Raw genomic sequence first — 132959 nt, forward strand, 5'->3', positions numbered from 1 at the left:
GCTTTTTCACCCTTCTTAGAGAAAAAGGAAAAACCTAAAAATACACAAAAGTGCGAATCTTTATTTGTCCACTAATAGAGTAAAAAATAGCAAAAAAGAATTGCGTAGCAAAGCTAAATCCTAATGATGTCTAAAAAAGATTTATAATACTTTTTCTTTACGTAGTTCTTGGAAGTAAAACAAAATCCGCAAAAACAAAGATGATGAAAAAAGATTTAAGATTTGTTTTTTCACATGTAATTTGAGACAATTATATTATTTTGTTGAAGCAAAAGAAATGTAAAAACAAAATAATAATTCAACAAATTTGTTTGAATAAAATAAACTACGTAGTTATGTGTTAAGTTGCCTTGGTAATAAGGAGTCGCACTGACTGTTTGCCATATTTAGTATAATACTTCATACAATTGCAAACCACCACAAATTTAGTAAAGAAGTGGTATAAAAAAAGGGTTTTAGGATAAGAAAGGGTTTTGGTTTCTAGTATGAAAACTAGGATTTAGTATAAAAACTGGTGTTTAGTATAAACTGGTTTTTAGTATGAAAAGTGATTTTTAGTATGATAACTAGTTTTAACTAACTAACTAACTAACTAACTACTACTAACTACTAACTAACTAACTAACTAACTAACTAACTAACTAACTAACTAACTAACTACTAACTAACTAACTAACTACTAACTACTAACTAACTAACTAACTAACTAACTAACTAACTAACTAACTAACTACTACTACTAACTAACTAACTAACTAACTAACTAACTAACTAACTAACTAACTAACTAACTAACTACTAACTAACTAAACTAACTAACTAACTAACTAACTCTAACTAACTAACTAACTAACTAACTAACTAACTCTAAACTACTACTAACTAACTAACTAACTAACTACTAACTAACTACTACTAACTAACACTAACTAACTAACTAACTACTAACTAACTAACTAACTAACTAACTACTAACTAACTAACTAACTAACTACTAACTAACTAACTACTAACTAACTACTACTAACTACTAACTAACTAACTAACTAACTAACTAACTAACTAACTAACTAACTAACTAACTAACTAACTACTAACTAACTAACTACTAACTACTAACTAACTAACTAACTAACTAACTAACTACTACTACTAACTAACTAACTAACTAACTACTAACTAACTAACTAACTAACTACTAACTAACTACTACTAACTAACTAACTACTAACTAACTAACTAACTAACTAACTAACTAACTAACTACTAACTAACTAACTAACTAACTAACTAACTAATACTAACTAACTACTACTAAACTAACTAACTAACTAACTAACTAACTAACTAACTAACTAACTAACTAAATAACTAACTATATCAACTGTAGTATATATATTGGTTTTTAAAAAAAATACTGGTTTTAGTATGAAATCTAGTTTTTAGTATAATACCTACTTTTTAGTATACACAAATTTGTTTTATTGTAAAACCTTGATTCACATAAAATACTGGCATTTATTATAAAACTGGTTTTATTATAAAAAACTGTTTTTTGGTTGGCTATAACTCTATGCGAAAGCTTTGTATAACAGTTTCCTTTTTTTATTGTTTTAAAGAAAATTTTCCCTATATACTTATTTACACATATTTATTTGAGGGTTTTAGGAGAAATTACACGTCATAGATAGACATAAATCATTAAGTAGAATGCTTAAAGTATTCTAGTTATTTAATTAGTTACTCCCACGCATTACAGGCAAACTGTATTTGGAATTCCTTAATAAAAATATAATTAAACATCAATAAATTTATTATATTACAAAATAATATTACTTAATAGGATTATTTGATCTGTTTCAGCATTTCCAACTTCAATTGCTACATCCATTTAATAAAAAAGAAACTTATTTTAGGTATAAAAATATATAAAGATATTAAAATAAAATCTTTTTGTTCTTTTCAAAAAGGACACACTTCAAACTACATACTTTGTAGAAATTCCACCACTCAATTCATGTTGTGTAACTAGGGTTTTATTTAACAAATCAAATCAAAAGAGGAAAAAACCCTAGAGAAAAAAAGACTAAAGACTTGGAAACAAATAAGAATAAAGTAAGGAAGAAAGTATAGGCGGGCATGGTCGATTTTATGATTCACTACATCGGTTGTAGTTATTAAGTTAGTTTGAAAGGATGATGTGTGTTACCTCAAAATCGACAAAAAACTACACTTAGACCTCCACCGGGCAACATCTGGTCCAACAGATTAGAACTCTAACAATTAACCCACCGTTATAGAAGTATATTTAAAATTTGGGATTATATGTTTACTTGGGGGTCAATTGATTATTTTGTGTTACGAACATCAACAAAACCCACAATAGTGGTGTAGGGTATAACAAAACAACAAGATTTAAATACAAATCTTATAAATACGCATAAATATTTGCACTTTGGAAAAATACTACAATTCAAATGTAAGTAAGATTCCTTTAACCATCTCATTTATTTCTCAAGGTAAAACAGTATCAATTGCTTGCACTGCTGAAATTTATTTTTTTCTACCAACTCCCAGAGCTTCATATTCCTAGATTATGTTATGGTTTGTTCAGCTTTTTTTTTGCAAGAGTTTGTGTTCGTGTGTATGTGTGTTTTAACTTACCTGTAGATATCTTCGTCTTCTTTTGGCCACATTTCCTTGTACCACATTACAGTCACCATGTTTGAATATCACACGTTTTCGTACACGCCGAGAACTAAAACGTGTCTGACGATACCTGTAAAGGATGAAGTAGAAAGATAAAATCTATAGTGAGTAGTGTTTATTTTTTATATTTTGTTTTAAGAAATCAATGACATTGAATATTAAATTAGGAAAATATTTAGATTTTAATGTTTAGTTAGTGGTGTTTGACCAAAGGTTAACCTTAATTTTGTTCGAAGAGGGACATGCTTAGATCAAGGCCAAAAGTTCAATGATATGAAATATTCTGCATAATTAAGATATTAATATCGACACCCTTAACAAACCTTATACTGCTCAGCAGTAAGGGTGTGGAGAGAGTGATATCATATCTGTGATGTGACTACGCGACCATGAAGCGAGGAATGCATTGAAATGGTAATATTTTTTCCTACCATTACCAGTGAGAACCTTAAGAAATTGTCTTGTCTCAATGATAGCCTGGTATAGTTTCAAGGTGGGCGCCAAGATAGGACTAGTATTTTGCACGAGCAACTTTAAGGTCCATATAAACTTTTAGGAATAAACTAGCAATAGATCCATCTGGAAAACTCTTAAAGCTAGGATCCTAAAAATTTTGTATGAACAACTTTCTAAACATGTAAAAATATAGGTAATAAATTGGTCAACAAGCAATAAGGGCCGTGGCACCTCCCATATGAATTAAATGCAAAAATTCGTTTATCTGGAAAACCGTTACAGCTGGAATCCTCAAATTTTGCACGTGCAATATTCACATGCATATGAACATTTGGAAAAAATAGTATACGTTGCACCTTCCATACGAATCTAATATTAAAGAGAATATAAAATTGGAAAGGGTTTTTTACTATATAGTTTTAAGGGTATAGTTAATCTATAGTTTAACATAAAATTTAAATTTTTTGTTAACTTTTCCCACAAATAAACATTTTCAATTGCCCATCTGTTCTATATGTAAAGTGTTAGTGTAGGTGGCAGCGAACGTCCTGTCTGCGTGTGTGTTTACCGTCTGTATTCCTATTTGTAAATACACTTAGCAACAGAAAAATTTTACCTTACGGGCAATGATAGGCACGAAAAGAACTCCAGGAACAATAGGACTTATTGGAAAGCTAAGAAACCACTGATTGCAGTTAGACTTTATCTGTCATTTGTTTATTTTTAAGAATTACTGGATTATTTTCGATCCCTGTTGGATATATTTACCGACCTATGATTGGCACATTAAATACAATATAGAAATGAGTCAAATGGAAGTACCTTTTCTTATTTAAATTGTGTGAGATTATTATTGGTATTTACCCCCATATCACTTTGAATTTCTAATTTCCTTTTCCTTTAACTGCTTAAAAATGTTATATGAGCCCCATTCATTTATTTCACAATTTATGTTCTGCTATCAGTGTTGCCAATTTGACGTTTTTCTCATCAAAACTCAAGTTTTCGATATGTCAATAGCGAGAAAAAATTAATTTTAGTGGTTAGCGAGAAATATAGTCTAGTCTATAGTCTAGTCTATAGTCTAGTCTATAGTCTAGTCTATAGTCTAGTCTATAGTCTAGTCTATAGTCTAGTCTATAGTCTAGTCTATAGTCTAGTCTATAGTCTAGTCTATAGTCTAGTCTATAGTCTAGTCTATAGTCTAGTCTATAGTCTAGTCTATAGTCTAGTCTATAGTCTAGTCTATAGTCTAGTCTATAGTCTAGTCTATAGTCTAGTCTATAGTCTAGTCTATAGTCTAGTCTATAGTCTAGTCTATAGTCTAGTCTATAGTCTAGTCTATAGTCTAGTCTATAGTCTAGTCTATAGTCTAGTCTATAGTCTAGTCTATAGTCTAGTCTATAGTCTAGTCTATAGTCTAGTCTATAGTCTAGTCTATAGTCTAGTCTATAGTCTAGTCTATAGTCTAGTCTATAGTCTAGTCTATAGTCTAGTCTATAGTCTAGTCTATAGTCTAGTCTATTCTAGTCTATAGTCTAGTCTATAGTCTAGTCTATAGTCTAGTCTATAGTCTAGTCTATAGTCTAGTCTATAGTCTAGTCTATAGTCTAGTCTATAGTCTAGTCTATAGTCTAGTCTATAGTCTAGTCTATAGTCTAGTCTATAGTCTAGTCTATAGTCTAGTCTATAGTCTAGTCTATAGTCTAGTCTATAGTCTAGTCTATAGTCTAGTCTATAGTCTAGTCTATAGTCTAGTCTATAGTCTAGTCTATAGTCTAGTCTATAGTCTAGTCTATAGTCTAGTCTATAGTCTAGTCTATAGTCTAGTCTATAGTCTAGTCTATAGTCTAGTCTATAGTCTAGTCTATAGTCTAGTCTATAGTCTAGTCTATAGTCTAGTCTATAGTCTAGTCTAGTCTAGTCTATAGTCTAGTCTATAGTCTAGTCTATAGTCTAGTCTATAGTCTAGTCTATAGTCTAGTCTATAGTCTAGTCTATAGTCTAGTCTATAGTCTAGTCTATAGTCTAGTCTATAGTCTAGTCTATAGTCTAGTCTATAGTCTAGTCTATAGTCTAGTCTATAGTCTAGTCTATAGTCTAGTCTATAGTCTAGTCTATAGTCTAGTCTATAGTCTAGTCTATAGTCTAGTCTATAGTCTAGTCTATAGTCTAGTCTATAGTCTAGTCTATAGTCTAGTCTATAGTCTAGTCTATAGTCTAGTCTATAGTCTAGTTTATAGTCTAGTCTATAGTCTAGTCTATAGTCTAGTCTATAGTCTAGTCTATAGTCTAGTCTATAGTCTAGTCTATAGTCTAGTCTATAGTCTAATCTATAGTTTAGTCTAGTCTATAGTCTGTCTATAGTCTAGTCTATAGTCTAGGTTAAATTCTACCCTATAGTCTGTTCTATGGTTCTATATAGTTTTCCAGCGCCATTTGCAAAAACATAAATCTAGCGGTTTTTGTGACATAGTTTAATGGGAAATGGTGGAAAAATATTGGCAACACTGTCTGTTATCCTTTTCTTTGCTTCAGTTTTTTGCTAATTGACAGCAATTTTAATTGCTTCATTGGCTGTAAAAACCCACAAATAAATAGGGTATAAGAATATTGAGGAAAAATATCTGGCAAAAGAGGTTTGTGCATCAACACATACATAAATATTTTAATTGTAGTGATAAATTATAATTGCTAATAACAAATTATTACGCTAACATAGCGGTATGTTGAAAATATTGACTGTCTGTCTGTCAGTCAAAGAAAATGAGACAAAATATGTAGGAATTTTAGTTTCACCTAGAAACTAAATGTAAAAGGATTTGCATGCTGTTGCTAAGCAAAGTTTAGAATTATTTCCTAGAAACTGGAAATTTTTTTTAAAGAAAACCAATTCATTTCTTTGATTTAAATTTATTATATTAAATCAATTTATTAAATTTTCATCAAAACTATTTTGATATTTTTTAAATATTTACTTTAGTGACAATCGAAAATCTAATAAAAATTTTATAAACAAATAAGTGGCAATAGAAACTTTATTGTAATTTTTTTTACTCTTGACTACTTGGCTAGCAGTCTACAAATTTTAAAAGAATATTTAATATAAAATATTTACAAAAAATATTAAACAATAATAAACACTTGCAATTGTTAGTGTCTAAAGAAAGTTGGAAAAAAGTCTATATTTTAACAAATAATAATAAAAATTTGCCATAAATAAAATTTAAATATTGTAACAAGATAAAATTAAATTTTCTAAGATAAATTTAGTCATGTAAATTATGTAAAAATTAGTAATTTTAAAATTGCATGAATAACTATTAAAAGAACAAAACAATTAATCAAAATATATTTTCATAAAATCTTTTAACTCGAAGATTTTTTTCTTAATATTTTTTAATGTTTCCTGTTATTAAATATTTACAATATTCTGCTGTTTTAAACATATATACTACTTAACTTTTTTTTAAAACACAATTTAATATTAAAATTTATAATTAACAACGCAATTTGTAATACGTTTTAACAAAAATAAATATGCATTATTAACAGAAAATAAATTTGCTGAAAAAAATATATGAAATATGAAAGAAATTTGATCAATTGCAAAAAGTTTAATGAAATGTAAAGTTTAAAAAAAAAACATTATTTCAGCTGAATTTATTGTTTATTTTGGCATTTTATGTATGTACCCAGCAAAAACATGCAATGACCACTACATACCGTCTGCATTAGTTGGAACGAGTTTAATAATCACTTACAAATAATATATTATGTAACTACTTACTTTTCAGCTTTGATATACTGTTTGGAACATTGTTTTTAATACTAACGAAATGACTACTACATACCGTCTGCATTAGTTGGAACGAGTTTAGTAATCACTTACAAATAATATATTATGTAAGTACTTACTTTTTAGCTTTGATATACTGTTTTGGAACATTGATTTTAATACTAACGAAAAAATATTATTTTTGTGATAACCAAGTCAAGGATTTTCATGCACTAAAAAATGAAAAATATGCGGTTATAATATGCACTATAAAATGGGAAAATATGCACTAAAAATTTGGAAAATATGCACAAAAAAATATTTTCTTGTGAAATTTAGTATTTAAATAAATTTTTATAGATATTTAGAACTTAAGTTTTTGACAACAAATATATAGCTTCCTGATGACAGAGGTACCGCTTAATGTACTCTAATACCAAATTAACAGAATCACGATCACGTGTTAAGTGACCCAACTCAAAAAATGAATTTGAATGAAATTTGCACCAGTACTATGGATAGTAGGCCAGACACATAAGTCAAGAACTTTATCGGTCAAGTATTGCCGGAATTAGAGAGGATAAAAGTTTTACATTTTGGTCCATTGGTTCTGGAAAAATTGTCCAAAGGAGTTTAGATATATATATTTCTTTACTGTTTACAATTTTCTTTTTTAAATTTAATTATTTTTATACCTACCATCAAAAAAGATGGGGAGTATATTCATTTTATCATTCAATATTCAATATATTCCGAGACCTCGTAAGATTCTAAGACGATCTAGCTATGTCCGTTCGTCAGTCTGTTGTTGACACGAAATTTTCCCAAAATATTTTTTTATTGATCAGAAATGTTTGATATTGAAAATGGGCAAAATCGGTCAACGATTTCACATAGCCTCCATACAAATGTACCCTCCGGAATATTGTCTAAAAAGCTTCAAACATTCACAAATTCGTTGTTTATGAAGCAAATGCCACAAAATTTCACATAAGTCAATTTTTTAAATTCCGAAATATAATTCTGAATTATGGCAAACATAGGACCATAATTGGCCCTACCCCCCATATAAGGCCCCCTTTAGAAAATGACTATAATGCTGATTACTGACCTAAAAATAGGAATATAGCTCTGAAATTCAACACACATAAGTTTCTTGCGAGCCAATATCCCTCCACTAAATTTAATGTGGATCGGCCCTTAACTGACCCTACCCCGCATATAATGTCCCCTTCAGAAAATTACTTTAACGCTCATTATTGGTGTAAAAATAAGAGTACAGCGAAGAAATTTGATATAAGTATTTTAGAAGCCAAAACCTTTCCACCAAATTGTATGTGAATCGGTCCATAATTGACCCTACCCTATATAAGGTCCCCTCCATAAAATAACTTAAACGCTCATTACTGGCTTTAAAATACGAGTATAGCCGTGAAATTTAACACAAGTAAGTTTTATACGAGCCAGAATCTCTCATACAAATTTTATAGTCTTTAGTCTAGTCTATAGTCTAGTCTATAGTCTAGCCTAGTCTAGTCTATAGTCTAGTCTATAGTCTAGTCTATAGTCTAGTCTATAGTCTAGTCTATAGTCTAGTCTATAGTCTAGTCTATAGTCTAGTCTATAGTCTAGTCTATAGTCTAGTCTATAGTCTAGTCTATAGTCTAGTCTATAGTCTAGTCTATAGTCTAGTCTATAGTCTAGTCTATAGTCTAGTCTATAGTCTAGTCTATAGTCTAGTCTATAGTCTAGTCTATAGTCTAGTCTATAGTCTAGTCTATAGTCTAGTCTATAGTCTAGTCTATAGTCTAGTCTATAGTCTAGTCTATAGTCTAGTCTATAGTCTAGTCTATAGTCTAGTCTATAGTCTATCTATAGTCTAGTCTATAGTCTAGTCTATAGTCTAGTCTATAGTCTAGTCTATAGTCTAGTCTATAGTCTAGTCTATAGTCTAGTCTATAGTCTAGTCTATCTAGTCTATAGTCTAGTCTATAGTCTAGTTTATAGTCTAGTCTATAGTCTAGTTTATAGTCTAGTCTATAGTCTATAGTCTAGTTATAGTCTAGTCTATAGTCTAGTCTATAGTCTAGTCTATAGTCTAGTCTATAGTCTAGTCTATAGTCTAGTCTATAGTCTAGTCTATAGTCTAGTCTATAGTCTAGTCTATAGTCTAGTCTATAGTCTAGTCTATAGTCTAGTCTATAGTCTAGTCTATAGTCTAGTCTATAGTCTAGTCTATAGTCTAGTCTATAGTCTAGTCTATAGTCTAGTCTATAGTCTAGTCTATAGTCTAGTCTATAGTCTAGTCTATAGTCTAGTCTATAGTCTAGTCTATAGTCTAGTCTATAGTCTAGTCTATAGTCTAGTCTATAGTCTAGTCTATAGTCTAGTCTATAGTCTAGTCTATAGTCTAGTCTATAGTCTAGTCTATAGTCTAGTCTATAGTCTAGTCTATAGTCTAGTCTATAGTCTAGTCTATAGTCTAGTCTATAGTCTAGTCTATAGTCTAGTCTATAGTCTAGTCTATAGTCTAGTCTATAGTCTAGTCTATAGTCTAGTCTATAGTCTAGTCTATAGTCTAGTCTATAGTCTAGTCTATAGTCTAGTCTATAGTCTAGTCTATAGTCTAGTCTATAGTCTAGTCTATAGTCTAGTCTATAGTCTAGTCTATAGTCTAGTCTATAGTCTAGTCTATAGTCTAGTCTATAGTCTAGTCTATAGTCTAGTCTATAGTCTAGTCTATAGTCTAGTCTATAGTCTAGTCTATAGTCTAGTCTATAGTCTAGTCTATAGTCTAGTCTATAGTCTAGTCTATAGTCTAGTCTATAGTCTAGTCTATAGTCTAGTCTATAGTCTAGTCTATAGTCTAGTCTATAGTCTAGTCTATAGTCTAGTCTATAGTCTAGTCCAACGGTTCCCAAATGGGGGTCCGCGGACCCCTAGTGGTCCGTAGTAAAATCCTAGGGGGTCCGCGAAGACGAACGAAAAAAAACCATGAATAAACAATATTCTGCTTTTATATGTATGTACAAATATCTCCAATTTTTGTGCAATAATCCCAAATTTTTTGGTGACTTTTTGAATTTTATTTTTTCGGTTGTTTATCGGGAAGAAGCTAGGCCCTACAAATTTATTGTATAACTTTTATAAAGTAAAGTACTGCGTGATTTGTAATTTTTATTTCCTGTATATGTACTGAAATAATGGTTTTTATTTCAGACAAATAATACTCTGCCTTACAATTAAATTAGGGATACAGGTATTCCGGAGTATGAAGTTCAATTCAAAGACAAGCTTATTACAGATTTAAGTTTATCAAATTGTAAGCAAAAGTGTTCTCGTTTGAAAGGACTAAAATTATATATTTTTTCCAAAACAGAGGTGACTCTTTATGCATCTCTTTATAAATATTCCAATCCGACGTGATACACAGATTTTAACTTGATTTTGTCGACCAAAATTAAATTAACATCAGAAAATCCATAGCGTTTCGCGTAAATATGTAGCCAAAAACCATGAAGTAAAATAATTCGTTGGTATTTTAAAATTCAAATTTAAGTTCCAAATTCACAGTACTTTAACAAAGAGTTCAAATCATATATTATGCGGATAACGCATTCCGCAACAACATAGAAGAAGTCCAACTTTCTTATATTATTTTCCCGAAAACTTAGCTCACTTACTCAGTTCACCCTTTGCAATCGCAACAAATTTTTGAAACGTGACTCCTTAAGCACATGTGACAATATTTGATAAAGAAACCTTTTCGCTACATTGAAGAAAAATTAACATGAAAGATCTCACGATCATAAAATTAAACATCATGTTAACATATCAACAAAGAAGTCATTCTATCTTCAAAACATGCAATTGAAAACCTATCTGAAATATTATATATTCTCAATGTACGGGAATATTTTATAGATATGACATCTCTACATTTATTAGACCTAGGGATTAATGAACTAGGTCAATTTTCGGATGGACAATTATTTAGAACAATAAGATATCAAAATATGTATGGGGGTCCGCGAAATTAAATAAGTTCTTCAAGGGGTCCGCGAAGTAAAAATCTGTGGGAACCGCTGGTCTAGTCTATAGTCTAGTCTATAGTCTAGTCTATAGTCTAGTCTATAGTCTAGTCTATAGTCTAGTCTATAGTCTAGTCTATAGTCTAGTCTATAGTCTAGTCTATAGTCTAGTCTATAGTCTAGTCTATAGTCTAGTCTATAGTCTAGTCTATAGTCTAGTCTATAGTCTAGTCTATAGTCTAGTCTATAGTCTAGTCTATAGTCTAGTCTATAGTCTAGTCTATAGTCTAGTCTATAGTCTAGTCTATAGTCTAGTCTATAGTCTAGTCTATAGTCTAGTCTATAGTCTAGTCTATAGTCTAGTCTATAGTCTAGTCTATAGTCTAGTCTATAGTCTAGTCTATAGTCTAGTCTATAGTCTAGTCTATAGTCTAGTCTATAGTCTAGTCTATAGTCTAGTCTATAGTCTAGTCTATAGTCTAGTCTATAGTCTAGTCTATAGTCTAGTCTATAGTCTAGTCTAGTCTAGTTATAGTCTAGTCTATAGTCTAGTCTATAGTCTAGTCTATAGTCTAGTCTATAGTCTAGTCTATAGTCTAGTCTATAGTCTAGTCTAGTCTAGTCTATAGTCTAGTCTATAGTCTAGTCTATAGTCTAGTCTATAGTCTAGTCTATAGTCTAGTCTATAGTCTAGTCTATAGTCTTGTCTATAGTCTTGTCTACAGTCAAGTCTTTAGTCTAGTCTAGTCTATAGTCTTGTCTACAGTCAAGTCTTTAGTCGAGTCTAGTCTATAGTCTATTATGCTATGAACAGATACGAAAGTTTAAGTTTAGGCCCTATAACTTTTACAGTTATATTTGGAACATAATGTCATATCGGATTTGCTAAACATGATTATAGAAATTGCCACTATAGAAACCGAATCAGTTGTAAAATAAGTTAATATAGACTTCTCATTGTTGAATTTGTTTAAATATTTTCACTTCTTCAGGATAGTTCATATCGGAGAATAGTTTGAGAAGTAGCTTACATATATATTGCACTCACTCTTTTAACGTCTCGAACTCTTGGTATTAACATGTGATTCAGAAAAGACTATTGTCTGTAAGAAATCAAAGATCATGTGACCAAAATATAACCGAATCGATCTGCCTTGGTTTGTAAGAAGACAAAGTTCATGTGACCAAAATATGACCGAATCAGTCTGTCTTGGTCTACAAACATTTCGATGATTTCAGAATACAGAATTTTCCTCCTTCCAACATATCTCATAATCGAGACAACCAAATCGAAGAAAAAATATATTACTAGTATAACTCCCATATAAAGACTTACACCGGAAACGGGATTATTTCGATATAAAAAGTATGTGATTATAAACTTTTCGGTAAAATCGTAATACATTAATATATGTATGTATAATAAATGTTCACAATTTATATGGGGACTTCCCTCTCAAATTTTCTTTGTTTATTTGGAAATAACAAATTGGAATCTATTTAGAAATTAGACCAAATTAAGTTGATAAAAAATATTAAGGTTTACTAGCTGCAGATCAGATTGTTAGTACCATTGACCTTTTTGTATGTACCCCCAAGTTTTCCACTTTATTCTAGTTTTTTGTCCACGATTTTCTGTTATTGTTTAAATGTATGCCAAAATAATTGCCTTCCCTTATGAGTTGGGGAGTCTATTTAAATATATGATCTAATGTTTAGAGAATCGTGCCTCAGGTTAAAGTGTCTACTGTCTAGAAGCATGCCTACCTTGCCTTTTTGCCAAAATTTAATTGTGATTTTCACTGATCTTACATGTCTAGTTGTTTATTTTCGAACCAGTAGGTATCTGTTCAATTATAGGGTTTGTTGTTGATATAACCCGCTTGTTTTTTAATATCTTATGTACGATCGCTAACCAGTTTAGAGTTAAACAGTAAATTTGAAGTAAATTTCGTTGTGAAATTACGGCACTAACAACATTCTTTGAAATTATTTTCTATATCTAAAGTCAAGTTTAAAAAAGTTTCCCTAATCTGAACACTGCCGTAATTCCCTACATCAAACCAACCACAAAATCCAATTTGTCACCACTAAAATATTTCATTGGAAATTTTATAAACTTTTGAATTTAAATAATATGAAATAATTGAAAAAATAAATAAAATAAAATACTTTACCACATCAATGTTTGTGTTATAAAAAACGTAAAAACAATTAAAAATACAATGGCCACTAAAATATACATTTTAAACTTAGAAAAATCTACAAAAACAATTTACGAAACAATAATAAAAAAATACAAGGAAGGTACTCGTTGTAATTAAAAAAAAAAACACTTTTATATAAAAATTGCCGTTTTTCACCAAAAAAAAAATATCACAATAATTTTCTTCAAAATATAGATTTCTTTTAATATTTTTTCTTTTTCCTTAAATTTGCTTATTTTTTACGTATTTTAAAACACTTTAACATTTTGTTTTTTTCCATAGATCGTGAAATGTTCGATTTTTTTCGAAAAATTCTTTTGGATTGTTGTTCTTTTTTTCAGTTTTACTTAAAACACATCCCTTTCTTGTTTCTTTAGTTAAGTGTCATAATGAACTGTCAAAAGAACTAAAATCTCAGCTTAGGTTTAGTATTTCAGTTTCTTTTTCAGCTTTGTTTTAAAATACAGAGTGAGAGTGAGTGTGGAATTTATCATTTGTGGCTTCTTTTTTTGGTATGAGTGGATTTTAGTACATGCGGATTTTTGAAATACTACTCAATGTTTATAAAAAAAAAAATGTTGGATTATTGTTTCGTATGTAAATGGTAGAAATAAACAGAAGTTTTGCATATTGCAGAAAAGTGAATGAACGAATTCTTTAAAGAACTGCAATTACGATAAATAGGAAGAGATCTGCTATAAACTTATGTAAGCAGACCCTAGACCAGACCATAGACTTGACCATAGACCAGACCATAGACCAGACCATAGACCTGACCATAGACCAGACCATGCCATAGACCAAACTATAGTTTTGATCATAGACCATAGCGTTAACCAGACCATTGATCATAGCATTAACCAGACCAGACAATAGACCAAAACATATACCAGACCATAGTCTAGACCATAGACTAAGCCATATGCCAGACCATAGTTCAGACTATAGACCAGACCACAACTAGACCATGCACCAGACTATTGACCATAGCATTAACCAGAAACATAAAACAATAGACCAGACCATAGACTAGACCATAGACCAGATCATAGACCAGATCATAGACCAGATCATAGACCAGATCATAGACCAGAACATAGACCAGACAATAGACAAGACCATAGACTAGACCATAGGCCAGATCATAGAGCATACCATAAACCATACCATAGATCAGATCATAGACCAGACTATTGACCAGACAATAGACCAGATTATAGACCAGACCATGGACCAGACCAGACCATAGGCCAGATCATAGAGCAAACCATAAACCATACCATAGACCAGACCATGGACAAGACCATATACCAGATCATAGAGCCGACCATAAACCATACCATAGATCAAACCATAGATCAGACCATAGACCAGAACATGGACCAGACCATAGATCAGAACATAGACCCGACCATAGACCAGATCATAGAGCAGACCATAGACCAAACCATAGACCAAACCATAGACCAGACCATAGACCCGACCATAGACCAGACCATAGACCAGACCATAGACCAGACCATAGACCAGACCATAGACCAGACCATAGACCAGACCATAGACCAGACCATAGACCAGACCATAGACCAGACCATAGACCAGACCATAGACCAGACCATAGACCAGACCATATACAAGACCAGACCATAGACCAAACCATAGACCAAACTATAGACCAGACCATAGACCAGACCATAGAAAAGACCATAAACCATACCATAGATCAAACCATAGATCAGACCATAGACAAGACCATAGACCAGAACATAGACCAGACCATAGACCAGACCATAGACCAGACCATAGACCAGAACATAGACCAGAACATAGACCAGACCAAAGATAGATCAGACCATAGACCAGAAGACCATAGACCAAAGACCAAAGAAAGATCAGACATAGACTAGACCACACACTAGACCATTGACCAGACCATAGATTAGATCATAGACCAGGCCATAGGCCAGATCTAAAACGAGACCATAGATCAAACCAGAGACCAGATCATAGACCATCGAAGAGAATATTTCTTAGTGTTTATTTCTCTTAAAACATTTTCATATCAGTTTTAAATCAATTCTTTTAATTCTCTGCTAAATTTTGCTCTCATTCTCCGCTTTTCTTATCAAGCTTACATGTTATTTGTTCTTTTTCATTGTTGTCATTCTAGCTTTTGGTTTTCAAACAATAGTGTTGCCATTTTTATGAATATTTTTAATAAAATTATAAAATAAAAATTCCTATGAAACCATTAATATTATACTCTTTACTCAATATTAAATTTCTGAACACATGTTTACTCAAAATCTGGATTATATATCATTTCATAGCTCTCATTCCAAATTTGTTTATATACTATACATACATTTCTATTTGTTTATTTTCAATATGATTCCTTTTTGTAGTGATTTTCTAGTTTGTATTATTTTTCTTTATTTGTTTCTAGTTTATTGTTTATTATGTTTTGTTGACATTCTATGGAAAAGATATAGTAGTATTATGTATGAAAAAAAAACCAACTGATAAGAATTTAAAGGCGTAAAGTATATAGTGAATAGTACTTTTTTATTCCATTTGGAATACTACTATTTATGCTATCAATGTGATGATCATCATATTGTTTTTGTTTTTAGCATATTTAAAATTTTAAATTATCTATGCCACACTTTAACTTTTAAAAATAGGAAAAAATTTGCTTGATCTGAAAATAAAAAAATATGTACAAACACACACATGGAAAACTGATGTCCAGCTGCATTAGTCTTTCATAAGTTTTTTGAAATCTAGAAAAATTATTTGTTTTCTAATGAACCGCTGGCCTTGATCTCTAAAATAACCGATTTGACGATCAGATATTATTAAACATTTTATACAGTCAATCAAATGCCAGAATTTGAAATCAATGAAATTCTGTAGTAAACAAATAAGAAAGTATATTCGGCTATAACAGTTCATGTGGTACCCTACTGTTGGTATGAAGGTGACTACATATTAGAAAACGGATCAGTTATGTAACGTATGTAGGTTAGGTTACGTGGGTTGCTCGCTAGTAAGCAAGTTCACTCGAAGACCTTGTGGACCATTGTGATACCCTTAGAATTGCCATTCTCTAATATTGAGAGAATGGTTTTCCTCCCTAATTTCATTGAGTACTTGATTCGTTCGGTTTCTGTGAAAACCAGCCGGTGCTGGTTTCCTAGATGTGTATACGAATTTAAGTTTTTAATACGTATGGGAGATGCCACACCCACTATTGCTGGTCCGACCATGTTTTCTTTCAAATTGTTGAAATGCATTTCAATGTTGCCGGTGGAAATTTTGAGGATTCTAGCTCTTATGGTTTTCCAGATATACGCATTTTTGTATTTAGTTCATATGGGAGGTGCCACGCCCTTCTATTGCTAATCCGTCAATTGATTGCCCAAAGGTTAAAATGGGTGTCAAAGCTGTTCGTGCTAAATTTTAGGATTCTTGCACCAATAATTCCCCAGGTATTTATACTAATAATATTGAGAGAATGGTTTCCCTCCCTAATTTCATTGACTACTTGATTCGTTCGGTCTCCGTGAAAACCAGCCGGTGCTTCTAATAAAACCAATTATGTTTACTAGTGACGCATCTCCAGTTCAGTCCAGAGTAGTCTGTGCTCTGGTAAGGCTTGGCAGTCACATAGAAGGTGTTGTACCGATTCCACTTCTTCTTCATCCAAGCAGCTTTGACAGCAACTATAACGTGGGTAGCCATACCTTCCGATATATGTATGTCCAATCATACAGTGCCCAGTTAGAAGCCTAATCGAGTTCTTGCTAAGAGACAAGAGAGTCCTAGTCCTATCTGTTGTCAGAGTTGGCCAGAGCAGTCTCGATATTCTACAAGTGGTGATATTTAACCACCTGAGTTCCATCTCACTCAAAGCCCATTCATCTATCAATTTTGATAGTCAGGGGAGTGTAAATATCCTTTTGCGTAAGGGTTAAGTCTAGGGACGACCCTGTAATGTTATATAGATTAGAATAGAAAGTAAAATATTTCAGTCCCATTGTGCTTACTGTAATTAGTGAATATGTTATTCTCATTAAAAATGATAAAATTTTTATTGATAATTATCAGTACAAATTTTCTTTACTTCCTTTTATTGAATGGGGACAACAACTTTAACAATATTTATTCATTCTTTTCTATTTTCTTTAAAACAAAAATGCAAATTTTAATATACTTAAAATCATATCGATCTTATCAAATGTCATGCATAAATTTAATTTTTACTACAAATAAAATATAAAGTTCTAAACTACTATACAACCCTCGAACAATATAGAAGACAAACAACAAATTTTTAGATACGCACTTTATCAGTCAGCAAACAAACCGAAAAAATACCAAAAAAAAAAAAAAAATACATAAGTAAATGACCTTCCTGGTAATGGAAAAACAGACGATTTTTTCTAGACATTATCTTTAAACAACAAAACAGAAAACAAAACTTAAATATTGTAATTTTTTATAAAAAAAAAATAAAATATAAATTCTGTGATAATTTGTTGAAGATAAAATTTCATATTTTAAATTTTAATATCAATGAACTAACTATATACAAGACTAGACAAATGGAGACACCTGGCACTTATGTGGGGTCTGAAAATAAAAATTCTACATTTATAAATAAAATATTTTAAGACTAGAGGCCAAATGTATAAAATTTTTGTATAAAAAACATAGTTTATTAATTTTTTTAATTATTGCATTTTACAAAAAATTTATATAATTTTCCGAAAGAAAAAAATCTTGAAAAGTTTTATCATCATCAACTGACGTCAAAAGTAAAGCGTTTAAAAATAAAATTTATATATTATTAAATTTTTTATATCTTTACACCTAATTTGTTTTATATTTTTCTTCATTTTTGTTGTTTATAAAATAATTTTTTAAATTATCTTTATGAAATTGTAAAAAATGAAAAAAGTCGAATCCGAAAATTTAGTCGATCATGGTCGATTATGCGATATCATAGAACTGTTATAAGAAGGTATAACAATTATACAGCAAACGCTCAAAAAAATATAAATAAAAACCATATTACGATTTTTCATATTGTGCAAAATTTTGAGGATTCTACCTCTAATGATTTTAAAGATATAAACGTTTTTTTCATAAATGTAGATGTTAAATTTGTTCGTGAATAAATTAAGGATTCTAGTTCTAATAAGTAGTTTCTTAGATATGTTTACGAATTTTTGTTTTTAATACGTATGGGAGATGCCACGCCCACTATTGCTGGTCCGACCATGTTTTCTTTCAAATTGTTGAAATGCATTTCAATGTTGCCGGTGGAAATTTTGAGGATTCTAGCTCTTGGTTTTCCAGATATACGCATTTTTGTATTTAGTTCATATAGGACATGCCACACCCTTCTATTGCTAATCTGTTAATTTATTACCTCAATGTTTACATGGATGTCAAAGCTGTTCGGGCTAAATTTTATTCTAGCACCAATAGTTCCCCAAGTATACTATTTATGATTAAATTCCTATGGGTTGTGCCACGCCCACAATTGCATGTCCGCATATGTTTTCTTTAAAGTGTTCATATGCACTTAAATGTTGCCCTTGTAAAATATGAGCATGCTAGTTCTAATGGTTTCCCAGATATATGAATTTTTGTATTTAGTTCATATGGGAGGTGTCACGCCTTCTATTGCAATTTATTGCCCAAATCTTTACATGGTTATCTATAGGTACAAAGAGCAAAGTCTGGTCTTCTTTCCACTTCTTTCTTAAAAGTTTTCAAAAAGTATTGAAACATGTGGGCTAGCGTTGTCATTATGAAATATGACGCTTTAATGTCGACCGTTCTCAGTCAATGCTTGCCTTAAATGAATCAGTTGCATTAGGCACAGATTCCCTATGATAGTCTGGCTAGATTTCAACAGCTCATATTATATAGGACCCCTTTATTAGTATAAAATACAGAGCATTAACTTAGTACCACAGACATTTGGCTTTGGTGTCGATTTGGCTGGTCTTGCGCTTCGGATTATCAAAATTTTTCCTCCCGTAAAAACTAATTTACTTTTATAGCGTTGAAGCTGAATTTTGGAAATTTCAATCAAGGTCTTGGATTCAGTTCGTTTGGTACCCAACTTAACTATTATTAGATGAATCCTGCTACTCGCAAACGGAAGGTCATGGCTTAATCCACATAGAAATACCCTCTTAATAGGGGACCATTATTGGTAGGCCATTAAAATGGTATAGCGTGTAAAAATCACACACTTTAAAAATACCAAGCAAAAACTAGGTAATGACTTTCAATTGTTACCATTTACCCTATAACGTACTTTCCAGTGACTACTACATATCGTCCTGATAACATGGAAGTTATCTAATAACGACTTATTAATAATGTGTTATATAAATACAATCTAATTTAGTTATTAGTGAAGCTATTAAAACTCAAATACGTTTATTCAAACGTTGCATTACATTGACTTATTCTTCTTATTACTTGTAAGCGGTTGTGCTTAGTTCTCGCCTACAATGACATCATCATATTGCTATTGTGTAAGTACATTTTTATAATTTTGTCGCTTACTTGATAAAGCAAGTTTTTGCTGGTTATGTACATACATATATCGTGTTAATTTTTATTTAATTAATGTTTAATTAAGTCTTAATAATTGATCATTAGATAGATAATTTGTTGTGTTTTTTTAAATAATAAATAAAGTACCTAGACATGCAATGTTTTTTCTAATTGTTAACTATAATTAGTACTATTATAAATAATATAAATGAATATATTGTTTTAATGTTTATTTAAAGCTTAGCTTTTTTACTGATAAATGTCGTATTGTTTAATTGCTTTGTGAAAATTTTAGATTTTATACGCTAAACCAAAACAATATAAGGGTTTTCATAAACTGAAATTTAAACTTTGGACTTTCAAGATCTCAACGTCTGATTTTTAAGAGATATATAGGCTATAGTTTAAGCTACAGGCTAGACTATAAACCAGTCTAGATTATGGACTAGACTTTACAAAAATTTTGAATTAAAACTTCATATTCTGAAGCATTTTAAATGCTAAAAATATAATCCCCAACATTTTGATGATGAGTATTAAAAATGCAATTTAAATTTATTTGCAACGTAAATCCAAAAATTAAAAAAAAAAAATTCTTAGAAAAAGTCAAAATTAATACAAAATCTTCATGCATTAAAAATGATTTACAAAATATTTTTCTTTAAAAAGTTTAAATATACTAAATCTTGATTTTTTGTTGTTTATTTATTTAAATTAGGGGTTACACATGCATTTATAAGAAATACATACATACATATGTAAACATATTTTATTAATTAGTTAAAATACCAAATTTATTTATAAAAATTATTCCTAAAAATACGTGCGTAAAAATTTATAAAAAATGCATTTACATTACTGAAAATTTAGCCTTAACAATGTATAAAAAAAATTTTGGATATTTAAGGTTTTTAAACAAATATATTTCACGTCATTATCTTTAGGATCGACTTCCATAAGTTTTCTTATGATACAATCACATAAATAAAGAGCAAGTAGAGTTGCTTATCCCTCCCTATATATAAACAGAGCATTTTGTGTGGAGATTTCTTATTTTAAAGAAAGAGCTAGTCTATAGTCTAGTCTGTAGGTTAGTCTATAGTTTAGTCTATAGTCTAGTCTATGGTCTAGTCTATAGTCTACTTTATAGTCTAGTCTATAGTTAGGTTGGGATAGATTACTCTATAGTGTAGTCTATAGTATAGGCTATAGTATACTCTATAAACTACTTTATAGCCTAATCAATAGTCTAGTATAGTCTAGTCTATAGTCTAGTCTATAGTCTAGTCTAGTCTATAGTCTAGTCTATAGTCTAGTCTATAGTCTAGTCTATAGTCTAGTCTAGTCTATAGTCTAGTCTATAGTCTAGTCTAGTCTATAGTCTAGTCTATAGTCTAGTCTAGTCATAGTCTAGTCTATAGTCTAGTCTATAGTCTAGTCTAGTCTATAGTCTAGTCTATAGTCTAGTCTATAGTCTAGTCTATAGTCTAGTCTATAGTCTAGTCTATAGTCTAGTCTATAGTCTAGTCTATAGTCTAGTCTATAGTCTAGTCTATAGTCTAGTCTATAGTCTAGTCTATAGTCTAGTCTATAGTCTAGTCTATAGTCTAGTCTATAGTCTAGTCTATAGTCTAGTCTATAGTCTAGTCTATAGTCTAGTCTATAGTCTAGTCTATAGTCTAGTCTATAGTCTAGTCTATAAGTCATAGTCTAGAGTCTAGTCTATAGTCTAGTCTATAGTCTAGTCTATAGTCTAGTCTATAGTCTAGTCTATAGTCTAGTCTATAGTCTAGTCTATAGTCTCTATAGTCTAGTCTATAGTCTAGTCTATAGTCTAGTCTATAGTCTAGTCTATAGTCTAGTCTATAGTCTAGTCTATAGTCTAGTCTATAGTCTAGTCTATAGTCTAGTCTATAGTCTAGTCTATAGTCTAGTCTATAGTCTAGTCTATAGTCTAGTCTATAGTCTAGTAGTCTATAGTCTAGTCTATAGTCTAGTCTATAGTCTAGTCTATAGTCTAGTCTATAGTCTAGTCTATAGTCTAGTCTATAGTCTAGTCTATAGTCTAGTCTATAGTCTAGTCTATAGTCTAGTCTATAGTCTAGTCTATAGTCTAGTCTATAGTCTAGTCTATAGTCTAGTCTATAGTCTAGTCTATAGTCTAGTCTATAGTCTAGTCTATAGTCTAGTCTATAATCTAGTCTATAGTCTAGTCTATAGTCTAGTCTATAGTCTAGTCTTAGTCTAGTCTATAGTCTAGTCTATAGTCTTAGTCTATAGTCTAGTCTATAGTCTAGTCTATAGTCTATAGTCTAGTCTATAGTCTAGTCTATAGTCTAGTCTATAGTCTAGTCTATAGTCTAGTCTATAGTCTAGTCTATAGTCTAGTCTATAGTCTAGTCTTAGTCTAGTCTATAGTCTAGTCTATAGTCTAGTCTATAGTCTAGTCTATAGTCTAGTCTATAGTCTAGTCTATAGTCTAGTCTATAGTCTAGTCTATAGTCTAGTCTATAGTCTAGTCTATAGTCTAGTCTATAGTCTAGTCTATAGTCTAGTCTATAGTCTAGTCTATAGTCTAGTCTATAGTCTAGTCTATAGTCTAGTCTATAGTCTAGTCTATAGTCTAGTCTATAGTCTAGTCTATAGTCTAGTCTATAGTCTAGTCTATAGTCTCAGTCTATAGTCTAGTCTATAGTCTAGTCTATAGTCTAGTCTATAGTCTAGTCTATAGTCTAGTCTATAGTCTAGTCTATAGTCTAGTCTATAGTCTAGTCTATAGTCTAGTCTAGTCTATAGTCTAGTCTATAGTCTAGTCTATAGTCTAGTCTATAGTCTAGTCTATAGTCTAGTCTATAGTCTAGTCTAGTCTATGGTCTAGTCTATAATCTAGTCAATAATGTAGTCTATAGTCTAGCGGAGGATTAGTTTAGTACTTCGAAATCTAAAAAAGTACTATTTTTGTTATAAGTTAGTACTATTTCAAAAGTTTATATTTTCCATGTCAGTTTCATGCTCTTTAATGTTTATCATTTTTCATGCTTATAAAATTTCAACTATTCTTCCTCATTTGCAATAACGAGAACATACCTCAAGTACTCCTACACACAATTTTCGTTGTGATCTATAAAAAAAACCTAACTTCCTATTACGTTAGAGAAGCAAAGTGAACATAGTCTTACTACTGATCATTTCATAATTTAATTTAATTGGTTTATAAGAAGAAAAAAACAAGTCAAAAAATTAAACTAAATCTCATGAGTTTGAAAAAAAAAAATATTTCAATGACACTTTTTTAAACCAACAAAAAAATCAAAACTGAAACACAAATTTCAACTCATTATTTGAGTGTGTAGATGTTTAAAAAAAACGAATTAGAGATTTTCTTAATTAATTAATTAGGTTCATAAAATTAAAACAAATTAAATTAAATTTGTACAGTTTTTTATTACTTTTGATACCTTAGCAGTTCCTCACGCCAACTTTGCTCATTCGAATGAGTGGCACGAAACATGATCATGGAGAGGCGGCTCAGACTACGTTTAAGTTCGGGCATTTTTAAGAAAAATTTAATTTTGATTTTTTCTTTTCACAAAAAATTTCTAAATATTTAAACAAGGTCAGGTGATTGAAAAAAAAACACCTTTATTAATTAATTAATTTGTGTACACAGTTGTTAAAAACTTATATAATGTTCTAGTTAAATTTTTAAAATTTTTTAAAATTCTTTGTTTTAATAAAAATCTCATTTTGTTTTCTTGTTATCTTAATATATCACTGGTTATTTCAAAATAAAAATTGCTTAATTTTTAATTTTATCGTACAGGTTTTTTCAAAAGATCTTTTTCTTATCGTTTTTACACACAATGTTTCCCTTTGTAATGTTTAATGTCAACTATCAATTTGAGAAATAGTTCTAATCTAAAACATCTTTAAAACAACAGAAATTTTAAATCACAAAAAAACTAAAAAGAAATTAAATGTGCGCATTTTATCTGCTCAATTTTTCATTTTTGTACGAGAAAATTTATTTGCACACTTTTGGTACATTTTTTTTAGAATTTGCGAATTTGTATTGTTTTTGGTTGTTTCTTTCGTCTAACTATTTATTGTCATTATATTATCTCATGTTTGTCACTATTTCGTCAATGATTCACGTAAAATAAAATGAGAAAAATGTTTTTGATCTTAAGTCATTATTAAAAATGGCATAACGATCTTGAGACTGAACAAGAAAAGTTCACATATTTTTTTTTTCTGATGTAAAACATGATAATAGAAAATTACACTGTGCTACAAAGAGCAGCAAATGTTAGAGAGATGAAGAACCACTTTATGTTTAAGAAAATAATTTAAATAGTTTTTTATAATTAAAGCGCATACTAATTTTTAGGATAGATTTCCCTTATAGTAAGGTAGTGTATAACAGAATTTTTTTATATTAAAATTTTGTGTATAACAGTTTTTCATTAAAAATTTGTGTATAACAATTTTTTTCCTTAAACATTTTGTCCAAAACATAATTTTCTGTAGAAAATTTTGTAAACAACAGTATTTTCTATAGAATATTTTGTATAAACCAGTAATTTCTAAAAAAAATTGTCTGTATAACAGTATTTTGTAAAGAAAATTTAGTGTATAACAGTATTTTCTATGAAAATTTCGTAAATAAAAGTATTTTCTATAGAAAATTTCGTGCAAAACAGTATTGTCTATAGAAAAATGTTTGTATAACAGTTTTTTACAGAAAATTGTGTGTATAACAGTATTTTCTATTGAAATTTTTCTGTATAACAATATTTTGTACAGAAAATTTCGTGTATAATAGTATTTTTTATAGAAAATTTAGTGTATAACAGTATTTCCTATAAAAATTTTGTAAATAAAAGAATTGAAAAGTTTTTGTATAAAAGTTTTTTTGCAAAGAAAATTTTGTGTAATAGAATTTTCTATAGAAAACTGTGTGTATAACAATATTTTCTATAGAAAATTGTGTGTATAACAGTATTTTCTATAAAAAAAATTATGGTATAACAGTATTTTCTATAAAAAAAAATTCGTATAACAGTATTTTCTATAGAAAGTTTTGTGTATAACAGTATTTTTTTATAGAAAATTTTGTATAAATTGTGTATGACAGTATTTTCTATGGAATATTTTGTGTATAACAGTATTTTCTATTAAAAAATATGTGTATAACAATATCTTCTATAGAAAATTATATGTATAACAGTATTTTTTATAGAAAATTTTGTGTATAACAGTATTTTCTATTGAAAATTTTGTGTATAATAGTATTTTGTAAAGAAAATTTTGTATATAACAGTATTTTTTATAGAAAATTTAGTGTATAACATATTTTCTATAAAAATTTTGTAAATAAAAGTATTTTCCATTTAAAATTTTATATATAACAGTGTTTTCTATAGAAAATTTGCGGTATGACAGTATTTTCTATGGAAAATTTTTTGCATAACAGTATTTTCTATAGAAAATTGTGTGTATAACAGTATTTCCTATAGAAAATTTACGCTATAACAGTATTTTCTGGGGAAAATTTTTCGTATAAAAGTATTTTCTATAGAAAATTTTGTATTTTCTATAGAAAATTTCGTGCAAAACAGTATTGTCTATAGAAAAATGTTTGTATAACAGGTTTTTATAGAAAATTTTGTCTATAACAGTATTTTCTATTGAAATTTTTCTTCATAACAATATTTTGTACAGAAAATTTCGTGTATAACAGTATTTTTTATAGAATATTTAGTTTATAATTGTATTTTCTATAAAATTTTTGTAAATAAAAGAATTGAAAATTTTTTGTATAACAGTTTTTTTGCAAAGAAAATAGAATTTTCTATAGAAAATTGTGTGTATAACAGTATTTTCTATAGAAAATTGTGTGTATAATAGTATTTTCTATGGAAAATTTTTCGTATAACAGAATTTCTATAGAAAATTTTATGTATAACAGTATTTTTTTAGAAAATTTTGTATAAATTGTGTATGACAGTATTTTCTATGGAAAATTTTGTGTATAACAGTATTTGTGTATAACATAATTTTGTGTATAACAGTATTTTCTATAGAAAATTTTGTGAATAACAGTATTTTTTATAGAAAAAATAAGGTGTATAACAGTGAATAACAGTATTTTCTATTAAAAGTTTTGTGTATAACAGTTTTCTGCATAGAAAATTTTGTATGTAACTGTATTTTCGATTGAAAATTTTGTGTATAACAATATTTTCTACACAAAATTATATGTATGACAATATTCTTTATAGAAAATTTTGTGGAAAAAAGTTTTTCCTTTGAAAAATTTCCATATAACAGTTTTTCAATTAAAAAGTTTTCGTATAACATTTAAACAGTATTTTCTCAATATCGAAAGATATTGGCGCGTTCCATACAAATCTTATTAAATTTTCTTCTCATTTATGAAATGCCAATAGAAAAAGAAAATCCTTCATAGTTTTAAAATATTTTAACAAATAAATGGCAATACTTGTATGTATTTCTCAGAACAACACTGAACAATTGACGTAAAAGAACAAATTTTAAGCAATTTGTTAGCGTGGGTCATGAAAAAAACGCCATGGTCTATGTCTGTATGTAAATATCGTAGACACCTTTGTTAACTTTAAAATAAATTAGTCATGTATGCTAAAATTATAACATAAAAAAAAAATAAAAATAAAAAAAGCTACAAATTTGTACCAGTTAATTGTTTACAGACGTAAACAATTACGTTTAAATATTTACCCCAAAAAAATACCCACACAAAGGAAAGTAAATTTCTTTACATGTATTTGTTTTTGTGCACCCCCGGTTAAATAAATACATGATTCAATGGTTTTTTAACAAAAAAAAATAAAATACAACAATTTTTTTTTTCAAAAGAAAAAAATTTGATTTTTTTTCGCTTCAAAGAATTGCCATTTAGTCAAAATAAATTTACACTGTTCGTAATCTTATCTTAATCTAATGTTCAGTACTCCATTACTTTACTCATACATATGTATGTAAATGACGTCAAAAGTTAAGAATTCATACTGAAATAAAAACTATAACAAATTTGAAATATGAGTAAAAAATATTAATTTAATCATATATAGTTGGAAAACAGTTGTTGGAAATTACACTCTCCTGCAGTGTCATAACAACAAAAACAATAAATATCAAATGACAAATCAATTGATTATAAAAGAAAATTAATAAATTAATTAATAAAAGTAACACAAGATACCGCCAACTGACACATACAAACACTTACACACACAAATTCTCTGGGGGCATTTTCTAACTCTCCCACATTCTCGCACCTTATCATGAGAGCACAGTGGTTACAAACATATTTTACAGCTGTATTACTGTATTTTCTATTTTCTTCAAAATATTGTGTACAACAGTTTTTTCTATAGAACATTTTGTATATAACAGTTCTTTTCATAGAAATCTTTGTGTATAACAGTTTTAACTATGGAACATTTGAGTTTTATGAGTTTTTCCTGTAGAACATTTTGTGTATAACAGACGATATTTATTTTCTATATAAAATTTTGTGTATAACAATAGTTTCTATAGAAAATATTGTGTATAACAGTATTAATTTTTTAACTGTATTTTCTAAATAAACTTTTGAGTATAACATTATATAAAAAATTATAGAAAATTATGTGTTGTACACATTATATTAAATTTTTTCTATAGAAAATTCTATACAAAATTTTCTGTATAACAGTTTTTTCTATAGAAAATGTTATGCATAAATATAATTTCGTGTATAACAATATTTTCTATACAAAGTGTTGCGTGCAAAAGTATTTTCTGCAAAAACTTTGTGTACAGCAGTATATTCTATTGATATTTATTAAATTGTGTGTATAACAGCATTTCTCTATAGAAAATATTGAGTATAACAGAATTTTCTATAGAAAATTGTGTGTATAACAGTTTTACCTATAAAAATGCTTGGCTAAATCAGTACTTTCTATAGAAAATTGTGAAATTTTTTGCATAACAATATTTTCTATACAAGATTTTGTGTATAACATTTTCTATAGAAAATTTTGGATATTCTCTATAGAAAAAGTATTGTATAACAGTAGCTTCTGTAGAAAATTTAGTGTATAACAGTTTTTTTTTCCAAAGAAAATTTTAAGTTCAATCTTATCAAGAAAATTGTGTGTATAACAGTATATTCTGTGTATAACAGCATTTTTATATAGAAAATCTTATGTATAACAGTTTTAACTATAACAATGATTCATCAGTATTTTCTATAGACAATTTTGTGTATAACAGATTTTTCATTTCTATAGAAAATATTGAGTATAACAGAATTTTATATAGAAAATTTTGTGTATAACAGTTTTACACATAAAAATGCTTGGTTATATCAGTACTTTTTATAGAAAACTGTGTGTATAACAGATTTTCAATAGAAGATTTTATGTATAACAATATTCTCTATACAAGATTTTGTGTATAACATTTTCTATAGAAAATTTAGCATATTCTCTATTGAAAAATTAGTGTATAACTCTAGTTTCTGTAGAGAATTTAGTGTATAACAGTTTTTTTCTATAGAAAATTTTGAGTTCAACAGCATTTTTCTATAGAAAATATTAAGTATAACAGAATCTTTTATAGAAAATTTTGTGTATAACAGTTTTACCCATAAAAATTAGTTGTCTGTGTCAGTAGTTTCTATAGAAAATTTTATGTATAACAGATTTTCTAAAGAAATTTTCATGATTTTGTGTATAACATTTTCTATAGAAAATTATGCACACAATATTATTCTCTATTGAAAAAGTAGTGTATAACAGTAGTTTCTGTAGAGAAGTTTGTGTATAACAGTTTTTCTATTAAAAATTTTGAGTACAACAAAAAGTTAAACAGAAAATTGTGTGTATAACAGTATATTCTATTGAAAATTGTTTGTATAACAGTTTTTTTTCCATAGAAAATTGTGTATAACAGTTCTTTCTATAGAAAAATTTGTGTATAACAGTTTTTTTCTATAGACAATTTCGCGTATTAAAAAAATGTCCTATAAAAAATTGTTGTATAACAGATTTTTCTTTAAAAAATGTTGTGTACAACAGTTTTTTTAACAGATTTCTCTACAGAAAATTTTGTTATAATAGTGTTTACTTTAAAAAATTGTCCAATATTTACATCATTCCGGCCTCATGCGCACTTTATCTTATGCGCTCACAGTAAGCAGTAACAAAGAAATTTTACCAACAGCAACAGAAACAAATTTGTAATAAAACTGCGCTCCTCCCCCTCCCTCCAACGATATAGAAACAACAGCTGTAATAAAACAGCCACAAGGTAATTTCTGGTCGGTCGGTAACATAAAACCGTGAACTTGACTTTTTTTCTCATTTTATAGAAAAAAAAAAAAAAGAAATTTCCGCTAAAAAAAATTAAATTTTTTTCTGTTGTGTAAAGTTTGTGAAAAAAAGTGAATTATTTTATTTCTTTTGTTGAAAACAAATTAAACAGAAAATTATTTATCTGCAACGTTAATGTGTATATTGTTTTTGTTATTATAAAATTTGAAAAGTGCAAAAGATCTTGAGAAACAAAAAATATTACACAAAATTCAATTGTTTTGAAGTTCAATGACCCCTATGTGTGGGCTCGTATTGTGGGAATATACCCTATAATAGATTTAGGTAGAAACAATGCAATTTGTTTGTTAAATATAAGAGAATTATTTAGCAAAAAGAGTCAACCCAACATTATCAAACAGTTTTTGGTTTTGTTAGATATTATTCAGAATTATATATGTATGTATCATGAGTCACTTAACTAATACTGAAAATAAGCTTAAAAAATTATTAATTAATGATTGATTATAAGATGATAAAAAACATAACTATTAAAAAATTCTGCCCTCAAAATGTTAATTAGTTTTTTTTTTTGGAAAACAATTACTCGCCGACTTGATATGGTTCAGTTCTATAATATAGGAACGAGGTAAAGGGAAGAATTACAATTTTTTTCTTCAAACCAAAGTCTTTTATTGAAAACAAAAAACCAATAAACGTCCTTGACATAAGTAAAACTTCTGCCAAATTATAATCTAAAATAAAACACATCCTTTAAAGCCTTTTTAAGAAAGTTTATTTTCATTTTAAAATTCAATTTCCTAAAACTAAACATTTTAAAATTATGCTAAATAATTTCCTTTTTACATCCTTTAGTCTCAATCAAAATGAAATTATTACAAATAAATTGATTGTTACCAAGCCTTTGTTATTAAAATAGAAGAAAAAAATTTACATACATATTTATTTTAAAAGCTTGCCATATCTTTTTGTGTAAAATTTTCAATGTTTTTATACAATTTCCTAGAAATTTTCAAATAATTCTATTAACATACAAGCTACTCACATGTACATATGTTTATTTTCATTACCAAAAAGAAAACAATAACAAAAACTAATAGAAACAACTTTAGTATCAAAAAAAAACTACAAGATTTTTGCAAAAGAAAATAATTGTCATTTTGCCAATTGTTTTGCTTTGTTTTAGATTTTTTTTTTAAATTTGTTATATTCTTAAAATGCAGTGGTTTTTTGACTTTTTGCTCTAATTATATTTAAAATTTCAATGTTAAACGAAGTCAACAGTGTGGGGCAAATGTTGTACAGAAAACACCAAAAAATTTTACAGAAAAACTATTATACACAAAAGTTTCCATACAAATACTATTATACACACAATTTTCTCTCAAAATACATTAATACACAAAATTTTCTTTACAAAATACTGTTATACAGAAAATGCTTAATAAACAATACTGTTATACAAACAATTTTATTTTATACAAAAATTACTGTTTATACACAAAAATTTTAATAGAAAACAGCGTTATTTCAAAAAAATTTATCGAAAACACTGTTATACACAAAATTTTCTAAAGAAAATACTGTTATACATGAAATTTTCTATGTCTAGTCTATAGTCTAGTCTATAGTCTAGTCTATAGTCTAGTCTATAGTCTAGTCTATAGTCTAGTCTATAGTCTAGTCTATAGTCTAGTCTATAGTCTAGTCTATAGTCTAGTCTATAGTCTAGTCTATAGTCTAGTCTATAGTCTAGTCTATAGTCTAGTCTATAGTCTAGTCTATAGTCTAGTCTATAGTCTAGTCTATAGTCTAGTCTATAGTCTAGTCTATAGTCTAGTCTATAGTCTAGTCTATAGTCTAGTCTATAGTCTAGTCTATAGTCTAGTCTATAGTCTAGTCTATAGTCTAGTCTATAGTCTAGTCTATAGTCTAGTCTATAGTCTAGTCTATAGTCTAGTCTATAGTCTAGTCTATAGTCTAGTCTATAGTCTAGTCTATAGTCTAGTCTATAGTCTAGTCTATAGTCTAGTCTATAGTCTAGTCTATAGTCTAGTCTATAGTCTAGTCTATAGTCTAGTCTATAGTCTAGTCTATAGTCTAGTCTATAGTCTAGTCTATAGTCTAGTCTATAGTCTAGTCTATAGTCTAGTCTATAGTCTAGTCTATAGTCTAGTCTATAGTCTAGTCTATAGTCTAGTCTATAGTCTAGTCTATAGTCTAGTATATAGTCTAGTCTATAGTCTAGTCTATAGTCTAGTCTATAGTCTAGTCTATAGTCTAGTCTATAGTCTAGTCTATAGTCTAGTTCTATAGTCTAGTCTATAGTCTAGTCTATAGTCTAGTCTATAGTCTAGTCTATAGTCTAGTCTATCGTCTCGTCTATAGTCTAGTCTATAGTCTAGTCTATAGTCTAGTCTATAGTTAGTCTCTAGTCTAGTCTATAGTCTAGTCTATAGTCTAGTCTATAGTCTAGTCTATAGTCTAGTCTATAGTCTAGTCTATAGTCTTAGTCTATAGTCTAGTCTATAGTCTAGTCTATAGTCTAGTCTATAGTCTCTAGTCTATATAGTCTAGTCTATAGTCTAGTCTATAGTCTAGTCTATAGTCTAGTCTATAGTCTAGTCTATAGTCTAGTCTATAGTCTAGTCTATAGTCTAGTCTATAGTCTAGTCTATAGTCTCGTTATAGTCTAGTCTATAGTCTAGTCTATAGTCTAGGTCTATAGTCTAGTCTATAGTCTAGTCTATCGTCTAGTCTATAGTCTAGTCTATAGTCTTAGTCTATAGTCTAGTCTATAGTCTAGTCTATAGTCTAGTCTATAGTCTAGTCTATAGTCTAGTCTATAGTCTAGTCTATAGGCTAGTCTATAGTCTAGTCTATAGTCTAGTCTATAGTCTAGTCTATAGTCTAGTCTATAGTCTAGTCTATAGTCTAGTCTATAGTCTAATCTATAGTCTAGTCTATAGTCTAGTCTATAGTCTAGTCTATAGTCTAGTCTATAGTCTAGTCTATAGTCTAGTCTATAGTCTAGTCTATAGTCTAGTCTATAGTCTAGTCTATAGTCTAGTCTATAGTCTAGTCTATAGTCTAGTCTATAGTCTAGTCTATAGTCTAGTCTATAGTCTAGTCTATAGTCTAGTCTATAGTCTAGTCTATAGTCTAGTCTATAGTCTAGTCTATAGTCTAGTCTATAGTCTAGTCTATAGTCTAGTCTATAGTCTAGTCTATAGTCTAGTCTATAGTCTAGTCTATAGTCTAGTCTATAGTCTAGTCTATAGTATAGTCTAGTCTAGTCTATAGTCTAGTCTATAGTCTAGTCTAGTCTATAGTCTAGTCTATAGTCTAGTCTATAGTCTAGTCTATAGTCTAGTCTATAGTCTAGTCTATAGTCTAGTCTATAGTCTAGTCTATAGTCTAGTCTCTAGTCTAGTCTATAGTCTAGTCTCTAGTCTAGTCTCTAGTCCAGTCTCTAGTCTAGTCTCTAGTCTATAGTCTAGTCTATAGTCTAGTCTATAGTCTAGTCTATAGTCTAGTCTATAGTCTAGTCTATAGTCCTAGTCTATAGTCTAGTCTATAGTCTAGTCTATAGTCTAGTCTATAGTCTAGTCTATAGTCTAGTCTATAGTCTAGTCTATAGTCTAGTCTATAGTCTAGTCTATAGTCTAGTCTATAGTCTAGTCTATAGTCTAGTCTATAGTCTAGTCTATAGTCTAGTCTATAGTCTAGTCTATTCCTATAGACATTAAAGTTAATCTAAATTTTGACTCCCACTGTACTTCCTTCCGTATACATTTCATACACAAATATACACCTATAGTATGCAAATCCATTTAGAAATCTTTTTTTTTTCAAATTTTCTATATAAAACATGTGTACAAAATTTAAATTTATGCGCATAATTTGAATACAACAAAAAAATAGAAATATAAACAAATTTTCTATTTAATAATAAAACAATGTAGTAACAACAAATAAATGAATAAAAATAAACCAAAAATAAAACTGCCGGTATTTAAAATTACAAACATGTAAAAAAGTTTTTCTCAGTTGTTTTTTATTTATTTTGACATTTTTGATGTCATATTTTGTTCCACTTCAATTCCCAACGAGCAAACAAGTAGAATAGAAACATCGAAAATATAATGACCAAGTTGTTGGCAAAAATAGTAATATGAAAACAAAGCAAAATTTCATAAATTTAAAAATGTAACCGAAAAATATGGCCACTGTGAGGACAAGTGAGGACATAAACATAAATCAGCACTTTTGAAACAATAAACTATTGTTGGAATTTACACAAATTGTATTGTTACTGGAAATAGTAAAAAAGCAAACAAATTATAGTATAATTGTATGATAATTTACTAGATTAGATTTAAACGTAAAATATGTGACAAGGTGGAATAGTTTTTGTTTAAATTGTACTATAGACCTATTAAGATGGATTTTATTGAATGATATGGCGTCTCGGCTTTATAACTTATCTGACCAAGTCTATTCATTTTGGAAATTATTCCCTTTCAATTTTAGATTCCAAATTTAATACAAATAAGAATTTGTTTTTAATTTAATAACTAATACCTTTGAAACTCTGTTCAAAAAAAATTTATGTACAATTTTTTAAACATTTGTACAATTATTAGCAATTAAATTATGGAAAAATTTCACTATTAACTAAGATAAATGTTCATATAAATGTTTTTTTGTTTTCTAATTAAATTTTTTAATATAATTGCAAACAATTGTGCAAATATTGCAAAAAAATATTTAATTAAATAAAAAAGTCAAAATCAAATATATTATTAAATAATAAGAAAAACAAAAATATTTATTGGCACTTAAGAAAATAAAATGTGTCTCACATTTGTCTATCAATAAGTGGGAATATACTGCGCATTGTTTAACAATTGATCACTGATCGTGTAGTGTAAATCAATGACAGAAAAGCAGAAAAACCCCAAAACAAAAAGAAATTATAAATAAACAACAATGACAGATCTCCCCAAAATGAAAACAAATAGGAACAAATTAGAGAGACAAACAAAGGACCAATAAATTATAAGAAATACAAAGATGAATAAGAAAATGTTAAGTAGTAGATCAACGATCTACATATAAAGAATTAGATGTGCACTACACAATGGAATGGACGAAAGTCTAGATCAGGCATTGTCGTCTATAGTCCATATATAGACATATATATACATATATAGGCAATAGACTAGACTATAAACTGGACTATAGACTAGACTATAAACTAGACTATGGACTAGATTATACACTAGACTATAGACTAGACTATAGACTAGACTGTAGACTAGACTAGACTAGACTAGAGACTAGACTAGAGACTAGACTAGAGACTAGACTAGAGACTAGACTATAGACTAGACTAGAGACTAGACTATAGACTAGACTATAGACTAGACTATAGACTAGACTATAGACTAGACTATAGACTAGACTATAGACTAGACTATAGACTAGACTATAGACTAGACTACAGACTAGACTATAGACTAGACTATAGACTAGACTATAGACTAGACTATAGACTAGACTATAGACTAGACTATAGACTAGACTATAGACTAGACAATAGACTAGACTATAGACTAGACTATAGACTAGACTATAGACTAGACTATAGACTAGACTATAGACTAGACTATAGACTAGACTATAGACTAGACTATAGACTAGACTATAGACTAGACTATAGACTAGACTATAGACTAGACTATAGACTAGACTATAGACTAGACTATAGACTAGACTATAGACTAGACTATAGACTAGACTATAGACTAGACTATAGACTAGACTATAGACTATAGACTAGACTATAGACTAGACTATAGACTAGACTATAGACTAGACTATAGACTAGACTATAGACTAGACTATAGACTAGACTATAGACTAGACTATAGACTAGACTATAGACTAGACTATAGACTAGATTATAGACTAGACTATAGACTAGACTATAGACTAGACTATAGACTAGACTATAGACTAGACTATAGACTAGACTATAGACTAGACTATAGACTAGACTATAGACTAGACTATAGACTAGACTATAGACTAGAATATAGACTAGACTATAGACTAGACTATAGACTAGACTATAGACTAGACTATAGACTAGACTATAGACTAGACTATATACTAGACTATATACTAGACTATAGACTAGACTATACACTAGACTATAGACTAGACTATAGACTAGACTATAGACTAGACTATAGACTAGACTATAGATTAGACTATAGAAGAGACTAGACTAAAGAGTAGACTATAGACTAGATTATATATAGATTATAGCTTATAGATTTATAGCTTAAAGCAATGAATTTTAAAAATTACGTTAATTATACTTATCGTTTATATTGAAAAGATATATTCAAAATTTATATCATTAGGTACGTACCTGCAACAGAAAAGAAAAAAACAAATTAATTATAAATTAAAATTAACTTATTAATTAAAATATTAATTATTAAAATTTTGAAAGCTGGACTTATGCTAAAGTTAGTAACTTAAACTAAAAAACAACTGACTTTGAAATAAGTTCCATCGGTTGCAGCTAAGATATTTACGACTTAAACTAGATTAAGTTTTTTTAGAGACGAGAAACGATTTTAGTTGGTTCCTTAATTTTAATTTATAAAATAGAGACGGTAGCACATACTAAGAATTGTTTCTGAATGCTGACCTATTGGTATTTTCATTATGTATTGTCATATTTCACTTATATATTAGATCTATTATATCATCAAAAATCTATATGAAATTAAACATTGGGCTGATGTACTGGCACAAGTATAGAGCAATTCTCATGAAATTTTCTTAAGGTTTAATAAGATTTGTTTTAGTCAAAATTGCGGACGGACATGTCTAGATCATCTTAGAATCTAATAAGAATCAAATAACAATATTCAAAATCTACATATCGCACACCCAGTACAAAAGTGACTTAACTCAAATTTTTTTTTTCAGAAAAGGGAACAAATTCTAAAACATAAGTTTATGGCTTAAACTTAGGGCATAAAGAATACAAAAACGCAAACAAATATAATATTGAGTTGAGTAACTTTTGTTCTGGGTGTGCGATATAATCTTCTGTAGATATACGGATTATTTCTTAATACTTTTATTCCTAAAGAAGTCACAAATTACTAAATTTTGCTCATTTTTCACTGAAACTAAATATACCATTTTGAATTGTAGTTCATAAATGACATAAATTTAAAAATCATCGCATCAAAAGCAAAATATAGACTTTAATTCAAAATCTCCCCTCAAAAGTTTAATACACTTACTCATACATGGCATCCACCAGATCACGTTCCCAAGTCATTAAGCGTTTCATATTTGTGGAGAAAAATTTACGAACAATTGTTGTAGCTATTAATTAACTTATAGGATGAGTATAAAAATTTTACCAAAAATAATTAGGATTTCTGGTAAAAAACACGATTTTTTAAAACAAACTTGTTGTAAAACAAAACTAAAGTGTTTCCGTTTAAAATTTTAGATTTTTAATTTATTTAAGAAATTATAAGTTTTCTTAAAAAATTTTTAAGATTTTACACAATTTTTTTTAATGCAGTTTTATACACTCACGATAAATACAGAGAGCAGCAGAGAGCAAATTAAAACAATTATTAAGTAGATTTTTTAGATATAATTTTTTTTTTAATTTTTTTGTAATAATTCGAGTTGTGATTATTAACTTTCAATACTTTTTTCCCAATTAAATAATACTGTAATGGCAATTAATACGTGGAGGTGTAGTAGATCAGCAGAGAGATTAAGAAAGAGAACTTTTGTATACAAATGTTCTCGGTTGTTTCAATCACAAATACGTTCTTTTTATGGTGGGAAAAGCAAAGATAGAATGAATTTTACAAAATTCACTATACAACATAATTTTGCTTTTGTTTTTTTTTATTATTTGTATTTTTTTATGCAATTTAAAGAATTTTATTAATTTCTAGTGTTTTCTTATTTTATCTGAATTTCTCTTTTAAAACCTTTAGCTTCACTTCAATTACTTTTTTAAAATTTTCAAGAAAATTGCATGAAAAAGGCTCAAATGCGACTATCACGCGTGTTACTAGTTCGATAGAGTGGTGTCTGGTTAACCACCTTTAAGACGCTTTAAACAAAACTGAAAAATTCATCCAACAGGTACGTATCTTTTATTGTTCAACTATATCAAGAAAATCAACTGCTGGCGGCAGCAAGCAGCAGCAACAGCGACAACAAAATCACACACAATCACCAAAGGAAATCAAAATCAAATTTACAAAAAAAAAACGGCTAAGAAAGAAGAGGAATACTACGACGACACTAATAATAAATGAAAAGTAAAAAAAAAAAAACAGTATTAAGCTGTTGTGTTAAACAATTTAACAAATGTCTGCATGAAATCGTTGCACAGTGGGACTGATGAAAAAATACATGATCATAATTAGAATAAGTGATCAAAGCAATGAAAACGATATAAATTATTGTCAGTATTTGCTCGAATTCGCTTAGACCCCAAGTGCATGCTGAACACCCCAAGTAAAGTGCATGGGGACTAGTTGGAATCGTGGACCCATATTGCTAACTTTCATCACCAAACAAACCTTTTTATGGAGCTTAATTATAACAAATTTTAGTCCTCTAGCTTATTCCATATCAATAACCAAAATTTGCGGAAGTATACAGACCTTTAAATCCCCTTTCAAGGGCCCTAACCAGCTTTCAGCAGTCGGATGGACATGAAAATCTAATAAATATCCAAAATAAATACACTTTCGTGGGTCTACGGTCAATATTTCCTTAAAATATAAAGGGATATGGCTAAGTGGTCTTAAAGTCTAAAAAAGACCAAACATATTTAATGGTTCACCGACCTACATATATATTTTGATACGTTATAAAGGGAATAACAAAATCATTTTTTTGATGTTTTAATAGAAAACCAAGATTTTTTCGGTAAAATCACTTGTTTGCACCAATAATTTTGGATCATTTAAGAATAATGCTAAAGATCTGAATAACAAAAACTTGAAAACTGAGTCCGTTAAGCTAATCATTCTAAAATATAGTAAATAATTCACACATACCAAATCAAGATCCTAGCAATCGTTTTAATACATATTTCCAATTTGACCCACCGTAAAGTCCAAACGCTGAGCAGGGCAGTGATTTTGATATTACACCTTACTCCCGAAAAACCCCCTTAGAACAAGCCAAAAAAAAGCACAGCAAATGGTGTTAAACAGAAAATATCAACTAAAAAGCAAAAATAAACACAATCAAATTGACAAAGAAAACTCAAAATGAAAAAAAAACATTGCAAAAACAAATTTAAAAGAAATTGTCAAAAAGCAAAAATTAGCAACAATAACAACTAATATCAACAAAAGCAGAGAAAAAAGCCACACGTTAGATCATAAAAATGTTTGTTAACAACACTGAGCCAATATTATAAATATTCATTTATGATTCGAATAACCAACAACAACAACAAGTAAATAACCAAACAAATAAAATACAACAATAGTCTACGCTTCAACTAACCATATGCTATAAAAATGTTGTTGCTGCTGCTGATAGAGTATTGCTGTTGATATAGTTGTTGTTGGTTTTGTATAATTTACTCACTATTTTCTGTTTGTTTTTCTGCAAGTAGCAACCCAACATGTGTTCTTTGTCTTTTTGTTTAAAATTTCTTGTCAAACTGTCTTACTCTCTCTATATCTGACATATCAGGAGAGCAAACTACAAACAACAATATTAAGGATATTCATAGAAAAGGGTTAAAGAGAACCTAGAGGTGATGCAAGGCATTTTAAGAAATCATTAAGATTAGTTAGTTAGTTTAGTTAGTTAGTTAGTTAGTTTAGTTAGTTTAGTTAGTTAGTTTAGTTAGTTAGTTAGTTAGTTAGTTAGTTAGTTAGTTTAGTTAGGTAGTTAGTTAGTTTAGTTAGTTCGTTCGTTCGTTCGTTCGTTTCAGTTCGTTGTTCGTTCTTTCGTTAGTTCTTCTTTCTTTTCGTTCGTTTGTTCTTCGTTCTTCGTTCTTCGTTCGTTCGTTCTTCTTCGTTCGTTCGTTCGTTCGTTCGTCGTTTCCGTTCGTTCGTTCTTCGTTCGTTCGTTCGTTCTTCGTTCGTTCGTTCGTTCGTTCGTTCGTTCGTTCGTTCGTTGTTCGTTCGTTCGTTCGTTTCGTTTCGTTCGTTCGTTCTTTCGTTTAGTCGTTCGTTTCCGTTATTTCGTTCGTTCGTTCAGTTCGTTCGTTCTGTTAGTTCGTTCGTTCTTTCGTATCGTTGGTTCTGTTTCTTTCTAGTTTTCGTTCGTTCGTTAGTTAGTTCGTTAGTTCGTTTCCGTTACTTTCGTATCGTTCGTTCGTTCGTTCTTTCATTCGTCGTTCGTTCGTTCGTTTTTCGTTTCGTTCTTTTTTCGTTATTTCTTAGTTCCTTTCGTTCGTGTCGTTTCGTTTCGTTCGTTCGTTCGTTCGTTGTTCGTTCGTTCGTTCGTTCGTTCTTCGTTCGTTCGTTCGTTCGTTCGTTCGTTCGTTCGTTCGTTCGTTCGTTCGTTCGTTTCGTTCGTTCGTTCGTTCGTTCGTTCGTTCGTTTCGTTTCGTTCGTTCGTTCGTCGTTCGTTCGTTCGTTCGTTCGTTTCGTTCGTTCGTTCGTTCGTTCGTTCGTTCGTTCGTTCGTTCGTTCGTTCGTTCGTTCGTTCGTTCGTTCGTTCGTTCGTTCGTTCGTTTCTTCGTTCGTTCGTTCGTTCGTTCGTTTCGTTCGTTCGTTAGTTTCGTTCGTTCGTTTCGTTCGTTCGTTCGTTCGTTCGTTCGTTCGTTCGTTCGTTCGTTCGTTCGTTCGTTCGTTCGTTCGTTCGTTCGTTCGTTCGTTCGTTCGTTTCGTTCGTTCGTTCGTTCGTTCGTTCCGTTCGTTCGTTCGTTCGTTCGTTCGTTCGTTCGTTCGTTTCGTTCGTTCGTTCGTTTCGTTCGTTCGTTCGTTCGTTCGTTCGTTCGTTCGTTCGTTGTCGTTCTTTCGTTCGTTCGTTCGTTCGTTCGTTCGTTCGTTCGTTCGTTCGTTCGTTCGTTCGTTTCGTTCGTTCGTTCGTTCGTTCGTTCGTTCGTTCGTTCGTTCGTTCGTTCGTTCGTTCGTTCGTTCGTTCGTTCGTTCGTTCGTTCGTTCGTTCGTTCGTTCGTTCGTTCGTTCGTTCGTTCGTTCTTCGTTCGTTCGTTCGTTCGTTCGTTCGTTCGTTCGTTCGTTCGTTCGTTCGTTCGTTCGTTCGTTCGTTCGTTTCGTTCGTTCGTTTTCGTTCTTTCTTCGTTCGTTCGTTCGTTCGTCGTTCGTTCGTTCGTTCGTTCGTTCGTCGTCGTTCGTTCGTTCGTTCGTTCGTTCGTTCGTTCGTTCTTCGTTCGTTCGTTCGTTCGTTCGTTCGTTCGTTCGTTTCGTTCTTTCGTTTCGTTCGTTCGTTCGTTTCGTTCGTTCGTTCGTTCGTTCGTTCGTTCGTTCGTTCGTTTCGTTCGTTCGGTCGTTTCGTTCGTTTGTTCGTTCGTTTCGTTTTTTCGTTCGTTCTTTTCGTGTTCGTTCGTTTTCGTTTCTTTCTTCGTTCGTTCGTTCTTTGTTGCCCCCCGTTGTTCGTTGTTCAGTTCCCCTCCCCTAGTTTGAAACAAGGATACATGTTACATAAAATCAGAAGATATTACACCCTAGGCCTCCCTCTTACCAGTGCATCTGGTGTGGGATCTCTTAAGGACTTCCAGTCTAACAGATCACTCACCCTCAGGAGGCACACAATTTACAACTCGTCAAATATCAAAGATTTGTCAACACGCCTTAAATTCCATTCAAAATGAAATCTGTGAATAGCCTTAATATCTTTCCTTAAAATACATTTGCATAAAATGTACCATACACAAACTCATACAAACAATCAACTTAATGTATGTAAACTTAAATGAGTATTTAAAACAGGCAGCAGGCAGGCATTCAAATAATGAATACAACTTTTAATTAATATAAAATGACAGGTTAAACCAAAGATAGAAACACTAAGATACGAATAACATGGCGGCAAACAAGCAGTTTAAGAATACACACTGTATCTAGTAGTTAAATGTTCATACATATTTCTTTTTTTCAAAGAAACTATGTAACCTCTAAAGATTTGTTGTTGTTCTTGATTTAAGAAAATAGGTTTTTAAGTTAAAAGTTTAAGCAACAGGAGAAGACATACAAAATGACATGTTTTATAAACATCGTTACAAAAAAGAGAACTTTAAATTGTAATTTATGCAGATCAAAGGGTTAAATTCCGAGTAAATACTCTATTTATAAAACTTTTAAATGAGTTTTTTTTTAAATAAGGAATATAAATTAGTTGTTTCAGGAAATTTTGTAGAAAAGAAGAAATTAACAAAGTTTTGTAATGTCATTAAAGATTTGTTTTTAAGGCTAAAATGGAATTAGTTCTGATTTAAATTAGTTTGTTTTAAATAATGTTACATTAAAATGTCATTTGTTGAACTATAAAATATTGTTCCTATTATCAGGTAATTTGTCTGTTAACTTAACAAAAATCCACTTGTGTATCAATTCTTTTAAATTTGCGTGTTAGTAATTTTTATAATTTCTGTTATATTTGCTTAATTTTAAAGTTTATGAGCAGTTACTTTTAAATTATTCAATAATTAGTTGGCATCACGTAAAGGAGAAGTATTCCTAGCAAAATAGTGGGTTAATCTAACTAACTAACTAACTAACTAACTAACTAACTAACTAACTAACTAACTAACTAACTAACTAACTAACTAACTAACTAACTAACTAACTAACTAACTAACTAACTAACTAACTACTAACTAACTAACTAACTAACTAACTAACTAACTAACTAACTAACTAACTAACTAACTAACTAACTACTAACTAACTAACTAACTAACTAACTAACTAACTAACTAACTAACTACTAACTAACTAACTAACTAACTAACTAACTAACTAACTAACTAACTAACTAACTAACTAACTAACTAACTAACTAACTAACTAACTAACTAACTAACTAACTAACTAACTAACTAACTAACTAACTACTAACTAACTAACTAACTAACTAACTAACTAACTACTAACTAACTAACTAACTAACTAACTAACTAACTAACTAACTAACTAACTAACTAACTAACTAACTAACTAACTAACTAACTAACTAACTAACTAACTAACTAACTAACTAACTAACTAACTAACTAACTAACTAACTACTAACTAACTAACTAACTAACTAACTAACTAACTAACTAACTAACTAACTAACTAACTAACTAACTAACTAACTAACTAACTAACTAACTAACTAACTAACTAACTAACTACTAACTAACTAACTAACTAACTAACTAACTAACTAACTAACTAACTAACTAACTAACTAACTAACTAACTAACTAACTAACTAACTAACTAACTAACTAACTAACTAACTAACTAACTAACTAACTAACTAACTAACTAACTAACTAACTAACTAACTAACTAACTAACTAACTAACTAACTAACTAACTAACTAACTAACTAACTAACTAACTAACTACTAACTAACTAACTAACTAACTAACTAACTAACTAACTAACTAACTAACTAACTAACTAACTAACTAACTAACTAACTAACTAACTAACTAACTAACTAACTAACTACTAACTAACTAACTAACTAACTAACTAACTAACTAACTAACTAACTAACTAACTAACTACTAACTAACTAACTAACTAACTAACTAACTAACTAACTAACTAACTAACTAACTAACTAACTAACTAACTAACTAACTACTAACTAACTAACTAACTAACTAACTAACTAACTAACTAACTAACTAACTAACTAACTAACTAACTAACTAACTAACTAACTAACTACTAACTAACTAACTAACTAACTAACTAACTAACTAACTAACTACTAACTAACTAACTAACTAACTAACTAACTAACTAACTAACTAACTAACTAACTAACTAACTAACTACTAACTAACTAACTAACTACTAACTAACTACTAACTAACTAACTAACTAACTAACTAACTAACTAACTAACTAACTAACTACTAACTAACTAACTAACTAACTAACTAACTACTAACTAACTAACTAACTAACTAACTAACTAACTAACTAACTAACTAACTAACTAACTAACTAACTAACTAACTAACTAACTAACTAACTAACTAACTAACTAACTAACTAACTAACTAACTAACTAACTAACTAACTAACTAACTAACTAACTAACTAACCTAACTAACTAACTAACTAACTAACTAACTAACTAACGACTACTAACTAACTAACTAACTAACTAACTAACTAACTAACTACTACTAACTAACTAACTAACTAACTACTAACTAACTAACTACTAACTAACTAACTAACTAACTAACCATTAGTCATAACTTCATCGACATTATGACACCCCAAAAGTGTCACAATGTCCATGAACCGTTGTTGGAAATACGCCAGATTTATAAACCCGTATAAATGAAGGCCGTCTATATGCGACACTTCTTAACGGAATCCAAACTTCAACATATACCAAAGTTAGGAGCTCTTCTATAAGGGAGCAAAAAGTGTCACAATGTGCACTTAATTTCTTGCGGTCTGCCAAATTTGGCAAAATGTTTCGGAACCCTTTTACTTATTAACTAATTAATACAATTTCTTAATCTTTTCAACAGAAGTAATTGATAAAAATTTTCAAACCTAAAAGAAAAAATTGTAATAAAATTTTTAACCGCCACTCAATTAAAAGAGATAAAGTACTATGAATTATGAATCAATGTCTTAAATTTCAAAATGACTAGACACATTACAGTTTAACCCCTGCTATTGATGTTCCCATAAATCACCAATAGACAGACAAACAACAGCAGTTGTCTTTTCAAACCAAATTAACATGATTTTTAATTAAATTATTATCACTCATACGTCAGAGTGTCCGTTTCAACGCAAATTATTATTATTGATAAAGATATTAGCTACTTTTTTCGTTTTAAAATGTTAATATTTTTGCATTTTTGGAGTGTTTTATTATTTTTAAGATTTATTTATAGAAGTTGTCATTTTCTGATTTTTTTTTTTTAAGAAATTCTTTTTGTTTATAAATTTTAATCATTTTAATGTGGTTTGATGTGTTATTGCTTGACATTTAAGTTGTTAATAAATCATTTATCATATCAATTGCGTTTATAAAGTAAAATTTATTTTAGCTTGAAAATGTAATGAGTAATTTTAATTTTTTTTTTTTTGCGAAGTTAAACAAAAATCTAGTAACTAAAATATGTTTCTATACACAAAAAAAGTAACTATTTTATCAATAAATAAAAAAACCATATGTGAACTTTTTATAGTTTAACATAAACCTTTAAAAAAAAAAGCTTGCAATTAATTGCAACAAACATATGAAAACACTTTTAAAAAAATTACGACCTTCAGTACTATAAACTACAAAGACCAGATACTTATTCACACTCAATTTCATTAACACTTTTTCCATTAATCATTCAAAATCATTCTAAATTTCCAATTGAACATCACAGTTTTCATATTGAGGCAAAACCAACTAAATAAAAAACTGATTAATTATATCTCGCTGAGAAACAAAAAGGTTAAACTATTTGATTTGCTTATGAAATTATTGATCAACGCATTGAAAACTTATGAAAATATACAAATTAATTTCAAAAGAAAAATCTTAAGAAATCTTCTCTGATTTTGATTAATTGTCTATGGAAAATTGCATATAATTTATCAACTGAAAAATGATGAAGAATAAAATTGAAAATTTGCCCCTAGAAACAAAAATTGATTTGAGTTATTGGTCTCTTAGAAAATCGTAAAGTAAAGCAGTTTAAATCTTTGAAAATTTCAAAATAAATTTTAGAAAAATACAGTGGAGGATGAAAAAGTTATAAAATGAAAACGAAATTTCTCAAACTTTTCATAATTTTTAAAACTTTTGCACTGCCTAAAAACTGATCTACTGCATTGGGAAATTTTTTATTTAGGGAGACAATAAGGCAAACAATTCAACTGACACTTTGTTCCCTTTTCAATATATCAATATATTTAGCCCCTACTGTTTTCTTTTTCAATATTTTTTCAATAAAAATGCATTTTATATTATTATTTTATACTAAAAATAAATATACCATTTAATTTGGCTAAAGGCCAAATATTACAGGCATTAAGTTCAAGATTATTAAATAAATATTGAACGAAAAGAAAACATATAATAAAATTAAAAATATATAAACATTATCGACTCAATAAAATACATAATGCGCCAAATTTGAAAATGATTTTTTTTTTTTTTTTTTTAAACTTTTCACTGAGCATGTGTTTAAGATGAAACGTGCACAATATATAAAAGTTTTTTATATTACAAAAAACACTCAATGATATAAATATATAAATATAATACATAAGCATGTTCTTATTAAAATCATAAGCGAAATTATTAGGGTGATGCTCCAACATTATGAAAAATTGATTTAACTGTAGCATCAAAGCAATGACTAAGCTAAATGCAAAATGGAATTGTCATCAGACATATTTTGATTTCTAAAAAAACAACAACCTCTGACACTAGTATTTTTCTCGTATTGCTCTACTTCTGTTCCAGCACAGTTCTAGTTCAGTTGTAGTTCAGTTCTAGTTCTGTTCTAGTTCTGTTCTAGTTCTGTTCTAGTTCTGTTCTAGTTCTGTTCTAGTTCTGTTCTAGTTCTGTTCTAGTTCTGTTCTAGTTCTGTTCTAGTTCTGTTCTAGTTCTGTTCTAGTTCTGTTCTAGTTCTGTTCTAGTTCTGTTCTAGTTCTGTTCTAGTTCTGTTCTAGTTCTGTTCTAGTTCTGTTCTAGTTCTGTTCTAGTTCTGTTCTAGTTCTGTTCTAGTTCTGTTCTAGTTCTGTTCTAGTTCTGTTCTAGTTCTGTTCTAGTTCTGTTCTAGTTCTGTTCTAGTTCTGTTCTAGTTCTGTTCTAGTTCTGTTCTAGTTCTGTTCTAGTTCTGTTCTAGTTCTGTTCTAGTTCTGTTCTAGTTTCTGTTCTAGTTCTGTTCTAGTTCTGTTCTAGTTCTGTTCTAGTTCTGTTCTAGTTCTGTTCTAGTTCTGTTCTAGTTCTGTTCTAGTTCTGTTCTAGTTCTGTTCTAGTTCTGTTCTAGTTCTAGTTCTAGTTCTGTTCTAGTTCTGTTCTAGTTCTGTTCTAGTTCTGTTCTAGTTCTGTTCTAGTTCTGTTCTAGTTCTGTTCTAGTTCTGTTCTAGTTCTGTTTAGTTCTGTTCTAGTTCTGTTCTAGTTCTGTTCTAATTCTGTTCTAGTTCTATTTTAGTTCTGTTCTAGTTCTGTTCTAGTTCTGTTCTAGTTCTAGTTCTGCTCTATTTCTGTTCTAGTTCTGTTTTAGTTCTGTTTTAGTTATGTTCTAGTTCTGTTCTAGTTCTGTTCCAGTTCTGTTCTAGTTCTGTTCCAGTTCTGTTCTAGTTCTGTTCTAGTTCTGTTCTAGTTCTGTTCTAGTTCTGTTCTAGTTCTGTTCTAGTTCTGTTCTAGTTCTGTTCTAGTTCTGTTCTAGTTCTGTTCTAGTTCTGTTCTAGTTCTGTTCTAGTTCTGTTCTAGTTTTGTTCTAGTTCAGTTCAAGTTCAGTTCTAGTTCAGTTCTAGTTCAGTTCTAGTTCTGTTCTAGTTCTGTTCTAGTTCTGTTCCAGTTCTGTTCTAGTTCTGTTCTAGTTTTGTTCTAGTTCTGTTCTAGTTCTGTTCTAGTTCTGCTCTAGTTCTGTTCTAGTTCTGTTGTAGTTCTGTTCTAGTTCTGTTCTAGTTCTGTTCTAGTTCAGTTCTAGTTCAGTTCTAGTTCTGTTCTAGTTCTGTTTTAGTTCTCTTCTAGTTTAGTACTTGTTCTGTACAAGTTCTGCCCTGGTTCTGCCTAGTTCTGTTCTAGTTATAATTGTTCTGAAATAAACAAGAACGTCCGACTCCAGTGCCACCCTATTCTTTAACGTTCAAAGGTTTCGTTTCTACAATAAATGTTGAAAAATATTACATTATTAAACTAATTACTTTATATAAGTATTTATGCATGTTTAAGAAAAAATAACTCCGCAGTATTAACCAAAGCAATTAAGAATTATTTATGAAACCATAGAAAAATAAAAAATTAAAATAATTCAAATCAGTTTATACTCGTGTTTATAAAATCACATGACTTTATATTTGTAAAAACGTATTTAAGTACAAGAAATCTATTTTAAGATAACAATTAAAACTAATTAACATAAATCAAATTAAGAACTTTACAGCTGTATAAACGGATAAACGAAAAATGAAACAATTAAGAAGACGCAAATATTATATTCGTATTACCAAAATCTGCACTTTGACCTTAATTATTTTCTTTTTCTTTTAAGTATGTGTTAGTAATCCGTGCTATAAGTCACAGACTCTTTATAGTTCATTAGTTCTTTTCAAGTGTTCAAGGTTTTGTTTTTTGGTGGCAATTCTCAGTATTTTTTTATTTATTTTTACCAAATCTTATTTGTGCAACTTAATATTAAAAGAAGTTTTAAGAAAAGGAATTTTGCTTAGCAATTTGGGATTTATTGAACCTTTAATAATGCTGATAAGTTTGAAAGAAAAATTATATGTGTGATTAGCTTATATTTTGGAATTTCATAGACAAGAGTTTTGACAGTTGAAAACAGTGATATTATGAGCTCAACAGCAGACTAACCAACACGAGTTTGAATCCTTTCCGAACTTTAAAAGAAATAGTACCTTTTGGATTTCGGTACTTTTACGTTCTAGTGAGTAAACTTTTTGGTACTTTTTCATTCAAATGGTACTTTTTGCATTTAATAAAATATTCAACCCAAAAGCATGATTTTGCTCAGATGCACTCAAATCTATACAAATTTTTAACATTTCAAGATTTGAACTTGACAAATTTATAAAAAGAAAGAATACACACGCATATAAATAGAACGAAAAACTTTTCATACTAAAAAGGAAATCTTAATTAATGTGAGTTTCTTTTGTATTTTTCTTTCAACACCCTCATCATTCGATATCAGTAGCAACTACTATATAAATACAACAATGATAATTTGGATTTAAATAAAATGCAATTTATATTCTTTAAAAAAATAAACTAAAAAAATTAAATATTTTAAATCGTTTTCTTTGTTGTTTTGGTTATTATCTTTTTAGTATTTCTTTTTGTTGTTAATAAAATTTAATTTATTTATTTAACAACAATGAAATATGAGTCGTTGGTATGTGAAATTTATTTAATAAATTCATCACAATTGATGTATAATATTACTTGATTTATGTTAGTGCTGCTGTTGGTGTTTTTGTTGTTATAAATAAAATTATATAAATTAGAGATGGAACGGTGTGTGAGAAATGTTCGTTCATGGCTTTATCTCAGGATAAATCTAATCATAATTAGTTCTGTTCTTGTTCAGGTTGTAGTTCTATTCTAGCTCTGTTCTAGTTCTGTTCTAGTTCTGTTCTAGTTCTGTTCTAGTTCTGTTCTAGTTCTGTTCTAGTTCTGTTCTAGTTCTGTTATTCTGTCTAGTTCTGTTCTAGTTCTGTTCTAGTTCTAGTTCTGTTCTAGTTCTGTTTCTAGTTCTGTTCTAGTTCTGTTCTAGTTCTGTTCTAAGTTAGTTCTGTTCTAGTTCTTTTCTTAGTTCTGTTCTGTTCTAGTTCTGTTCTAGTTCTGTTCTAGTTCTGTTCTAGTTCTGTTCTAGTTCTGTTCTAGTTCTGTTCTAGTTCTGTTCTAGTTCTGTTCTAGTTCTGTTCTAGTTCTGTTCTAGTTCTGTTCTAGTTCTGTTCTAGTTCTGTTCTAGTTCTGTTCTAGTTCTGTTCTAGTTCTGTTCTAGTTCTGTTCTAGTTCTGTTCTAGTTCTGTTCTAGTTCTGTTCTAGTTCTGTTCTAGTTCTGTTCTAGTTCTGTTCTAGTTCTGTTCTAGTTCTGTTCTAGTTCTGTTCTAGTTCTGTTCTAGTTCTGTTCTAGTTCTGTTCTAGTTCTGTTCTAGTTCTGTTCTAGTTCTGTTCTAGTTCTGTTCTAGTTCTGTTCTAGTTCTGTTCTAGTTCTGTTCTAGTTCTGTTCTAGTTCTGTTCTATTCTGTTCTAGTTCTGTTCTAGTTCTGTTCTAGTTCTGTTCTAGTTCTGTTCTAGTTCTGTTCTAGTTCTGTTCTAGTTCTGTTCTAGTTCTGTTCTAGTTCTGTTCTAGTTCTGTTCTAGTTCTGTTCTAGTTCTGTTCTAGTTCTGTTCTAGTTCTGTTCTAGTTCTGTTCTAGTTCTGTTCTAGTTCTGTTCTGTTCTAGTTCTGTTCTGGTTCTGTTCTAGTTCTGTTCTAGTTCTATTCTAGTTCTATTCTAGTTCCGTTCTAATTCTGGTTCTAAATTATGTCAACATCATTAGGAATTTTTATATAATTTATCTAAATTGTTTGAAAAAGCATCACACCTAAATCACGTGTGGTCTAAAAATCATACATCACTCGCACATCTCCAACGCAAACACTCATACAATATCTTTTCCTGAAAGTATTTATAAAGATATCTTTAGCACAACCAAAATTACCATTATTTATTTAATTAAATTGAATTTTCTATGTGTGTGTGTGCGAGTTGTTTTTTAATTTTAATCAATCATTTAATCATTATTGTTTTATTGGCAGGCATGTGTGCTTTTTTCGAACATTAATGTTACATGCTGCAATTTCCAAAAAAATAAAACGAAAGAAACGAAACCCATAAAGAAATTCATTCTATTTTAATTGATCGGCATGAGGTCTTGTATGGATTTGTATAATCAATAGAGGTGTTAATTAGTTGTCGGAATTATGAATGATCTACATGTTTGAATAATCGATGAACAAAATGAGAAGGTATGCTAAATGTCAAGTGTTAATGGTAAGTATTTGTTATGATAAATGTATTGCCTTAGTTATGTCACGGAATAAATATTACTTTAATTTAATTAGTTAAATCAATGTTAAGTTAAAACTGCACCTTTTGGTATTATTTAGTATTCAATATACGTTTGTTGTGGTAATGACCGACTCAATTTAACATATAAAGAACTTCCAGCTTCAATTGTGTTTCCAAATAATTATAAATGGAATTGGAAAGAATGAAACTCTCTCTTCCTGCGTTTGTATGTTTATCTGCCCGGACGCCTGTATGAAAACTTGTCTTGAAACCTTGTCATTAAAATGACTGTAGACTAAGCTATTCAACAGATTATATACTAGATTATATACTAGACTATAGACTAGACTATAGACTAGACTATAGACAAGATTATAGACTAGACTATAGACTAGACTATAAACTAGAGTATAGACTAGACTACAGACTAGACTATAGACTAGAGTATAGACTAGACTACAGACTAGACTATAGACTAGACTATAGACTAGACTATAAACTAGACTATAGACTAGACTATAGACCAGACTATAGACTAGACTATAGACTAGACTATAGACTAGACTATAGACTAGACTAGACTATAGACTAGACTATAGACTAGACTATAGACTAGACTATAGACTAGACTATAGACTAGACTAGACTAGACTAGACTAGACTAGACTAGACTAGACTAGACTAGACTAGACTAGACTAGACTAGACTAGACTAGACTAGACTATAGACTAGACTATAGACTAGACTATAGACTAGACTATAGACTAGACTATAGACTAGACTATAGTCTAGACTATAGACTAGACTATAGACTAGACTATAGACTAGACTATAGACTAGACTATAGACTAGACTAGACTAGACTAGACTAGACTAGACTAGACTAGACTATAGACTATAGACTATAGACTATAGACTAGACTATAGACTAGACTAGACTAGACTAGACTAGACTAGACTAGACTAGACTAGACTAGACTAGACTAGACTAGACTAGACTAGACTAGACTAGACTAGACTAGACTATAGACTATAGACTATAGACTATAGACTAGACTATAGACTAGACTATAGACTAGACTATAAACTAGACTATAAACTAGACTATAAACTAGACTATAGATTAGACAATAGGCTAAAGTATAAATTAGATTATAGTCTAGATCAGCATTTAAAGTCAAGTCTTTAGTCTAGACCAGCATTTAAAGTCATGTCTATAGTCTAGTGTAGTCTATAGTCTAGTATGTAGTTTAGTCTACAGCGTAGTCTACAGTCTAGTCTATAATCTAGTCTATAGTCAATTCTATAATATAATCTCTAGTCTAGTGTATAGTTTAGAATTTAAGGTAAAAATTCGACAAAATATTTGTTAAAAAGTTTGCAAAAGAAGTTAGTTTTTTAAGCAGATTACAAATAGATTGTAGTAGATTACAAATGCCTACAACAGAATTCGGATACCGCACGAAAAATGTTGAAATAACTACCCTAATATTTCATTAGTATTCAGCACCTGTTGGCTATCATTTGTTTTCAGATGTATTAAATCATTTGTGTATTTTTTATTTATTGTAAAGAAAACAATTTAGTCTGTAATTTAAAGCTTCTTTGTTTTTGTGCTTAAAAATAATTTGGGTTTTTTCCATCTACTGTAAGTTTTGCAAAAAATACCGATTACAGTACGGCTTACTGGTAACTAGTTAGGTAGCTAATGCAATCTTCGACTGAATAAATTTGATGCTACTTTTTATGGGTGGATAAACTTTTTACACATTTAGCATTAATGAATTTACGCTATCTTTCCCTCTTACAAGGTAAACACTTTTCACTCAGAAATAATATCATTTAAAAACTACAAAAATGATTCATTACAAAACCAATAAGTGCAACACAAATTATTCTACCAAACACACTTCAAAAACAAAAATAAACAACACAGATATTTTTATAAGAAAACGAATATTTTTTTTCTATCTCACGAAAAATTCCCCTTAGCAATTATATTTTTGTAAACGTAAGAGCCACACACCCAATTTAAATAAATAATGGCTAATAAAAATTTAGAGAAAAAAAATCGAATTAAGGCCCCCTCAGTCAATACAAATCACTCAGAAAGTGATTTTTTTAAACTAATAATTGGAAATTAACAAAAATAAAAATGCATAATTTATAATGCAATTGACGTAGAAATTCACATTTTAGCAATCTTAACTGATTAAACTAGGTCACATCAAAAAAAATATCAATAAATATAAAGAAAATAAACTTACCTTGTTATCGGTCCCGGTGATTCACTAACCGCTTTTATCGATCTTCTTAAATGTCTATGGAATGTACCAAGTATTGATTCTTTACGTTGTATACTGACATTTTTCTCTTCGCCATTTCTGGTGAATTTTGTTAAACATTCAGTGGCGCCATCTTTGCCCGTCTCCATGCTCACCAAATCTCCCGTACTAACTTTTCTCGCCGTCACCGCTGTCGTCGTTGTGTTTGTGGTATTTGTAGTGTCGATTAGGCCACCGGTTAGGGGACTTGTTTCCTTAGAGTTTTGTAAATTTTGTACATCACTTAAGAGACTATTATCGGTTTTATTGGACATTTTAACAATCACAGCACCTTTTCCTGTACTATCTTTATCGTCGAGCAGCTTCGTCCAAGCATGCTCTCCCATATTTTCCGATTTATCTACAATCATATTTTTGTTTTTGTCGTTTTTATTATTTTGCTGACGTTTTTCTGTTATTTATAATTAAAATAATTTTTAATTACTTTTTTTCACTTTATTTTTATTTTTAGGGGAGAGTTTTAGCTCTGTTAAAAATATCACGTGTCTGATATTAAATTAATATTAAAAATTTCCAGTTTTATTGATTTTAAAACAATCATCGAGTTTTATTTAGATCTGTAAGTGTAAATGAAAAAGATTATTTTTTTTAATTATTTTAAAACATCTTAACTAAATCACTGTTAAAATTATACTAAGTTTTTTTTGGGTAAAATTTTTTTATTTACTTTTTTAACTGCTAACCGACGAGGTTAGTTCTTGAGATAATCGGGACATTATCTATTTTATTGTTTTAACATATGATATCTTATTTTTCATAGAAAAGTATAAAATATATAAATAATCACATACAATTAGATGATTGATTTCAAAAACACTTGAAATAAAGTTTTAAGTATTAGGGTTGATCACTTATTTATAGTGTTCATACTATAACAGTTTCAGATATAGAAGTTTTTATTTTTAATTCATATAGTAGTTGTCAAGCCCACTATTGCTAGTCCGTCCCTATTTTTCCAAAATATTCATATTGAAACTAAAGTTACTTGTACAAATCTAGAGGAATCTAGCATTTATAGTTTTCGAGTTATTCATATATTACTATTTTCTTCATATGGTAGATATCCCGCCCACTAATGCTGGTCCGCCCATTTTCTTTCAATTTATTTATATTTAAATTGTACAGAATTATGGACTATAGTTCTCCAGATATCCAGATATATGGGAGTTACCACGCCCATTATCGTATTCACCTCATATGGTAGATATCCCGCCCACTAATGCTGGTTCGCCCATTTCCTTTCAAATTATTCATCTTTAAATTTAAATTGTACAAAATTTGGGGACAACATCTATTATAGTTCTACAGATATAAAAATTTTATCATTTACTTTATATGGCAGTTGACACGCCCACTATTGTTATTGCGGCCATTTTTGTTCTAAATCTTTAAATTTATGCTAAAGTTAATCGTACAAAATTTTAACACTCTAGCTGTAGCTGTTGTGGTTTTCCATATATAGGCATTTTGGTATCAATAGTAGGCGTGGAATGAGCTACGCCCATTACTGCTAGTTCGCCCATTTTTTACTATAATCTTTGTGGAAACGTCAAAGTTAACTGTACAAATTTGAAGACTGTAGATGTTGTAGTTTCGCAGATATATGATTATTAATACTTGTTAAGAATGTGGGCGTGGCACCTCGCCTATAGTCCTTCCAGACATACGGGGAAATACTATGACATATAGATATTCTAATCTAATTTCATGAACAGGGTTACGATAACCATATTACACAAGCTCATTGCAGTGTAGCAAACCAAGGTCTCTGGTGGGAATAGAACCAACCTTCCCTAGACTAATAGACAAATATCTACCTAATAGCAAAAACTCAAAAATCTGACACAAAAGCTTCCAAATTCATTAGGAGCAATTCAAGCACATATTTCAAAACGTTGCATATTTCAAAGCAGGATTCATCCAAAAACGGGGAAATTGAGTAACATCGCTTAAAATAAGATTTTACGAGACCAAAATGCTGCTTTAACGCAAAGTAAAACATTTTTCTTACCGAATCATTGCTTACGATAAACTATGGATTGATTACGATAACCCCAAGCATGAGAGATCGTCTGTGAAGCCAGGCCAACCAGCGTAATCTACACTAAAACTAAATTTTCAAAGCGCTAAGTTAATGCTCTGTATTTGATGGATCCAAAAGGTCGTAACTATTATGGAATCTGTGTCAAATGTTTCTGATTCATTTGAAGCCAGCACTGTCCGAAAAACATCAAATCTTACATAATGCAATTCTTGTTTAAATCTATTAAGAAAGAATTGGTCCGATTAGTATTGCTTACGATTGATTCAGAACTCTATCCCTGTGATACATTTCACTTCAGAACATGGTATCCGAATATCCCACATATAGCAATTCTTGTTTAAATCTATTAAGAAAGAAGTGGTCCGATTACATACGATCGATGCAGAACGCTCTTCCTGTGATACGTTTCACTTCAGAATATGTTATGTTGTTGAACCAAAAAGGTCCTATCTATTATATGCTGCTAAAATCAGGCCAAGGAATCTGTACCGAATGAAAGTGATTCCTATGAAGCCGAAAAATTATCTGAGTATGCGAGCGACAACGCTCGGCCACATGCTCTCATACCAATCCAACCTTATTGGTAATATTTATGAAAAATTTCACGACCGTTACCTTTTCCGTTCAAACCCTATTGTGATTTAAACAGACAGATAGGCAGACGGGAATTACTACAACATTTTGGAATCTAATAAGGACTTAATTAGAATATATATGTATATATATATATATATATATATATATATATATATATATATATATATATATATATATATATATATATATATATATATACAGTTAATCTCAAAAATAAGTATACAGAAATACTGACAACTGGTTTTATTTAAAAATATATATTTCAAAAAACAAAAAAGTAACACATTTATTTATTAAAAACAATTATGATAATTATTATTCACTACTTTTTTCCGGATTATTTTGGTTATTTGAGTTCTCATTTAAGGTGGAGTTAAATAGGTGCAAAATTTACGTCACAAAAGTAAGTATACAGTATGTATTTGTCTTAATGATATTAACAAAATTTACGAAAATTTGACCTGTTTGAATGTAATTACTTTATAATAAAATATTTTGTACACTATAACTTGGAAAAAAATCACTTTTTGTTCCGAAAAAATTGAAATTTTTGGCAATTGATCTGAATATTATTTATAGGAGCATTTTTTCCTATTTAAGAACATCTGACTATTTAAACCCCCGGATTTTTGGATCGGGTATTCAATAATATCCCTCGTTTGTTCATTATGATGCATTGGAAAACGATATTTTAATTTTTGAAGTAATTATTTCTTTACAGTAATTGCAATACATTGCGGAACATTGCCGTTTTTAACATAGTGTAGCGTTCATATTCGATATTTAATGACGATTTCCTAAAATTTATATCTTAAAATGCGAAACTAATAATATTTGTACTAGTATCCATTAATTAAAACAAGTTTTTTGGTTCCAATCATCCATTACACACTCCTAAATACTACCAATAATCGTCAAATGGTGACCATGTCAATAACTTACACTACCTATCGGTTCTGAAATTGGTTGTTGTCCAAAATAGTAAGATTTTTATATTAAATCAGGCTCAATTAGTGGTATGAATACAAATTGAATAATTTTGAACACGAATACATCTTAATTTGTTGCTAGAACAAATAAAATTTCCGATCCATAAAACATGGATCGGAATCACATTAATTTCAAAATAACAACTCTTTTCAAAAGTTAAAAATTCTATTTCCAATGCATCATTTGGAGGGTTCAATAACCACCAGATCCAAAATCCGGGATCTAAAGTGGAAAAAAATCGTAAAAATGAGAAAAACTGTTCTACTAATAAATTCTGGAGCCAATCGGCTCAAATTTCATGATTTCGGAACTAAAAGTAGATTTTTTTCAAGGTATTGTTTAAAAAATATTTTATTATAATGTAATTATATTAATACAATTAAAATTTTCATAAATTTTGTTAATATCATTAAACCAAATATATACTGAAATGATATGTATACTTACTTTTGTGACGTAAATTTTGCACCTTCTTAACTTCACCTTAAATGAGAACTCAAATAACCAAAATAATCCGGAAAAAAGTAGTGAATAATAATTATCATAATTGTTTTTAATAAATAAATGTGTTACTTTTTTGTTTTTTGAAAAAATAATATATATTTTTAAATAAAACCAATTGTCAGTATTTCTGTATACTTATTTTTGAGATTAACTGTATATGTTAAAAGCTCGCATGGCTTTCTTCGAAATCCTCAGAGTTCCATTTGCCGATGGAAAAGGAGTTTTTAACCAATATTTCCAAATTTATCTAAACTAAACCTCCCTAATATTTGTTATTTTCTAACTACAACGGCATGTTTCAAAAACTCACTTAAATAATAAACACTTTTATTTTAAAATCAAACAATTTGAAATTCAAGATCAATCAATTTAAGCGACTCTCCACTCAATGTCTACTGATACTAATAAAAACAAATACTTTTTACATATAAAGTAGACGTCTTATCAAATTTATAAATATTTTTTTTTTTTTTTTTTTGTATAAAACTAATGAAACATTCATTTCCAGTCGAAATAAATAAGTATTTTTTTTTGTTTTTAAAAATCACAAAACTTATTCCAAAGATTATTTTTTCTAGAAGTTAGACCCAAACATATTGTATCGTTTGTCTGAGTTTTGTTTTTCGAATTTTATGCGTAATTTAAACGTCACAATTTAAATGTGCTGGACAATGTGGTTGTTGTAGCTGATTTTGTTTTATACCCCACTCATTGTCTTTATATGCACAATGGGTTTGTTTTATTTAAACAAAACAAAAAGGAAGAGACATTTAAGTTTATATATATAAAACGGATGGATGGATGGAAAATGAAGTAAATAAACAAAGAATATGTAAAGGAGCTGATATTAAAGAGCTAAGTAAATAAAAATTATAAATACGAATAAATACGTAGGTGGTATGATAATTATTGGGATTTATAGAGAATAATTTCAAGAAATTATTTTTAATAACATCAACCCCAATAGCTGTGTGGGGGACAGGAAATATAAAACCTTGTCAAGACTAAGAATAGAACAAATATATAAATATCGCAAAAGTACCAAAAATGCAAAACTGATGACTTTTTCCATACTTTAGTTTGAATATCTAAATTTGTATACCCACCATCAAAAAAGATGAGGGGTATATTGTTTTTGTCATTCCGTTTGTAACACATTGAAATATTCGTCCAAGACCCATAAAAGTATATATATATTCTCGGTCCTTGTTGGATTCTAAGACGATCTAAACATGTCCGTCCGTCTGTCTGTTGAAAATACGATGGAGTCCAAATGGAAATAGCTAGCGAGCTGAAATTTTACATAGATACTTTTAGCTAATGCAGTTTGTTTGGTATTGAAAATGGGGAAGATCGGTTTCTGATGGCCCCCTTCAGAAAATTACTTTATCGCTCATTACTGGCTAAAAGAATCATATATAGCGGTGAAATTCGGCACAAACATGTTTTATGGGAACTTAAATCATTTCGCAAAATTTTATAAGTATAGACCCATAATTTACGCTACCCCCCATATAAAGTCCCCTTCTGAAAAAGACTTTAACGCTAATAACTGCCTAAAAGAAACCTCTATAGCTGTGAAATTCGACAGAAACAAACTTTTTGTAGGAACTGAAATCTCTTTATAAAATATTATAAGGATCGGTCCATAATTGACCCTACCCTCCATATAAGGTCTCCTTCAGAAAATTACTTTATTGCTCATATCTCACCTTAAGAAGCATATATAGCAATAAAATTCGACATAAAAAAGTTTTATAGGAACTAAAATCATTTTCTTATCGTTCTAAATTTTAAAAGGATTGGACCATAATTGACTGGCATTAAAATACGAGTAGATATATGAAATTCAAGATAAACAAGTTTTATGGGAACAGAAATCTTCCAACCGAATTACTTTAACTCTCATTAGTTGCTTAAAATTACGACTTAGGCAATGAAATTCGATTAAAAACAACTTCTTTACGAAACATAATTTATGTACAAAAATTTATGAAGAACGGTCTATAATTAACCCTTATTCACTCCAGAAAATTACTTTAACTCTCATCTATGGCTCAAAAGTTCTTCGAAATTACGGTAGTTTTATAGCAACTGAAATTTTTCAACTGAATTTAATGAGGATCGATCGATAACTGATCCAATCCCCCATTATCGGTATCCTTCAGAAAATTACTTTAAACCTCATGACTGAATTAAAGATACGTGTACAGCGATGAAATTCAATACAAATAATTATTGTTATTATTCTATAGTCTAGTCTATTGTCAATTTTATAGTCAATTTTATAGTCAATTTTATAGTCTAGTCTATAGTCTAGTCTATAGTCTAGTCTATAGTCTAGTCTATAGTCTAGTCTATAGTCTAGTCTATAGTCTAGTCTATAGTCTAGTCTATAGTCTAGTCTATAGTCTAGTCTATAGTCTAGTCTATAGTCTAGTCTATAGTCTAGTCTATAGTCTAGTCTATAGTCTAGTCTATAGTCTAGTCTATAGTCTAATCTATAGTCTAGTCTATAGTCTAGTCTATAGTCTAGTCTATAGTCTAGTCTATAGTCTAGTCTATAGTCTAGTCTATAGTCTAGTCTATAGTCTAGTCTATAGTCTAGTCTATAGTCTAGTCTATAGTCTAGTCTATAGTCTAGTCTATAGTCTAGTCTATAGTCTAGTCTATAGTCTAGTCTATAGTCTAGTCTATAGTCTAGTCTATAGTCTAGTCTATAGTCTAGTCTATAGTCTAGTCTATAGTCTAGTCTATAGTCTAGTCTATAGTCTAGTCTATAGTCTAGTCTATAGTCTAGTCTAGTCTAGTCTATAGTCTAGTCTATAGTCTAGTCTATAGTCTAGTCTATAGTCTAGTCTATAGTCTAGTCTATAGTCTAGTCTATAGTCTAGTCTATAGTCTAGTCTATAGTCTAGTCTATAGTCTAGTCTATAGTCTAGTCTATAGTCTAGTCTATAGTCTAGTCTATAGTCTAGTCTATAGTCTAGTCTATAGTCTAGTCTATAGTCTAGTCTATAGTCTAGTCTATAGTCTAGTCTATAGTCTAGTCTATAGTCTAGTCTATAGTCTAGTCTATAGTCTAGTCTATAGTCTAGTCTATAGTCTAGTCTATAGTCTAGTCTATAGTCTAGTCTATAGTCTAGTCTATAGTCTAGTCTATAGTCTAGTCTATAGTCTAGTCTATAGTCTAGTCTATAGTCTAGTCTATAGTCTAGTCTATAGTCTAGTCTATAGTCTAGTCTATAGTCTAGTCTATAGTCTAGTCTATAGTCTAGTCTATAGTCTAGTCTATAGTCTAGTCTATAGTCTAGTCTATAGTCTAGTCTATAGTCTAGTCTATAGTCTAGTCTATAGTCTAGTCTATAGTCTAGTCTATAGTCTAGTCTATAGTCTAGTCTATAGTCTAGTCTATAGTCTAGTCTATAGTCTAGTCTATAGTCTAGTCTATAGTCTAGTCTATAGTCTAGTCTATAGTCTAGTCTATAGTCTAGTCTATAGTCTAGTCTATAGTCTAGTCTATAGTCTAGTCTATAGTCTAGTCTATAGTCTAGTCTATAGTCTAGTCTATAGTCTAGTCTATAGTCTAGTCTATAGTCTAGTCTATAGTCTAGTCTATAGTCTAGTCTATAGTCTAGTCTATAGTCTAGTATATAGTCTAGTCTATAGTCTAGTCTATAGTCTAGTCTATAGTCTAGTCTATAGTCTAGTATATAGTCTAGTCTATAGTCTAGTCTATAGTCTAGTCTATAGTCTAGTCTATAGTCTAGTCTATAGTCTAGTCTATAGTCTAGTCTATAGTCTAGTCTATAGTCTAGTCTATAGTCTAGTCTATAGTCTAGTCTATAGTAGTCTATAGTCTAGTCTATAGTCTAGTCTATAGTCTAGTCTATAGTCTAGTCTATAGTCTAGTCTATAGTCTAGTCTATAGTCTAGTCTATAGTCTAGTCTATAGTCTAGTCTATAGTCTAGTCTATAGTCTAGTCTATAGTCTAGTCTATAGTCTAGTCTATAGTCTAGTCTATAGTCTAGTCTATAGTCTAGTCTATAGTCTAGTCTATAGTCTAGTCTATAGTCTAGTCTATAGTCTAGTCTATAGTCTAGTCTATAGTCTAGTCTATAGTCTAGTCTATAGTCTAGTCTATAGTCTAGTCTATAGTCTAGTCTATAGTCTAGTCTATAGTCTAGTCTATAGTCTAGTCTATAGTCTAGTCTATAGTTAGTCTATAGTCTAGTCTATAGTCTAGTCTATAGTCTAGTCTATAGTCTAGTCTATAGTCTAGTCTATAGTCTAGTCTATAGACTCCTTCAGAAACGTCAACACTTATAATTAGATTGATATTTGATATAAAAAGTTGTATATTACTAAAATCTTCTTACTTCTTTTTAAAAAGATCGATGCATAACTGACTTTAGCTGCCATTTAAAGTCGCCTTCAGAAAATGTGTTTAAGGCTCATAACTAGCTGGAAAACACCAGTATTGCAACCAAATTCGACCTAAACAAGTTTTTAAGGAACTTAAGTATCTTTAGCAAATTCCGGAACAATCAGTATAATTTACAGCATCAAAATATTCTAGTGAAATTAAAAATTTAAGGAGAAAAAATGTTCGGAAAGACTTTGCTAAACTGAGAAACTTATTCCAAGCTGATTAATAAAATTCCTGATAAAAATAAATTGTCCCTTAACTACAACAAGGAAAGGTTTTGAACCTCATAAGACCTTCTCATATAAATTGGAGCAGCCTTTAGTATATTTTTCTTATTATTGTTTTATTTAACTTAATTATACTAGTTTTTTAAGAAATTAACTTCCTCGACTTACTTTTCTCTGTTTAAATATAATCCAAAAAAGAAATTCCTTATATGTAGGGTAGTATGTCTGTCTGGTAGTTTGATGAATATCCAAATTTGTAATTGTATTTAGTTTTTATATAGGAAAACAATTTTATTTAAATTATGGAAAACTTGTTAACAACACTAGGATTATTATTTTATTTATTTAATTACATTTTTTTAGAATAATTTTTTTCCAGATTTTTTTCTCTATTATTTTGCCATGTTTTATGAATATTAAATTAAATAATAAACTTAATGGCAAATAACAAAGCAAACAATATTCTTATCTTTATTTAGACAATAATTAATATTTTCACTTTTTTTACACATATGTATAGAAAATAAAATGAGTAGTAGAAAACAACATTTAAAAAACACTTTGTTTTATTTATTTTATGAATTTTTTATTAATATTTATAATAATATTTTCAACAGATAAAAAACTCAACTCTGTCTAGAGAGTAATAATCTGTGATGGAAGTGATGAAAAATCTTAAGGGAAAAATTATTCTTTTTTTAATTTAAATTTTTTATACAAATTTTTATTTTATATTTTTTTTATATTTCTTTTGTAATTTTTGTACTTCACTTAATTTTGAAATATTTTTTAATTGTTGTAATTATTTAAAAAAAACGCCAACATTCGTTTTTGAAAATTCATTCGTTGCTTAAGAAAAAAATGGTTGTTCTACTTTAATTTGCTTTGTCGTTAATAGTTGTTGTTTTTTTTTTAGTTAATCCATAATAATTTGTTGTGTTTTTTTAAGCCAAATCTAACATTAAAATAAGGTATTTAGTATTAAGCCACTTTATTTATAAAATTTTTTTTGCCGTTTTTTACATTAAAACACGCGCGTTTCCATAAAAATTATCGCGTTTAAATTGAAAATAAACGTTTTTTTACATTATATCGTTTGATTTATTTCAAAAAAAAATAACAGCCGCTTTGGTTGCCTTCCTGTTCGAGTGTAAGGCTGTGACTGACTGTAACATTTTAATTCACTGTATCGAGTATTTTTTCACTGCATTGTGTTGGGGTTGTTCTCCGGCTGTTTGACTGGCTGGTTGGTTGGTTAGTTGGTTGCTGCTGCTGGTGTTGTTGGCTGCTGTTTTTAGTTGCCCGTCTATATTGGTACAGAGTCTCGGTTGTCTGCCGTAGAAGTATTTTGTATATACATGTATTATCTTTTGCAGCCCATACTGAGTACCTCAGTATACTGATTTTGTTTACTAAAAACAATATTTGTTGTTTTGCCTTGTATACAAGCAGCAGCAACAATAAAAATGTTGTTAAATGTATCTACCACCACTAATACCGCTCATCATTTTCGATTCTAGAAAAATACGAGGGCAGTTAATGAAGTCATTCAATATTAATGCTTAAATATAAAACAACTTTTCTAAATATTAAATACTTTAAAACATTTGTACAATCGGGTTTGTTTTTTATATACCCGAGGACTCCCATTTTTAGCATCTTTAGAGACTGCAACGGTGGATTTACGTAGCCTATATTCGAAACTTGAATTTGCACGCGAGTGTAAAGGAATGATTCAAACCTATTCAAAACCTATGAAAAGTAAAACATGTTCATTCATATACCCACCATTTAACCGTATGTCGTAAAAGGTTTTGGCTCTTAAGAAAATTCCATCTCCATACTAGTACTTGTAAGTCATTAATGAGCGTTAAAGTAATTATCTGAAGATGACCTTAAATGGGGGGGTAGGGTCAATTATGAACTGATCCTCACAAAATTTAGTAGAGAGGATTTTGCTCGTAAGAGACTTTCTTATGTCAAATTTCATTGCTATACTCGTATTTTTAAGCCAGTAATGTTTTTCGAAGGGGACCTTATATGGACCGATCCACAAAAAATTTGATAGAGAGTTTTTGGCTCGCATGGATCTTATGTGTGTCATCGCTATACTCGTATTTTCAAGACAGTAATTAGCGTTTAAGTAATTTTCTAAAGGGGACCTTATATGGGGGGTAGGGTCAATTATGGACCAATCCACAGAAAATTTGGTAGAGAGATTTTGGCTCGTAAGACACTTACTTATGTCAAATTTCATTGTTATACTTGTATTTTTTAGCTAGTAATGAGCGTTATAGTCATTTTCTGAAGGGGACCTTATATGGGGGTAGGGTCAATTATGGGCCAATCCTCATAAAATTTTGTAGGGAGATTTTGGCTCATATGAAACTTATTTATGTTGAATATCATCGCTATACTTTTACTTTTAAAATAGATTTGCCCGTTAAAGCAGTTTTTCGGGGGTCCACTTGTATGGGAGCTACTGAAAACGTGGACCGTCTAGCTCATTCCTTTCAGACTCTATCCTACTTTCAACAGACAGGCAGACAGACGGACATGGCTAGATCGTCTTAGAATTTAATAAGAAACCAAAATATATATACTTTTGTGGGTCTATGACCAATATTTCGATGTGTTACAAACGGAATAACTCAATCAATATACTCCACATCTTTTTAGATGGTGGGTATAAAAACAATGAACAAGGTCCATTCCTAACTACTAAACTAAATCATGTACTCCAATAATATTTTCAGAAAAGAAGTTTTGGCATTATCTCTATGGCTCATGTAGTCCAATAACACAGGCCGACAAAACTTTTAAATAAATCAAAACCCTGGGATCAAATTCTACTATACTAAAGGATTGTATCGCTTCAAATTTCCTCCTTCACAACTGGGATTTGATTCGTGTTCTGAAATTTGAAAAACCTGTTATTTTTTGGGACGATATAACAACTCTAAGACAACTTAAAAAAAATTGTAAAATGTTGTATGCCACTGGAATAACCTTATATTGTGATTTATGGAAGTAATTATTGTCCAATGTTCAGAGACTTAGTTTCATGTCCGTTTCCAATCTGTATTCCTGAGAAAAGTAATATCTAGAATAAAATTTCCCAACTCCCAAGATATTTGGATCTAGTTTCGACAAAACCCTGGCAGAGAAAGTATTACCGCATTTAACTGTCCTCTGTTCGTAAACTTGTGAGTCGAATCAGAAAATGTAGCATTATGCAAATCTCAAACTCTCTAAGGTCACTCTATAAGTTCTACCCACCGCCATATAGGTTTAACTTTTAGCCTTCTTCCACAAATCAAGTTTTTTTTTTTGCCAAATATACTAAAAACTACTTTTCCGTTTACCCTCGTTTATAATCATCCATCTATTCTATGCGCAGCTGCGGTTAACGTCAAACTCTCTCATACATATACAAAACATACCAACCAGCAGCAACAAAATCTTGTTGTCAATCCTCTGTTGCTAAACTGTCACTCATTATAGTATTTGTTGCTCTATATGTCGTAAAAAAAATATGCGTTTAATATTCATACTAGAATGTCTTTGTTTTTTTTTTTATTTATTAGATTTTTTTCTAAATATTATAAGCAAAATAAAACAAAAACAAATGTTGTTTACAAACAATTTATGTTGTTGTAAAATTGTTGACCTGTAATGGAAATCCCCATATATTAATTATTCAAAACACTATTCACAACTAACACACATATCATAGTTTAGATTGGGTGGTGGAACTAGTATATAAAATTGCATTCAAGGTTCTTGGATTTGTACGGAGATAAGATTTTAAATAGGGTTTGTTAGGCTTTTAAATATAAACGATCATCAGTGTATGAAATTGAACTATGAAGACAAGGGATGAACGGAATGATGAAACTGTGACTAATCTATATTAAAGATTTAAAAGAGTAATGACACTGGATTGAAATTCTAATGTTTTCGGACTAAAGAGGATAATTACGCTAGCTTTTTTTATAAAACAATTAATAGTGTTATATTCGACTATGCCACTATCAAAACCTTGTAATATGTCAACTTCGGAACCGAGTCTGTTATGGGAGCAAGGGTCAGTAAATTTTCGATTTCTTCAAAATTCGAGAAAACGTTTACTTTCTAATAACAAATCGTTTAAGGCAAATTAAATTTTAATTTCATCATTTTGGACCTGGCTAGACTATAGACTAGACTATAGACTAGACTAGACTATAGACTAGACTAGACTATAGATTAGACTATAGACTAGACTATAGACTAGGCTATAGATTAGACTATAGACTAGACTATAGACTAGACTATAGACTAGACTATAGACTAGACTATAGACTAGACTTTAGACTAGACTATAGACTAGACTATAGACTATTCTAGTCTTTAGTATAGTCTAGTCTATAGTCTAGTCTATAGTCTAGTCTATAGTCTAGTCTATAGTCTAGTCTATAGTCTAGTCTATAGTCTAGTCTATAGTCTGGTCTATAGTCTAGTCCATAGACTAAACTAAAGACTACACTAAAGATTAGACTAAAGACTAGACTAGACTAGACTAGACTGTGTGGACTAGACTAGAGAATAGACTATAAACTAGATTCTAAACTACATACTAGATGATGTGCTAATACTGTTCTCCCTAAATGAAATGCATTTCATCCTATATATATACGTACTTTTCACCCTCACCCAATAATATAAAACTTGTCACAGAGTCAGCCATCATTAGCAGTAGCAACATTACTGTATGAAACTAGCAAATATTAGCACTTTTAACAATGTACGACCACCGGCAGCAACACCTCTACTTTTAAACAAATTCTATCCAGCATTTAGTTGTCTAACACAATGTTGCCTTTAAGAAAAAAAAAACTTCTAAACTGTTGCTTTAACTAACAATGTATTGTACTTACTTAAAAATACATATAAAAAATTTGGCTTAGATAGAGTTTATTATAGATTTAAACAAGAATATTTAAGTTTTTTACTAATTTCAAATGTATTTAGTAAGTCATTAGAGTACGCAAAAATAGTAGTCTAACTTTTGGAGTAGTTCAAGCAGAATATTTACACAACAACAAAATAATTAAATTATATTTCATATTGTTGTATAAAAAAGTACTTATGAATGTATTATGTCCATACATACATATTTATAAGTACGACTATATCTATGAATATGAATATTTGTAGTTGCTGCTGCTTATTAAAATGTTCATGTTGTTCATGGCGTTGTTGTTTTTGTTTTTATTATTAAGTTGTGACAACCTAAACAAGTGTAAGTAGATATGTATGAATAGAATCATGTACTTAAACTAACAACATATGTAGAGATACCAATATGTTTGAATAGTAGACTGGCTAACAAAAAACTTATAATCTGAAGTTTTATTCAAAAGCTAATATTTGCATAATATTAGTTCTAGATCTGATCTAGAGTCCTTCTGAAAAAAGTAAAGAGTTTCTTTAAAGAAGTTCATATTTTAAATTTCCTGAAATTTTATTCTAAAATTTTTCATCAGAAGTTACTTTATCTATATGGTAAGTGAGCCCCCTTAATATGTTCTAAGTATACTCAGCAGCAGTTGGAATGTGCGTAAGTACGCTGATGTTTACGTATTTGATAGTAAAATTTAACCACAGCCACTAAAAGTTAATAAGCGATAAATTTGCTTAATCTAAAAGATACTTATAATTCATTACTGGATGTATGAATGATATTAGAATAAAACTAACTTAGTTAGTTTCTTATTTAATATTTTATTATACTTAGCATGCACTGTGGGGCAAAACAAAATAATATAAAATTTTTAGAAAATATTTAAATCGGGGTATTTAGCAGCTGGTTGGGATTTCTTTAAAACATATTGAAGTCAACTTTATATTTCTAACATTTTAAAAAATTTTGCTCCACTGTTCATATGTATGTATTTAATTTTATAGTTTTTTTCTCTGTTGCAGTAGTTCTATAAGATACACTTAAGCGAATCGTACGAGTACAATCAAAAGTAGTTAGAACTAGAGATACGAGTAAACAAACACACAAACAAACAGTCATGAAATTCAATGACATTTAGAGGAATTTTTTTTCAAATAATTTATTTTGTTTATAATGTAACTATTTATTTAGTTGTTTTATAGCCAATTTTATATAATTTAATTTTGTATTTAATTTTCTTAAAAACACAATCCAAGGGAAACTAAACAAATTTAAAAATATTTTTTTATTCATCATGAAAGGAAAGAACTCATGAAAACATTCTATAAAAAAGAAAATTTTTCGAAATTTTCAATAAAATTTTTATGGAAAAAAAATTTTGTGTAAAAGTAAATTTATCGAAAATTTTATTGAAACACAATTTCTAGAAAATTTTATTGAAACACAATTTCTAGAAAATTTTCAATAAAAAAAGAAAAGAAAATTTGTAGAAAATTTTCCGTTTAAAGAAAATTTTCTTTAAAAAGAAAATTTGTCGAAAATTTTCTATAAAAAGAAAATTATGGAAAATTTTCTATAAAAAAAAAATTATGGAAAATTTTCTATAAAAAGAAGAAAATCATCGAAAAATTTCTATAAAAAGAAAAATTTTAGAATTTTTTCTATATAAAGAAATATTATCGAAAATTTTCAATAAAAAGAAAAAATACCGAAAATTGTCTATAAGAAGAATAAAGAAATTTTTCTATAAAAAGAAAATAATCGAAAATTTTCTATAAAAAGAAAAATTATGGAAAATTTTCTATAAAAAGAAAAATTATGGAAAATATTCTGTAAAAAGAAAAATTATGGAAAATTTTCTATAAAAAGAAAAATTATCGAAAAATTATGGAAAATTTTCTATAAAAAGAAAAATTATGGAAAATATTCTATAAAAAAAATTATGGAAAATTTTCTATAAAAAGAAAAAATTATCGAAAAATTTCTATAAAAAGAAAAATTTCAGTATTTTTTCTATATAAAGAAATATTATCGAAAATTTTCAATAAAAAGAAAAAATATCGAAAATTTTCTATAAGAAGAAAAAAGAAATTTTTCTATATAAAGAAAAATTACCGAAATTTTTCTATAAAAAGAAAAATTATGGAAAATTTTCTATAAAAAGAAAAATTATCAAAAATATTCTATAAAAAGAAAAATTATGGAAAATATTCTGTAAAAAGAAAAATTATGGAAAATTTTCTATAAAAAGAAATATTATCGAAAAATTATGGAAAATTTTCTATAAAAAGAAAAATTATGGAAAATATTCCATAAAAAAAAATTATCGAAAATTTTCTATAAAAAGAAAAAAATACCGAAATTTTTCTATAAAAAAAATAATCAAACTGTCCTAAAGAAAAGAAAAGTTATCAAAAATATTCTATACAAAAAATTCATTGAAAATTTTCTATAAAAAAGTAATTTTTCCGAAAATTTTCTAAAGAAAAGAAATTTTATCGAAAATTTTCTAAAGGAAAGAAATTTTATCGAAAATTTTCTATAGAAAAGAAATTTTATTGAAAATTTTCTAAAGAAATGAAAATTTATTGAAAATTTTCTATAGAAAAGAAAATTTATTGAAAATTTTCTAAAGAAAAGAAAATTTATTGAAAATTTTCTATAGAAAAGAAAATTTATTCAAAATTTTCTATAAAAAATAAATTTTATTCAATATTTTCTATAGAAAAGGAAATTTATTGAAAATTTTCTATAGAAAAGGAAATTTATTGAAAATTTTCTATAGAAAAGAAAATTTTTTGAAAATTTTCTATAGAAAATAAAATTTATTGAAAATTTTCTATAGAAAAGAAAATTTATTGAAAATTTTCTATATAGAAAAGAAAATTTATTGCAAATTTTCTATATAGAAAAGAAAATTTTCTACAAAAAGAAAATTTATCGATAATTTTCTATAGAAAAGAAAATTTATTGCAAATTTTCTATAAAAAAATTTGTCGAAAATTTTTTACAGAAAAGAAAATTTATTAAAAATTTTCTATAGAAAAGAAAATGTGTTCAAAATTTTCTATAGAAAAGAAAATGTATTCAAAATTTTCTGTAGAAAAGAAAATGTATTCAAAATTTTCTATAGAAAAGAAAATTTATTCAAATTTTTCTTTAGAAAAGAAAACATATTGAAAATTTTTTATATAAAAAAATTTCTTTAAAGAAAATTTTAAAAAATTTTCTTAAAAAGAAAATTTTCTATAAAGGAAACTGCGTTAAACGAAATTGTCTACTACATAGAAAAATCCTCCGATAGCAAACTCTATACACTGGTGGTATGCATTGATATCAAAGGCGCCTTCAATAAAGTGTACACTGATACTCTTGTATAATCCTTAGACCAGCTTTATGTTGACGAGGTGCTCCGTAACTGGACCGACTACATGCTAAGGTACGATATAACTATGAGGAATAGGGTATTTCACGGTACACCACGCTTACGGAGAAAGGACTTAGACCTTCTAACACTGAAGATCTTAGTCCTGAACCCAATTTCCTTGGCAATAAAATACCGGTGACACACAGAGTTAACTACTTACGTGATCCTTGACCTGAATTTAAAATGGAGGCACCACATAGGGGATAGGATCAACAAGGCACATCGGTACTAGGCGATATGTAGAAGAACTATAGTCCTAGTCCTATTATGACACATTAGCTTTATAAATGTGTAATTAGTGAAATTCTAGCTTATGCTTCAATAATCTGGTGGACAAAAAGTATAATATCAAACTACTATTGAACTCTCTCAGCGTACATGCTGCTTGGCTATACGTAGTACCCTGAGTACTATGTCAACCAAGGCTCTTGAAACGTTTGCTAGATATTCCACCCAATGAAACACATTTAAGATATGAGACGGCAATTACAGCTTAACGTCTCATAACTTTAGGCTAACTGGCCAAAATCGGTTCTGGACACATTAGAAGGCTATACACAATTATAGGACGTGTAAGATCTTGGTGAAGCGGAACATTAGAGCAAATATCGGTAGGAATCGGTTGATAAACGGATGGCTCTAAATTGGGAAACAAAGTGGACCGGGGGTTCTATATTGAAGACCCAGAAACTCAAACATACCACCGTTTACCTACAACACAGCATCCAGGCAGAAGTCCGAATAATAACGGAATGTGTAAATTGGATTCGAATAAATATGGCGCCCTTGGGGCTTAACATATTTACCGACAGTCAGTCAGGCAATTAAGGCAATATCAAGTGATAAAGTTAAATCTAAAACTGTATTGCTTTGTAAGAAAGCTTTAACTGAATACTCTCCCAGAGGTAAGGTTTACATCATATGGCTACATCGGGACTAGTCGGCGACGAAAGGGAAGGGAGCTCGAGCTAGTTAACCTATTATTAAAAATATGGGTGAGATAAAGCCTTTTGGAATAATGAAACGGTGAGTAGAAATCTCCTCCAAATGAGCTAGTCTGAAGTTAGTATGATGGATACGTATTCTGAGTGGATACACAGGATTACGGGCACAACTATGCAAAATTGGACGTGCGGATTCAGACGAATGTAGAGATTTTTTTTAATTTCTTGTTTCCAACTGGGTATTTGTTAATAAATTAGATTATTACAAACCAATTTCTAATATTTTTTTCGCTTGAATGCTCTTTTATAACAAACAAATAAAATTTCTTGTCATATTTTGTTGAATATTTTTTTATATATATAATATCACGTTCCTACACTTTTTGAATACCCAATAATTTCTGTTAATGACCAATAAAAATACTTCTATTCTTTTCAAAAAATAAATGAATTCTTTGTTAGAATTAAATTTATTTATTTAAAAAAAAATAAAACAAATATACAACAAAATTTTTACTCAGTCAACTCTTTTTGTATAACTCAACAACAATATTTATCTTAATTTTCATATAAATTTTTATTTTCTAAAATCGTGACTAAAATTTCTTTAAAAGAAAACCATAAAAATGTTTGTAAACAATTTGAAAATATTCAAAACAAGGCAAAAACAACAAAATAATATTAAAAAAATCATAATATGTTTATAATGAAACTTTACGTCACAGCTTAAATCAAAATTTACAAGGAATACTAATAATAATAATAATGGGCCCCCATAGCGGAGAACAATTGGCCATTTAACGTTTTACGGTCATTTGTGGGAGTTGACGCTATGAGCTGATGGCATGAAATAAGTATTTAATGAGAATTTGAAATTTTAAACAAATAACAAATTTATTTTTTTTTTTAATTTATAATTATTCGCCTTTATTATACAATAGCCTTAATTTATGATTTATTTAATTTTTAAATTCTGTTTGTGATTTTAATGATTGTTTTGCTGTTAATTGAACAAGTTTTTAATTGTTATAATTTATTTATAATTCTAATTTATCTGCCTAATTATATGTGCGCGCCACAAATATTTAATCCTCCATATAAATTATTTAATTATAATTTTATTACTTTTTTCAAAGTTTTTACACCCAAAATAACAACAATATTTTGACATTTACTGTTAAATGATGGGTCTTCTTTAATAGGGGTATTATCATCAGATGTTTGTGAATTTCAGCATCAATTGTGAAAATATATTTAAAAAATTTATAGGCCGTTATTTTTAGTTTGGAAATAAATCAGTCTACACGTGATTAAAACATTAAACATTTGTTGTTCTTCTTTATGTGATTTAGTATGCTTTTTATGTTGAATATTTAATTTTGAAAACTATTTAAAAACATAATTTATAATATTAAGGAATATTTTAAAAAAAAATTCTTTAATTCAAAGCAATTTGTACATTTTAAAAGTGGAGAATCCCTTACTATATTAGTAAAACGATGTTCTTAGGCAAGTTTTAAAAATCCATGAATTTATTGCCATTGTGTTTCACTGTTACAAAATGGCGTCTTTAATATAATTTATTTACAAGTAAGTTAATTCATTTAGACACCCTACTAGTGTATAGCCTAGTCTATACTCAGGCCTATATTGTAGTCTATCTATATAGACTATAGACTAGTCTATAGTCTAGTCTATAGTCTGGTCTATAGTCTAGTCTATAGTCTAGTCTATAGTCAAGTCTATAGTCTAGTCTATAGTCTAGTCTATAGTCTAGTCTATAGTCTAGTCTATAGTCCAGTCTATAGTCTAGTCTATAGTCTAGTCTATAGTCTAGTCTATAGTCTAGTCTATAGTCTAGTCTATAGTCTAGTCTATAGTCTAGTCTATAGTCTAGTCTATAGTCTAGTCTATAGTCTAGTCTATAGTCTAGTCTATAGTCTAGTCTATATACTATTTAAAAACATAATTTATAATATTAAGGAATATTTTAAAAAAAAATTCTTTAATTCAAAGCAATTTGTACATTTTAAAAGTGGAGAATCCCTTACTATATTAGTAAAACGATGTTCTTAGGCAAGTTTTAAAAATCCATGAATTTATTGCCATTGTGTTTCACTGTTACAAAATGGCGTCTTTAATATAATTTATTTACAAGTAGGTTAATTCATTTAGACACCCTACTAGTGTATAGCCTAGTCTATACTCAGGCCTATATTGTAGTCTATCTATATAGACTATAGACTAGTCTATAGTCTAGTCTATAGTCTGGTCTATAGTCTAGTCTATAGTCTAGTCTATAGTCAAGTCTATAGTCTCTATAGTCTAGTCTATAGTCTAGTCTATAGTCTAGTCTATAGTCTAGTCTATAGTCTAGTCTATAGTCTAGTCTATAGTCTAGTCTATAGTCTAGTCTATAGTCTAGTCTATAGTCTAGTCTATAGTCTAGTCTATAGTCTAGTCTATAGTCTAGTCTATAGTCTAGTCTATAGTCTAGTCTATAGTCTAGTCTATAGTCTAGTCTATAGTCTAGTCTATAGTCTAGTCTATAGTCTAGTCTATAGTCTAGTCTATAGTCTAGTCTATAGTCTAGTCTATAGTCTAGTCTATAGTCTAGTCTATAGTCTAGTCTATAGTCTAGTCTATAGTCTAGTCTATAGTCTAGTCTATAGTCTAGTCTATAGTCTAGTCTATAGTCTAGTCTATAGTCTAGTCTATAGTCTAGTCTATAGTCTAGTCTATAGTCTAGTCTATAGTCTAGTCTATAGTCTAGTCTATAGTCTAGTCTATAGTCTAGTCTATAGTCTAGTCTATAGTCTAGTCTATAGTCTAGTCTATAGTCTAGTCTATAGTCTAGTCTATAGTCTAGTCTATAGTCTAGTCTATAGTCTAGTCTATAGTCTAGTCTATAGTCTAGTCTATAGTCTAGTCTATAGTCTAGTCTATAGTCTAGTCTATAGTCTAGTCTAGTCTAGTCTAGTCTAGTCTAGTCTAGTCTAGTCTAGTCTATAGTCTAGTCTATAGTCTAGTCTATAGTCTAGTCTATAGTCTAGTCTATAGTCTAGTCTATAGTCTAGTCTATAGTCTAGTCTATAGTCTAGTCTATAGTCTAGTCTATAGTCTAGTCTATAGTCTAGTCTATAGTCTAGTCTTGTTTTATTAGTTTATTAACATAATATTGAATACCCCTAATGTTTATCTCTTAATTTTTTGCTATTTAGTTGTATAAACAGATTAAATGGTTTTAAGCAAATCACGGTCAGTTTTTTGTTTTGTTTTTAAAACTTGTTATAAAATATCATGTGACATTATTTAAATTATGTTTATTTAATTCATATTTCTTTTTTTATGATTATTAAATTATAATGCAATAAAATTTAAATTTATAATCTCATATATTTTATGTAAATTCAGAATAACAACCAATTCATTTATTAAGTTATTTATCTAATATGTCTGGCCGTATTTGCTATTCATTTCTTTTGTGAGAAATGTTTTGAATTTGTGAAGATAAAAAACATAATTTTTTTGGTTTGAATATAAATTGAATTAAATATTCTAGATACGATTTGAAATTTTGTAGAGTAATTTAAATATAATAAAATCGAAGAAAAAGATGCCTTTAATGAATTATTAATACAATAATTAAATATTCCAAATAATTTTTGGTGTTTAAGATTTAGGGAATAATTGAAAAACAACATCAGATTTAAGATAAAAATGCATTTAATATATTATTTATTCCATGATTTAATTTTCCAAATAGTTGTTGGTGTTTTGTTATAAATATTCAAATATTGAATTAATTAATTAACATTTTACTAGGCTTGTTTTGAAGAAAAGAAAATAATTTAATTCATAGATTTCTTATTCAGATTCACTAATGTTCGTGTTATATTAAATGTCTTAAAGATTACATGTTTTTATATAATGCATTATTCAAATTTGAAAAAACCTACATAATTAAGGGGGAAGGGGGGAGGGAGGCAGGTAAAGGGGAACGCATGAATCGAGGAAAATCAAGAACGGGAGGAGGTAGGGGGGGGGGGTAGGAAGGGCATGGGGACGGGGGATGCGGCAACAAGCAGGGCACGATGGAAGGGGTGAAAAAGGGAGGGACAGGGGGCAAGAGGGACAAGAGAAGGGAGTGGGAACGAGCGAGCGAGCGAGCTAGCGAGCGAGGAGTCGAGCGAGCGAGCGAGCGAGCGAGCGAGCGAGCGAGCGAGCGAGCGACGAGCGAGCGAGCGAGCGAGCGAGCGAGCGCGAGCGAGCGAGAGCGAGCGAGCGAGCGAGCGAGCGAGCGAGCGAGCGAGCGAGCGAGCGAGCGAGCGAGCGAGAGAGCGAGCGAGCGAGCGAGCGAGCGAGCGAGCGAGCGAGCGAGCGAGCGAGCGAGCGAGCGAGCGAGCGAGCGAGCGAGCGAGCGAGCGAGCGAGCGAGCGAGCGAGCGAGCGAGCGAGCGAGCGAGAGCGAGCGAGCGAGCGAGCGAGCGAGCGAGCGAGCGAGCGAGCGAGCGAGCGAGCGCGAGAGCGAGCGAGCAGCGAGCGAGCGAGCGAGCGAGCGAGCGAGCGAGCGAGAGCGAGCGAGCGAGCGAGAGGAGCGAGCGAGCGAGCGAGCGAGCGAGCGAGCGAGCGAGCGAGCGAGCGAGCGAGCGAGCGAGCGAGCGAGCGAGCGAGCGAGCGAGCGAGCGAGCGAGCGAGCGAGCGAGCGAGCGAGCGAGCGAGCGAGCGAGCGAGCGAGCGAGCGAGCGAGCGAGCGAGCGAGCGAGCGAGCGAGCGAGCGAGCGAGCGAGCGAGCGAGCGAGCGAGCGAGCGAGAGCGAGCGAGCGAGCGAGCGAGCGAGCGAGGCGAGCGAGCGAGCGAGCGAGCGAGCGAGCGAGCGAGCGAGCGAGCGAGCGAGCGAGGAGCGAGCGAGCGAGCGAGCGAGCGAGCGAGCGAGCGGAGCGAGCGTAGCGAGGAGCGAGCGAGCGAGCGAGCGAGCGAGCGAGAGCAGCGAGGCGAGCGAGCGAGCGAGCGAGCGAGCGAGCGAGCGAGCGAGCTAGCGAGCGAGCGAGCGAGCGAGCGAGCGAGCGAGCGAGCGAGCGAGCGAGCGAGCGAGCGAGAGAGCGAGCGAGCGAGCGAGCGAGCGAGCGAGCGAGCGAGCGAGCGAGCGAGCGAGCTAGCGAGCGAGCGAGCGAGCGAGCGAGCGAGCGAGCGAGCGAGCGAGCGAGCGAGCGAGCGAGCGAGCGAGCGAGCTAGCGAGCGAGCGAGCGAGCGAGCGAGCGAGCGAGCGAGCGAGCGAGCGAGCGAGCGAGCGAGCTAGCGAGCGAGCAGCGAGCAGCGAGCGAGCGAGCGAGCGAGCGAGCGAGCGAGCGAGCGAGCGAGAGAGCGAGCGAGAGAGCGAGCGGAGAGCGAGCGAGAGAGCGAGCGAGCTATCGGAGCGAGCGAGCTAGAGAGCGAGCTATCGATCTAGCGAGCGAGCTAGCGAGCGATCAGCGATCTAGCGAGCAGCTAGCGAGCGACGACTACGAAATAACTAACTAACTACTAACTAACAAACTAACTAACTAACTAACAACTAACTAACTAACTACAACTAACTAACTAACTAACTATCTAACTAACTAACTAACTAGCTAATTTCACATTAAATTTATTTATGCAGAATTTTATCGTGATATTAGTGTTAAGTTCTTCAGTGTCCTTTTCTTGTGCTTTTATTTTTATACCCACCATCAAAGAAGGTGGGGGTGTATTGATTTTGTCAATCCGTTTGTTACTCAGCAAAATATTGAGCTACTTAAGTTCTACTGAAATATTTGCCTATATTCTTAGTCCATATTAAATAGTATCTTTGTCTGTCTTTCTATCTGTCTGTTTCTTGAAAATATGTTAGAGACCAAACGGAAAGAGCTAGAGGTCTGAATATGCCCCAAAACCTTGCAATTTAAAAAAAAATTAAAACTTTTATTCGCTTCATTACAATATGACACACAATTACACACCTTTTCCATTCGAAGAACATTTGATAACCCTGGAAAGTTTATTTTTAACTACAAGTAAATATTTCTGTATATGTTTGTATAGAAAGAAAATCTATTTTTAGATACTCGTGTTCTTTCTACAATCGCCATAGTTTTAGACACATCAACTTAATTCTGCAAATTCAAATTCAAAATTGTACTTAAAACCTCAAACAAACAATATGTGTAAAGGAAGTAAGGCACAGTGGGCTTATTTATAAGAAAATCATATATTAAAATATCTGATTTTGTTAGTTGTCGAAATACATCTAATTTTTAAAATCTGTATAAATTATACATTTTTCATCAAATCAATCCCACTGTCCAACGTGTTCCAGTAGAAGAAAAGCGAAAAAGTAGGTTACAAACTTTATGCAATGACATGCCAACTGCATACGAAAACCACAAGTTATAAACGAGTAAAAACATGAATTGCATACAGAAAACACATGACTGCATGACAAACACATACATAAACCAACAATACCATACACAAGCATGCTTCAACATGCTCATTTTCTCAAGGGGGTAATAACGCTTCCTTATGTTTGCATTTATGCATTTCCTTTAGCTATTTTTATTCAACTTCTTTAACTTCCTTTTTGCATAGCTGCTCCCATTTCGAAGTCTTTACTTTGCAGTTGTTTTGCTGCTAAAGGAAATTATAGCGTTTTTTCACTTATTTTTCAAAAGGTTTTTTCTGACGTCTAATTTACGTCGTTAATGTCCTTTTTATCGTTACGTCTGTCTCTTGTTTTGAAAGTGTTTGCATTAAAGAGCATTTGCTTGTATGTATTTAGTACAACTTAGGTCAATGGTATTTTGTAGTTTAAGGTTACTGAACTTTCACCAACATGCAACATGATGAATTTTCTCATGCCTGCCTATTGATTCTTGATGAAAATGCAAATGTGCTGCATACTTTAAGGCAAACTGGCATTGCTTTTATTTCTATTTGTAAACTATTTAAGAACTTTTTATGCAACTTATACTATTCAAGTAATTGTGAAAAACTATTTGCGTATTTTATAACATTCACTTTGATGAAAATCCTTCGAATAATAATGCTATAATGCGGCACGCATCAAATTTTAAATAGCATTGTGATAGTGATAAGTAACACACAGAAGTAGGGTAAGCAGATGTTTATCATTCATCATATACTGTAGACTTTTTGCGTTGTTCCTTTTTCAAAAGTTTGCGAATGGTATTGTCAAGATTCCGAATCTCCCCCAAGACATTTGTGAAGGTTTTTATATCCTCTACTTTTCGATATTGGCAAGTGGCCTGTTCTAAACAATTCGATTATTCTGAAATTTATTAATTAGCAAAGTCCATAATATAGTCCATAATATAGTCTATAGTCTAGTCTATAGTCTAGTCTATAGTCTAGTCTATAGTCTAGTCTATAGTCTAGTCTATAGTCTAGTCTATAGTCTAGTCTATAGTCTAGTCTATAGTCTAGTCTATAGTCTAGTCTATATTCTAGTCTATAGTCTAGTCTATCGTCTAGTCTATCGTCTAGTCTATAGTCTAGTCTATAGTCTAGTCTATAGTCTAGTCTATAGTCTAGTCTATAGTCTAGTCTATAGTCTAGTCTATAGTCTAGTCTATAGTCTAGTCTATAGTCTAGTCTATAGTCTAGTCTATAGTGTAGTCTATAGTCTAGTCTATAGTCTAGTCTATAGTCTAGTCTATAGTCTAGTCTATAGTCTAGTCTATAGTCTAGTCTATAGTCTAGTCTATAGTCTAGTCTATAGTCTAGTCTATAGTCTAGTCTAGTCTAGTCTAGTCTAGTCTATAGTCTAGTCTATAGTCTAGTCTATAGTCTAGTCTTTAGTCTAGTCTATAGTCTAGCCTATAGTCTAGTCTATAGTCTAGTCTATAGTCTAGTCTATAGTCGAGTCTATAGTCTAGTCTATAGTCTAGTCTATAGTCTAGTCTAAAGTCTAGTCTATAGTCTAGTCTATAGTCTAGTCTATAGTCTGGTCTATAGTCTAGTCTATAGTCTAGTCTATAGTCTGGTCTATAGTCTAGTCTATAGTCTAGTCTATAGTCTAGTCTATAGTCTAGTCTATAGTCTAGTCTATAGTCTAGTCTATAGTCTAGTCTATAGTCTAGTCTATAGTCTAGTCTATAGTCTAGTCTATAGTCTAGTCTATAGTCTAGTCTATAGTCTAGTCTATAGTCTAGTCTATAGTCTAGTCTATAGTCTAGTCTATAGTCTAGTCTTTAGTCTAGTCTATAGTCTAGCCTATAGTCTAGTCTATAGTCTAGTCTACAGTCTAGTCTATAGTCTAGTTTATAGTCTAGTCTATAGTCGAGTCTATAGTCTAGTCTATAGTCTAGTCTATAGTCTAGTCTAAAGTCTAGTCTATAGTCTAGTCTATAGTCTAGTCTATAGTCTGGTCTATAGTCTAGTCTATAGTCTAGTCTATAGTCTGGTCTATAGTCTAGTCTATAGTCTAGTCTATAGTCTAGTCTATAGTCTAGTCTTAGTCTAGTCTATAGTCTAGTCTATAGTCTAGTCTATAGTCTAGTCTATAGTCTAGTCTATAGTCTAGTCTATAGTCTAGTCTATAGTCTAGTCTATAGTCTAGTCTATAGTCTAGTCTATAGTCTAGTCTATAGTCTAGTCTATAGTCTAGTCTATAGTCTAGTCTATAGTCTAGTCTATAGTCTAGTCTATAGTCTAGTCTATAGTCTAGTCTATAGTCTAGTCTATAGTCTAGTCTATAGTCTAGTCTATAGTCTAGTCTATAGTCTAGTCTATAGTCTAGTCTATAGTCTAGTCTATAGTCTAGTCTATAGTCTAGTCTATAGTCTAGTCTATAGTCTAGTCTATAGTCTAGTCTATAGTCTAGTCTATAGTCTAGTCTATAGTCTAGTCTATAGTCTAGTCTATAGTCTAGTCTATAGTCTAGTCTATAGTCTAGTCTATAGTCTAGTCTATAGTCTAGTCTATAGTCTAGTCTATAGTCTAGTCTATAGTCTAGTCTATAGTCTAGTCTATAGTCTAGTCTATAGTCTAGTCTATAGTCTAGTCTATAGTCTAGTCTACAGTCTAGTCTATAGTCTAGTCTATAGTCTAGTCTATAGTCTAGTCTATAGTCTAGTCTATAGTCTAGTCTATAGTCTAGTCTATAGTCTAGTCTATATTCTAGTCTATAGTCTAGTCTATAGTCTAGTCTATATTCTAGTCTATAGTCTAGTCTATAGTCTAGTCTATAGTCTAGTCTATAGTCTAGTCTATAGTCTAGTCTTTAGTCTAGTCTATAGTCTAGTCTTTAAACCAGTCTTTAGTCTAGTCTATAAACCAGTCTATAGTCTAGTCTATAGTCTAGTCTAGAGTCTGGTCTATAGTCTAGTATATAGTCCGGTCTATAGTCTAGTCTATAGTATAGTCTATAGTCTAGTCTATAGTCTAATCTATAGTCTAGTTTATAGTCTAGTCTATAGTCTAGTCTGTAGTCTAGTCTATATTCTAGTCTATGGTCACAGTAATGAGAAACTAGTTATTTTGCTTTATATTTCTTCAGACAAAGAGGAACTAATATTTCCGTTTAATAAATTCCCAAATAAAAAAAAATAAACTTAAACAATTTACCACAACTGAATACAAATATGTAAATAATTACCCTAAATGTTCAATAATGAGAATTTAAATATTTGAAGAAAAAAACTGAAAGAAAACTAATCAAATGCATATGAGCGCAGTAAAAAAAATTAAATGCATATGACGTAGATAATCATTTGGATACACAAATTGTATCTATAGGGGTTGTACATGGATACATGAATGCTGCTGATACTTTTGCTTAACAACACACAAGAAACAGACGCCACATAAATATAAAAATATCCAAATGCAATAATTGCAACAATACAAATTATTTTACCAATTTGTAAGAAAGAAAAACTTACAATAAAAAAATACAAAACACAGTGTTGCAATGCAACCAATAACCAAGTCAAGGAATACAACAAAGCATCGTACAACAATCAACAAACGGCTGAGTACAAATGAGGAGTTTAGAAGCTATAAAGGTTATCTCCAGTTTTAAAAACAAACCTAAATATAGCATTTGGTTACATGAATTTGTTCAATCCATCAAAACGCCAATTCTCAATTCAGTTTAAGTCAACAAATCCATAGTCAATAAAATTTTCGTTCGTTTTCTTAGTTCTTGCAAATAAATTATTTATTTGATGCAAACATAGCAATCTCAAAACTTTTTTTTGTAGTGGTTTATCTCATCAAACTCGTTTTGAATTGGTTTCATCAGATAGTCTAAACATGTTCAATATGTAATTTTATGCCGAGTGCAAGTTTTTCTTATTTACTACAAACCAACTAAAGTATAGATTGCTTATTTTGCTTCTAAAAATGGGTAAATACTAAAAAAAGAACTGAGGAACAGATGAACTATTTTTAGCAATTTTTCATTTTAAAGAGTTACAGAAAGTACAAGTTTTTGTATTAAATAATATGAAAAAATTATTTCATGGGTTGGGGAAAAGGTATTTCTTTTTATTATAGTCTAAAGTACTAAATTAATTTTCCGCTAGTCTTTTGACTACGCTCTAGATTAGACTGTAGACTACACTATTCACTAAAAACTATAAACTACAGACTAGACTATAGACTAGAATACCACATACTAGACTATAGTCTGGATTATAGATTGGACAATAGACTAGATTAGATCATAGACTAGACTACATAGTAGACTATAGACTAGACTATAAACTAGACTATAGACTAGACTATAGACTAGACTATAGACTAGACTATAGATAGACTAGACTATAGACTAGATTATAGACTAGACTATAGACTAGACTATAGACTAGACTGTAGACTAGACTATAGACTAGACTATAGACTAGACTATAGACTAGACTATAGACTAGACTATAGACTAGACTATAGAATAGACTATAGTCTAGACTATAGACTAGACTATAGACTAGACTATAGACTAGACTATAGACTATAGACTAGACTATAGACTAGACTATAGACTAGACTATAGACTAGACTATAGACTAGACTATAGACTAGACTATAGACTAGACTATAGACTAGACTATAGACTAGACTATAGACTAGACTATAGACTAGACTATAGACTAGACTATAGACTAGACTATAGACTAGACTATAGACTAGACTATAGACTAGACTATAGACTAGACTATAGACTAGACTATAGACTAGACTATAGACTAGACTATAGACTAGACTATAGACTAGACTATAGACTAGACTATAGACTAGACTATAGACTAGACTATAGACTAGACTATAGACTAGACTATAGACTAGACTATAGACTAGACTATAGACTAGACTATAGACTAGACTATAGACTAGACTATAGACTAGACTATAGACTAGACTATAGACTAGACTATAGACTAGACTATAGACTAGATATAGACTAGACTATAGACTAGACTATAGACTAGACTATAGACTAGACTATAGACTAGACTATAGACTAGACTATAGACTAGACTATAGACTAGACTATAGACTAGACTATAGACTAGACTATAGACTAGACTATAGACTAGACTATAGACTAGACTATAGACGACTATAGACTAGATATAGACTAGATATAGACTAGACTATAGACTAGACTATAGACTAGACTATAGACTAGACTATACTAGACTAAGACTAGACTAGACTATAGACTAGACTAGACTATAGACTAGACTATAGACTAGACTAGACTATAGACTAGACTATAGACTAGACTATAGACTAGACTATAGACTAGACTATAGACTATAGATGACTATAGACTAGGACTATAGACTAGGACTATAGACTAGACTATAGACTATACTATAGACTAGATATAGACTGGACTATAGTACTAGCTATAGACTAGACTATAGACTAGCCTATAGACTGACTATAGACTAGACTATAGACTAGACTATAGACTAGACTATAGGACTAGACTATAGACTAGACTATAGACTAGACTACAGACTAGACTATAGGACTATACTATAGACTAGACTATAGGCTAGACTATATGAGACTAGACTATAGATAGATATAGACTAGACTATAGACTAGACTATAGACTAGACTATAGACTAGACTATAGGACTAGGACTATAGACTAGACTCTAGACTAGGACTATAGACTAGACTATAGACTAGACTATAGACTAGACTATAGACTAGATATAGACTAGACTATAGACTATACTATAGACTAGACTATAGGCTAGACTATAGACTAGACTATAGACTAGACTATAGACTAGACTATAGACTAGACTATAGACTAGACTATAGACTAGACTATAGACTAGACTATAGACTAGACTAGATAGACTATAGACTAGACTATAGACTAGACTATAGACTACTAGAGTAGACTATAGACTAGACTATGACTAGACTATAGACTAGACTATAGACTACACTATAGACTAAACTATAGACTAGACTATAGACTAGACTATAGACTAGATTATAGACTAGACTATAGACTAGACTATAGACTAGACTATAGACTAGACTATAGACTAGACTATAGACTAGATTATAGACTAGACTATAGTCTAGGACTATAGACTAGACTATAGACTAGACTATGGACTAGACTATAGACTAGACTATAGACTAGACTATAGACTAGACTATAGACTAGAATATAGACTAGACTATAGACTAGACTATGGACTAGACTATAGACTACACTATAAACTAGACTATAGACTAGACTATAGACTAGACTATAGACTAGACTATAGACTAGAATATAGACTAGACTATAGACTAGACTATGGACTAGACTATAGACTACACTATAAACTAGACTATAGACTAGACTATAGACTAGACTATAGACTAGACTATAGACTAGACTATAGACTAGACTATAGACTAGACTATAGACTAGACTATAGACTAGACTATAGAGTAGACTATAGAGTAGACTATAGACTAGACTATAGACTAGACTATAGACTAGACTATAGACTAGACTATAGACTAGACTATAGACTAGACTATAGACTAGACTATAGACTAGACTATAGACTAGACTATAGACTACACTATAGACTAGACTATAGACTACACTATAGACTAGACTATATACTAGACTATAGACTAGACTATAGACTAGACTATAGACTAGACTATAGACTAGACTATAGACTAGACTATAGACTAGACTATAGACTAGACTATAGACTAGACTATGGACTAGACTATAGACTAGACTATAGACTAGACTATAGACTAGACTATAGACTAGACTATAGACTAGACTATAGACTAGACTATAGACTAGACTATAGATAGACTAGACTAGACTATAGACTAGACTATAGACTAGAATATAGACTAGACTATAGACTAGACTATGGACTAGACTATAGACTAGACTATAGACTGGACTATAGACTAGACTATAGACTAGACTATAGACTAGACTATAGACTAGGCTAAAGACTGGACTTTATACTATACTGAATTCTTTTTCTTTGCGCGAAATTACCTTTTCTCTTACCCCCTAAACATTAACTATAAAAATAGTTTAACTACTAGTAAAAAGTGAAGAAAAACTGCGCTGTAAAACAAAAACAGACATTACATCCATGTTCGTAGTATTCAACACACAAATTATATATATTTTTAGTACAAAAATAAACATTTAAAACCCACAAAAAGAGAAGATCAAAACTACTGTATAAAATGTCTTCAAATAAGTATAAAAATATACGCTGGAGTCTAATAATTCACCGCAGAAAAAAATACCAGAAAATGCAGCTAAATATATACTCTGGTCATACGTAGTATGTACTCATGAATTAAGTCAAGAATTTCCAACAAAAACTCAAAACATTATTTCAACTTGGCCAAGAATAAAATGCTGAACAGAATTTTTTATCTTTTTTTTCATTTTTCTAGTCACTTTAATGGTAAAAACAATGTAAACGATGGCGAGCAAATAACAAAAAAATAGGTGCAGCAACAAATAAGGAAGTTTATGTTCGTAATTTTTTATTTTCTTAAAATTCTTTGGTTTTTCCCATTTAAAATAGTTTTGTACATAATTCTATAGTTGTAGTTTGTAGTTGGTGTTCTAAATTAAAAAAAGCTGTATTTCACTTTCAGTGGCATTTCAGGTTAAGTGTTGTGTGAGCAATAATTATCACATAACAAAAACTAAAAGGGAAAACTGAACTATTTACATGTTCATTGTAATAACACTTGAACTAAAATAGCAAAATTTTATAAGTATTGAAGTGTAAGGTTATAGGAAATTAAAGTTGAAAAAAATAAGATAAATGTTTTGTTCGACCATGTCTGCTATACTTACTAAAAGTACCAATTGAAGAACGAAAAAGTTTGCTTTATATATTATCATTTACTCCAGGTCCTACATGTTTCTAGATTCAATATTATAGATAATTCAAAAATTACCTTTTGAAGAACGAAAAAGTATCAAAAAGTCGCTTTTTATAGGTTCTCTCTTAGTACGGGCACTTTATGGCTAAGTTCATTTTTATAAGTACCTTTTGTACAACGAAAAAGTACCAAAAGTTTCCCTTTTATAGGTTCTAATTTACTCCTGGCCCTGCATGCCTAATTTAGTTTATTAGTTCAATTTTATAGTACCAAATAGTACTCTTTTATAGGTTCTCATTTACTCCGTCCTTCACACGCTTAATTTAACGTTTCTAGGTTCAATATTATAGAAAATTAAAAAAGTACCTTCTAAAGAAAGAAAAAGTACCAAAAAGTCCCCTTATTTACTCAAGGCCTTAAAGAAAATTAGTTTCAACAAACATACAGACAGACGGACATAGCTTATTCGACTACGATATCTAAAAGGACTCGGAATATATACTTTATGGGGTTGAAAAATTATATTATAGAAATTACAATCGGAATGACAAACTTTAGTGTCACAAGTAGCTAACAATTAATTTCCATTTAATTGATAATCCAGTTAAACTCTTAACAATATAATTTTATTATAGGACTTACTCTTAACAATTACTTATTTCGAATTAAGCAGCTAAATTTAGAAATATAATCTTATAAAACTAAATGGAACTATGTTTCATTTTTGCTAATATATTCGTACATAAATAAGTATTACCGTTGTTGTCATATGTGACGTATGATTATTATTAATAGAATCGATAATTTATTATTATTCATACTGTTATTGAACAACGAACGTATGTTTAATATTAATTACACCCACTTAATCATACGCATAGAAATGTAGTAAAAAAATCTATTTTTTTCGTTTAAATTTAATATTTCAACGAATTTTATATTTTAGTAATAAATATAAATTTATTTGTAAACTAAAATTTTAATAGTTACAAAAATGTTTTAAAGTTCAAAGGTCTGAATGTTTAAATTAGTTCTTTTTTTTGGACCTTTTACATAATTGTTCAGAGCGATGCATCGCTCGTTGTCTATATTTAGTTATTATTTGTTTGCACTTGTGTTGGTCACTTTTGCCTTTGTCCCTCTAGTATTTCATATGTATGTAAGCTATAGAAGCCAAAGCAGTTAACTCTATATTTATAGTTTTTGAAAAAAAAGAAGAAAAAATTTATATTTGAATTATTAGGGGGTAAAAATAGGTAAATTCAGTAACCTCATATCTTCTAAAATAAAATAGATACAATAAAACTGTTATGCTTATAGTTGCTTTTTCCAAAAATTTATCATGAATTTATACTTTAAATGATGAATATAAGTTTGATACCTTTGGGAACTTCGGACATTTAAAGGATAAAAATAGTACTAATTTTTGGTCCTTTTTTATACCCACCATCAAAAAAGATTGCTCATCTAAGACCCATTAACAATATATTCTGAATCCTTATTAAATTCTAAGACGATCTAGCCATGTCCGTCCGTCTGTCTGTTGAAAAGACGATAGAGTCCAGAAATTTTGCACAGATATTTTATATTGATGCTATTTGATATGAGTCTAAATCGCATTGTAAAGCTTTGTAAGGATCAATCCATAATTGACCCTTCAGAAAATGACTTTAACGCGAGTATAGCGATGAAACTCTGCATTAATAAGATTTTTGTGTGAGCCAAAATGTCTCTACTACTTTCAAGTACTGACTGATCCTCATACTTACAGTAACCCCCATATATGATGCCCTTCAGAAAATTGAAGGCCCTTTTCCGAATATTACCCTAATTTTAATGTTAATATCGATATATGTATGATGGTAAAATTCTAGTCAGATAGTTAGTTAGTTAGTTAGTTAGTTAGTTAGTAGTAGTTAGTTAGTTAGTTAGTTAGTTAGTTAGTTAGTTAGTTAGTTAGTTAGTTAGTTAGTTAGTTAGTTAGTTAGTTAGTTAGTTAGTAGTTAGTTAGTTAGTTAGTTAGTTAGTTAGTTAGTAGTTAGTTAGTTAGTTAGTTAGTTAGTTAGTTAGTTAGTTAGTTAGTTAGTTAGTAGTTAGTTAGTAGTAGTTAGTTAGTTAGTTAGTTAGTTAGTTAGTTAGTTAGTTAGTTAGTTAGTTAGTTAGTTAGTTAGTTAGTTAGTTAGTTAGTAGTTAGTTAGTTAGTTAGTTAGTTAGTTAGTTAGTTAGTAGTTAGTTAGTTAGTTAGTTAGTTAGTTAGTTAGTTAGTTAGTTAGTTAGTAGTTAGTTAGTTAGTTAGTTAGTTAGTTAGTTAGTTAGTTAGTTAGTTAGTTAGTTAGTTAGTTAGTTAGTTAGTTAGTTAGTTAGTAGTTAGTTAGTTAGTTAGTTAGTTAGTTAGTTAGTTAGTTAGTTAGTAGTTAGTTAGTAGTTAGTTAGTTAGTTAGTTAGTTAGTTAGTTAGTTAGTTAGTTAGTTAGTTAGTTAGTTAGTTAGTTAGTTAGTTAGTTAGTTAGTTAGTTAGTTAGTTAGTTAGTTAGTTAGTTAGTTAGTTAGTTAGTTAGTTAGTTAGTTAGTTAGTTAGTTAGTTAGTAGTTAGTTAGTTAGTTAGTTAGTTAGTTAGTAGTTAGTTAGTTAGTTAGTTAGTTAGTTAGTTAGTTAGTTAGTTAGTTAGTTAGTTAGTTAGTTAGTTAGTTAGTTAGTTAGTAGTTAGTTAGTTAGTTAGTTAGTTAGTTAGTTAGTTAGTTAGTTAGTTAGTTAGTTAGTTAGTTAGTTAGTTAGTTAGTTAGTTAGTTAGTTAGTTAGTTAGTTAGTTAGTTAGTTAGTTAGTTAGTTAGTTAGTTAGTTAGTTAGTTAGTTAGTTAGTTAGTTAGTTAGTTAGTTAGTTAGTTAGTTAGTTAGTTAGTTAGTTAGTTAGTTAGTTAGTTAGTTAGTTAGTTAGTTAGTTAGTTAGTAGTTAGTTAGTAGTTAGTTAGTTAGTTAGTTAGTTAGTTAGTTAGTTAGTTAGTTAGTTAGAAGGGAGAATGCACATGACTACTTTTGTTTCCATATCTCATCTGTACTCAAAGTGTGCTAAAAAGGGTTTCTATTCGAAGCGTTGTTGTTTAAAATCTGGAAATTTTTGTTTTTTCCGAACTTATCCATTAAAAAAATAAATAACTAGTTGTAAACAAACAATTTCATTTTTTACGTTTGCACTTAAAATAACCCACTGTGTCCTAGTTGCAAACTTAATTGTTTATTTTACAAATAAATGCTGGAAACTGTATAATATAATGCTTTTATTTGAATAAAACCAATTTGTTACAAAAGAAAACAAATCACTAAAAACATTCAAGAGGAAAATATCACATACGTTGCAGTTTTATAATAAAACATACAAAATTTCAGACACACACTCGAAAATGAGACTCAACACTATACACGCTCTGACGTCAGTAAATGCAGCAACAAAAATTTAATTAATTTATTCAACCAAAGAAAAATCCAAAAAGTCATATTTCTTTTTTTTAAAACATGAAAATTTTTAAAAATAAATTATACTCTTTATAGAAAAATTAGCTCACTATGAATGATTTAGTATATTTTTTTAAAAATTTTCTTAAATACTCTAATAATTTGTTTAAAAAACACTATTAATATTTTTTTAACCAAATAAATAATTGATTTGTTTTTCAAAATAAACATTAATATGCAAAAATAAATTTCTAAATATTTTTTTTATTTTTACTCTTAACAACAATTTAATATTCAAATATTATTCCACAAAATAGAAAATTTTTGTGTGTTTTTTTATGTAAAGAATGATAAAGAGTGATAGAGTGAATGCAGCATGAAAATGAAAATATTATTGTTAAATTTGTGAGAAATGTTTATTGAATTAATACATAAATCTTGGAAAAATATTTTATTATTTTTATTAATAACTTTGGAATTTATGAACTCTTTAATAGGAAGAAAAAAATTATGACTTAATAATTATTTTAATTGAAATTAAAATTATAATTAAAGAGTTGATATGTCTGGCATTGCCAAGAGCCAAGTAAAACTAATTTACTTAAGTTTAAGCTCTCACTTTTAAATACTACACACACGTACAACTCACCCTTTTATTGGCATGTTTTCGTGGCAATTGCACGTTTTAGAAAATTTCCTTATCCAACAAATTCCTCTCTATAAAAATTCACAACATTATGCAGGTGTCATTTGAGTTCTTAAATATGTTGATTCACTAAAGCAATCAGAATCCCTGTTTCATTAATAATTTAAGCAAACCATTAATTTGACTAAAACTTGCAGACTTCTCCCAAGTAAAATCTATAAAAATAAGAATTATTTGTAAAAAGAAAAAATGTTTTTTCGGCGCTGCTAATTGAAAATGTATTTATTTCTTTATTATTTTTTTTTTTTTCTTGACATTAATACATATAAAAATGTATGGATATGCCAATAGGTGTCTGTACATTGATATGTTTGTATATAAAATGGATCCACATTCTACATACGTACATATGTATATACTGTACGTATGGTAAAATGTCTAAACAAAGTCAACACTTTGTTTTAAAATAAAATATACGAAATTTCTTTAAAGCCAAATATGTACATAAGTAAGTGGGAGAAGTTAACGAAGATCAGCAAGTAAAAAAATCAAATAAAAACCCAGACTTTTGACTGGACTACAGACAAATACAAAATTATAATAAATATTATAGACTAGATTATTGACTAGACTATAAACTAGACTATACACTAGACTATGGAACAGTCAATAGTCCAGAATATAGACCATAGTTCAGCCTATAAAGTAGATTATAGTCCAGACTAGACTAAAGACCACACTATAGTCCAGCCTATATACTAGAATATAAAACAGAATATAGACTACAGTTCAGACCTTAGATTAGCTTATAGGCCAGACGTTAGACTAGAAGCCATCCTATAGATTAGATTGTAGACTAGACTATAGACTAGACTATAGACTAGACTATAGACTAGACTATAGACTAGACTAACTAGACTATAGACTAGACTATAGACTAGACTATAGACTAGACTAGACTAGACTAGACTAGACTATAGACTAGACTATAGGACTAGACTATAGACTAGACTAAAGACTAGTCTATAGACTAGACTATAGACTAGACTATAGACTAGACTATAGACTAGACTATAGACTAGACTATAGACTAGACTATAGACTAGACTATAGACTAGACATAGACTGGACTATAGACTAGACTATAGACTAGACTATAGACTGACTATAGACTAGACTATAGACTAGACTATAGACTAGACTATAGACTAGACTATAGACTAGACTATAGACTAGACTATAGACTAGACTATAGACTAGACTATAGACTAGACTATAGACTAGACTATAGACTAGACTATAGACTAGACTATAGACTAGACTATAGACTAGACTATAGACTAGACATAGACTAGACTATAGACTAGACTATAGACTAGACTATAGACTAGACTATAGGACTAGACTATAGACTAGACTATAGACTAGACTATAGACTAGACTATAGACTAGACTATAGGACTAGACTATAGACTAGACTATAGACTAGACTAGACTAGACTATAGACTAGATATAGACTAGACTATAGACTAGACTATAGACTATATAGCTCCAGACTATAGACTATATAGTCCAGATAATAGACTACAATATAGACTAGACTATATTATAGAATATAGGACTAAAATTATGTATAGTACAGAATATAGACTGGACTGTAGACCAGACTATAGTCCACACATAGCTATGATAGTACCGGCTATTGACTAGACTATAGTCCAAGAATATTGACTGGACTGTAGACCAGACTATAGTCCACACTATAGACTAGGTAAATACTAGACTATATTCCAGACTATAGGACTAGAATGTAGACTGGACTATAGACTAGAATCTACTATACACTAAACTATATACCGGACTATAGACTAGACTATTGTACAGACTTTGTATTACTATATTCCAGACTGCAGACTAGACTATAGTCCACATTACTAGACTACACTATAGTCCAGACTATAGACTTGATGATAGTCCAGGCTATGGACTATAATCCAGACTGTGGACTATATACTATACTTTAGTCTAGATTATAGACTAGACTACTTAAACTACAAAAGACTCCCATCGATTCTTAACATCTTGCAATTTTTTGTTTACTAAAAGTCGACTGTCTACTGATCTTCTAATGTCTAGCACATTCTATTTTAATTGCCAATTTTTGGTGAGACATTTTGGAATTGTTATTACTTTTGTTATATATATTTTTTTTTGGAAATAATATTTATTTGTTTTTAATTTTGGCATACTTCCCTTGTCAGACAATTTGGCTGAGTTCCAAAATATTTAATATCAAGACTTGACAAAACATTTACGGAATACTAAAAATGCCTCACGAATTTGTTAAAAAACATTGTTAAGCAAATTATTATTATTTTTTTTTAAATTCAATAATATGTATTTTGTTTTCCTTTTTTCGACTTTTAAATAAAAGTCAAGGTCTATATTTGTTTTGAATTGTGGGTCAAACTGTTTGCCAAAAACAAAAAATAAATTTACGGGTGTCTAGGAGCAGCTAGAACACAGTTTCCTCAAATATATTTCATTATATTTCTATATAAGTGTTTGAAAACACTCCATCAACAACAACGTCATCATCAGCAGCAGCAACCATGTCATCATTATCTCACTGCTATCTGGAAGAACAGTGACATTAACTCATCAGTCAATAAAACAAGGACATTAGAAGCATTTAGCCATAAAATACATACAACTTAATTCAAGTCAACAATGTAAATTACCGGATTGGCCTTCAACTTTGTTTGAGAAAAGTTATTAAATGATTAAATTCTGTTTTTCTTTGTTGTATAATTAAAAATATTGTTGTATTTAGTACATAATTGTATAAATTTAAACAAATTGCTTTAAATTGTTTTAAGTCTATAAAAAAGTGTAGAGAAAAGCAGACTGTTACTTAATTTAAGAAAATTTGATAAAACAGATGTTATTTTCTGTCATTTTTGTAAAAATTTTAACTTATTATCGTTAAAGAAATTATATTGTGTCATATAAGTATTTTAACTACTTGTTTGTTGATTGTTTATTTGTTATGTTTCCCGTTGAAAAGAATTTTATCTTAGTTAAGATCACGGCAGGATTTCAAAATTTATTAGTTATTAAATTTTTTATATCTTTCTCCATCTCTTTTTTAAATTCTCACATTTTGTCTTCATATATAATAAAAATAGTTTTAAAAGGACCAATATATAGTCGGTCATGCCCGACCGTACACCTGCTATAAAAGTTGGTTCAATTTATATAGTTTAACGATTTCCTCAGTTATCATAACGCTAAGGCGTTATTAGAATATCGATAATAATTCTTAGTCTATGAGTCTATTATAGTCCTATAATAGGGTTTGGATCAATTACGGACCAAACTCCATGCTCTATCTTGAAATTTGGGAGAGGGAACAGGCAAGAAGGGAGAACGAAAGAACGAACGAACGAAGAAACGAACGAACGAACGAACGAACGAAACGAACGAACGAACGAAACGAACGAACGAACGAAAAGAACGAAAGAAACGAACGAACGAACGAACGAACGAACGAACGAACGAACGAACGAACGAACGAACGAAGAACGAACGAACGAACGAACGAACGAACGAAAACGAACGAACGAACGAACGAACGAACGAACGAACGAACAACGAACGAACGAACGAACGAAACGAACGAACGAACGAACGAACGAAACGAACGAACGAGAAACGAACGAACGAAGAACGAACGAACAACAACGAACAAACGAACGAACTAACGAACGAACGAACTAAACTAACGAACGAACGAACGAACAACAACTAACGAACGAACGAACGAACAAACGAACGAACGAACGAACGAACAACGAAAAAAAACGAACGAACGAACAACGAACGAACAAACGAACGAACGAACAAACGAACAAACGAACGAACTAAACGAACGAACAACGAACGAACGAAGAACAACGAACGAACGAACGAACGAAAACGAACGAAAAACGAACGAAACGAACGAACGAACGAACGAACGAACGAACGAACGAACGAACGAACGAACGAACGAAGAACAACGAACGAACGAACGAACGAAGAACGAACGAACGAACAACGTAACTAACGAACACTAACTAACTAACGAAACTAACGAACAACGAACTAACTAACTACTAACTAACTAACTAACTAACTAACTAACTAACTAACTAACTAACTAACTAACTAAACTAACTACTAACTAACTAACTAACTAACTACTAACACACTAACTAAATAGGTTCATATGTAAGGTATCCGCAATACACTTTAAATTTATGACACAATCTTTGACACACTTTTTTTAAGTTTTTCTAAAATTTTTTATGGGATTTTTGAACTGTTTATTAATTCATTATAAAAATTCTGATAGAATAAAGTAAAATTTGGATTTGGGAATCATCTGTGACCTTCCTTGAGAGCGGTGTAGGGCTTAATACACAACTAAATTAAATATTTAGAATGCATTATAATTTGAATCTAGTAGTTCTTTAACTCTTTGTAAAATTAAAATAAAACTGATTGAAATTGTTTTTAAATGTTTTTTAAAAATATACGTTCCCATTTCATCTTGTTTGCGTATTTTTTTATTTTTTTTTTGTCTTCTTGCTGAGTTTCTTGATGACGCTGTCGAAGATGACCTTGTTTTTGTGTAAAATTTATAAAGAAAATAAATTTTATTACACACATTTTACAAAACTGTCGTAGGTATTTATGGAATCTTTAATCTTAAAAAAAGTTTTGTTGTTTATTTGACACAAATTATAAAGGAAAGCCAAAATTGTAAATATTTATAGAAGTGGAATTTTGCTGCAAAATGTGTTTATTGCAAATTTACTTAATTAATTAATAGGAAATTTGATATGAATTATAATTATAAACATTTTTGTTAGACAAATTTCTAAGTAGTAAATTACTAAGTTAAAAGAAATTTAATTTAAGTTAAAAGAATTATCTCTATTTAAGTCATGTAAAGAAATGACAACATTTTATTTGTTAAATTGTTAATATTAACTTTTACACAGAGGGAAAAAATGACGTTTTTAAAATTATACTATAACATCCGTTGTCAAAGTATGCACGAATAGTTGTCAAATTCATAAAAAATATAAAACATTGCATTGTTGCAATGACAACGATGCGTTGTCATAATGATAACTAGGTGTCTTTTAATTTTTATAGACATCCCTTGTCTAAATGTTAACAAACGTGCTAAGCTCACTTTTGACAACGAATTGTATCAATTTCGGTACTTTTCTACCGGTTTTTTTCCCTCTGTATATAAATGAAAAACATTCATTAGCCAATTAAATATTATTACACACAGTTTGATATAGAAAACAGAGCTAGTCTACCAGTCAACAAGCATCATAATTTTCATCAGCATTATGTATTTTATACGACCAAAAATAAAATTGACTGCAAGTGGTGTCACCAAAAAATAAATTGTATCTATAAACCCTTAAATATTGGAACGACAAAACAACAGAGTAGTAAGATTTATAAATTAATGAAAACTTGGAAATTATTCGATCAGAACACCATTATTCGATTTTAGAAAACCACCCCCCCCCCCCCGGCAGTTCAAATTTCATACAAATCGATCTTTAAAGTTGGTTCGATATTTGAAAATGTGTTTTCAGCTGATATTTGATCCCCTTTTTAGAGTGACTAGCTAAAATTCCAGGTATTTATTTGATTTCATCATCTTTTTTAAAACGATTTATTTGTTTTCCTTCTAATGATTTTGTTTATTTTGAAGATTTCATTTTGATATCGTTTAATAAAGCGATTTTTTGAAATAAACCTTGAAACCTGATGCGATATTGAACAGCTTCTAATTGTCACAACTTTAGACATAGTCATTGTTTACCAAATTTTTATTGCATAATTATTTTCAAAATTTGTTTAATAAATAAAAGTAATGAAATCATTGATAAAAGTATTTACTATAATGTAAACATATTTCTTTATTATCTGGCCTAGACAAAAAATATAATAAAACAATAATTATGTTTATAAATATTATGATTATAAAGTAGGTAAATATATTCAGCACAAATCGGAGTTACTTGCTTTCATACGATTCAAAATTTTGTGAGCAGAACAGAAAAATTGGTTTTATACTCGGCTATGCCGAACCCCAACCAACATCAAAGGCATAGATTTGTTAAATTTGGATATAGGTTAGGTTGATAGGAGGATTGTAAAGTACATAAAATCCGAAGACCTAGGCCACTATCGGGCCTACTCCTCCTTTTCATGAAAAAAAAACTTTTCAGTGAGTATATTATTTTTCAATGTTCAGAAACTCAGTTTCCTGGACGTAATTCCTAAGAATTTTCCAATCAGTGTTAGTCAGGAATGTTATATCCGGAATAACATCACTTCTAAGATACTTGGATCTAACTTCGACGAATGCTTGACAGTGGCAATGAAAGTGCTCCAGAGTTTCGTCTGAATCCGCACGGCCAATTTTGTATAGATGTGCTTGTAATCTTGTGTGTCCACTCAGAATACGTACCATCATACTAACTTCATAATATGATGGTACGTATTCCTTTGCGGTTCTACCCACCGTTTCATTATTCCAAGAGGCCTTATGGTTTTGCGTTCTTCGGGTTAACTACTTCGAGCTCCCTTCCCTTTAAAGCTATTACATTCGCCCTTTCGTTGCCGACTACTCCCGAGTGTCCTGGTACCCATATGATATAAAACTTACCTCTGGGAGAGTATTCAGTTAAAGCTTTCTTACAATCCAGTACGGTCTCAGATTTAATTCTATCACCTGTTATCGCCCTAATTGCCTTCTGGCTGACGGTGAATATATTAAGGGCCGTGTGCGCCATATTTATTCCAATCCAATTTACACATTCCGTTATTGCTCGGATTTCTGCCTGGAAGCTTGTGATTAGGTAAACGGTGGTGATGATTAGGTGAATTAGGTGAAGGTGGTATATTCCAGTTTCTGGGTCTTCAATATAAAACCCCACTTTATCCCCCAATTTAGAGCCATCCGTATAACAACGGATTCCTACAGGTATTTGCTCTAGTTTTTAAAGTCTATAGTTCTCCTACATATCGCCCAGCACCGATGTGCCTTGTTGACAGATTTCTGTCTTCGACTGGTTAACATTGAGGCCTCTCGGTTGAGCCCAGCTCAAGGCCGTATTCAAAACCTCCTCAGCTCTTCTACACAAGTAATTTGGATCCTTTCCCTTTAAAAGTATTACGACATCGTCTGCATAGCAAACAGGTCTAAGTCCTTTCTCAGTTAGGGTCCTTAGGAGGCTATTAATCGTGGTAACCCAGAGTAAAGGTGACAAAATGCCACCCTGTGGTATACCGCGAAATACCATTTCCTAATAGTAATATCGAAGGATTCACCTATGTAGTGAACAACTTCGTTTTTAAAGCGGTTTCCACCGATCGTCCATTTACATAAGCATGCTTGCTGCTTAAATTTTAGGTCTTTGTCGGGTATACTGCTTTTAACCACACTATTTTAACCTGAGAAAACCTAACCATTACATCTTTGAGTTAAATTAGACTCAGTTCGGGTGATCTTGTTTTTTGTAGGCATTCTACTCAGGTATAACTTCAAAAGGAGTATTAGCTCATGTTTTTAAATCCTTTGAGTTTTAAATTCTCTAGAATCCGTCCGTCCGTTTGTCCGTCTGTCTGTTGAAATCACGATAGGGACCACACGAGAGTAGCTAGACAGTTGGAATTTTGCATAAATATTCTCTATTATTAAGGTTTGTTTGGTATTGAAAATGGATAATATCGGTCCACTTTTTCGGATAGCCCCCATACAAGTGAACCTCCAAAAACTGCTTTAACGGGCATAACTGCTTTAGAAGTACAAGTATAGCGATGAAATTCGACATAAATAAGTTTCATATGAGCCAAAATCTTTCCACCAAATTTTTTGAGGATCGGCCCACAAATGACCCTACCCCCCATATAAGGTCCCCTTCTGAAAATGACTTTAACACTCATTACTGGTCCCCAAATGCAAGTATAGCGATGAAATTCGACATAAATAAGTTTCATGTGAGCCAAAATTTGTCTACCAAATTTTTTGAGAATTGGTCCATAATTGACCCTACCCCCCATATAAGGTCCCCTTCAAAAAATTACTTTAATACTCATTACTGGTCCAAAAATGCGAGTATAGCGATGAAATTCGGTATAAGTAAGTTTCTTACTAACCAAAATCGCTCTACGAATTTTTTTTAAGATCGGCCCATAAATGACCCCATTTCCGATATAAGATCCCCTTCTGAAAATGACTTTTAACGCTCATTACTGGCTAAAAAATACGAATATAGCAATAAAATTTTACACAATTAAGTTCCTCGCTAGCCAAAATCTTTTAATAACTATTATATGGATAGGTCCATAATTGGCCTTACTCCCCCTATTGGGTCCACTTCAGGAAATAGCTTAAATGCTCATTACTGTCTTAAAAATACGAGTAAAGCGATGAAATGCTACACAAGTAAGTTTCTTAGGAGCCAAAACCTCTGTACCAATTTTTTTGGATCGGCCCCAAAATGACCCTTCCCCCATATAAGGTCCCCCTCTGCAAATAACTACATTGCTCATTACTGCCTTAAAAATATGAATGTGACGAAAATTGACGCACATAAGTTTTAATGCGTGCCAAAAGCTCTCCACCAAATTTAGGGAGGATCGGTCCATAATTTACCCTACCGCCCATATAAGGTCCCCTTCAGAAAATTACTTAAACGATCATTACTGGCCTAAAATATGAGTTATGAAATACGGTTATAAAATTCGTTCCGAATTTCATGCGGAATGTGTCGGTCATTCACAAAAGGTTCCCTTCAGAAATGATTTTTTTGGTTAATAAAATACGAGTGTTCCTTATTTAAAATACGAGTATAGCGCTGATGTTTATAGGGGAGCATTCCTTTTACGGCATACTCTTACTTGTTTGAATTGACTTCTGAAAGAATCATTTTAATTCCTCGTTAGTATAGTTAATGTCTTAAAAAAACTTCTGAATGTAGCCATGCAAATCTCCCCACACTTAACAGAGCTATCATGCTGTGTTTTATTAATTCATATTTTCTTTAGTTTATAGAAGAATAAAAACGTACTTATTTTTCTTCTTCCATTTATAAGAGTTTTAATATATTTTATTAATATACAATAAACTGAATATGAGCAAAATAACATGAGACGTTTGTTTATTAAAGTAAATTTACCAGATAATACATAGATAAATACTAGGGTGAACTGGTAGAAACCAAATTTGTTCGGTTTTTATCTAAATTATTAACGGAATGCCTGACATGATTGAATATTGAATTACATGGTTTTAACATGAATGCGTTGTATGGATAGGTCCATATTTCGATTTACAAAGCTCCAATATAAATCTAAATTTACAGAACTAGTATTAGGAAATTGTATGCGTTATTGGGGGCATTGTCCGATTATTCTACTCTATATTATTAAAGAACATTTTGAGTTTTCAAATGTTCGTTCTAGTAAGTATGTATGTACACTAGGGTGGGTCGAAAAAAAAGTTGAGTCAGTCACCCCCTACGATTAAATATATGTTAATAACATTTCCAAAAATGTGAAAAATATTTTTTTGCCACGCCTAGAAATACCGCCCTTTTTGTTTTTTATACATTAGGCCGCCATTTTTAGTCCGATCGTAACATATGATATATCAATATTTATGGCTTGACTTTAGCTATATTTCACTCTTAGACAATTTTTTATTTCGACGTCATATTCTTTGCGTGACTTCTGATATCTCGGATCCTTCCTCAAAATATAAAATTTTGGCTATACTGGAATAAAGTACATTTAATTACATAAAATATAGGCATTTAAAATGCTCACTTTTATGCATAAAGAGCTATTTTACAGGTATTTAAAATACCTGTATAGTTCAAACTACAACAATTAATTTTTTTCAAATTAATTTACAATACAAAATTGCATCCTACCCCTATCTTAACAAAAGAAATATCATTTTATTCAGCATTTAATTCTATTAATTAATAACAAAATCACGTAGGTACATAAAATTAAACATTTTTTTTTATAAAAATCGATGAAAAATTAAAGTGTTATGCAAAGTTTTACAAAAATGTATGAAAAATATTTTTTTCCATACAACCACTTGCATGTTTCTTTTTTTTAACAATTTTTAAAAATGTTTATACTAATTTTTATAAATGTGATAAATTTATTTTATGATTCTTTTAAATAGTTACATATTTCTAAAGAAGTTTTTTAAATAATAAAAACTAATAAAAAACGAATAATCGGGAATGGCCCGACCATATGATACCAGATATGAGCATAACTAAAATATGATTTATGTTTTAATATAGCATTTATATTGAATTTTGCCTTAATTTCCATATCGTCACCTGAAACGCAAACGGCCCTAACTAACCAAAAATTAAAAATCGATTTTATTGTTGATTATAATGTATTGCATCAAAACATATGTCCACACAAAAAATTGGACTCCTCCGACCAAAATTAACGATTTCATTGACAAAAAACAAAAGGCCCTATCTACAAAAACATTTAAATATTAGAGGTAAAAAGTCTAATTTATCCATTTTTATATACGCCATTGTTAACTATCATAATAACTAATAGGTTTCACTATTAAACAATTTGTTTATTCACTAGAAATAAATCGCGTTCATAGAAACAAATTTTTCAATTTCAATAGTTTTTTGCTTCTCCTGTAAAATTTTAAAAATGTTAGATAGGGCCGTTTGCGTTTTAGGTGACGATATACTATTTGAGCAACTTATTGATGAAAAACTGATTTTCTGAAAGAGACTATGTATGGGAGCTAGAATCAATTATGGACCGATCCTATAAACATTTGGTGGAGGGTTTTATGTTCTTATAAGAGATAAATATGCAGAATTTCATCCTAATTGTACTGTTTAAGAGGGAATTAACGACCTTGAAGCCATTATTAAGAGCTCCAAAGCCCTATTCGGGGAGTACGGTTGTATGAGGGCTAGGGGAATAATCCATTTTCGATATAATCCATATTTAAACAACTTCGTCCTTGGGTAAAATGAAATATATCAGCCTATTTGCATCGAATTATCTGGAAAATTTCGACTTGTAGTTTGATTACAAGTCGGATGGACAAAGCTAAACTACTATAGTGCTGTAAGATATAATAAACTTTCCTCTTTTTTGATAGGAAGTAGGATCTGGAAGGGTTTGTAACTGAAAAAATAACAGTTTTATAATTCATTTTCAAAAAAAAAATGTTTTCGACGGTTTTTTTTCTTGCAAATTAATTATTTGTTGTGATAACGGTTGATAATGAATATATGAACATTTTTAAATATCTATAAAATAGCTGTTTATGCATAAAAGTGAGCATTTCAAAAGCCTATATTTCATATAATTAAAAGCTCTTTATTATTGTATAGCCACAATTTCAGATTTTGGAGAAGGATCCGAGATATCAGAAGTCGGGCATAGAATGTTACGTCTAATTTAAAAATCGTCTAAGGGTGAAATGTAGCTACAGCCAAGCCATAAATATTGATATATGATATGTTACGATCGGACTTAAAATGGCGGAGTAATATATAAAAACCAAAAAGGGCGGTATTTCTAGGCGTGGCAAAAAAATAATTTTTATATTTTTGGAAATGTTATTAACATATCTTTAATCCTAGGGGGTGACTGACACAACTTTTTTTTTGTCCATAGAGACCGACCCACTCTAATGTACACGCAGAGAAAAAATATGGTTGTGGTAACCATAATAGCAACATATTATGGTTAGAATTGTGGTTATAGTTAAAACATATTATGATCATTATGAGTATCAAAAAATATCATATTATGATCTTTATTAGTAGAATAAGATATCATATTATGATTAAATATAGTCCAATAATTAGCATTAATGTAATTTTCTAAAGGTGTCCTTCATTTTCTGATGCATAGGTTAGCTATTGACCGATCTCCATTATATTTTATAGACCGATAATATCATCACTGTACTCGCATTTTTATGCCAGTAATTAGCGTTAAAATAATTTTCTGAAGAGGGCATTATATGGATTTCGGTAGAAAATTTAACGTTCCTATAAAAGTTGCTTATGTCGAAATTCTTCGCTGTATTTTATTCCAGTTCTGACAGATCCTCATTATATTTGATAGAAAGTTTTGGATCGTAAGAAACTAATTTTATTTCGATGTGTTACAAACGGAATGACAAAATCATTCCATCTTTTTGATGGTGGGTATAAAATAAATATAATAATTATTTATAAAAAATTACTTTAATTTGAATTTAAAAAATCGCTAGACCTTTTAAACGTCTGTTGTCAAAATACCCTCTAAATTTCAATATTTCCAAAAAAATATCTCAAATATTTCTAGGAATTTTAAAGAAATCCCCAAAAATTACTATTAGACTCAAATTGTTCCTTTTTAAAAGTATTGTACAAAGAAGTCTAAGTTCTTAATTAATTTATTATACCCAATTAATAATGTTAAACCCGAAAACAAGCGTTGAGCAAAATATTCACAATGGCAACGACCAAAAAAGCAATTTTGTCTGATCGATTACCTAGAAAAGACAATTTTCAGCTCAACTATATTGCATTTTATCGTTACATAAATTCCAAAGAAAAAACCTAAACAAAGTTTATTTGTGGCAAAACAAAATAAACAACAAACAGCTTTTTATAAAAAACAAATACAATTTTCATTAAGGCCAAAATGTGAAAAATAGCTTCCAAAGACAATAATAAACTATAGAAAATTACAACAAAAATTTTCAAAATATAACAACAACACCCCCACATACTAAAAGATAATAATACTTGGTCTCAATGGTAAAATGTAAAACGAAAAGAACAATTTTCAAGTTCAGAGAACTTTGAACTGCGGAACAACAAAAAAAGAAAAATATATTTTTATATCTTTATTTGTGAACTAAAGACACTTGTAGATTCTCAAGAGCTAAAAACACATTAAAGATAAATTTCTTTTTTTATGTATTTTTCATGTAAAATATCTGAACAATACTAAATAAATATTCCAGATTTTGTCAATCATTAACAAATTTGGCAAATTGTTAAAGATTTTCTTTCTTTTCATTTTGGTTGTATTTTTCCATTTTTTTCAAAGTGGAACTTTTACAGTCATAATATTTGGTCCATACATATAGAGGGAAGAAAATACACCTATTATTGCCGGCATATATACATTTATCCGTTTGTAATGATGTTATTTTTGTTGTTTTCTTTTTAAAATAAATCTATTTTTCAAATTGTCACACTTGTTGGTACTTACACATGCCAGACTGGAATTGTCAAAAATCTAAAGCGTGGGAGAGACTTTTAAATTATGGGGTTTCTATTTATTTAAATTTTAAAAGTTGAAATGCACAGATTTCCGAACAGCAGTTAAGTATTGCATGAGTCGATAGAAATTTAGTTGTATATTTCAGATTTTTCCGACCAATATTTTCGATACCCTATCGACAAGACTATAGACTAGACATAGACTAGACTATAGACTAAACTATAGACTAGACTATAGACTAGACTATAGACTAGACTATAGACTAGACTATAGACTAGACTATAGACTAGACTATAGACTAGACTATAGACTAGACTATAGACTAGACTATAGACTAGACTATAGACTAGACTATAGACTAGACTATAGACTAGACTATAGACTAGACTATAGACTAGACTATAGACTAGACTATAGACTAGACTATAGACTAAACTATAGACTAGACTATAGACTAGACTATAGACTAGACTATAGACAAGACTATAGACTAGGCTATAGACTAGACTATAGACTAGACTATAGACTAGACTATAGACTAGACTATAGACTAGACTATAGACTAAACTATAGACTAGACTATAGACTAGACTATTGACTAGACTATAGACTAGACTATAGACTAGACTATAGACTAGACTATAGACTAGACTATAGACTAGACTATAGACTAGACTATAGACTAGACTATAGACTAGACTATAGACTAGACTATAGACTAGACTATAGACTAGACTATAGACTAGACTATAGACTAGACTATAGACTAGACTATAGACTAGACTATAGACTAGACTATAGACTAGACTATAGACTAGACTATAGACTAGACTATAGATTAGACTATAGACTAGAATATAGAGTAGACTATAGACTAGACTATAGACTAGACTATAGACTAGACTATAGACTAGACTATAGACTAGAATATAGAGTAGACTATAGATTTGACTATAGGCAAGACTATAGACTAGAATATATACTAGACTATAGACTAGACTACAGACTAGACCATAGACTAGACAATAGACTAGACAATAGACTAGACGATAGACTAGACTATAGACTAGACTATAGACTAAACTATAGACTAGACTATAGACTAGACTATAGACAAGACTTTAGACTAGACTAGACTAGACTATAGACTAGACTGTAGACTAGACTATAGACTAGACTATAGACTAGACTATAGACTAGACTATAGACTAGACTATAGACTAGACTATAGACTAGACTATAGACTAGACTATAGACTAGACTATAGACTAGACTATAGACTAGACAATGGACTAGACTATAGACTAGACTATAGACTAAACTATAGACTAGACTATATACTAGACTATAGACTAGACTATAGATTAGACTATAGACTAGACTATAAACTAGACTATAGATTAGACTATACACTATACTATATACTAGACTATAGACTAGACTATAGACTAGACTATAGACTAGACTATAGACTAGACTATAGACTAGACTATAGACTAGACTATAGACTAGACTATAGACTAGACTATAGACTAGACTATAGACTAGACTATAGACTAGACTATAGACTAGACTATAGGACTAGACTATAGACTAGACTATAGACTAGACTATAGACTAGACTATAGACTAGACTATAGACTAGACTATAGACTAGACTATAGACTAGACTATAGACTAGACTATAGACTAGACTATAGACTAGACTATAGACTAGACTATGACTACTATAGACTACTATAGACTAGACTATAGACTAGACTATAGACTAGACTATATACTAGACTATAGACTAGACTATAGACTAGACTATATCCTAGACTATAGACTAGACTATAGACTATATAGACTAGACTATAGGACTAGACTATAGACTAGACTATAGCCTAGACATAGACTAGACTATAGACTAGACTATAGACTAGACTATAGACTAGACTATAGACTAGGACTATAGACTAGACTATAGACTAGACTATAGACTAGACTATAGACTAGACTATAGACTAGACTATAGACTAGACTATAGACTAGACTATAGACTAGACTATAGACTAGACTATAGACTAGACTATAGACTAGACTATAGACTAGACTATAGACTAGACTATAGACTAGACTATAGACTAGACTATAGACTAGACTATAGACTAGACTATAGACTAGACTATAGACTAGACTATAGACTAGACTATAGACTAGCTATAGACTAGACTATAGACTAGACTATAGACTAGACTATAGACTAGACTATAGACTAGACTATAGACTAGACTATAGACTAGACTATAGACTAGACTATAGACTAGACTATAGACTAGACTATAGACTAGACTATAGACTAGACTATAGACTAGACTATAGACTAGACTATAGACTAGACTATAGACTAGACTATAGACTAGACTATAGACTAGGCTATAGACTAGACTATAGACTAGACTATAGACTAGACTAATAGACTAGACTATAGACTAGACTATAGACTAGACTATAGACTAGACTATAGACTAGACTATAGACTAGACTATAGACTAGACTATAGACTAGACTATAGACTAGACTATAGACTAGACTATAGACTAGACTATAGACTAGACTATAGACTAGACTATAGACTAGACTATAGACTAGACTATAGCACTAGACTATAGACTAGACTATAGACTAGACTATAGACTAGACTATAGACTAGACTATAGACTAGACTATAGACTAGGCTATAGACTAGACTATAGACTAGACTATAGACTAGACTATTGACTAGACTATAGACTAGACTATAGACTAGACTATAGACTAGACTATAGACTAGACTATAGACTAGACTATAGACTAGACTATAGACTAGACTATAGACTAGACTATAGACTAGACTATAGACTAGACTATAGACTAGACTATAGACTAGACTATAGACTAGACTATAGACTAGACTATAGATTAGACTATAGACTAGAATATAGAGTAGACTATAGACTAGACTATAGACTAGACTATAGACTAGACTATAGACTAGACTATAGACTAGACTATAGACTAGAATATAGAGTAGACTATAGATTTGACTATAGGCAAGACTATAGACTAGAATATATACTAGACTATAGACTAGACTACAGACTAGACCATAGACTAGACAATAGACTAGACAATAGACTAGACGATAGACTAGACTATAGACTAGACTATAGACTAAACTATAGACTAGACTATAGACTAGACTATAGACAAGACTTTAGACTAGACTATAGACTAGACTATAGACTAGACTGTAGACTAGACTATAGACTAGACTATAGACTAGACTATAGACTAGACTATAGACTAGACTATAGACTAGACTATAGACTAGACTATAGACTAGACAATGGACTAGACTATAGACTAGACTATAGACTAAACTATAGACTAGACTATATACTAGACTATAGACTAGACTATAGATTAGACTATAGACTAGACTATAAACTAGACTATAGATTAGACTATACACTAGACTATATACTAGACTATAGACTAGACTATAGACTAGACTATAGACTAGACTATAGACTAGACTATAGACTAGACTATAGACTAGACTATAGACTAGACTATAGACTAGACTATAGACTAGACTATAGACTAGACTATAGACTAGACTATAGACTAGACTATAGACTAGACTATAGACTAGACTATAGACTAGACTATAGACTAGACTATAGACTAGACTATAGACTAGACTATAGACTAGACTATAGACTAGACTATAGACTAGACTATAGACTAGACTATAGACTAGACTATAGACTAGACTATAGACTAGACTATAGACTAGACTATAGACTAGACTATAGACTAGACTATAGACTAGACTATAGACTAGACTATAGACTAGACTATAGACCTAGACTATAGACTAGACTATAGACTAGACTATAGACTAGACTATAGACTAGACTATAGACTAGACTATATACTAGACTATCGACTAGATTATAGACTAGACTATATACTAGACTATATACTAGACTATAGGCTAGACTATAGACAAGACTATATCCTAGACATTAGACTAGACTATATACTAGACTATAGACTAGACTATAGACTATAGACTAGACTATAGACTAGACTATAGACTAGACTATAGACTAGACTATAGACTAGACTATAGACTAGACTATAGACTAGACTATAGACTAGACTATAGACTAGACTATAGACTAGACTATAGACTAGACTATAGACTAGACTATAGACTAGACTATAGACTAGACTATAGACTAGACTATAGACTAGACTATAGACTAGACTATAGACTAGACTATAGACTAGACTATAGACTAGACTATAGACTAGACTATAGACTAGACTATAGACTAGACTATAGACTAGACTATAGACTAGACTATAGACTAGACTATAGACTAGACTATAGACAAGACTATAGACTAGGCTATAGACTAGACTATAGACTAGACTATAGACTAGACTATGACTAGACTATAGACTAGACTATAGACTAGACTATAGACTAGACTATAGACTAGACTATAGACTAGACTATAGACTAGACTATAGACTAGACTATAGACTAGACTATAGACTAGACTATAGAACTAGACTATAGACTAGACTATAGACTAGACTATAGACTAGACTATAGACTAGACTATAGACTAGACTATAGACTAGACTATAGACTAGACTATAGACTAGACTATAGACTAGAGCTATAGACTAGACTATAGACTAGACTATAGACTAGACTATAGACTAGACTATAGACTAGACTATAGACAAGACTATAGACTAGGCTATAGACTAGACTAGACTAGACTATGACTAGACTATAGACTAGACTATAGACTAGACTATAGACTAGACTATAGACTAGACTATAGACTAGACTATAGACTAGACTATAGACTAGACTATAGACTAGACTATAGACTAGACTATAGACTAGACTATAGACTAGACTATAGACTAGACTATAGACTAGACTATAGACTAGACTATAGACTAGGCTATAGACTAGACTATAGACTAGACTATAAGACTAGACTAGACTATAGACTAGACTATAGCTAGACTAATAGACTAGACTATAGACTAGACTATAGACTAGACTATATACTAGACTAGACTATAGACTAGACTATAGACTAGACTATAGACTAGACTATAGACTAGACTATAGACTAGACTATAGACTAGACTATAGACTAGACTATAGACTAGACTATAGATTAGACTATAGACTAGAATATAGAGTAGACTATAGACTAGGCTATAGACTAGACTATAGACTAGACTATAGACTAGACTATAGACTAGACTATAGACTAGACTATAGACTAGACTATAGACTAGAATATAGAGTAGACTATAGATTTGACTATAGGCAAGACTATAGACTAGAATATATACTAGACTATAGACTATACTACAGACTAGACCATAGACTAGACAATAGACTAGACAATAGACTAGACGATAGACTAGACTATAGACTAGACTATAGACTAGAATATAGAGTAGACTATAGATTGACTATAGGCAAGACTATAGACTAGAATATATACTAGACTATAGACTAGACTACAGACTAGACTATAGACTAGACTATAGACTAGACTATAGACTAGACTATAGACTAGACTATAGACTAGACTATAGACTAGACTATAGACTAGACTATAGACTAGACAATGGACTAGACTATAGACTAGACTATAGACTAAACTATAGACTAGACTATATACTAGACTATAGACTAGACTATAGATTAGACTATAGACTAGACTATAAACTAGACTATAGATTAGACTATACACTAGACTATATACTAGACTATAGACTAGACTATAGACTAGACTATAGACTAGACTATAGACTAGACTATAGACTAGACTATAGACTAGACTATAGACTAGACTATAGACTAGACTATAGACTAGACTATAGACTAGACTATAGACTAGACTATAGACTAGACTATAGACTAGACTATAGACTAGACTATAGACTAGACTATAGACTAGACTATAGACTAGACTATAGACTAGACTATATACTAGACTATCGACTAGATTATAGACTAGACTATATACTAGACTATATACTAGACTATATACTAGACTATAGGCTAGACTATAGACAAGACTATATCCTAGACATTAGACTAGACTATATACTAGACTATAGACTAGACTATAGACTATAGACTAGACTATAGACTAGACTATAGACTAGACTATAGACTAGACTATAGACTAGACTATAGACTAGACTATAGACTAGACTATAGACTAGACTATAGACTAGACTATAGACTAGACTATAGACTAGACTATAGACTAGACTATAGACTAGACTATAGACTAGACTATAGACTAGACTATAGACTAGACTATAGACTAGACTATAGACTAGACTATAAACTAGACTATAGACTAGACTATATACTAGACTATATACTAGACTATATACTAGACTATAGACTAGACTATAGACTAGACTATAGACTAGACTATAGACTAGACTATAGACTAGACTATATACTAGACTATATACTAGACTATAGACTAGACTAGACTATATACTAGACTATATACTAGACTATAGACTAGACCATAGACTAGACTATAGACTAGACTATAGACTAGACTATAGACTAGACTATAGACTAGACTATAGACTAGACTATAGACTAGACTATAGACTAGACTATAGACTAGACTATAGACTAGACTATAGACTAGACTATAGACTAGACTATAGACTAGACTATAGACTAGACTATAGACTAGACTATAGACTAGACTATAGACTAGACTATAGACTAGAGCTATAGACTAGACCTATAGACTAGACTATAGACTAGACTATAGACTAGACTATAGACTAGACTATAGACTAGACTATAGACTAGACTATAGACTAGACTATAGTCTAGACTATAGACTAGACTATAGACTAGACTAGAGACTAGACTATAGACTAGACTATAGACTAGACTATAGACTAGACTATAGACTAGACTATAGACTAGACTATAGACTAGACTATAGACTAGACTATAACTAACACTAGACTAAACACTTGACTAAACACTGGACTTTGCAATAAACTATACACTAGACCATAGACGAGACTATACACTAGACTATAGTCTAGACTGTAGACTATAAACTAGATTGTAGACAAGAATATAGACAAGACTTTAGACTATAGGCAAGGCTATAGACTAGACATTTGACTAGACACTAGAATAGACACTATACTAGACACAAGACTAGACACTAGATTAGACACTAGACTAGACACCAGACTAGACACTAAACTCTAGACTAGACACCAGACTAGACACTAGACTAGCCACTAGTCTAAACACAAGAATAGACACTAAACACTTGCACTATACACTACACTATATACTAGACTATAGCCTAGACTATAGACTATACTATAACTAGACTATAGAATAGTCTGCACTATTGACTAGATAAGAGACTAGAGTATTGACTAGATTATAGACTAGACTATAGACAAGACTATGGTCTATACTCTTGACTATACTATAGACTAGACTATAGACTAGACCATAGACCAGACTATAGATTACGAACAAACATTTATTCATGATCCAAATATTCCAGAATGAACGAAAATTAAAAATAATTTTAAAATATTACAAAGTTTTGAGATAAAATAAAAGAACTGACTACACTTTTTACGTAATTATTAATTAAGATATTGAAATAATATGCATACGCTGTGTATTGTTGATTTTCTAAAACAACAATATTGTAATATAAAAAGCAAGAATAAATATACATATTTATATAGTCAATGTATTACATTATATCCATTAGATGTTATGTACTACTTTCTACTCCCACTATAATACTCTATTGTAATTTATACTTTTAAGGTCTTTTATATTGTTGGCATGCTAAATACCCCGATAGACAGACAGACAAACAGTTAGAAATGGCAAATTAAACAAGGAAATACTGGTACAATATACAGACAATATTTATTTTATTCCTACATACCTACTGATAAACATTTATAAATATATAAAATATATGAGGGCGCTTTGATAAGTCCTTTAAATTGATAAAAAAAATGGACTCTCAAAGTTTGAAAAACTTTTATACAAATTCTTTATTTCTCTTATTTATTATACCTAATTGTTAAAATTAACCAATAACTTTTTAGATTGCCCTCCTTAATTGCCAACAGACATTTTTATTCTCGATACGCCGAGGAGACCTAATCAAACAAATAGTCAAACTGACAATCTGTCAGTCAGTCGTTTTCCTCATACTTAGAATATTATCAAGATATTTTATTCGTATGTCCACACATCCTTTGAATTCAATAAGAAATGTTTTCCTTTTATATTCCTTAGAGTAACGAAATACATACACTCGCTCTTATGTACATTAATAGAGACCTTTAGTTAGTGTCCTGACACAGTGACCCATGATGATTGTTTTATTCTTCTACACCCATACATATTGAATGACACAAAAGATAAAGGTAAAATGTGGAAATACTTATGTGTGTATGTGTGTATATTGTGGACTTCTTTTTTTTTGTACATGGCAGTTCCATACATATGAGTGAGCACAAACAAGTAGACGATATAAATTATTTACTTATGATTAATATTCTGGAAAAGTAAACAACAGAAAATGTAGAAGAAGTGATATTAGGAACTGAACCCTATTTATGTTTTGTTGATTTTCTTGGAAGACATTGCAAAGAACTAGGTCTATAGGATAAATCTTGTATGAAATTTTCTATAGGACTTAAATGTTGGGATGACTGGCAATTCAAAACTGATATGGAAGATCTGACAAAAATTGGTTATTGTCTTTAGATTAAGAAAACAGACATATTAATAAAGAATCCTATTTGATACTGTAAATCATCAATATTGTAGGTAGTATATACAAGCCTGCTCAGATCCTTAGACGATAGGTTGTTGTTGTAATGGCAAAAAGTAAGAAAAAAACTGTAAATCGAGGGATTAGGTACAAGCCTAATACAGCGCCACTTCTGCTGTACCGGTCAAATAACATCCAAGAGCTAGCTACGAACTAACTACTACTAACTAACTAACTAACTAACTAACTACTAACTAACTACTAACTAACTAACTAACTAACGAACTAACTAACTAACTAACTAACTAACTAACTAACTAACTAACTAACTACTAACTAAACTACTAATAACTAACTACTAACTAACTAACTAACTAACTAACATAACTAACTAACTAACTAACTAACTAACTAACTAACTAATAACTAACTACTAACTAACTAACTAACTAACTAACTAACTAACTAACTAACTAACTACTAACTAACTAACTAACTAACTAACTAGCTAACTAACTAACTAACTAACTAACTAACTAACTAACTAACTAACTAACTAACTACTAACTAACTAATACTAACTAACTAACTACTAACTAACTAACTAACTAACTACTAACTAACTAACTAACTACGAACTAACTAACTACTAACTACTAACTAACTAACTAACTACTAACGAACTAACTAACTAACTAACTAACTAACTAACTAACTAACTAACTAACTAACTAACTAACTAACTAACGAACTAACTACTAACTACTAACTAACTAACTAACTAACTAACTAACTAACGAACTAACTAACTAACTACTAACTAACTAACTAACTAACTAACTAACTAACTAACTACTAACTAACTACTAACTAACTAACTAACTAACTAACTAACTAACTAACTACTAACTAACTAACTAACTAACTACTAACTAACTACTAACTAACTAACTAACTAACTAACTGAACTAACTAACTACTAACTACACTAACTAACTAACTACTAACTAACTAACTAACTACTAACTAACTATACTAACTAACTAACTAGACTCTAACTAACTAACTAACTAACTAACTAACTACTAATACTAACTAACTAACTACTAACTAGACTAACTAACTAACTAACTAACTAACTAACTACTACTAACTACTAACTAACTAACTAACTAACTACTAACTAACTAACTAACTAACTAACTACTAACTACACTACTAACTAACTAACTAACTAACTAACTTAACTACTAACTAACTAACTAACTAACTAACTAACTAACTAACTAACTACTAACTAACTAACTAACTAACTACTAACTAACTAACTAACTAACTAACTAACTAACTAACTACTAACTACTACTAACTAACTAACTAACTAACTAACTAACTAACTAACACTAACTAACTAACTACTAACTAACTAACTAACTAACTAACTAACTAACTAACTAACTAACTACTAACTAACTAACTAACTAACTACTAACTACTAACTACTACTAACTACTAACTACTAACTACTACCTACTAAACTAACTACTAACTAACTAACTAACTAACTAACTAACTAACCTAACTAACTACTAACTAACTAACTACTAACTAACTCTAAACTAACTACTACTAACTAACTACTAACTAACTAACTAACTAACTAACTAACTAACTAACTAACTAACTAACTAACTAACTAACTAACTAACTAACTAACTACTAACTACTAAACTAACTAACTAACTAACTAACTACTAACTAACTAACTAACTAACTAACACTAACTAACTACTAACTAACTAACTAACTAACTAACTAACTAACAAACTAACTAACTAGCTAACTAACTTGCTCCCAGCAAACATCAAATGAGAATAAATTACGAAATTAACAACCCTACTTGCTGCTGTTACAAGTTTCTGCATTTCAGTTGGCAACCCTACTTATGGCTTTATTCAATGTTGTAGACAAAAAAGGTTAATTTCCTGTTCAAATTTCAAATTCTAATAAGTAGAAAAGCAAACGGAAATACCTAAATATACATATAAAATAAATTAATTACTTGTTATACATATTTATTGATTTAAGCAAATTTTAATTATAAATTATTCTCTTTAAATAATTTCAGATTGATTTCTGAAAATAAATAAATCTATTTTAACTTACACATACTCTCGACTACGACACAAGGACAAAACTTATTATTAAAGAACAAAAAAATAAAGATAAAAAACGACGACAAAAGATTAAAGTTAAAACGCAATAAACTCTGTGGGTAAAAAAATGGTAATTTGTTCCTTCAACCAACCACAACGTTATTATGATTGTTTGTAAATACTCGTTGGTAGTTAGCAACAACTAATGACTCGTAAACTCTGACTAAATGATTTAAAGGCCAGTTCGTTTATTTTGAAATGATTTAACTGTTGTTAATGTTTTTTTTTTTATTTTGTTGTAATTCCTTATATTGTGTAATCTTTTGTTCTGTTTTAATTATTTAAGTTTTTTTTTCTTAAAATAATTTAATACAATTTATATTTATTTTCACAGAGAACATGAAGAGGAGGTTGAACTGCGGATTATGAGTTTTTTAATAACAAATTCTTTGGAAATATGTTGAACTGTTGTAAATATGCAAATATTTAAAATTAATATTTTTTAATATATTTTTCATCTGAAAAAATAAAAAATACAATTTAAAAATGCAACGTGAGTTAAAATACCGGACAACTCGTACAAGTCGACTATTTTACCATCAAATGAATTTAACACCCAAAGGCCCTTTTAATTTAATATTTTGGTTGAACAGAGGACTACATCAGATTAGAAGAAATAGACCTAGGCCGTTATTTGTCCTGATTTGCGCTCCTTTACATGCAAAAAGCCTCATACTGTAAATTTTTGGTAAAAATTTAACAGATTCCTATGTCTCTAAATGTCATTAAAATTAAAAAACAAGTGAATATTATTATTAATAATCATTATAAACAAAAGGTACTTTATTTTAAACTTAATCTCCTGGCACGTGTTTTCATTCAAAGATGACAGCATTCTTTTGATATTTAATAAATCAAATGTTAAAAACTTATTTTTAACTTTTAACTTAACTTTCTTTTGGTAAGGAAATTTAATTTCCTTTGCCAAAGGTTTTAGGTCATTTTGAAATATGTGTGTAGATACTGAATTTATTATCGCCTCTGGTAACGGTGGTTATTAAAAATATTCAAAAATGTTTTCCACAAATCTACATTGTTCACGAAAAATGAAATAAAGTTATGAATCACTCCGATTGCTCACCAAACCTTATGGTCAATCTGTTCCATCGATTCCAATATGCGAGAGATAGTTTGATGATTTTAACACGGAGTAAAAAGATCACCTATGCTAGCCAAATAGTTTTGAACACCAACGATTGGAGGCATCAGTGTATGCAGATAGTTGTCGTACATAACCACAACTTGAAAATCATTGGTAGCTACCAATCAATGACTACAAGACTAGACTATAGACTAGACTATTGACTAGACTATAGACTAGACTATAGACTAGACTATAGACTAGACTATAGACTACTATGACTAGACTATAGACTAGACTATAGACTAGACTATAGACTAGACTATAGACTAGACTATAGACTAGACTATAGACTAGACTATAGACTAGACTATAGACTAGAACTATAGACTAGACTATAGACTAGACTATAGACTAGACTAAGACTATAGACTAGACTAGACTAGACTATAGACTAGACTATAGACTACCGTAGGCTATAGACTAGACTATAGACTAGGCTATAGGACTAGACTATAGACTAGACTATATACTATACTAAAGACTTACCTATAGACTAGACTACAGACTATAGACCAGACTAGATTATATGCTAGACTATGCACTAAACTATATACTAGACTACAGACTAGACTTTAGGGTAGGCTATGACTAAACTATAGACTAGACTATATAAAAGACTACACTATTTATAGTGTAGTCTAGGTCTATAGTCTAGTCTATAGTCTAGTCTAAAGTCTAATCTATAGTCTAGTCTATAGTCTAGTCTATAGTCTAGTCTATAGTCTAGTCTATAGTCTACTCTATAGTCTAGTCTATAGTCTAGTCTATTATCTAGTCTATAGTCTAGTCTATAGTCTAGTCTATAGTCTAGTCCATAGTCTAGTCTATAGTCTAGTCTATAGTCTAGTCTATAGTCTAGTCTACTAGTCTAGTATAGTCTAGTCTAAGTCTAGTCTAGTCTAAAGTCTAGTCTAAAAGTCTAGTCTATAGTCTAGTCTATAGTCTAGTCTATAGTCTAGTCTATAGCTAGTCTATAGTCTAGTCTATAGTCTAGTCTATAATCTAGTCTATAGTCCTAGTCTATGGTCTAGTCTATAATCTAGTCTATAATCTAGTCTATAGTCTAGTCTATAGTCTAGTCTATAGTCTAGTCTATAGTCTAGTCTATAGTCTAGTCTATAGTCTAGTCTATAGTCTAGTCTAAGTCTAGTCTATAGTCTAGTCTATAGTCTAGTCTATAGTCTTAGTCTATAGTCTAGTCTATAGTCTAGTCTATAGTCTAGTCTATATTAGTAGTCTATAGTCTAGTCTAAAGTCTAGTCTATAGTCTAGTCTATAGTCCTAGTCTATAGTCTAGTCTATAGTCTAGGTCTATAGTCTAGTCTATAGTCTAGTCTATAGTCTAGTCATAGTCTAGTCTATAGTCTAGTCTATAGTCTAGTCTATAGTCTAGTCTATAGTCTATCTAATCTAGTCTATATCTAGTCTATAGTCTAGTCTATAGTCTAGTCTATAGTCTAGTCTATGTCTAGTCTATAGTCTAGTCTATAGTCTAGTCTATAGTAGTCTAGTCTTATAGTCTAGTCTATAGTCTAGTCTATAGTCTAGTCTATAGTCTAGTCTATAGTCTAGTCTATAGTCTAGTCATAGTATAGCTATAGTTCTAGTCTATAATCTAGTCTATGTCTAGTCTATAGTCTATAGTCTAGTCTATAGTATAGTCTATAGTCTAGTCTATAGTATAGTCTATAGTCTAGTCTATAGTCTATTCTATAGTCTATTCTATAGTCTAGTCTATAGTCTAGTCTATAGTCTAGTCTATAGTATAGTCTAGTCTATAGTCTAGTCTATAGTCTAGTCTATAGCCCTATATAAAGTGTCAGAACTAGAAACGGTCCTATCAATTTAGAACTAGCGCGTGACAAATTTCGTGTCAGTTCTCCTTCCCGCAGGGTAGTTAAAAAAAAAACAAATATCTCCATCAAATTAGAATATTTTAATAAACTTAATGTTCATTAAACCAGCAACTACTTCAAAAAAATACAAATCAAAAATTAATCAGAAACAAATGTAAATTTTTAATTTTTGTAATTTTGATGATTTTTGAGTAATTTTTGTAAAAATATTCCATTAGCTGTTACAAACATTTTTAGACCATAAATAAAAAAACACACAAACATTTCAAAATGCATTTAGGTTAATGAGCAAGTACTAATGCACCAGTATGAGATGTTGAGTTGTAGAATGTAATTTTAGACGGACTACACAAATTGATGTTAATGAAATCTGCATTTTATGGTCAAAAAATATACACACATGTTTGCATAATTGCTGCAAAAATTAAATGAAAAAGACTGTAATGACACCAAACACAAAGTAGTTGCCAAAAAATACAATTCAATATTAAAATGTCAATGTTTCATTTAAAAATATTTTTGGAAAATGTACACACCAAGGACAAACATACATATGTACATTAGGGATATAACTAATTTGGCGAAATTTTTGGCATAGCACCACGTGATAGCCATTGTTATATAAGTAGTAAAAAATAATTTTTTATGTCATTTGGAAGCAAAAACATCACGCACCAACACCAATTTCTAATATAAATCAAATTTTTTGTTCAAGTTTTATTTTTTTTAATTTATAAATAAATACTGGTATTTACATCGATATGATGTGACAAAAGCAGAAATGTGTATATACATATATACATTTGGGTTAAGACTTTTTGATGTTTTGCAAATATAAGATTGTACATCCCCTAATCAAAAAGTCCATAAAAAAATAATAAGAAACACAACACTCCCACACCAACGAGTTGAAATTTGTTGATCGTATTTGTTTTGATCATATCTCTGATACTTATAGATCGATTTTACTGGTTTTACATAGAGAAATTTCTAAGAGTATATCTAATAAAATAATCTAAGAATTGGATTCCAAGGACATATGGGACCATCACAAAATTGATTTTAATAAACAGATGGACAGACATTTGGTGCGTGAACTTTTTTAACAATCGCGACAAAATAATACCGTGGTTTTTCATATCTTTTAATGCTCTATTCGACTTAGCTATGCCAACTTGCATATTTGCAAGATATGTCAATAGTTACCTCCCTTAATGTACATATGTATGTACATATGTATGTATGGTTAATTAAGTGATGTATAACTACTGCATTGTATGCAATGGCTGTTGTAACCATGAAAATATTTTCTAAAGCAATTAGTGTACTAAGCAGTCATGCATATTGAAAACAAAATGGCAAAAAACAGCAGCACAAAGACTAGACAAGGTACTAGAATGGACTATATACTAGACTATATAGTAGAATATAGACTAGACTATAGACCAGACTATAGAATTGAACTATAGACTAGACTATAGATTAGACTATGACTAGACTATAGACTAGACTATAGACTGGACTATAGACTAGACTATAGACTAGACTAGAACTATAGACTAGACTATAGACTAGACTATAGACTAACTATAGACTAGACTATAGACTAGACTATAGACTAGACTATAGACTAGACTATAGACTAGACTATAGACTAGACTATAGACTAGACTATAGACTAGACTATAGACTAGACTATAGACTAGACTATAGACTAGACTATAGACTAGACTATAGACTAGACTATAGACTAGACTTTAGACTAGACTATAGACTAGACTATAGACTAGATTATAGACAAGACTATAGACTAGACTACAGACTAGACTATCTACTAGACTATAGACTAGACTATAGACTAGACTATAGACTAGACTATATAGACGAGACTAATAGACTAGACTATAGACTAGACTAATAGACTAGACTATAGACTAGACTATAGACTAGACTATAGACTAGACTATAGACTAGACTATAGACTAGACTATAGACTATGACTTATAGACTATAGACTAGACTATAGACTAGACTATAGACTAGACTATAGACTAGATTATAGACTAGACTATAGACTAGACTATAGACTAGACTATAGACTAGACTATAGACTAGACTATAGACTAGACTATAGACTAGACTATACTACTATAGACTAGACTATAGACTAGACTAGACTATAGACTAGACTATAGACTAGACTATAGACTAGACTATAGACTAGACTATAGACTAGACTATAGACTAGACTATAGACCTAGACTATAGACTAGACTATAGACTAGACTATAAGACTAGACTATAGACTTGACCATAGACTAGACTATAGACTAGACTATAGACTAGACTATAGACTAGGCTACAGATTTGACTATAGACTAGACTATAAACTACTATAGACTAGACTCATTTCATGCAGCTCTCATAACAAATATTCGTTTATTTTTTTAAATTTTCATATCTTGAACTCACATGTCTACACCTCTATTTGAACAGTGCCGCAACTATTCTCCCTTTTCGCAACCACAATTGTCAACAATTTTTCGCCAACTTAACTGTATGTTGTATTTAAGTAGTTCTTTACAAATCGACAATAATTTAAGAGAACATTAAACTTTCGTTATGGTTTTATTGGTGCAACACAAACAAAAGATAATACATACTCACACGCTACAAGGACATTAAAGTGAGTGGTGTGGCACGTGCAAAAGAACACAAAACGACGAATCATATTGTGGCATACAATGAACTCTTAAGTAGCAACGATAAAATATAACAACGACAGAAAGGATATCGAAAGAAAAACAAACAATAAATACTTAAATGGAGACAATTTTTAACAATTGATCACTTACAAAAAAGAGTTGAAATTATAAGCTTATTATTTAAATGACTACAAAATAAACATGTAAAGAAAGGTTTGAGAATAATAGAAAACAAACTGATTTCCTGGTAAATATGTTTGTATTTATATTTAAGCCCATTATGGAAGGATTGTATTTATTGAGATGCTTATAAAAAGGTTTAAATAAATTTCTACACAGTGGGTCATAAAAAATTTAATAGGTAGTTAAGAGTTAATTTTTTGTGGCCTCCAAGTACAACATTTCAACAATGAAAGCTTAGCAAACTTTAGTCATAACCTTCTAGAAAAAACGTCTAAGCAAACATTTAGTTGCTATGACATCAAGATTTTAAATAAAACACTATAATCCAATAAGATTTATAATACTAATCCCATCAACAAAACAATATTTATAACATTTAAGTCAAATAAATACATTTTATTTGTTTGTTTCATAACAAACTTTTCCAACGACCTTCGTACTTTCTGTACATTTTGAGAGTTTCCTTATGTTTATTTTAGCACTTCCCGAATAACAGCATAAATTTTCAAAAATTTTATTTTGATTTTTTCAATTAAAGCCAAATAAAAAACGCCAAAAGCAATACTGATTTCCTTTAAAAACTCTTGAACACAATTCAAACTGTTGTTTTCAATTTAAATTGATTTTTTTTCTTCTCGCTTTTCTTAATCTTAAAAAAATATAATCAGAAAAACAAACAGATTATTTAACGATGTGGTTTAAAGTGCCATGGCCAAAAATAACAAAAAATAGATGTGTTTAAAAACCAAAGAACAATAATAAAACAAATAAAAATACAATTAAAACAATAAATGCTGACATTGTTTTTGGAAAACCAAATCATGAAAGATCAGTAGTGGCTACATGCATGAATGAACGTAACCTGGGGAAATAGACTTTCATGAAATGGTCTTTTAAGTACTTTTGTTTATAAATAAAAATTTAATCTAAATGCTAACAGACATTTTTTTTAATATGAGATGCAAACTTATTTTTGTAGCAAATATAAGAACACTTATTAAAACAGAATTATCAAGGGACTAACTAACTAACTAACTAACTAACTAACTAACTAACTACTACGAACTAACTAACTAACACTAAACTAACTAACTAACTAAAAAAAAAAATAACTAACTAACTAACTAACTAACTAACTAACTAACTAACTAACTAACTAACTAACTAACTAACTAACTAACTACTAACTAACTAACTAACTAACTAACTAACTACTAACTAACTAACCTACTAACTAACATAACTACTAACTAACTAACTAACTAACTAACTAACTAACTACTAACTACTAACTAACAACTAACTAACTAACTAACTAACTAACTAACCTAACTAACTAAACTAACTAACTAACTACTAACTAACTACACTAACTAACTAAACTAACTAACTAACTAACTACGAACTAACTAACTAACTAACTAACTAACTAACTAACTAACTAACTAACTAACTAACTAACTAACTAACTAACTACTAACTAACTAACTAACTAACTAACTACTAACTACTAACTAACTAACTAACTACTAACTACGAACTAACTAACTAACTAACTAACTAACTAACTACTAACTAACTAACTAACTAACTAACTAACTAACTAACTAACTAACTAACTAACTAACTAACTACTACTACTAACTAACTAACTACTAACTAACTAACTACTAACTAACTAAAACTACTAACTAACTAACTAACTAACTAACTAACTACTAACTAACTAACTAACTAACTAACTAACTAACTAACTAACTAAACTACTAACTAACTAACTAACTAATACTAACTAACTAACTAACTAACTAACTAACTAACTAACTAACTAACTAACTAACTAACCTACCTAACTAACTAACTAACTACTAACTAACTAACTAACTAACTAACTAACTAACTACTAACTAACTAACTACTAACTACTAACTAACTAACTACTACTAACTAACTAACTAACTTAACTAACTAACTACTAACTAACTAACTAACTAACTAACTAACTAACTAACTAACTAACTAACTAACTAACTACTAACTACCTAACTAACTACTAACTAACTAACGAACTAACTACTACTAACTAACTAACTAACTAACTAACTAACTAACTACTAACTAACTAACTAACTAACTAACTAACTAACTAACTAACTAACTAACTACACTAACTAACTAACTAACTAACTAACTAACTACTAACTACTAACTAACTAACTACTAACTAACTAACTAACTAACTAACTAACTAACTAACTAACTAACTAACTAACTAACTAACTAACTAACTAACTAACTAACTACTACTAACTAACTAACTACTAACTAACTAACTAACTAACAACTACTAACTAACTAACTAACTAACTACCTAACTAACTAACTAACTAACTAACTAACTAACTAACTAACTAACTAACTAACTACTAACTAACTAACTAACTAACTACTAACAACTAACTAACTAACTAACTAATAACTAACTAACTAACTAACTAACTAACTAACTAACTAACTAACTACTAACTAACTAACTATACACAGGCCGACAAATTTTGGAAAAAGCCAAAACCCAGAGACAAATTTTACTTTTCTAGAGGACTGGCCCGAATCTGAATCTGACCTCGGTTTTTGAGATATCGTGTCATGAAATTTAAAAAACCCAATTTTTTGGTATTTTTGGACGTTATAACAGGTCCAATACAACTTTATTTATAAAATGTTGTATGCCGTGAGTTTAAAAGCTTTAAGTGAAGATATCTCGAAGAAGAGAGAAGATATATCAGATGTTAAGCCTTTATTTTAAAGTTGACAGGAAGGGACTTGCAGATGGCATACAATATTGTATAAATAAAAATGTCTTCGCACTGTTATAACTTCGCAAAAAGAGCAAAAAATTACGTTCAGGACACGATATCTCAAATCCCAAATGTGATTTGAGGTTAGATTCTGATTCAGTGAGGCTCAATCCTTTCCAAAAGTTTACTTTGATCTTTGGGTTTAAAAATTTGTCGACCTGTGTTATTATTCCAAAAATTTCAAATTTTCCAATGACGTGTTTCAAATATAACAAAACATATTTGATCACACATTTAAAGATATTATGACGTACGCACATTAATATAAAATTGAATTTAAATTTAGATAGAAATAAATTTAAATAAATATTTATTATCATGACTTTAATTCCGTTCTGGATCACATGCACTACTAAAGATTAAATAATGAATATCTTTATTTAATCTCCACAAATAACGACTCACGTGCTAAAATTTTGACAAAGTCTACTACAAATTTATGTATTTATTCATTAAAATAACAATAAAAATAAAATATGAATATAAATATACATTTGCGTTTTAAAATTAAAGTTTTGATAATCTGTATTAAAGTTAATTAGCTCGTGCCACAGGCACCTAAATATGCGAAAATATTTATAAGTTACTGTGGGAATAACCAAAATTTATTAAGAGGTTAAGTTGAACTAAGTAATACAAAACAACCCTGATATTTGCAAATTTAGACCCTGATCTCATTAAGTTTTTTATTTTTCTAATTTATTTATATATTTAGTTAAGATATCGCGCAATATGTTTTTCTAATCCAATCTCCTAATCCAAATAAAACTTAAGGAAATGGTATATAAAATCATAAACAAAATTTTCGTATAATCTCAGACATTTCAGACTACAAGATTAAATAAATGGGGTTATAAAATTAACAAGTACTCAAATAAATCCCCTTTTTAATAACCCCTAGAAACCCATACAAATTCTTGCAAAATATACAAATAAAACTGAAGAAATGCGAATTAATCAAAATATTAATTTTAAAATTTGTATTAATTTATGGACCCCTATAAATGACCTGTATTTGAAAATACCAGTCTTATGATCGAAAACGTCCGAGTGTCATAAAATATTATTGTGATTTAATAAAATCAAAATTTTGCACAAAACAAATCACAGTCCAATGAATAGAAATCAAATATTTAGAACTAATAAATATTTATGAAGAAATGATAAGATTACACAATATTATAGGAATTCTATGGACAATTAATTAAAAACCACCGCGATAACATTGCTTGAGTGAGTGAGCAATACAAAGTGGCTGTAAATCAATCAAAGACGACTCGTAACTCAATCAGAAATTGAGAAGAGGCTCTCGGAAATTTAAAAACTGACTACTTGAGACGACATATACATTATTTATAGTTAGGGGATAGTAGCCTTTTGTTAAATACGTAATAAATAAATATTAATTATTAAAGTAAATTATTACAGCAATAAAATGGTAAAATTTTTTCTGTCTACAGTCTGCACTATAGGCCGCCAGACTACAGTAAAACACAAGTCTATAGTCAGGACTAACTTTAAGACAAATCTACAGTCTGAACTATAGAAAAATCAGTACTCTAGACAATAGAAAAGTCAATGTTTTGAACAACAGACAGCCTATAGACTGGACTACAGAAAATTCTATATCCTGGACTATAGAACAGTCTATAGTCTGGACTATATAACAGTCTATAGTCTGGACTATATACAGTCTATAGTCTGGACTATATAACAGTCTATAGTCTGGACTATATAACAGTCTATAGTCTGGACTATATAACAGTCTATAGTCTGGACTATAGAACAGTCTATAGTCTGGACTATAGAACAGTCTATAGTCTGGACTATAGAACAGTCTATAGTCTGGACTATAGAACAGTCTATAGTTTGGATTATAGAACAGTCTAGTGTCTAGACTATACAACAGTCTGTAGTCAGGACTATAGAAACAGTCTATAGTCTGGACTATAGAACAGTCTATAGTCTCGATTATAGAACAGTATAGTCAGGATTATAGAACAGTTTATAGTCTGGACTATAGAACAGTCTATAGGATGGAATATGGAAATGTCTATAGTCTGGACTATAGAGAAGACTACACTCTATATACTATAAACAAGTCTATAGTATGGACTATAGACAAGTCTATGATGTGGGGTATAGAAAGTCTATAGTAAGACAAAACTATAGTCTGGACTATAGAAAAGTCTATATTCTGGACTATAAAAAAGTCTATAGTCTGGACTATAGAAAAGTCTATAATCTGAACTATAGAAAAGTCTATAATCTGAACTATAGAACAGTCTATAGTCTGGACTATAGAACAGTCTATAGTCTGGACTATAGAACAGTCTATAGTCTGGACTATAGAACAGTCTATAGTCTGGACTATAGAACAGTCTATAGTCTGGACTAAAGAACAGTCTATAGTCTGGACTATGGAACAGTCTATAGTCTGGACAATAGAACAGTCTATAGTCTGGACAATAGAACAGTCTATAGTCTGGACTATAGAACATCTATAGTCTGAACTATAGAACAGTCTATAGTCCTGGACTATAGAACAGTCTAGGTCCTGACTATAGAACAGTCTATAGTCTGACTATAGAACAGTCTATAGTCTGGACTATAGAACAGTCTATAGTCTGGACTATAGAACAGTCTGTAGTCTGGACTATAGAACAGTCTATAGTCTGGACTATAGAACAGTCTGTAGTCTGGACTATAGAACAGTCTAGTAGTCCTGGACTATAGAACAGTCTATAGTCCTGGAATATAGAACAGTCTATAGTCTGGACTATAGAACAGTCTATAGTCTGGACTATAGAACAGTCTATAGTCTGGACTATAGAACAGTCCTTATAGTCTGGACTATAGAACAGTCTATAGTCCTGGAGTATAGAACAGTCTATAGTCTGGAGTATAGAACAGTCTATAGTCTGGAGTATAGAACAGTCTATAGTCTGGAGTATAGAACAGTCTATAGTCTGGACTATAGAACAGTCCTATAGTCTGGACTATAGAACAGTCTATAGTCTGGACTATAGAACAGTCTATAGTCTGGACTATAGAACAGTCTATAGTCTGGACTATAGAACAGTCTATAGTCTGGACTATAGAACAGTCTATAGTCTGGGCTATAGAACAGTCTATAGTCTGGGACTATAGAACAGTCTATAGTCTGGACTATAGAACAGTCTATAGTCTGGACTATAGAACAGTCTATAGTCTGGACTATAGAACAGTCTATAGTCTGGACTATAGAACAGTCTATAGTCTGGACTATAGAACAGGTCTATAGTCTGGACTATAGAACAGTCTATAGTCTGGACTATAGAACAGTCTATAGTCTGGACTATAGAACAGTCTATAGTCTGGACTATAGAACAGTCTATAGTCTGGACTATAGAACAGTCTATAGTTTGGATTATAGAACAGTCTATTGTCTAGACTATACAACAGTCTGTAGTCAGGACTATAGAACAGTCTATAGTCCTGGACTATAGAACAGTCTATAGTCTCGATTATAGAACAGTATAGTCAGGATTATAGAACAGTTTATAGTCTGGACTATAGAACAGTCTATAGGATGGAATATGGAAATGTCTATAGTCTGGACTATAGAGAAGACTACACTCTATATACTATAAACAAGTCTATAGTATGGACTATAGACAAGTCTATGATGTGGGGTATAGAAAGTCTATAGTAAGACAAACTATAGAACTGTACAGTCTATAGTCCTGGACTATAGAACAGTCTATAGTCTGGACTATAGAACAGTCTATAGTCTGGACTATAGAACAGTCTATAGTCTGGACTATAGAACAGTCTATAGTCTGGACTATAGAACAGTCTATAGTCTGGACTATAGAACAGTCTATAGTCTGGACTATAGAACAGTCTATAGTCTGGACTATAGAACAGTCTATAGTCTGGACTGTAGAGGAGTCTATAGTCTGGACTGTAGAGGAATCAACCAGTAACGACAAATCATTTCAGGATTAATATATTCATAACTGAAACCTTACTATAGATAACTGATTGTATCTCGTCATTAATGACATTTCTATTACTAAATAAATAATTCAAAAGAATGACAACTTTTGTCAACATTATTTTAAATAATCATATTTCAGAAAATTATTTCTAGTACGTCTATAGCATTTTAAATACCTAAAATATCAACTGTCAAATAAATTTGTCAAAACCTGTCAAAAAAAAAACACAGAAGCGTGTGCAATATTTGGACACCATAACGTCTTCATTGTCATGATCTATTCTTTATTATCTCTATGTTAGCACTCACATGTCTATCAAAAAGGTTTTGAGTTTTTAACACATTTTAATAATTTACGCCGCATTTTAATAAATTTATGTTTCTTTAAATATTCAGCAAAAAACAAAATCTCTTCTATCTGTCATTTTATCATATTTTGCTAAATATTTGCAAAACGTAAGTGATACGCTAGAGTCTTTGTGTGAAATGTTTTGTTTCAGTTTATGAAGGGCCAAAACCATATGGTAAAAGAGATGGAGAATCAGAGATTTAAGCCGTTAACGTAATTTTTTTACGATTTTCAATTATAAAAGTTATGCGCGGTTGATTGTTTGTTGTAGTGGTCGGGGGTATAGTTAAGGCAGAGTTTTTTTTATTATTATCTCCATCAACATAATAAACGTCATTTAACTTGATTATCTTTAGTGTATAAACCTAGAAGCCTCTTGAGATAAGAAAATACCTTCGTGCTAGTCGGTAGTTGTGTTGAAGTGGGTGCTTATTACAAGTTATTTATAAGAATCTTATAAATAAGTTGTAATTTTTTTAAATATCATAAGAGAATCTATATATTATTTGAAATTCCATGGCGTTTACTTGTGTTTATTAAGCCTTCTGGGTGCTTTAAGTCAGATATCTTAGAACTACACGACTTGAACTTATTGGACATTTTACGCATTGGTCGATTTTTTTAGAAAATTCAGATACTTTAATATTTTGTGGTTGTAGTCAGTTAAGCCCTTTGGGATATAGAGCCTTACAACCTCTAGGTATGATTTCAAATATCTGCTCAAATTATATATAGTCTATTATATATTTTCTTTTCTAAATCTTATCATAAATTCCAATGAACTTATTCTTAATCACCCTTTACAATCAGTATGGTCTCGGTCTATTTTAAAATTAAGGAAGAATAACTAAACATTTGATTATGTTGAAAATGTTGTTCTTAAGATTGTTGTTCATGTGAGATTAAATATTGACCACGCGTCGAAAACAGTACTACATCTTAATGTCAACACCCCAACATGTGATCTTTGTTTTTATATTAAAGTTAATAAATATTTCACAAAATGTTATCGTACGTTTTAATCTCTCTAAAGAAAGATGATTAAAATAAACCAAGACTTCGTACAAAAATATTTTTCTGCAAGTATAACAATTTTATCTGTTCGATGTCTTAAAATACAAACACATGCCAGACACTTTAGGATTAATGTGGAAAAACATATAAGGAAATGTCCAAAAAACTAATAGAAACAAGTCCTAGCAGACATGTCCGAACAAATGATATACTCCTACACCGGCTATGAGTACTGTATCATTAAGAACATAGGAAAGAATTCGTGCAAGTCGTACCCATTCGGTCTGGGATCAAAATTAGTAAAAATTTTTGTAAAGACATCCTTATATGGTGGCTCAGGTTAATTTTGAAGCATAGTCAATAGAGTTGTTAGACTAACTTTTAAGACCAACAGTAGAGTGGCTAGGGCCAACTATGACCGAACGATTCTTATATTATTTAACAAGGTTTAGGTTTATTTACTTCTTTCTAAATTAATCTCGATACTAGTTTTTTGAGACAATGACAAACTTTTAAGTGATTTTCTAAAGAGGTTAACATGTGCGGACTATTCTCATTTATAAGGAACTAGCTATACCCAGTGTGCTTTGCTACCCTAAAAGCAATATAAATAAAAAATCTTCTTAATAATTTTGAAGATTCTAACTGTAATGTTTTCCAGAGATACATTTTTTCCGAACGTTAATTAAGATTTTAATGTAATCGATGACACATTAAAAAAAAATTTAATATTTTCCCAGATATACGAAATTTTGTATTTAATTCATATAGGGGGTGCCAAGACCCCATTGAAAGTCCGCCCGTTATTCTCTAAATGTTCACATTAATGTCAAAGTTCTTCAATTAATATTTGAAGATTGTAGCTCTAATAGTTTCTCAGATATAATTTTCCTATTTAATTTATATGGGGGCTCCAAGCTCCCCATGACGAAAGTCCGCTCTTTTTTCTCCAAAATGTTCAGATGAATATTTAAGTTCTTAGTGCAAAATTTGAAGAATTTAGTTCTATTAGTTTCCCAGATAAACCAATTTTTGTATTTTATTAATATGGGAGGTGCTGCTCCCCTCATGGGTAGTCCGTCAATTTATTCCCAAAATGTTTACATGGATGTTAAAGTTACTCGTGGAAATTTTTAATATTCTAACTATAATAGTTTCCAAGATAAACGAATTTTTGTATTTAATTTATATGGGATGTGCCACGCCCCCTAATGCTAATCCACCCACTTTTGTCTTAAATAATTATATTGATACTAAAGTTGCTCCGACAATTTGAAGACTCTAACTATTATATTATCTCAGATATACTAATTTAATATTTTCTTAATATGGGCGTGGCACGTCGCCCACATGAAATTTCAACATAAAAGGTAGCCTATAGTTCCTTCCAGACATACAGGAAGAAACTGTGAAAATTTCAGGAAAATCGGTCCAGCCGTTTAGCAGTCTATAAAGCACAAACAAACAAACATACATACTTACATACAAACACACTTTCATTTTTATATATGTAGATTTTCGGAAGGGGTCCTTATACGAGATCTATGACCAATTATGAACTGAAAACAAGCTATGACCAATTATGGATCATTACAAAAAAATTTTCTTTATATATATTCTATAATATAACTTATATTTGTGAAATTTTATAAAGATACCGATATTTTGAAGAAAGTTATTAACAATAAATTAATTTCCGGTAATTCTTCCCGATATGAACCGATTTTTTAGATTTTTAATAATAAATTTCAAATAATAGTGAATATTTTGTATACCCTCCACTACTATCAATGTTGATAGAAGTTATATATAAGTTTATCATTCAGTGTGTAACACCAAGATATATTCATCTGAATCCCAACTAAGTATATATGTCCGGGTCCTTATGCACTTCTGAATCGATTTAGTTATGTCCTAGAAAACTACCTACTTAGAAAAAGTAACGTTTTTTTCTAATTCTCCAGTAATTTTCTTACAAACTACCGAAAATATTAATGAATTTTGTCAAATGATAATTTTTTGCCCAGGTCTCATTGCCCCCATACAATGCTACATATTCTCGGAAATGGGTTTATCGTTAGTAACTTCGTCAAAAAGCGGTATCACCATACAATGATGCAGATATGTACGTATATAATTAAGAATCATATTTCCAATATATCGGTCCATAATTGGTCATAATAGCATTTTTTAAAAAAGTAGTCGAAAAGTACATTTTTAAAAGTAGCAAAAGTTGCAATTTTTATTATTTAACTGTGATAAATTATGTTAACACCATTTTTTACAGTTTTGAAAAAAAGTAGTAAAAAAGTACTTTTGAAAAAGTAGCAAAAATTTATTTTCTTAACTAAAATTTTATTTTAATGAATTGAAAAATAAAAAAATTTAGTAAAATGGTAACAATAGTAACTCCAATACTTTCGATAGCTATAGTAAACCGACCATTGATCTACATATAAGCAGATGAAGGAATAAAGCTGTTAATATATCTATAAATACAAAAAATTTCACGAAACTCAAAAAGAAGATAAAATTTTGATTGCATTTCAAAAAAAAAAAAAAAATATTCGCCTGCTTAAGTCTCGATTAAAAATTTATAACAATAAATAAAAAAATTTTGTTAATTGACATACATACATATTAAATTTAATACTTTTAATAACAAAATTTATTTATTATTTGTACATATTTTTATTAAATTTTTCACTTTCAACAGTTAAATAAATATTAAACACATTTATTTATTTATTTATTGTCTACTTAAATATGCTATTGACGCTTTAATATTAATTAATATTATTTGGGAAAGTTTTAGTTTTTTAAGTTTGGCAACAGTTTGCAACTGTAATAAGTTTGCAAATTGTAAATATTATTTAAACAAATGTCATTAAATCGAATAATTGGCGCCAGATTGAAGGTGGAATTAAACTTTTAATGCTTTTTGCAATTTATAATAATATTTCAGGGTTAATAAGTAAATTAAATATTTAATATTGAATTAATAACTGAATTACATTATTATTGATACTGTTGATATGTAAATTTGTTAATTTATTTATGTTTTATAAACAGTGGAGACTTTTATGAAGGAAATTTAATAATAAATAATAAAATATCTCAGGAAATAAAGTTGTTTTAACGATGATTTAGTTTTTAAAAGAAATTATTAATAATTTTAAAATGACAAAGTCATAGGACTAGTTAACATCATATGATTAAGTTAGTTAGTTAGTTAGTTAGTTAGTTAGTTAGTTAGTTAGTTAGTTAGTTAGTTAGTTAGTTAGTTAGTTAGTTAGTTAGTTAGTAGTTAGTTAGTAGTTAGTTAGTTAGTTAGTTAGTTAGTTAGTTAGTTAGTTAGTTAGTTAGTTAGTTAGTTAGTTAGTTAGTTGTTAGTTAGTTAGTTAGTTAGTTAGTTAGTTAGTTAGTTAGTTAGTTAGTTAGTTAGTTAGTTAGTAGTTAGTTAGTTAGTTAGTTAGTAGTTAGTTAGTTAGTTAGTTAGTTAGTTGTTAGTTAGTTAGTTAGTTAGTTAGTTAGTTAGTTAGTTAGTTATAGTTAGTTAGTTAGTTAGTTAGTTAGTTAGTTAGTTAGTTAGTTAGTTAGTTAGTTAGTTAGTTAGTTAGTTAGTTAGTTAGTTAGTTAGTTCGTTAGTTAGTTAGTTAGTTAGTTAGTTAGTTAGTTAGTTAGTTAGTTAGTTAGTAGTTAGTTAGTTAGTTAGTTAGTTAGTTAGTTAGTTAGTTAGTTAGTTAGTTTAGTTTTAGTTAGTTAGTTAGTTAGTTTAGTTAGTTAGTTAGTTAGTTAGTTAGTTAGTAGTTAGTTAGTTAGTTAGTTAGTTAGTTAGTTAGTTAGTTAGTTGTTAGTTAGTTAGTTAGTTAGTTAGTTAGTTAGTTAGTTAGTTAGTTAGTTAGTTAGTTAGTTAGTTAGTTAGTTAGTTACTTTCTTCGGAAATGTTCTAAACCGTTTGTGACATTTTTGAAAAAAGTTGTTTTTTACAAAATGTTAAATAAAAATAGTAAATATTGCAAAATAATTTTTAATGTGAAAAACGTATTAAACATTACTTTTAAACCGTTTTTTATTTAGACAATTCTTTGACATTTTGGAAAAGGTAGTAGAAAAGTACTTTTTTAGTAGTATTGTATTTTTTGGAACAATTTAAATCAAATTAGAATAATTTTAAAATTTCTTTAACAAAAAAATATTAAAAATATTAATAATAATATTAACAAATTACAAAAAGTAGTAAAAAAGTACTTTTTCAAAAAGTAGTTAATACTGCCAAAAAATATATTATAATATATTAGGTATTATATAGAATTAATTTTTAAAATTTTTTCAGCAGTTTAAAAAAAGTAGTAGAAAAGTACTTTTTTTTAAATTAGTAAAAACTTGAAATTTAATATTTGAATGTGAAATACAATGTTTGGACAATTCTTTGACATTTTTTAAAAAGGTAGTAGAAAATATTTTAACGGAAAAAACTTAACAAATTACAAAAGGTAGTAAAAAAGTACTTTTTCAAAAAGTAGTTAAAACTGACAAAAAGTATATTATAATGTTACAAGGATTGTTTATATACATACTAGCAGTAAATTATTTTTTACAAATCTTAGCACTTAAAAAAAAGTAGTGGAAAAGTACTTTTTACTTACTTTTAATAATTGATGTAAAAAACAATGTTTTCTTTGACATTTTTGAAAAAGGTAGCGGAAAAGTACATTTTTAAAAAGTAGTAAATTTTTTTTACTGAGTATTATATTCTTAATTATTTTCAAATATAATTACTAATTACATTCAAAATTTGATGACAAAACCCTAATAAAATACAACTAAATTTCCTTAAACACTTGTTATCTTGTTAAGCGCAGGATTAGAAGTCATAGAAAATAAATCCTTTATGAACATCTTTACATCCTTTTTATTAACAAGTACTTTCCGCACTTTCTTAACGGTATGACGTAATTCCTTCGTGTTGACAGGGAGTTTGCAAAACACACAAACAAACAATAAACAAAGAAACATCCCCTTTGTTGTATTTTGAATTTTCTATATTTTCTTTTAATGGGGGGGGAGTGGTCGGGGGACTTTTTAAGTGCAATAAAAATTATTGTAACCAAAGTAACAGGGCACTCCCAATGAGGCCCAAATATTCATAACATTAACCGTCAACAATCATTAATCATTTTTATTGGTCATTTCAATTTTTTGTAAACATTTTACAAATAATTATTGTTTTTAATTTTTTTTTTAGCCATAAACATCGACTTAAGTTTAAATAAAAAATATAAATAAAATACATTTAAAAAACC

At 30.1% G+C, this 132959-nt stretch overlaps 1 protein-coding gene across 1 annotated transcript; it reads right to left on the minus strand.

The window, feature by feature from the left end:
• Positions 1-2635: 2635 nt before the first annotated feature.
• LOC119610583 lies at positions 2636-62611 on the minus strand. Its single transcript, XM_037965866.1, has 3 exons — positions 61442-62611; positions 52404-53038; positions 2636-2779 (listed from the first exon to the last, which is right to left on the minus strand). The coding sequence occupies exons 2-3, from the start codon at positions 52829-52831 to the stop codon at positions 2656-2658; spliced, it is 552 nt and encodes a 183-aa protein (XP_037821794.1). The 5' UTR covers positions 52832-53038; positions 61442-62611; the 3' UTR covers positions 2636-2655.
• Positions 62612-132959: the final 70348 nt, after the last annotated feature.

Source organism: Lucilia sericata, unplaced genomic scaffold, assembly GCF_015586225.1.
Source record: "Lucilia sericata isolate MDLA Ls3-8-SP2 unplaced genomic scaffold, ASM1558622v1 Contig001239F_arrow, whole genome shotgun sequence".
Taxonomy (NCBI): Eukaryota; Metazoa; Arthropoda; class Insecta; order Diptera; family Calliphoridae; genus Lucilia; species Lucilia sericata.

Excerpts from the sequence above, each read along its gene's own strand:
- LOC119610583 (XM_037965866.1), bottom strand. The coding sequence starts at position 52,831 with ATGATTGTAGATAAATCGGAAAATATGGGAGAGCATGCTTGGACGAAG. Across the intron at positions 2,780-52,403 it reads TCACCGGGACCGATAACAAG|GTATCGTCAGACACGTTTTA; the intron begins GTAAGTTTATTT and ends CATCCTTTACAG.